The sequence below is a fragment of the Zootoca vivipara genome, chromosome 6 (assembly GCF_965207765.1).
Source record: "Zootoca vivipara chromosome 6, rZooViv2.hap1.1, whole genome shotgun sequence".
Classification (NCBI taxonomy): Eukaryota; Metazoa; Chordata; class Lepidosauria; order Squamata; family Lacertidae; genus Zootoca; species Zootoca vivipara.
In genome coordinates, this window is record NC_142589.1 from 81,448,159 (window position 1) to 81,592,337 (window position 144,179).

Here is a 144,179-nt window from a genome sequence, read left to right on the forward strand (position 1 = left end):
ATGACCTGGAATCCAGCAAAGTTTGTCTTCTTCTCCTTCTTTGGCGATCCCTCGTAGCTAAGTAAGATTGTCTTCCATAAACACAGTTTTAACATTGAGTCCGCAAGTGACTGTGGAGGCCAATTCTGGATCCACACGTCCTTCCACAGTGGGGACATTGGTTTCCAGGCGGGAGTTGATCACAGTGAGGATTTGCCAAGGGTGCCTTCCTCTTAGCACGTTCCTCCCTTGTGATCCTGAGTTCGAGTGTCTTCAAAGCCCATGACATCTTTGGTAAAGGCTGTTCTCCTGTTGGGAGCCGCCCAGAGCAGCTGGGGAAACCCAGACCGATGGGCGGGGTATTAATAATAATCCCACTCTATTCTGCCTTGGCCAGAGCACACCTGGAATCCTGTGTCCAGTTCTGGGCGCCACCGTTTGCAAAGGATGTTGACAATCTAGAACATGTGCAGAGCCCCTGTGACTCTGGATTAGTGGCTGGAACCAAGGCCGGCACAGAGTGCCTTGGGAGTGAGGCATGCTGCTGGAATGACCCCTGCCCACTGGTCAGCTGGCTTTGAGGGACGCATTCATTGAGCCTCGCAGGGCATTGTGAGGTGTTGTGTTCTTCTCAGCCCCCCTCCGACCAGAGAGTGCCTGGGCCGATGGCTGCCCCAGCCCCCTGACGCTATGCCTGTGCTCCAGACCGGGGCACCCCTGTCTCCCCCAGGGACTGGTACTGTCAGGACCTGCTGCTGCCTCCTGCCTGCTCTCTGGGATTAATTTCATATCCCACTTTTCTCCAAGGAGTTAAAGTCCATGGCAGGGGCGTACCCAGGATCAAAACTAGGGGGGGGGCAAGAGAGGGGAAGAGAGAGGGAAGGAAGGAAGGAGGGAGGGAGGGAAGAGAGAAGGGAGGGAGGGAGGGAGGGAGGGAGGAAGGAAGGAAGGAAGGAAGGGGTGAGGGAGAGAGAAGGGAGGGAGGGAGAGGGGGGAAGGAAGAAAGAAAGAAAGAGGGGGAAAGGAAGGATGGAAGGAAGGATGGAGCTCCCGTCTGCCCCACCCCCAGCTCAGGCTGCTCCTCCCCCCCCCATTCCTGTCGCTGGCTGCAGCCACGGAGGGGGCGGAAACAGCCCGATTTCCATAACCCGCAGCGACTTTCCCCCTTCAGTTTTCGGAGGGGAAAAGTGTGGGTTATGGTCCGTAAAATACGGTAATTTTTTTTTGCTTCAGGGAGGGGGGCAGCTGCCCCCTGCCCCTCACTGGGTACGCCCATGATCCATGGTTTTTCTCTCCCTCATCGTATCCCAACCAACAACCCTGCAAGGTAAGCAAGGCTGAGAGGCAATGGCCGGCTCAAGGTCGCTCAGTGAATTTCGTGGCCGAGTGGCGATCCAGACCCTGATTTCTCAGGTCCTAGTCTTCATTCAAAACTGACCACAACCTGGTGAGGGAGGTTCAGCTCCTTGCGAGGTACAATATGTGATCCTGAGTGGCAGTGACTGGCCCAAGGTCATACCCAGTGAGTTTTGCGGCCAAGAGGGGATTCAAAACCTGGTCTCTCCCAAGCCCTAGTCCTGCGCTCTCACCACTATGCCATACCGCCTCTCTGTGGAGTGCGTGTTATGGCCGTAAATGAGGAGTCTTAGACCTCCCCCAGCTGCACGAGATCCCTTTCAGGCAGCATTGCCCAAAGCCTCTGTATTCCAAGCATGTCTTTCCCGCCACTGAGCTATGGCTTCTAATTCTCCAGGAAAAGGATCAGCGGCGATAAGGTGAAATTTGCAAATGGCATGTCATTATCCGACCCGGCAAAACCCAAAACAGGACTGATGTATGCGTGTGAGTGTTGGCTGAGCATGCGTGCGTGCAAGCCTCGTGCGGAACCAAGCGACAGGAGACTCGGATGACAGGTGACAGCGGCAAAAAAATGTTTGGCGGCACCAAGGGTGGGGAGGGCAGACCTGGGAGGAGGAGAAAAAAAAATATTAACCCTGTTTTTGTCATGCCCGAGATTGGTTTCTGAGCCAGGTGGTGAGGCTCGGGCAGGCGAGAGCTCAGCACGGTGGTCCGGAGGTCGGCTCAGATGCGGCGAGGGTCAGAGTGGGCCAAGAGAGAGCAGGGAGCAATTATGAAGGGGATTGAAAACAATAATACCATTTGACAGTTTCGCCGCCAGAGCCTTGGCTCCGTGGCCTTTTGAAGCAGGGAGGGGAGATTTCAAGGCCGCTTCAGATGGGCCTCGTAGGGCTACTTCCTTCTGTGACAAAGGCTGCAGACTCGCTGTGCATTTAAAAAAAGGGGCATTTCACAGACTTGTAGGGTTCAAAGGGCCACCCCAAAGGTAATCTAATCCAGCCCCCAGGAATCACAGGTGAAGAGTCCCTCACAGGTGGCCAACAGGCCTCCGTTGATGGTGGAGAGTCCAAGGTCATTCGTCTCACTGCTGAACAGCTCTTACCATCATAAAGCCCTTTCTTTTCCCCAGAATCTCCTTTTCTGTTTCTGGAATCCCATTGGTTTCAAGTATTGCCCTCAGGGGCAGCAGAAAACAAGCTCGCTCCTTCTTCCTCTTGACAGTCCATTAGATGTTCGAAGATGGCTATCAGATTGCCTCTCAGTCTCCTCTTCTCCGGGTTACGCATTTAAAATGCACGGCTTCTCCCAAAGAATCCTGGGAACTGTAGTTTGTTAAGGGTGCCCGGAATTGTAGTGCTGGAAGGGCAAAGGACGGCTCCAAGGCTCCTTTGCGGGATGCCATGTGCTTTGCATGCATGGTGTGTAATTAAATTAGTTTTAAATGGCATTTATTTCCCTCTTCTTACCCTTAGCCAACACTTCCCCCCTGTCCCAGTGCCTCTGACACCCCTCCCTCCCTTCCCTCCCAACATTTATATTCCACCTTTTCCTGGTGTGCGGCACATGATCTTTCCCCCCCATTTCATCCTCACGACAGCCCTGAGAGAGGCACCCAAGCGAGCTTCATGGCTGAGCAGGGATTCGAACCCCAGTCACCCAGATCTTAGCCTGACACTCTGAACCCAGGGGTCAGCAAACTTTTTCAGCAGGGGGCCAGTCCACTGTCCCTCAGACCTTGTGGGGGACCGGACTATATTTTGAAAATAAAATAAAATAATGAATGAATTCCTATGCCCCACAAATAACCCAGAGATGCATTTTAAATCAAAGGGCACATTCTACTCGTGTAAAAACATGCTGATTCCTGGACTGTCCACGGGCCAGATTGAGAAGGCGATTGGGCCGGATCCAGCCCCCGGGCCTTAGTTTGCCTACCCATGCTCTGAACCACTACACCCCACAGATTTTAAGAACCCCATAGCCAATCCATTTCCAAGTCATTTCATTGCTTCCAGTACACCGATTCCTGCATTGCAGAGGGTTGGACTAGATGACCGCTGGGGTCCCTTCCAACTCTCCAATTCTATGATTCTATAAGTGTGTGGAGCCTGTGACCCTCTGGATGTTGCTGAACTACAGCTGCCGTCATATGCACATCTTCCAGCGTTGCCCATTAACCCAGATTTTCTGGACTACAACCTGTAATTTTATCAATTAAATGACAGGGATACTCATGACCACAGAGCCCCCTGATACTATTATTAAGCTATTTGAAAAATAATAATACAGTATTGGAGGTGGATCGTGTGTTAAATTCGCTATCTGCGGCAAAAAAGTAGTGAGGGTTGCTAAAGCTTGGAAGTAAAGTACAACTTGTAAATTCAATTTGTAAATTCATTTTTTAATGAGGGCTGAAACGGACATCTTATGGCAGGGGTCAGCAAACGTTTTCAGCAGGGGGCCGGTCCACTATCTCTCAGATCTTGTGGGGGGGGTGGACTATATTTTGGGGGGAAATGAACAAATTCCTATGCCCCACAAATAACCCAGAGATGCATTTTAAATAAAAGCACACATTCTACTCATGTAAAAACACACTGATTTCCGGCCCGTCCACGGGCCGGATTGAGAAGGCGATTGGGCCGGATCCAGCCCCCGGGCCTTAGTTTGCCTACCCATGTCTTATGGACTTGTTACAGAAGTGCGCTGTAAACTGTGGCTTGCTGTAATGGACACTGTTACAGGTGCTGCATAATTCCTGCTTTGTACAAAACTGCTTGTTTAGTTTGGCTGCATCTGCACTGTGGAACTCCCTGCTCATTGACATCGGGCAGATGCCTTCACTATATTCTTTTCGGCGCTGGCTAAAAACATTTTTGTTTAGACGAGCGTACAAAGGCAATGCATGATGTCGATGTGTGTTGTAATCTGGTTTCCGGTTTCTTGCCGATTTTATTTCATAGAATCATAGAATCATAGACCACTAGGGCCATCCAGTCCAACCCCCTGCCAAGCAGGAAACACCATCAAAGCATTCTTGACATATGCCTGTCAAGCCTCTGCTTAAAGACCTCCAAAGAAGGAGACTCCACCACACTCCTTGGCAGCAAATTACACTGCCGAACAGCTCTTACTGTCAGGAAGTTCTTCCTAATGTTTAGGTGGAATCTTCTTTCTTGTAGTTTGAATCCATTGCTCTGTGTCCGCTTCTCTGGAGCAGCAGAAAACAACCTTTCTCCCTCCTCTATATGACATCCTTTCATATATTTGAACATGGCTATCATATCACCCCTTAACCTTCTCTTCTCCAGGCTAAACATACCCAGCTCCCTAAGCCGTTCCTCATAAGGCATCGTTTCCAGGCCTTTGACCATTTTGGTTGCCCTATTCTGGACACGTTCCAGCTTGTCAGTATCCTTCTTGAACTGTGGTGCCCAGAACTGGACACAGTACTCCAGGTGAGGTCTGACCAGAGCAGAATACAGTGGTACTAGTACTTCCCTTGATCTAGATGCTATACTCCTATTGATGCAGCCCAGAATTGCATTGGCTTTTTTAGCTGCTGCATCACACTGCTGACTCATGTCAAGTTTGTGGTCTACCAAAACTCCTAGATCCTTTTCACATGTACTGCTCTCAAGCCAGGTGTCACCCGTCCTGTATTTGTGCCTTTCATTTTTTTTGCCCAAGTGTAGTACCTTACATTTCTCCTTGTTAAAATTCATCTTGTTTGCTTTGGCCCAGTTGTCTAATCTGTTAAAGTCATTTTGAAGTGTGATCCTGTCCTCTGGGGTATTAGCCACCCCTCCCAATTTGGTGTCATCTGCAAACTTGCTCAGGATGCCCTCAAGCCCATCATCCAAGTCATTGATAAAGATGTTGAATAAGACTGGGCCCAAGACAGAACCCTGTGGCACCCCACTAGTCACTACTCTGCAGGATGAGAAGGAGCCATTGATGAGCACCCTTTGGGTTCGGTCAGTAAGCCAGTTACAAATCCACTGAATGGTAGCATTGTTTAGCCTGCATTTTACCAGCTTCTTTACAAGAATATCATGGGGCACCTTGTCAAAGGCCTTGCTGAAATCAAGATAGGCTACATCCATAGCGTTCCCTTCATCTACCAGGCTTGTAATTCTGTCAAAAAATGAGATCAGATTAGTCTGACATGACTTATTTTTCAGTAACCCATGCTGATTTTTAGTGATCACAGAGTTTCTTTCTAGGTGCTCACAGACTGTTTGCTTAATGATCTGCTCTAGAATCTTTCCTGGTATTGATGTCAGGCTGACTGGGCGGTAATTGTTTGGGTCCTCTCTTTTCCCCTTTTTGAAAATAGGGACATTTCTCAAATGTTTCAAAGGGTTGCTTTTGCTGATAATTTCACTGTTGCCTTCTGTTTGTAAACTGCTTTGAGGTGTTTTAATAATAATAATAATAATACTAATAATAATAATAATAATAATAATCAAGTGGGGCATAGGTTTTAGGAAATGAGTAGGTAAATAAACAAACAAACCCCTGCAAACAAATTGAGACCCCGCAAGAGATACTGTTGTGTTGCTGTGTTTGTGCAGCTGTCCTAAGCCAGCAGAAAGTTCGGCGCCCGAGAGATGCAGGAGAGACTTGGGTTGAGTGGCAACCCCCTGTATGCACATCTGCACAACGGTGTTGCACACACACAGGCGCACACAGCCTTTGATTTTATGCCTGAAACGCGCAGCAGGAGCTGAGCTTGGCGGCATCTGTTGATGGTTTCAGCAGGCAACACAGTTTGGCTCCTCTCTCTCTCCGCCACGACTTGGGTTTCCAGCTGTTGGCCCTGCCTGAGGCTGCAAATACACCATGCATTTAAAGCACACTGAAAGCGCATCTCCTCCCTGCAGGGGACCCGGGAACCGTAGTTTACCCCTTGCGGATAATGGGCTTTAAATGTATGTTGTGGATGCAGCCCAGGACTTTTTGCAATGGGAGCAAAAGGATTGCAAGGTTGCACAAACACCGTTCGTTTAATGCCCGTTGAAAGCCCATTGCAATGACAGTTTCCAGGATTCGTGTGTGTGTGTGTGTGTGTGTGTGTGTGTGTGTGTGGTGTTTTATATGCACCGTGTACAACACAGCCCAGGCTGTAATGGAAGGTCAAGGACTCTCATTTCTTTCTTTCTTTGATAGACTCCTTAGCACGGTGGATCAGGGGAATGTGGGCGCAATGCACCGTATTTTTCGCTCCATAGGGCGCACCTGACCATAGGACGCACCTAGTTTTTCGAGGTGGAAAACAAGAAAAAAATATTTTGCTCTCTTGAATTGTCCTAGGCATAGCAGCCAACTCCAAGAGCCCTAGGTGCCTTTGCCCCCCCCCCCCAATTTAAATATTTGAGGAAGCTTATTTTGCAAAGGGGGAAAGCTCCATTTTTTTTAGGATCAGCTCAAAGTTGTGCAGCTTTTTTTGCAAATGGGAAAAGGCCCGTTTTGGGGGGTTGGGGTCAGCTCAGAGTTGTGCATCTTTTTTGCAAAGGGGGAAAGCTCAATTTTTTAAGGATCAGCTCAAAGTTGCTGAGTTTCCTTGCAAAGGGGAAAAATCCTGTTTTTATGGGGTTCAACTCACAGTTCTGCAGCTTCTCTAAGAAAGGGACCCATTTCTACAGTTTCCAGACAGATAATCTAATCAGCCAGTCACATGTCTCCCTCTGCAGACAACAACTGAGGCCTAGGCAAGGTGCCGGAGGGGCCGGGAGCTACCTTTCTTATCTCCCTCCCCGATCTCTTGCAATCAGCTGCTGAGCGGGTTCCTTTCTCTTTCCTTCTTGTTAGCTTTTAGCTCTTTCTTTCTTTTTAAAAAAAGCACGATCTGCTTTCAGCCTCTGGGCAAGTCGGCTCCAGGGGCCACAGATTCACTCCATAAAACTCACAGACATTTCCTCTTACTTTTTAGGAGGAGAAAGGTGCGTCTTATGAAAGGAAAAGTACAGTATCTTGATTTCAGTAAGGCTTTTGACAAAGTTAGAACTGTTAGAAAGAGTGTTTCTGGGCATGTGCAGAGAGGCTCAGCTACACATATATACAGACTGAGCTTAGTTTCCCCTCGGTTTTCTTCTCCAACACTTAATCTCAAATATCCTCTGAATGCTCCTACTCCCAGTACTTGATATCTAGCTTTGACCTTGGTTGCTTGATTTCTGCATTTGATATCCAGAATGTGATAAGTAACGTTCAGAGGTATCTCATCTTTGGCAGCCGGTAGCTTAGGAGATTTTTATTCCTGATGCTCAACAGAAGCAATCAGGAGATAGCAAGTAAGATTAAAAGTACAATTCCAGGTTAAAAAGCACGCACACACGTGGATTTGAAGTTCAAACCCGACACTGTGCATTTGAAATTGGAACGGAGAAGTAAATATTTCGGAATATAAGATAAGAACATAAGAATATTCTGCTGGATCAGGCCAGGAGTGCAGCTAGTCCAGCATTTAGGGTTGCCATATTTGAAAAAGTACCCCCAAAGTTGTTGAGCTTTTTTTTTTTTTTTTACAAAGTCACCCCCGAAACACAATGACTTGGCTTGCCTAAGATCCACCTTTCAGAAATTCCTCCAATTCCACCTTGGAAATCCCATGAATATCTGGGAAAATGTAGGGCAGCCTAAGCACCCTCTTCTCTCAGTGGCCAACCAGATGTCCATTATGGGAAACATGCAAGCAGGATTCGAACACAAGAGCCCTCTCCCCTCCTGCATTTCCAGCAGCTCGTATTCAGAAGCATTTCTGCCTCGAGCTGTGGAGGGCAGATCATAGCCATCCTGGCTAGTAGCCATCAATAGCCCTCTCCTCCTCTATGAATTTGTCTAATCCTCTTGTAAAGTCTTCCAGGTTGGTGGTCCTCACTGTTTCCTGTGGGAGGGAGTTCCATAGTTTAACTCGGTGCTGACTTTCTTCTAACATTCACCTTCACCGGGTGTCCACTGGTTCTAGTGCTCCTATGGCAACCACAAGAGGGGGCAAATGCTCTTAGGTTTGAACCCTGCTTGCGGGCTTCCCTTTGGGGCCACTGTGAGAACAGCATGCTGGGCTAGATAGGCAAATGGCTTGTCCAGCAGACTTTTCTTACGTTCAAATCCAGCATTTTGCATTTGAAATTTGGAGAATTTGAGTGCGTATGAATATTTTGGGCTATTTATCTCAGTCTTCACATGCGCGTGTTCCAGATGCAAAACATGACATGCCTAATTGGCTGTTGTTGTTTAGTCATGTCCGACTCTTCGTGACCCCATGGACCAGAGCACGCCAGGCACTCCTGTCTTCCACTGCCTCCCGCAGTTTGGTCAAACTCATGTTGGTAGCTTCGAGAACACTGTCCAACCATCTCGTCCTCTGTCGTCATCTTCTCCTTGTGCCCTCCATCTTTCCCAACATCAGGGTCTTTTCCAGGGAGTCTTCTCTTCTCATGAGGTGGCCAAAGTCTTGGAGCCTCAGCTTCAGGATCTGTCCTTCCAGTGAGCACTCAGGGCTGATTTCCTTCAGAATGGGTAGGTTTGATCTTCTTGCAGTCCATGGGACTCTCAAGAGTCTCCTCCAGCACCATAATTCAAAAGCATCCATTCTTCGGCAATCAGCCTTCTTTATGGTCCAGCTCTCATTTCCATACATCACTACTGGGAAAATCATAGCTTTAACTATATGGACCTTTGTAGGCAAGGTGATGTCTCTGCTTTTTAAGATGCTGTCTAAGTTTGTCATTGCTTTTCTCCCAAGAAGCAGGCGTCTTTTAATTTTGTGACTGCTGTCACCATCTGCAGTGATCAAGGAGCCTAAGAAAGTAAAATCTCTCACTGGCTCCATTTCTTCCCCTTCTATTTGCCAGGAGGTGATGGGACCAGTGGCCATGATCTTAGTTTTTTTTGATGTTGAGCTTCAGACCACTCCCTATTCATTCATTCATTCATTCATTCATTCATTCATTCATTCATTCATTCATCTCTCTCTCTCTCTCTCTCTCTCTCTCTCTCTCTCTCTCTCTCTCTCTCTCTCTCACACACACACACACACACACACACACTGCTGAAACTGCACACTGCCAACCCTTAGCCCAGTGTTTCTCAACCTTTTTTGGGCCACGGCACACTTGTTCCGTGAAAAAAATCACGAGGCACACCATTTAAAAAGTTAAAAAATTTAACTCTGTGCCGCCCTATATTATAATTATGACTGTAAGAAACACTTGCCAAATATTGATTTCCGGCGGGTCAGTGTTGTGCATTGGCGGCCGCCAGGCTCGTTTGCATTGAGCTTTGGGAAAGAGGAGGAGAAATATTGATTTCCGGCGGGTCAGTGTTGTGTATTGGTGGCCGCCAGGCTCGTTTGCACTGAGCTTTAGGAAAGAGGAGGAGAAATATTGCTTTCCGGCGGGTTAGCGTTGAATATTGGCGGCCGCCAGGCACATGACAACGCAAATCGCCCTTCTCGTCGCTGCACGTCGTGGCACACCAGCCAGCGTCTCGCGGCACACCCTTAGCCAATATTGCTCATTCCAAAGCTTGAGATTGCTATTCTCTCTCTCTCTCTCTCTCTCTCTCTCTCTCTCTCTCTCTCTCTCTCTCTCTCTCTCTCTCTCTCTCTCTCTCTCTCCCTCCCTCCCTCCCTCCCTCCCTCCCTCCCTCCTTCCATCCTTCCCTCTACATATCTATTGCATGCACAGTCCGTTCCATTGCAGGCACTGTTTGGAATTTCACACGGTCCTCTCAAGCCCAGACCCCCTTTTGCAAACAGATCCTGAGGCTGCCTTTCCATCTGTTTCTGCCCAGCCTGTGCGAGACCCTCTGACCCCTTCCTTAATGACGGAGTTTTTATTCTGCTCATGGAATATCCACCTGCCGGCCTTTGGTCCGCTCTTTTTTCTTTGTCTGCTGTTGAGACCATGGTGTCAGAACAGCTGGCTTGAACTGCGGAGCTTCCCCAGAGCACACTCAGAGTGCCTTTCACTTTCTGCTGAGTAATGTTAGTCCCCTCCCTAGATCTAGCACTGTTGGGCACTCAAAGGTCAATCTGTCGCGGGTGTCAGGGTGACCTGCCCCATTCCTGGTAAGCAGCAGTGGTGGTGGTTGGTGCCCGCTGAGAATGGTAGGGCAGAATGCGAGGAGCCCACACAGGTGTTGCCAGAGCCAATGACAGGCAGAGCCAGCTCCTTCTCGCTCCGTCCCCATCCTTTTGAACACTAAGGGGTGGGGAGCTGATGGCCAGATCCACCCCCTGGACCAGGTGAAAGGAGGCAGTGGGGTGAGCTTGGAGGAATCGAGGTTGCTGGAGAGCGTCCCCATTTGCCCTAATGGACCGACCTCAAACAATACTGGAAGCCTCTATGGCGTTGTCTCCCATTAACCCATATATCTTGATACACCTCGGACATCACTTTCCACCTTCGTCTCTCCAGCTCCACCAATGGTCACCTGCACTCTCAAATGACTTTGTCCTTTTTTCTCCTCTTGCCTGGAACGGCCTCCCAGAACGCCTCCCAGAAAATCTTCACGATCCCCTTGCTCTGAATGGGCTGAATGGTTTCCAAAGATCTTCTCCTTGCCCTTGCTCTGAATGGGCTGAAAAGTTTCCAAAGATCTTCTTGGTGCCCTTCCTCTGAACGGGCTGGATGGTTTCCAAAGATCTTCTCGGTGCCCTTGCTCCGAATGGGCTGAAGTTTCCAAAGATCTTCTTGGTGCCCTTCCTCTGAACGGGCTGGATGGTTTCCAAAGATCTTCTTGGTGCCCTTCCTCTGAACGGGCTGAATGGTTTCCAAAGATCTTCTCCTTGCCCTTGCTCCGAATGGGCTGAAGTTTCCAAAGATCTTCTCGGTGCCCTTCCTCTGAACGGGCTGGATGGTTTCCAAAGATCTTCTCGGTGCCCTTCCTCCGAATGGGCTGAACAGTTTCCAAAGATCTCGGTGCCCTTGCTCTGAATGGGCTGAATGGTTTCCAAAGGTCGTCTCCTTGCCCTTGCTCTGAATGGGCTTACAGAGTGCTGCCACCTCTCCTCCTTCCTTCGGATCCCTCTTCAAAACCTACTCCTTCAATGATGCCTTTGGATCACTGCAGCTGGCTCAAATACATGCAACAGAAATGATGGTGGATTTTATTCTCCCCCCCCCCGACCCAAGCCCCGTCTTCATCTCCCTCTCCTGCCTCCTGCACCTCAGGCAGACCATGTCTGTGATATTGAGTTGCAAAATTTCTCACTGTCCAGCACGCAAAGGCACAAGAGGAAATGCCTTTGGGCATCTCACCATCTGCGACTGATGCAGCAAAGACGGTCTGGCGACCAGTTCAAGGCTGTTTCTTCCCTTAACCCGGGAGGGAAAAAAATGAATCCCTGAAACAGAAAACAAAACAAAGAACAACCCACTTCTCTTCCCACTTGGCTGCTTGCTCTTGTTCATCAGCTCCAAAGCAAGCAGGCAGCCATCCTCATTTCCAAGAATGGATGAGCTCTGCAGGGCTATCGCACCTGGTCCCTCTGATAATGGAAAAGCATATTTGGATGAAGCTGCAGAGGTCAACACATGGAAATGGCATTTGCAAGCAAGTAATTAGCAGCTAACAGCTACATGCCAGCAATGCAGAGAGACCAGAAGCTATTGGGTGGGAGGGAAGGGGACTCCCGGCTACTCACTAACTCTGAAGAAAAGGTTTCTTGAATCAGTCTATATTCAGGGGAAGTGGGGAATCCAGCCACCTTGGGAGAGGTGCCTTCAATTCATCGTGCTGGGTTTTTAAAGAACTTTACAGGTCTTGCCCTTGTTGGCTCCCATGATCCCTTATATCCTGATAGATCAGCCATCACTTTCCACCTTCATCCATCCAGCTCCACCATTGGCCGCCTGAAGCTCTCCTGCACTCTCAAGAACACCTCCCAGAAGATCTTCATGTTGCCCTTGCTCTGAATGGGCTTAATGGGCCTCAAAGCACTTCCAGGGTCTTCTCGTTGCGCTTGCTCAGAATGGGCCTGGGGGCGGGGCCCACACTCACCCTGAACAGCTAAAAGAGGCTCCTGGGAGGCCGGAGGGACATTGCTGCTGCCATGAGTGCTGGAAGGAAGACTGCTCTGCTCCCTGCTGCATTTCTACCTGGCATAGGGGGCGGAGCCTAGACTTACCTTAAAGAGACTCCTGGGAGGCCACTGGGAGACTGCTGGAACAACTCTTGGGTTGGGGCAACTGGCTAAAATGTTTTACAATGTTTTAAACAGTTCTAATTTTGGTTCCTCTGTTTTGTTTTGTTTTGTTTTGATTGGTGTTGGTTAAATGTTTAGTTGGGGTTGGCAGTTATTTTAATTTGGGTATAACTGTAAACTGTTGTTGTTGTTGTGGTCATATTATTATTATTATTATTATTATCATCATCATCATCATTATTATTGGTTTCTATGGATTTACTGGTTTGTTGCTTGTGCATGCACACTTCTTCAGATACACTATTTTTTACACTATATTCTGTTTTTTTAATAGGTATGAGCTTTCATGTGCATGCACACTTCTTCAGATACACTGTTATTTAATGTTTGGTGTTTTGGTGTGTTTTTATATAAGTTACAGGCGCTTCAGGTTACAGACTCCGCTAACCTGGAAGTAGAACCTCGGGTTAAGAACTTTGCTTTAGGATGAGAACAGAAGTTGTGCGGCGGCGGCAGCACGGCGGCAGCAGGAGGCCCCATTAGCTAAAGTGGTACCTCAGTTAAGAACAATTTCAGGTTAAGAACGGACCTCCGGAACGAATTAAGTTCTTAACCAGAGGTACCACTGTACTGTATGCGGCTGGGGGAGGGGAACGCAGCCAGATGGGTGGGATATAAATTAAAATGTTGTTGTTGTTGTTGTTAGCTGGACTTCCACTCGATTCCCAGAAGTGGCTTTTACATCTTGCGAAAGCACAAACAGAATACAGTACGGAAATTAAGAGATAGGGAGATGTCAGGGTAAACGGAATAAACTGCTGAATGAATGCTGCCGAAGGTCACGATTGCACCCTGCTTTGAGACCTCTTTAAGCAGTCGTGGCTTCCCCCAAAGAATCCTGGGAGCTGTAGTTCGTGAAGGGTACTGAGAGTTGTTAGAAGACCCCTATTCCCTTCCCGGAGGTATTTATTCCCAGAGCGGTTTAACAATCAACCTTGTAGCAGTCTAGGAGGAGAATAGGGGATCTCCTAGCAACTCCCAGCACCCTCAAAAACTACAGCTCCCAGGAATCTCTGGGGGAAGCCAAAACTGTTCTCATACCGCTGTCAATGCTTGGTGTGAATGTGACCTAATGGTGTTCCCTTTGTGTTGAACCCAGCAGGATGGAGGATGGAGACGAGAATCAGTTGGCTCTTCCTTTCATGGCCTCTGTCTCCCCCTACTGTTAGGCTCCCAGCCTTCTGCCCTACCGGTCACAACAGCAGCTGCTGCTGACCTGAATGGGGCAGAATGGCGGTGAGATGGGGCCGTGGGGGTTACACTGACTCAAGTTTCGAATTGGCAGCTGGGTGCCCACCAGAGCTATCGTCTAACTGGGTACACATCAGCGACGCTGGCATTGGGAGAGCAGCCTGGTGGCTTTGCCCCACAACTGCACACAGGGGGCGCTACTGCATTCTGCACAGCCCTAACTGTAAGCTACTTTGGGGCAGGGACCCTATGACTTCTCCATTCCTAAAAGGTTCAGAGAAGGGCCACCAAAATGACTCAGGGGGTGGAGCGACTCCCCAGTAAAGAAAGGTTGCGGCGTTTGGGACTTTTTAGTTTAGAGAAAAGGCAAGTCAGAGGCAACGGGATAGAAACATAGAAAATTACACCTGGCACTGAGAAAGCGGATAGAGAAAAATGATTCTCCTGCTCTCAAAACACTTGAACTCAAGGGCATTCAATGAAGAGTCAGGACAGATAAAAGAGTCGGGACAGATAAAAGAAAGTCCTTCATGCAGCACTTGGTTAACCTGTGGAACTCCCTTCCACAGGAGGCAGTGAAGGCCACCAATCTGAATGGTTTAAAAAGACGATTAGACAAAGTCATGGAGGAGAGGGCTATCGATGGCTAGTATGAATGGCTCAGTTCTGCCTCTACGGTTGGAGCCAGCCATGCTTCTGAATACCAGTTGCTGGAAACCGCAGGAGGGGAGGAGGCTCTTGTGTTCGAATCCTGCTTGCAGGTTTCCCATTGGGGCATCTGGTTGGACATTGTGAGAGCAGGGTGTTGGCCTAGGTGGGCCTTGGCTCCTTATCCAGCAGGCTCTTTCTATGTACTGTGTACAGCAGCTTTCTCCAACCTCCAGATATTTTGTACTAAAACGCCTATCAGCCCCGCAGCTATGTCACGGCAAAAATGCCACGCAACTGATTATGACTTTTTGCAAACGATTCACAAGCAGAGCTTGCGGCCTCCTTTTTGCAATGAGTTCAAATACCGGTTTGCTTTAATAATGGGTTAGGCTTCGATTTTCATTAGCCGGGCTGCAACTTGAAAGGGATCTTTGGCTCTGGTGTGCTATTCCTAAGAGGGAATGAAATAAATATATATCCCTGGTTGGCCCAAGAATGATGGGAGCTTCTTTCAGACAAAATTACGTGTAGCATCCCCTAGAAAGCCTGCTCTATTGAGGCCTGGCAAAGTGCAGATTGATTTCAGTCGACAAATCAGTTAAAAGGCAGGTGATTAATCATCTGGCATCGCATAAGACTGCATTTGCCAATAATAGGCAAATTTGTGGCATTTAAATTTCTGCGGGGGTGGTGGTGGTGGTGGTAGGTTTCCTCTGCACACCTAACAGTACATTGCATGCCACTCTAAAAGCCCAGAAAATGTACACTGTGAACTGGGCACATCATCTGGGCACCGCAGTTAAAGAAGGATATTGCCAAGCTGGAAGGTGTGTAGAGGAGTTGGGAAGCCAAGCCTTGTGAGGAACGGTTGAGGGAGCTGGGTCTGTTTAGCCTGGAGAAGAGGAGACCGAGAGGAGATAGGATAGCCATCTTTAAATGGCTCTGGAGGAGAGGACCTGAACCAGTGGATTCGATCTGCAAGAAAGGAAATGACAACTAATATAGTTGTACCTTGGTTGTCAAACGGCTTGGCTCCCGAACAATTCGGCTCCCGAACACCGCAAACCTGGAAGTAAGTGTTCCAGTTTGCGAATGTTTTTTTGGAAGCTGAATGTCCAACGCAGCTTCCGATTGAGTTCAGGAAGCTCCTGCAGCCAATCGGAAGCCGCGCCTTGGTTCTCGAATGGTTCCAGGAGTCGAACGGACTCTTGGAATGGATTAAGTTCAGGGAAGTTTTTAATGTGTGACATTTTAATGTATTTTAAATCTTTGTTGGAAGCCGCCCAAAGTGGCTGGGGAAACCCAGCCAGATGGGAGGGGCACAAATAATAAATCATCATCATCATTATAACGAAGGTACCACTGTATCACGAAAAAGTTTCCAACAATGAGAGCTATTTGACAGTGGAACAGAAGACCTGGGGAGGTGGCGGACTTTCCCTCGCTGGAGACTTTGAAACAAGAGATTGGGTGACCTCCTGCCTGGGATTCTTCGGCTGAGATTCCTGCACTGCAGGGGGTTGGACTAGATGACACCCCGGGGTCTCATTCATCTCTATGGTTCTACGGTTCTGGCAAATGCATTAGATTGAAATCAAATGCAGCACTTACTTGGGTATCCTTGGACCTGTTTGCCACCACATCCAACCCCACCGCCAGAGTCCATATCCCGCCCCCTACCCCAGGAATAACATAAACCAGACTGGGCTGCAGTTCACACACAAAAGATTTAATCACCTCCGAAAAAGCAGCCACACCCTGTGATGGAGGAAGAGGAACTGGATGGCACTGGGAGAACTGGGAGGGCGGGGAATGGATGATGGCAGGACGGGGTGGGGTGGGGACAAAGAGGTCGGGGTGATGACCGGGTGTGGCAGGCACAGGTTTTTAATGTAAAAACTTGTGTTCATCAACACTCAAACGTTTTTTTTGGGGGGGGGGTTTGACCTTGAAAAGAAATAAGAGTCATGGTTTGGGTAGAAGTTGGAAGAGGGCACAGAAGGGGGGCATTTTGGAGGGGGAAGTTGCAGGGGAGGAGGAAGGGAGGAAGGGAGGGAAGGGTCCTGCATGACTTTAAATGGGGGTGGGAACAGGGTCAATTTCAAAGTGTTTAAGGAAAAGGGAAAAGGGGCCTGGATGTCATCAATGTTGGAAATGGGGCAGCTGAGATGGAGGACCATAGATTTTGGGTGAGTGGGGAGGGAGGCGTGGCTGGCAGAAATGTGGGCGAAGGCAGAGAAATCGGGGTGGAGTTCAAATGACTTTTCCGATGAATGAACACACCAAACACAGAATTTCTTTTTATCTAGACCAGCCAGATACAATAAATATAGTAACCGAATATTGTCTCTGTGGGTCCTGTGGGGTGGGGGGTGGGGTGCAGCAAGTCGGAAGGGGGACCCCCACCCCTCTCTTCCCTTAAGTCGGACCACCACCCCAGTAGTCGTTTTCCTGTGGTCTTATGCTCAGTTCTCTCCTGAAATAATCCCCCCCACTTCTCTCCTTTTTTTTTATTTATTGGAACAGTTATTAATGCATAAAGAGGAGGAAAGAAAAAGAAAGAAAGAAAAGGATCTTTGTTTAGTTTAGTTTAGTTTTTCGTGTCATCTGTGCATATGTGTCTTTCCTTGGCCTCCCGCCACCCCCAACCCCCCCTCCCCCTTTCCCAGCACTCTTGAGCACTGGCCCCCCCCTAAAACCATCCACAGCCCCCCCATCTCTCTCTCTCTCTACCAACACCCTCTTTCCGAGCTTTCTCCCCCTTTCAGCGGGAAAAAAATGGTTCAGTTCCCCTTCTCAATCTCTCTCTCTCTCTTTGTGGCTCGGTTAAGGCACCGCTGCAGAAGATTCTGGAAACAAGCGGTCAATTGCGGAACAGGTGAGGGGGCAAGGGGGACGGGCCGGATCCGCCCCCGGCCCCCCGTGAATATTTAGGCCTGCTTCCTCCTCTCCCCCCCCCCGGTCACCTTCCCTGCCTCCCTTCCTTGGTTGCTCTGCCCCCAATGGGTTGTGCGTCCGGCAAGTCCGCCCGTCCGTCCCCGGTCCCCGCTGCCCTCCCGCCACTTCTCAGACTGTGCTTTCGAGCATCCATTCTGTGCTGCTAAAGGTGACCCTCCTGTGGCTCAGGGGGTCCTCCTCTGAGTTCAACTGGGAGGTGGACATGTGCCGCTTTGTCCGTGCCCGCCGAGGGTAGCTGTGGCTCTGGAACAGCGAGTAGTCCCCGTCGAAGGAGTGGCGGTGATGGTGAGTCCTGGACAACTCGCGCGGGGGGAACCCCCCCAAACCGCTGCCCGTCTTGGCCCGCAACGGCGGCCCCGACCCGGCGTCCTTGACCAGGCACAAGGAAACCGTCGAGCCCCTCAGGGTGCCCTCCGCCTCGTCAGAAGACAAGATGGCCACCGTCTGGAGGCTTGTGGCCATCTTGGAGCCACCTCGGCTGTCCAGCTCAGTCAAGGCCACATCCTGGCGGCTGCTGGGGGCATCTCCTGAAGCAGAGTCCCCCCTCGGAGGAGGCTCCTTGGAGGCCACTTCTTGGAGAGTCTCGTATTTGTCCTTGGAGGCCGAGCGGGGAAGGGCGGGGGCATGGGCGTGGGGCTGGCTCCCGTTGGTCTGCGAGTAGACGTTGCTGACTTTGGCTTTCTTGTGCTCCTCCTGCCCGCTGTAGACTTTGTACCGGATCATGAGGATGATGATGAAGACCAGGACGGAGGCCACGATGATGCCCCCGATGATGATGATCATGGTGCCCCCCAGGAACTGGGTGTGCAGCGAGTGGCACTGGGGGGCATCCTGAGGGGTGCTGAATTGCACGCAGCCCACCACCCGAGTGGCCGTCAGGGACGTCACCCCGTCGTCGTAGACGGCCAGGACGCACAGGTCGTAGTCCCGGCCGGCCGCCAAGTCGTTCACCAGGAAGGTCTTGCTGGACGAGGGGATCATCCTGCGGGGGGCGGGGCGGGGAGAGGAGGAGACATTAGGATCAAACAAATCGATGGTTGCAAACAGCACCCAGCCACCCCTTCCTGTCTCACGGGCCTCATTCCCATATGTAACTCTCACAGAACCACAGAATTGTAGAGCTGGAAGGGACCCCCGAGGGTCATCTAGTCCAACCCCCCTGCAATGCAGGAATCTCAACTCAACCATCCATGGCAGATGGCCATCCAAGCTCTGCTTAAAAATCTGCAAGGAAGGAGAGTCCACCACATCCCAAGGGAGGCCGTTCCACTGTCGAACAGCACTTACTGTCAGAAAGTTTTTTCCGAATGTTTAGTCGGACTCTCCTTTCTTGTAACTTGATGCCATGGGTTCGAGTCCTACCCTCCAGAGGAGGAGAAAACAAGCTTGTTCCATCTATCATGTGACAGCCCTTTTTATACTGGAAGATGGCAGAGGTGGGCAACCAAGATGATCAAGGGTCTGGAAACCAAGCCTTATGAGGAATGGTTGAGGGCATTGGGCATGTTTAGCTTGGAAAAGAGGAGACTGAAAGGAGATAGGATTGTTGTTGTTGAGTCGTTTAGTCGTGTCCGACTCTTCGTGACCCCATGGACCAGAGCACGCCAGGCACTCCTGTCTTCCACTGCCTCCCACATCCGCAAATATTAGCCATCCTCTAATATTTGAAGGGCTGTCACATGGAACTGGTTTGTTTTCTGCTTCCCTGAATAATAATAATAATAATAATAATAATAATAATAATAATAATAATAATAATAATTTTCTTTGGCGATCACTCATATCAGAGTAAGATTGCCTTCCATGAACAAGGTCTTAACAGTGAGTCCATAAGTGGCTGTGGAGGCCAATTCTGGATCCACACGTCCTTCCACAGTGGGGACATTGGTTTCCGAGCGGGAGTTGATCACAGTGAGGGTTTGCCAAGCGTGCCTTCCTCTTAGCACGTTTCTCCCTTGCGTCCTAAGTTCGAGTGTCTTCAAAGCCCATGACACCTTTGGTCAAGGCAGTTCTCCAACTGGAGCGCTCGCAGGCAAGTGTTTCCTAGTTGTCTGTGTTTATATTACATTTTTAAAGATTTGGGTTGTTTTTTTTTTGTTTTGGGTTGTTGGTTTTGTTTTGATTTCATGTATTTGATATTTCATGTGAACCGCCCTGAGACCTTCGGGTATAGAAATTAAATGGATGGTGATGATGTTGTTGTATGTTGGATATGTGATTGTAAAGCTGTAATTTGAAGAAGGAAAAGACACCAAATAAATAAATTAAAAATAAAGTAAAACAAAACAGAGGTGGGGCAGGAGAAAACGGATGCTCAGCAACTTCTTGTTCCCTGGCAGGCGAGGGATGCAGAAGCGGGGTGGGGGGGCTTGCAAAGTGGTCCACGGACTGCTGAAGTGCCTCACTTCTGCAGAGCACTCGATTAGTTCCCATTTATTAGCAGGAGCGGGTGATGGAGAGGGCTGAGGAGCAGCAGGCAATTAGCCAAGAATTATAGAACCGTGTTGCCAACAGCTGCAATTTTCTGGGGGTGGGAAAGGCAGGAGGGGGGGGCAGAGGATATGGTGGGGGGGGGACGACACACACAGATCCCACGTGGCCCAAGCGACCTGGTGGGAAGATGGATTGATCTGGCCGGGGAGGGGAGAGAGCAAGATCCATCACCCTGCCAGCGGAAAGGATTAGCCAGCGTCAGCCTTCAAAGAAACAAGGTATCTGGGCCTCCGCACCAGGTCTCGCCAGGTCTCCACATCTGTCTCCCACTGCCGGAACATGGAGCCTCTGGAATGGGTGAATTAATCATCGGGAGAAAATGGGCAAGCTTCTCTCCAGGTCCTTGGGAAACTGCCTCCGAGAGGACTGGACAAATTCTGGGAGGAGAAGGCTATCTGTAACTTCTCTCGGTGGTGCAGGTCAGTTCTGTGTCCAGGGCAGCTGTCTACCAGCTGCATCTGGTATGCAGGCTGAGACCCTACGTGCCAGAGTGGTGCATGCTCTGGTTATCTCCTGCTTGGACTACTGCAATGCGCTCCACATGGGGCTACCTTTGAAGGTGACCCGGAAACCACAACTAATCCAGAATGTGGCAGCTAGACTGGTGACCGGGAGCGGCTGCCGAGACCATATAACACCGGTCCTGAAAGACCTACATTGGCTCCCAGTATGTTTCCGAGCACAATTCAAAGGGTTGGTGCTGACTTTTAAAGCCCTAAACGGCCGCGGCCCAGTATGCCTGAAGGAGCATCTCTACCCCCATCGCTCAGCCCCAGCTCTGAGGGCCTTCTGGCGGTTCCCTCACTGCGAGAAGTGAGGTTACAGGGAACCAGGCAGAGGGCCTTCTCGGTAGTGGCGCCCTCCCTTCAGATGTCAAGGAAATCAACAACTATCTGACTTTTAGAAGAAATCTGAAGGCCTGTTTAGGGAAACTTTTAATGTGTGATTTTTATTCTGTTTTTAATCCATTGGCTCCCGCCCAGAGTGGCTGGGGAAACCCAGCCGAATGGGCGGGGCATAGATAGATAGATAGATAGATAGATAGATAGATAGATAGATGATAGATTATTATGATTATTACCAGGATGGCTATGCTCTGCCTCCACTGTCAGGTTTTGGAATACTCGATGCTGGAAATTGCTTGAGGGGAGAGTAAGTGTGCTTGGTTCCTGCTTCTCAGAAGAGGCATCTATTTGGCCACTGTGAGAAAAGGACATTGGACTAGATGGGCCATTGGCCTGATCCAGCATCTAGGCCTTTCTTGGGTTCTTATGGAGCCCCCAGCTCCAGAGGCAGTCTATCTAGATTCCTAGGTTCTTAGGGGTATTTGGCCACTGTGAGAACAGGCTGCTGGAATAACGAGTCTTTGGCCTGATCCAGCAGGCACTTTTAATGTTTTCATATCCACGTGCATTGGATCAGGGCCCTTCCAAGCCAGAATGTGTGATTTCCCAAGCCTGCTCGACCCAGGCTCTCCTTACGAACTCTTCCTTCAGGAACAATGGCAGCATTCTGAGATTACAATAAGGTGTGGCCTATTATGGTGGGAATGAGGAAGAATTGGGAAACTTGTGGCTTCCGGTACGAGCTAATTGCAGTTTAGCGTTCCTGTGGTTGTTCGAAAAAAGGCCAGCTTTGTAAACCGTGGTTTGAAGCTGGCTCGTTTCAAGCAAACCACCATTTTCTAGGTGCAGGGGACAAGCCACGTTTGGGTGAACCAAAAAGGGGAAACTTCTGAAACCCTCCTGGCAGCTGTCCTAGAGGAGGAGGAGGTGAGCTGCCGAGGATTGAACCTGGGACTTTGGATGAGCAAGGCAGGGGCTGTAACCACTGAGCCGCAGTCCTCCCCTGGTTCTAGACAACTGGATAGCTCAGTTGGCTAGAGCGCGGTGCTAGATCATGCCAAGGTTGCAGGTTCGATCCCCCAAAATCCAACTCAATGGTGTAACATTGGAAAATGTCGATCACTTCTCCTACCTGGGCAGTTATCTTTCCACAAGGGTCGACATTGATGCTGAAATCCAGCATCGCCTGAGCTCTGCGATTGAAGTGCAGAGTGTTTGAGGACCGAGACATTTGCAGGGAAACCAAAATGCTTGTTTACAAAGCTATTGTACTACCAACCTTACTGTATGCTTGTGAAATGTGGACCACTTATAAACGCCATATCCAACTTCTTGAAAGATTCCATCAATGGTGTCTCAGGAAAATTTTACACATCACTTGGGAAGGCAGGCCAACTAATACCAGTGTACTGGAAGAAGCAAAGATCACCAGTGTTGAAGCAATGATTCTTCTACATCGACTTCGTTGGACTGGTCATGTTGTGCGGATGCCTGATGATTGTCTTCCAAAGCAACTACTCTATTACCTCCTTAAAAATGGTGGTCAACAAATCTTTGGTCAAGGCAAATCTTTAAAAATGTTGTATGAACACCGACAACTGGGAAACACTGGCCTGGGGGTGCTCCAGTTGGAGAACAGCCTTTACCAAAGGTGTCATGGGCTTTGAAGACACTCAAACTGAGGACGCAAGGGAGAAACGTGCTAAGAGGAAGGCACCCTTGGCAAATCCACACCATGATCAGCTCCCACCTGGAAACCAATGTCCCCACTGTGGAAGGACGTGTGGATCCAGAATTGGCCTCCACAGTCACTTACGGACTCAATGTTAAAACCGTGTTTATGGAAGACAATCTTACTCGGCTACAGGGATTGCCAAAGAAGAAGAAGAAGAAGAAGAAGAATCTAAAGGTTACGGGTTCACTCCCTGCATTGGGCGAAAGATTCCTGCATTGCAGGGGGGTGGACTAGATGATCCTCAGTTCTCTGATTCTAATGCTGCCATGCTGAACAAAGAAGGAGGAAGCCTTTGAAGCTCCTTTCATGGCCGCTTCCCTGCCTCTGCACCTGAACTCCGCTTTAATCTTATTGCTGGCTTTGTGACAATTCCTGGCAGGGAATCCCAGTATGAGCAGCTGTTCCACCTCTCCTGCTCTCCCCTTCCCGAGAGATGGCTGCAAGGTGGCAGGAGTGGAGGAGATAAGCTGTGCGGGATCGTCCGGGCTGGCTGGCGGATCTCTGGAAGGGGAGGGTGTCAAAGTGGGGAATCTCCTTGGGGAGGCAAATGGAGGGGAACATGCTGGTGGGTCAGTGGTGGAGCACCTGCTCTGCATGCAAAATCATAGAATCACAGAGCTGTAGAGCTGGAAGGGAACCCAAGGGTCATCTAGCCCAACCCCGGCCAATGCAGGAATGTGCATGTGTCTTTGAATGAACAGAAGAGATGAGATTAAGATTGTGAGTCAAAGGAGTGGGGAGGGCATGAATCCAACGCTGCTTAGCTTATTTTTGGGTTGCTATTTCGTTAGTTAATATTGTTTTATAATTTATGAATATTGTTGTACTCTGCGAATCCTACAACAGGACTTTTGTTGTTCTTGGGCTGTTTGCCTTATCTTTTTAGTTGTTTGGTTCATTGTAGTTCATAGATCCTGATTGTTTCACTGGTGATTTGTAATTGCTTTACGGATGATTTCTTAACGATTCTGTATGATTTTACGCGATTTATGTTGCATTTGTGATGTTCTGTTCTGTTGCTGTTATTTATTGTTTGTAAGCTGTTTTTCAATTTAATGAAATAATAAATCCAAAGAAAAGAAAAAAAGGAATATACAGCTGTCCCTTACAGGGATCGAACCTGCAACCTTGGCGTTGCCAGCACCACACTCTCAGCAACCTCACTCTCTATGGCAGGCATCCCCAACCTGTGGCGCTCCAGATGTTTTGGCCTACAATTCCCATGATCCCTGGCTAACAGGACCAGTGGTCAGGGATGATGGAAATTGTAGTCCAAAACATCTGGAGGGCCTAAGGTTGGGGATGCCTGCTCTATGCCCTCTCCTCTCTGCTCACCCAGCTCCTACAAACACCTTCCCACTTTCGAATCATTTCCCCAGCAAAAACATTTCCTGAGATTCCTCCCCTGCCCTATTTATTCATTTATATTAATCTTTTTCTATGCCTCCCTCCTTTTGTTGCCGGCACTGAAGGCAGCCCATTACGAAAACAATGATAACTATTAAAAAACACCCACCAAAAATTAGCATCCCACATAACGATAATTAAGTCAAATTACTCGTAAGATTGTAAATACATGTGATTATCCCTAATGCCATAATACGGCGAGAAATTTAACAATAGCTGTGCGCCGATCAAAACCTGCATGGATTTGGGCTGCGAGCCTGCAGCATGCTTACTTGGGAGTAAGCCCAATGGGACTCTGTTGGACTTACTTTGGAGTAGAAGTGCACAAGGAGGGGCTGTACTGGCAGGCTGCAGGACCAGCTACAAAGTCTGTCCCACTCAAGTCGGTGGGGTTTACTTCTGAGTAAAAGCTCAGAAAACTGTATGGAATAATGGGAAACTATAGCTCAGGCATTCAGAAGAACAAAAAAATAATTAAATGGCAGGGCTGATCTCACACTGGTGGACTTCTTTGGAGACTTGGGTGGGAGGTGGCTCCGTCCCTACGTTCAGTGGCTTCTCTCTCAGAAGACTAAGAGATGCTTAAGAGGTTAAGGGGTGATATGATAGCCATGTTCAAATATATAAAAGGATGTCATATAGAGGAGGGAGAAAGGTTGTTTTCTGCTGCTCCAGAGAAGCGGACACGGAGCAATGGATTCAAACTACAAGAAAGAAGATTCCACCTAAACATTAGAAAGAACTTCCTGACAGTAAGAGCTGTTCGGCAGTGGAATTTGCTACCAAGGAGTGTGGTGGAGTCTCCTTCTTTGGAGGTCTTTAAGCAGAGGCTTGACAGGCATATGTCAAGAATGCTTTGATGGTGTTTCCTGCTCGGCAGGGGGTTGGACTGGATGGCCCTTGTGGTCTCTTCCAACTCTATGATTCTATGATTCTATGCTGTGATAGATGACTTCAAATACCTGAAGGGACTGTCCTTGGGAGATGGAGCAAGTTTGTTTTCTGCTGCTCTGGAGGAAATGACCTGAACCAACAGATTCCAATGGCAAGAAAGGAGACCCCAGCTCAAGGTGAGGAAGAACTTCCTGGTGGAACGGACTCCCTCGGGAGGTGGTGGACTCTCCTTCCTTGGAGGTTTATAAGCAGAAGTTGGATGGCCATCTGCCAGGGATTATTTCGCTGTGATACCTGCGTGGCAGGGGGTTGGGCTGGATGGCCCTTGGGGGTCCCTTCCAACTTCGCAACAGTATGATTCCAAACTTCAGAAGAGGCAGAGCAATTTCAAAAACTCAATACATTTCAACTCCCTAGTGAGCCCTCCTGCTAGAAACTCACATGATCGAACACTGCAGCTTCTGCATCTCCATAACTCTGTTCCTATACAAAGATACATTCTAGTGGCACATTGTTTTTTTTCTCTCTCTCTCTCTGGTGACTGGGAGCGGCCGCCAAGACCATATAACACCGGTCCTGAAAGACCTACATTGGCTCCCAGTACGTTTCTGAGCACAATTCAAAGGGTTGGTGCTGACCTTGAAAGCCCTCAATGGCCTCAAGTATCCCTGAAGGAGCGTCTCCACCCCCATCGCTCAGCCCAGACCCTGAGGTCCAGCGCCAAAAGCCTTATGGCGGTTCCTTCCCTGCGAGAAGTGAGGTAACAGGGAACCAGGCAGAGGGCTTTCTCGGTAGTGGCGCCTGCCCTGTGGAATGCTCTCCCATCAGATGTCAAGGAAATAAAGAACTATTTGAAGAGTTTGGATTTGGATTTGATATCCCGCTTTATCACTACCCGAAGGAGTCTCAAAGCGGCTAACATTCTCCTTTCCCTTCCTCCTCCACAACAGACACCCTGTGAGGTGGGTGGGGCTGAGAGACTTCAGAGAAGTGTGACTAGCCCAAGGTCACCCAGCAGCTGCATTTGGAGGAGCGGAGACGCGAACCCAGTTCCCCAGATTACGAGTCTACCGCTCTTAACCACTACACCACACTGGCTCTCCAGACATCTGAAGGCAGCCCTGTTTAAGAAAGTTTTTAATGTTTGATGTTTTATTGTGTCTTTAATATTCTGTTGGGAGCCACCCAGAGTGGCTGGGGAAAGCCAGACAGATGGGTGGGGTATAAATAATAAATTATTATTATTATCATCTCCCTCTTACCCACACATACACCCATCAATGCCCCATGTCAATACAGGCCCCTGCCCCCAAGTCCATCCACATGGCAGCCATGGACACTGCCCCAACCACGGCGCAGCGACCCGAACGGTGCAACGGCCCCCGACCCACGTCACTCGCCTGTAAACCAGAGAGTCATCCAGGGAGCTGTTGTACTGGATCTGGTACATACGGATTCCAGGGATGTGCCGCTCAGACGGCCAATGGATGACCACCGAGGTGGATGTCAGGTCAGCCGCCACGATCCTCTTGTCCAGGTGGTTCTTGGTGTCGTTGGCGCCCGATTTGGCAGAGGTGGTGATGTCCGATGAGCCGGGGTCGGGCTCCTTCATGTGGCCTGTGTTGTTGACCAGCAAGGGGAGTGGGACAATGCAGATCTCGACGGGAGCTGTGGCCTCGCCGGCAGCGTTGGAGGCGATGCAGGTGAAGACCCCGTTGTCCTTCAAGGTGGTGATGAGAACTTCCAGGGTCCCGTTCTCGAAGACCGTCATGCGGGTGGTGTTGTGGATCAGCTTGCCGTCGGGGGCAATCCAGTGAATGGAGGGCTCAGGGTCGCCCACCGCCTTGCACTTGAGGCTGACGCCTTGCCCTTCCATGATGAACGCCTTGGAGGAGTATTGGCGGGTGATGAGCGGGGGCTCGCAGATGAACTCCTCCTCGGGGATGGACCAGAAATACTTGTCCATCAAGTGTTCCGGCGAAGCACACGTCTCCAGGTCGTCCTCTCGGGTCAGCCTACGGAGCCAGAGGAGCTCGCAGTTGCAATGCAGAGGGTTGCCTCCAAAGCTGATGGTCAAGGTGGACGGGTGAGTCCCACGCACGTTGGACAACACTTGGGCTCTCAAGAAGAGGTTGTCCGGGGGCAGCTTCTGCAGCCGGTTGGAGGTCATGTCCAATCGGACCAGCTTCTGCAGCTGGGAGAAGGTTCCCTCGGCGATGTGCTCGATGAGGTTGTGGTCCAACGTCAAGGTGTTGAGGGTCACCATCTGCCCAATGGCCTCCCAGGGCAGCGTCTCCAGGTTGTTGTAGGAGAGGTCCAGGTCCTCCACGGTGGAGAGGAACTCGTCAAAGGCAGAAGGCTCAATGTGGCTGATCTGGTTGTTGCCCAGGATGAGGTGGCGCAGGTTGCCCAGCCCGCGGAAGTGCTCGTTCTTCAGGGCGGCCAGGCGGTTGCTGTTCATGTGCAAGGCCCTTAAGGCACGCAGGTCGGAGAAGGCGTAGGGCAGGATCTGGCTGATGGTGTTGCGCGAGAGAGTGAGGTGCACCAGGCTGGTCATGTTGGAGAAGTCCTTGCGGCGGATGACGGTGATGAAGTTGTCCGTCAGGCGCAGCTCCACCGTCCGCCGGTCGATGGTGGGCGGGACAAAGAGGAGGCCCGTCTTGGCACACAGCATGGTCAGCGTCGGGGAGATGTTCTGGCAGATGCATCGGCCGGGGCAGTGCTGAGCTTTCGCCATGGTGCCAAGCATCAGAAGAGGCAGGAAAAACTTTTCCATCGTACCGGCACACGCCGTACCTGCGGAGGGAAGGGAGAGAGGCGTCAGTCGGTGACAGAAGCATGTCCACAATGAATCACACAGAAGAAGTGATGTTAACTCTTTATCAGAACAAACAAGGTCTGCTCAGGAGTGCCAGGCCTCATGAACGTAGCAACTCTTCTCGGTGGGTCTTGCTCCTGTGAGGGTTGCCGTGTGTCCACTTTTCCCCGGACACGTCCTCTTTTTCAGGATTAAAATTTCTGTCCGGGCAGATTTTTAAAAATTTGCAAAATGTCCAGGTTTTTCTTTGTTTGTAAACTTTTTTGGGTTTACAGTAACCCAATAATTTTGTTCTAGTGCATTAGACTCAGATCTGAGGCAACCAGCTAAGCTGGTCTGCAGCCGAGAATCACAACAGAGTAGCATCTTAAACTAGCTATATACAGTATAAATCCCTTCTCTTGTGGCTGAACTAAAATGACACTGATTCAGCTACACGATCTTGGACTCTGGGGGGGGCAAGAGTTAACATCCCCCTGCCCTTAAGGAGAGTTCATATGTACATGTTAAACCAGGGGTCAGCAACCTTTTTCAGCAGGGGGGGGCGATCCAACATCCCTCAGACCATGTGGGAGGCCCAGACTTTATTTTTTTGGGGAAAATGAATGCCCCACAAATAACCCAGAGATGCATTTTAAATAAAAGCACACATTATACTCATGTAAAAACACCAGGCAAGCCCCACAAATAACCCACAGGTGCTTTTTTTTTTTAAAAAAGGGGGCACATTCTACTCATGTAAAAACACGCTGATTCCTGGACCGTCCACAGGCTGGATTGAGAATGTGATTGGGCCGCATCTGGCCCACAGGCCTTAGGTTGCCTACCCCTGTGTTAAACAGTTCAATGAATTGTTCTGGGCACACTGATGTTCACAAAAATTTGAACACGAGCCCACATATTCTTGTGTGGCAAGTGAGGGAGCAATAAGTATTATTATTATTTTGTTGCTGAAAGTTCAGAACAGGCACCCCCAAACTCGGCCCTCCAGATGTTTTGGGACTACAATTCCCATCATCCCTGACCACTGGTCCTGTTAGCTAGGGATGACGGGAGTTGTAGTCCCAAAACATCTGGAGGGCAAGTTTGGGGGGGGTGCCTGGTTAAGAACATTGCTACTTCCATTCCAGAAGTCTGTTCCAAAACCAAAGCATTCAAAAACCAAGGCAAGCTCTCCCATAGAAAGTAATGCAAAACGAATTAATCCGTTCCAGACTTTTAAAAACAACCTCTAAAATGGCAATTTAACATGAATTTTACTATCTAACAAGACTATTGATCCATAAAATGAAAGCAATAAACAAGGTACTGCAGTCACACAATCAATCAATCAATTAGTTGCTCAACTGGGTTCCACTTATTCACAAAAACAAAAGAGCTGCAAAAGCAAAAAAGCAAAATAAATAGCAAAACCAGACAGACTTCAGTGTAACACTCAAATTGGAAGTGTGGCACTCAAAATGGAGCACGTCCGGCTTCTGAAAGAAGTTCGCAAACCAGAACACTTACTTCCGGGTTTGCAGTGTTTGGGTTCCAAGTTGTTTGAGTACCAAGGCATTTGAGAACAATGGGACCACAGTTTATAAAAATCAAGAAAGCAAATTTATTGAGAGGTGGGCTTTGCTTTTACATTGTGGAATGAGAATGCAAAGCACAATATTTAATCTATTCACTTTTCTTTAAAGGTCTCCCCCCCCCTTTGCTGTTTGATGTACACACGGCTCCTACTACTACTTCTTATTTTCGGAGAAACCGGGTATGCAAACACTTGTATGAACGTTCATTTATCTGAGCACAAAGAATTAGTACCCAAACCTCGCTATACATACAGCAGAATCGGATATCCAAACATCTGGACTTGCATCATACTGTAAACAGATAATCAGCCTCAGTAATTTTTCTAAAATAATAATGATGATGATGATGGTGTTTAGGGGTACTCTCATTTTCCTACTCATATTGAAATACTGCCCCTCAATGAGGCCAAACTTAGATTCACAAAATGGCGAGGGGTATGCGTACCCCCAGAAATAAAGCACTGATCAGCCTTAAACAAACCTCACTTTTTTGTGGTTTTTTTGGCCCACGGAAGCTGTTTCGATGGAAACCATGGTAGGATCAGAAAAATAAGGGAGTATTTGCCCCTTCCTCGTTTGAAACTTGTACAGTTTCAGATGGTTTCCCTTTTCTCATTTTGGGGTCAACATTCCTGGTTGGGAACACATTAGAAATTCCTGCACAGGAATCAATTGGAATCGCTGACTTGTTATGCGAACGCTCGCCTAACGAACCATTTCCTGCAAACACATGGCGTTTGCATAGCGGGACTTGCATGTATCCCGGTCTTGGCTAGAAAGTACAATAATATACGGTAGTAATAATAAAATAATTTTTAAAGGGGAAAAAAGAATGGTGTGTGCGTTGAACATGAAATACAGCTGCAATCGAAATTATTCACGCCCCCCCATTGGAAATCAGGCTCATTATCAAAATGTACAGACTTTCAGCTGTTTGCAATGAGCAAAGCAAACAAAAGCAATTGAAATGGCTCAACTCAACGGAGGCTTCGCGTGGTTTCCCCCAAATTCAGCTGAAAATGCAACTCACTATTTGCTCATTGCAAACAGCTGAAAGTCTGTACACTTTGATAATGAATAATTTCGATTGCAACTGTCAGAATTATGTCCTGATCATATGTGCTGGCCTCCCCACCAGCACGTCCTCGTCGGCCTCCTTCTCGGCTCTCAGGAGTCACGACACAAGCCCATCTTGAACGTTTCTCTCTGCGCCTGGGCAGACGGTCCGTTGTGTCTGCCCGCTTCTCGAGACGACGACGTGGTGAAGGGGCAGCGGCATTGTGCTGGAAGAGGCGTCGGAGGACCCAGATGAGGAAGAGGAACCTCTTTTCCTCCCCAGACGGCGGCTATTAATACGGCTCCTATTATGCTGCCGGGTGTCTGAAACCCTTCTCGGAGCCGAGGGACACAGAATGCGGCGCGTCTCCGAACAAAGGCTGCCCGCTTTGCGCTGCTTTCAAGAGCCCTTCACCCACCAGCGATTACCTTGGGAAACGAGGCTCCGCTGGAGGAGAGGAGAGGCAGGAGGGAGGATCGCGATCGGGGAAGCGGGTGGGGGGGGGGAGCCGGGCATGTTATAGATGCTGGCAAATTCAGGGAGGCGGAGAGGGTTATTGGAAGCTACGAGCCACAATGGCTCTGCTCTGCCTGAGGCAGACTGCCTCCATGGTCGGAGGGAGCAATCATTCTGAACGCCACTTGCTGGAAGCCACGGGAAGGGAGAGTACTTAGAACAGGGGCCAGCAAACTTTTTTAGCAGGAGGGGGCCGGGCCACTGTCTCAGACCTTGTGAGGGGCCGGACTATATTTTGGAAAAAAAAAACAATAAAATGAACGAATTCCTATGCCCCACAAATAACCCAGTGGTGCATTTTAAATAAAAGGACACATTCTACTCATGTAAAAACACGCTGATTCCTGGACCGCCCGCGGACCGGATTGAGAAGGCAATTTGTCCGGATCCGGCTTCCGGGCCTTAGTTGGCCTACTCATGCACTAAGAGCACTATGATTCCAGTTTACAACAGTCATAACTCTGGGAGATGCAAAATTCTGGGAAATGCAGTTTGCTGGGTGTGCCAAGAGTTCTTAAGAGACCCTCCTATTCCCCTTCCCAGAGCTACAATTCCCAGAGCTCCTTGGGAGGAGGGATTGATTCAGCGATCAGCTGAACGCCACCCCAAGCTCCCTCTCCCAGCCTTTCCCAGTTAAAACCCGAGACCTGTTGCCATCCCTCCTCTTCTTTACAAACAAATCATTGCCCAAGGCTTCCCCACATACCTCCTAATTATTTACTTATCACAGAGGTCTCTAGCCTGTGGGCGTGGGCTGCATTCGTTTCTACAGCAGAATAGCCTTTCCGCCACTGTGAAAGCTCATCACAACAGAGGTTTCTAAAATAGAGATTAATCGTTCAATAGCCCCACAGTTCAAAATATCACTGTGATGTGTGAAATGTGTGGGTGCTTCAGAGCTCATGTTCAGGCCCTCAGATCCATGCTGGGTGCCAGAGGTGGACAGTGAAGGGTGACCAGGAGGACGGCAGGTCTGGAAACCAAGCCTTGTGAGGGAGTTGGGCATATTTAGCCTGGAGAAGAGGAGACTGAGAAGAAGAAGAAGAGTTTGGATTTGATATCCCGCTTTATCACTACCCGAAGGAGTCTCAAAGCGGCTAACAATCTCCTTTCCCTTCCTCCCCCACAACAAACACTCTGTGAGGTGAGTGGGGCTGAGAGACTTCAAAGAAGTGACTTCTTTGTGGAGGAGCGGAGACGTGAACCCAGTTCCCCAGATTACGAGTCTACCGCTCTTAACCACTACACCACACCGGCTCTACACCGCACTGAGAGGAGATATGAGAGGCATCTTCAAAATACCTGAAGAGCTGTCGCCTGGAAGATGCTAAGGAGGATAAGACTCAAACCAATGGATTCAAGGTATAAGAAAGGAGATTCTGACTAAACCTTCAAAAGAACTTTCTGACGGCAAGAGCTGTTTCCTAGTGGAACAGTCTCCCTCGGAAAGTGGTGAAGTCTCCTTCCTCTGAGGTTTCTAAGCAGAGGTTCATTGGCCATCTATGATGGATGCTTTAGTTGAGATTCTGGCATTGCAGGGGGTTGAACTCGATGACCTTTGCGGTTTATTTCAAGTCTACAATTCTATGATTGTATGTGCAGGAAATAAAAAACACACACATGTGTATAGGTTGGGGGGGGTGTTGCCCCTCCAGCAGATATTATGCACATGCAGCCCACTACCAAAACCAGCACAACCACTTTTGTGATTTTTGTGATTTGTCCCCACAAAACACTTCATTCCAGTTTCTTCCTATCTATTCAAAGGGCCTCTGCTGCACAATGCCAAATGTAACAATTCACTGGTAAAGGTATCTACGTACTGGCTCACTGGGGAAACTTCAGAAATTCATATAGACAGCCCCTCTGCCTGAGTGATAATCCCTGGCATCCTGATACCTGAGTGCCAGACAGGTAGGCATTCCAGAAATAACAATAACAATAACAATAATAATTTATTATTTATACCTCGCCCATCCGGCTGGGTTTCCCCAGCCACTCTGGACCGCTTCCAACAGAAATATTAAAATACACTAATTTCTTAAAGATTAAAAGCTTCCCTAAACAGGGCTGCCTTCAGATGAAGGCAAACCCAGATGAAGACAAAAGGGTGTGATTAACTTGGCTGGGAAACTGGGAAATGTAAATTTCTCTTTTGTTACACTTGATGGATGTTTGGTGGAGGGCAAGGGGAGGCATGGGGCAGGGTCCAGGATGCTCAGATTACTGCCACCAGACCTCCCCTTTCATGATGTAACCATGATGTATTAGTGCTGTAGTTTTGGGTGGTGTAACATGGGGATTAGGTAAAGGTAAAGGGGCCCCTGACCATCAGGTCCAGTCGTGTCCGACTCTGGGGTTGCGGTGCTCATCTCGCTCTATAGGCCGAGGGAGCCAGTGTTTGTCTGCAGACAGCTTCCGGGTCATGTGGCCAGCATGACAAAGCTGCTTCTGGCGAATCAGAGCAGCGCACGGAAACGCCGTTTACCTTCCCGCCAGAGCGGTACCTATTTATCTACTTGCACTTTGATGTGCTTTTGAACTGCTAGGTGGGCAGGAGCTGGGACCGAGCAACGGGAGCTCACCCCGTTGCAGGGATTCGAACCGCCGACCTTCTGATCAGCAAGCCCTAGACTCTGTGGTTTAAACCACAGCGCCACCTGGGTCCCTCCAACATGGGGATTAACAGCTAATAAAAGTTTGGGTTCTCTTTTGGACGGGGCTTCCATCTTGTTTCACCGGGTGGCAGGAGGGAGTCCTGTCGCGAAAGTCTTCAATAAAGACCAAGTTCTTTTGCTCTGGTATTCCTGGCTTGGTTTTTGTCCAAGGGAGCCCTCAGATTTCTCCGTTAATCACACACAAACACAGAGAGTTAAGACTGCAGAGCAGTGGGCTGGGCAGAATGAGCTGCAGGGATTTCTGCATCAGCTTTGCTTCTCCATTCTCAAGCTTTTGGCCATGTCCTCCAGCATCCATTTCTCTCGGTGGCAAATGGGTGCTGGGGTCCCCTCCCTCAACAGACAAAGCCAAAATTCAGAGTTGAAAGTTGGCTTTGATGTGGGCCAGATGTTAAGCAGCCAGCTGAGAAAAGATTGAAGGGAGCAACAATAGCAGTGTTTGATATCTGTTTGAATCCAAGTTTGTGGCTATGGGAGAAACAAGACCCTTTTGGAGTATTAAATGCTGCAAAGCCCCCCCCCCCCCCATCTTAGGTTCAGGTTGTACTGTATTGGCCCAAATATAAGCTGCACCCGAATATAAGCCGCTCCATTCCTCGCTGCTCCAGGGTGCATACTGGGGGTGGGGGGGAGCCACGCTGTGTTGACAGCAGCCTTTCCCCTTCCTCGCTCTCTCCCCTCCCAGCCTTGGCGGAGAGGACAGGGGACTACCCGCCACTTTGCCACGCTCCTGGCACTGTTTGCCCTGTGCTCCTGGTTGCATACCGTCGGAATTTGGGGGAAAAGCGAGGCTTATATTCAGGCCAATGCGGTATACAGTGGAGCCTCGGTTTATGAACACCTTGGTTTACGAATTTTCGGTTTACGAACGCCGCGGACCCATCTGGAACGGATTAATTCACTTTCCATTACAGTATATGGGTAAAAAAGGGTAGGTAAAAAGGTAAAGGACCCCTGGACGGTTAAGTCAAGTCAAAGGCGACTATGGGGTTGCGGTGCTAATCTCGCTTTCAGGCCGAAGGAGCCGCCATTTGTCCGCAGACAGCTTTCCAGGTCATGTGGCCAGCAGGACTAAACCGCTTCTGGCATAACAGGACACCGTGACGGAAACCAGAGCGCATGGAAACGTCATTTACCTTCCCACCACAGCAGTACCTATTTATCTATTTGCCCTGGCGTGCTTTTGAACGGCTAGGTTGGGAGGAGCTGGGACAGAGCAGGGGGAGCTCATCAGCATTGCATGGATTCGAACCGCCAACCTTCCGATCGGCAAGCCCAAGAGGCTCAGTGTTTTAGACCAGGTAATGCTGTGGCGGGAAGGTAAACGGCATTTCCATGCATGCTGGTTTCCGTCATGGTGTCCTGTTGCGCCAGAAGCGGTTTAGTCCTGCTGGCCACGTGACCCGGAAAGCTGTCTGTGGACAAATTCCGGCTCCCTCGGGCTGAAAGTGAGATGAGCACCACAACCCCATAGTTGTCTTTGACTGGACTTAACCGTCCAGGGGTCCTTTACCTTTTACCTTTACCTTATGTGTAAATAAACCATATATTAAGACACGACAGTCTCCGCTGTGCTTCATTCCCAAAGGTAATACAAACCCCAAGTAAGCATTTGGAACCCTTGGAAGTTTGCTCTCCTTGGAGACTGGGGTGGCATGCAATACTATAAACACTTTTGAATTCAAAAGGAAGGAATCCCTGGCCACTCACCAATGGCTGGGGGCTTTGTTTCTGAATTTCATACCTGCCAAGTCTCCCGCTGAAAAATGCAGGATCAGCAGCGGCGCGGCACCGGAAGTTGCGTAGAAGCAACTTCCGGGGCCGCTCTCCCCATGTGTGGGCACTGAAAATCGTGCAGAGCTTCCAACACACATTAAAATACATTAAAATATCACAGATAGGTTCAGAAATTCATAAAAATGATTTTAAAAACCTGTTTTTATATGTGATCACTGCAGCAAGAATATTATTAGCCCAAAGATGGAAGCAAGAAGAAATGACAACAACAGAAGAGCGGCAAATAAAATTGATGGACTGCGTTGAGCTGCCAAGACTTACAGGAAAAATTCGAAACCAAGCGGGACCAGACTTTCCTAAAGGACTGGAAGAAATTTATGTTGTATTTGAAAGTCAACTGTAACTACTTAACATCGCTTGTAGGATTGCAAGAAGTCTTGTAAGGAGGACTATTCAAATTATTGTGAGAAGTATTAAGATTAGTTGAAGTAAGATTGAATTTAAAATAAGCATAGTAATAAAATGCACAATTAGAAAGGAATTCAGAAAACCATCAAAAGGGGTTGACGGAAGTCTTAAGCTATGATAGCTAAGGATTTGTTATGTAGTGCCGGAGACGTTGTGTTGAAAAATTGTGTGAAAGTTAATAAAAATTATACAGTCATACCTCTGGATACGAATGCTGCAGGTTGCGTACAACATGGGTTACAAATGCATCGAACCCGGAAGTAACGGAATGGGTTTGGCGGTTCGTGCATGCACAGTAGCGTTGAATGACGTCATGCGCGTGCGCAGAAGCGCTGAATTGCGACCCGCGCATGCGCAGAAGCGCTGGCTCCGTACTGCTCATGTTGCGAACGGGGCTCTGGAACGGATCCCGTTCGCTACCAGAGGTACCACTGTATTATTATTTAAAAAAGAGTCCCCCAAAAAATAAATGGCGCGCATGGGCTGCGTCGTATGATTGATTATGCTGGGTGAGGCTTACCCGCCCCAAATATTTTATTCAAGTTGGCACCCCTGGCACCAGCTGCCACCTGCCACTCAACGCAGGCTTGTTTACACAGGGATTGATTGACAGCGCCTCACTCCCCCTCCCCCTCCCTGACTCAGAGCTGGTTCCTGTTTTTCCAGCCGCCGCTGGCGCACAACCGCCTTCGCTCACCTGCCCTTTGCCAGGATGTGTGGAATTAGCCCTCAGCCACCCTCCTGCCACGCAAACCTTTGCATTTCCAACCCCTCCGACCTGCGCTGGCCTGTCCCTCAAACCGCAGCCGCTGTGCTCAACTGCTCCAGCCACCGTGCCCTTGGCGAGGTCTGGCGACTCTGCCCGGCTCTTATTTTTAATTTTTTAAATTTGATTTTATGTGCTGACAGACAGACATAACACAGAGACATATATTATATGACAAATAAAAAGAAGAAAAGAAAAGAAAAGAAAAAGGAATAGCAATATTAACAAAAAGAACCATAGCAAAAAATAAAAACATGCCTCAAAAATACTCTAATGGGCAATATATTTTAACCAAATTTCAAATCCATTTTCTTTGTTGACTTCCCTCATCCTCTATGCGAGTGTAATATCAAGCATAGTAATCTGCTTCCTTTAATCTTCTTTTAAACTCTCTTTATATTTCTTTTTGGTTATTTTGTTCTAACCATAAATCAATTTGCAACAGTTAATTAAAACAATCCAAGTAGTAATATGCGGGCGTTGCTTTTTCTGGTAATCACTATATTTCTTCCAATCTTTTTGAAACTTTTATCTGCTGTGACCTCTGATGGCATCTGTCAATCTTGCCAATTCAACATAACTAAATAATTTATCTTGCCGTTCTTGTTTGGTTGGAATTATGTCTTTTTTCCATTTTTTTTTGCGATCAGATCAGGGTTCTAGCTGCTGCCACAGCATACAAGAATAATTTCTGATCTTCTCTGGCTATATCCGTATCAATTATTCCCAACAAAAAGGCTTCTGCTCCCCCCCATTATATTTAAAGATTTTTTTCATCTCTTCTAAAACCAAATCCCAGAAGCCCTTAATTTTTTCACATTGCCACCACATGTGTAGAAGTGTACCCTCCAAACGATTGCAGAACAAGTAAGGTCCCTGCAGACTGGAGGTAGGCAAATGTTGTCCCCATCTTCAAAAAGGAGGAAAAAGAAGACCCAGGTAACTACCGACCGGTGAGCTTGACATCAATACCAGGAAAGGTATTAACGGTGAAAATGTATATTTGAAGGTGAATGGGTTTTTGGAAACAGTAATAATGAAAATTATATTTTTTTTAAAAAAAAATACAGATAAATATAAGAACAGTTTAAAAACATAAAGGGCAGACCTAGCCTCCAACATTCCTCAGATGAAAATGTCCCTATTGTCATTCGAGGAATGTTGGAGAGTATGTAATTGTCATGCCCTGGTACTGACATTTTCTCTAAAGAGCCCCAAATGCTACCATCTTTCCTCATAGGGGCGTCATTCCACCCCCTTGATAATTTTGGTTGCCCTTTCCTGAACCGTTTCCAACTCTATGATATCCTTTTCAAGATGAGGTTACCAGAACCGTTGACGGTATTCCAAATGCAGTCGCACCACAGATTTGCAGAATGGTGGTATGATTAGGGCTGGGGGATATATCAATATATCGTCCAAAACCGGTTTGAAATCCATATTGTGATATCGGTTTCATAATTTTTGACCTGGCAATATATCGCGAATCATGATGTGTGCGTGTGCTATGCAAAATCACTATGTGGGGAAAAGCGTGAAGCCAGCCCATGCGTATACAAAGCTCCCGCCTTATTTTTTTACATTGTGTTATATTGGTACAGTACAGTGGTTCTCAAAACTTAATCCGTTCCAGAAGTCCGTTCCAAAACCAAAGCGTTCCAAAACCAAGGCACGCTTTCCCATAGAAAGTGATGCAAAATGGATTAATCCGTTCCAGACTTTTAGAAACAACCCCTAAAACAGCAACTGAACATGAATTTTACTATCTAATGAGACCATTGATCCATAAAATGGAAGCAATAAATAATGTACTGCAGTCACACAATCAATCAATCAATCAGTAGTTGAACTGGGTTCCACACAGTCACAAAAACAAAAACAAAAAAAGAGCCGCAAAAACAAAAACGCAAAATAAATAGCAAAAACAGACAGACCTCAGTGTAACACTCAAAACGGAAGTGAGGCACTCAAATCGGAAGCGTCCCACTCAAAATGGAGCACGTTCAACTTCTGGAAAAAGTTCACAAAACGGAACACTTACTTCCGGGTTTGCAGTGTTTGGGTTCCAAGCTGTTTGAGTACCAAGGTACCACTGTATATCGCGATGTTTAGTTGGCGATATATCACGATGTTGAAAACCAGATATTGCCCAGCTTTAATTATGATACTGGCAGTTTTGTTTTCAATATTTTTCCAAATTATCCCTAGCATGGAGCTTGCCTTTATCACAGACAATGCACACTGGGTCGACATTCTCATTCAGCTCATTCCTGTGTAGTCACTGCCAGTTCAGTCCCTACTCGCGAAATGTGAAATTATGGGGTGGGTGTGTTTTGCCTCGATAAGCATCCCTTGTGGGAAGGTTACTGGAGTGCTTTTGTGGCTAGACACAGCCTGTGGACTACCCACTCTCCAAGTCAGAGGGAATGCACATTATTTATTCACTACAAACCGGAAACCAAAGCTTGGCTGGTTAATACAAATCAATAGGTAGATTTCAGCATCCTCACCGCCTGGCTCCTTGGCCCATGGGGCTTCAAACCTCTTTTCCCTGCCCACTGTCTTCCTGTCAACATCACTGTCTATTGAGAGGCAGTGTGGTGTAGTGGTTAGAGTGTTGAGCTGGGACCTGGGAGACCAAGGTTTGAATCACCACGTAGCGGGGAAGCTCACTGGGTGACCTTGGCCCAGTCGCAAGTGCTCAGCCAGAGTGGTTTAGCAATTAATCCCCAAGAAACTCTGGGAATTATAGAGGGGAGTAGGGGTGCCTCCTAACAGCTCAGCTCTTTTAACAAACTACAGCTCCCAGAATTCTTTGGGGGGGGGAGCCATGACTGCTGAAAGTGGTTTCATAGTGCTTTGAATGTATGAGATTGGGAACCTTGGGAGAAAGCTATCATGTTCTCCTGGGCAGGGCCAGTGCTAGGGTTTTTTGCGCCCTAGGCGAGATCACCTTCTGGCGCCCCCCCCCCCCAGCCAATCATATTTCAAACATGAGTATATATGAGTAGGCATATATAGGATTGCACTGTAAGCCGGCCCTTCTCTCACTTTCCTGAGAGTAAGTCCCATTGGACTCAGTGAGACTTACTTCTGAGTAGAAATACTTGAACACGCGTTTGCTTTTTTTAAAAAATTGTGGGTCTGACTTTTGAGTAGACATGCAGGAGATTGCGTCCGCGTCAGCAACCCGATAGCAAACACCTACGTGCGGCATCTCTCCGTCCTACGCCAGCTAATTTTTGGGGAAGCCCCCCCCCTGATTTCCACGGGCCGCCTCTCCCACCGGCCCTTTCTGCCTGATGCTGCGCTGAGCCGGCCCCACACACGAGGTGGCACTTCGAGGCGCCGTCTGGCATCCGTCAGGGGCTGGAAGGCAACGGAGCCGAAACGCCGAGCTTGTGCTCAGGAGCAGCAGCGGCGTGGGCGGAGAGGCGGCTTCAGAGGCTAAAGGTCCTTAGAGCGAGCAGCAGCGCCCGCGGGAGCCTTCGCTTTGTCACCAAGATGCCAGCTGTGTCAAAGGGGGACGGGATGTGCGGGCTGGCTGTCTTCATCTCCGACATCAGGAATTGTAAGCGCGGCAGCCCCGGATGAGGCTGGCCAGCGCCCTCTCCATTTTGGCACCCTAGGCAACTGCCTAGTTTGCCTTAATGGACGCACCGGCCCTGCTCCTGGGTTTCAAAGGTGAGGACTGGAGAAATATCTAAAAGGAGAAATATTGAAGGCCCAAATGCAGACAATTCCAACAAGAAGGGAAAGAAGGGAAAGTGGGAGGCGGCTAAGGAAACCAGTTTGGCTTCAAAAGGAGCTTGCAGATGAGCTGAGATTTAAGAAGGGCATGTATAAGAAATGAAAGAAAGGGGAAATCACAAAAGGAGGAGTATACATGAGTAGCAACAATTGCAGGGAGAAGGTCAGGCTGGTTAAAGTTCAGAATGAGCTCAAGCTTGCAAAGGAGGTTAAATAAAAGGTTTCTTTGGCTATGTTCGAAGCAAGAGGAAGAACAAGCAAGTGGTAGGTCCTCTGCGTGGGGAAGATGGAAAAATGCTCTTGGGTGACAGAAAAAAGGCGGAACTGCTCAACACCTACTTTTCCTCTGTCTTCACCCAAAAGGAAAGCGATGCCCAGCCTGGTGATAACAGAATAAACGATGTAAGGAGGGAGCTGCAGCCCAAGATAAGAAAAGAGGCAGTAAGGGAACACCTAGCTACTTTAAATTAATTCAGATCTCCAGGGCCTGATGAGCTGCACCTAAGGGTACTAAAGGAGCTTGCGGATGTAATTTCAGAGCCTCTGTCTATAAACGTGGAGAATTGTTGGAGAACAAGTAAGGTCCCTGCAGACTGGAGGTAGGCAAATGTTGTCCCCATCTTCAAAAAGGAGGAAAAAGAAGACCCAGGTAACTACCGACCGGTGAGCTTGACATCAATACCAGGAAAAGTCCTAGAAAAAGATAATTAAATGGTCGGTTTGTAAGCACTCTACAAACACACAATTGTTGCCTTCACACTTGCCCTATAGACATACATGTAAGGACATCCAGCACGAAGAACGGGCATGGTTCCTTTTAACCTTTTTTTTTGTTGCACTAGGGCAGGCATGTCCAACAGGTGGATCGTGATCTACCAGTAGATCATTGGATGTCTGCGGTAGATCACTGGTAGATCATTGGCTCCCCCCAAATAAGCTGAACAACTGTGGCTCCCCTTAAAAAGCTCAACATTTTACCTCCTCCCTGAAAAAACTCAACAACTTTGACCTGAAACCCCACCCCCAAAAGGGGTAGATCACTGACAGTTTTTAACTCTGTAAGTAGATTGCAGTCTCTTGGGAGTTGGCCACCTCTGCACTAGGGCATGGGTAGCCAAATTAAGGCCCAGGGGCCAGATCCGGTCCAATCGCCTTCTAAATCCAGCCTGCGGACGGTCCGGGAATGAGTGTGTTTTTACATGAGTAGAATGTGTCCTTTTATTTAAAATGCATCTCTGGGTTATTTGAGGGGCATAGGATTTTGTTCAATTCCCCCCCCCCAAAAAAATAGTCCGGCCCCCCACAAGGTCTGAGGGACAGTGGAATGGCCCCCTGCTGAAAAAGTTTGCTGACCCTGCACTGGGTTCTGTACCCCTGCCCTCTCTGCTCATGAGCCCCCCCATATTAACCCCTTAAAGCATCCCCTCCCCACTTCATGCAACTACTAAGCTCACTTTTCACCTTTCCAATGCCATTCCTTCGTGCAAAACCAGGATCGTGATGCAGCACTAGGAATCCTCCACTAGGGGCTGCATGACGACAGCCTTACATTTTTATGGCTATAGGAAGAAAGAGCACTCAGCTTTACTGTTGTGGCATCAGACCAGACATGGACCCTGTATGACCATTGGCCATGTTTGTCGCTGAGTCTGATAGGAGCTGGAATTCAACAATGTCTTGGAAGGAGACCGAGTCCCCCACCCCACTTCTGCAAGAGACCTCCTGTCTATTCTGTCGTACAATTCCCCTGCAATGTGGTGTGTGTGATTTTTAAAGACATTCTGGCTCATTTATTAAGAAGCATATTTCATGTCTGGTTTTAAATGTCAGCCAAGTTGCGGACCTGAAGTTCAAATAGTGGGTGATAGATACACACACTCTACATGGAGCTTCCTTTCACTTAATCTTGAAGCTGCAGTCAGTGCAGAATGCTGCAGCACGATTGCTGACAGGAGGAAAGCCGCATCGGCATATGACTGCTGGGCTAAGAGATCTAAGGTTGTTGCCCATTTGCTCTTGGGTCAAGGTGTTGCTATTGATCTATAAAGCCCTTAACTATCTGGTACCACTTTACCTGCAAGATCGCCTTACCCCATAAACACCTAGTCAACCAATATTGGTGTGTATGCAGTGCTTCCCCCCCTAAAAGTTTACTCTCATTTTCCTACACATATTGAAATACTGCCCCTCAATGAGGCCAAACTTAGATTTACAAAATGTTTAGGGGTATGCATACCCCTGCGCCCCCCCCCCCCGAAAAAAAGCACTGGGTGTATGTTTTACTCTGCTTTTAGTTTATTGCTGCATTTATTCTACTTTTTCAACGTGGCAAATAGTTGCTTTCACTGATAATTTTAGGTTTATTCTCTTTGTAAACTGCTTTTTAGAATAACCAAGCGGTGTATACATTTTATGAAAATGAATAGATTAATAATCGATAGAGATCTGTATCGTGAAGCCACTTCCAAAAGCAGGTAGAACAGACAATATCAAGCAGATCCTGCAATATAATCTATATCACCGAGTGCAAAAAACCAGAGGGCTGTACCCAGCACGCAGGTAAAACTGCAACCGACCTGCACACGCGTTTCTGAAACCACAAATCGGCCATTTTGACCAGAGTAATCATTTCATTCCTGAGAAGCGCAGCCAGCCAGACTTATCAATAATTGCTACAGAGATGCTGAGAGCCAGCAACGTTAGCAAAGGCTGGACACATGAATGCTGTATGGCCTGAGCCTGGAGAAAAGTACAGCATCGCTGAGCTTCAGCAAATTAAACCACTCTGAGCATCCCACACTCAAAGCTCCTATCATTTTTTTTCCAGAGCAGATGATGGAGGCGGGTGTCACTTAAACTCTGTTTCGATTCTCATCTGTCTCTCTGTCTTCCTACCTACCTACCTACCTAGATATCTGCCAACATGACATGAAGGCTGGCAACATCAACCCTGCCGTGTGGGAATCCCTTGCAGACGACCACTGTGCCTGGAGACAGACAGTCAGGTTGTGCATCCAACAGCAGTGACCAGAGGAGGAATGACCGCTGGGAGGAGGGCAGAGAGAAGAAACGCTGTGGTGCATCTGCAGCGGCACAACCAGACGCCTTCATCTGCCCCAGCTGCAACAAAACATGTCTCTCTCCCATATCGGTCTCTACAGCCACAGCAGGCGCTGTGATTCTCCAACAGTTTGCCCTCCCTCCCAAAAGTGCATTCTTCCATTGCCTCCTGAGACAGGATTGAAGCTGGGGTTTTTTTTTGAGGGGGGGGCATCAAAACTAGGAGCTGTTTGGCAGAGGAATCGGTTTCCCTCGGGAGGCTGTGGACTCTCCTTCCTTGGAGGCTTTCAAGCACAGGTTGGGTGGCCATCTTTTCAGGGATGCTTGAGTTGAGATTCCTGCATTGCTGGGGGTTGGACTGGATGACCCCAGGGGTCCCTTCCAACTCTACAGTTCTACGAAAACATGCTATTTCGTAAGACGCGACAGGATCAATTCGGATGGTGGTGATGGATGGGTATGGAATAAACTGGAGTGGGTGCACACCCCCGGTCTGCCAGCTCCCCCCGGCCCCCTCCTCCTCCCTTCTTCCACGATGGCGGAGGCAACAATTCACCCTTGCGCATAAGGAGGCTGCCTTTGAAGCTCTCTGGGTTGCTTTTGTGCGCCTCTCAAGGTCTCCTTTGCAAAACACAAAGGTGCACGATTCTCAAGGTGCGCCAAGGTTAAGTGGGGAGGCACAATGGGGAAGCTGGAACCAGAAGGGGCGAAGGGATCCAGGGTCAGTGGCAGCAGGGGGGGGGGGAGAATGGGGAGTACCCCAGAATCCCTTGCAACTGCAGAGCATGCTGGGATGCTGCTCTCAGCCCCAGGGCTGTGCCAGAGAATCCTCTGCTTTCCTAAGCCAAGGAAGAAAAGGGGGTCCTCTCCCCACCTGACATTCATAGCCAGCCTTTGCTCAGCAATGAAGTTGCCTTATACCAAGTCAACCCAATGGGCCACCGAGCTCGGTACTGTCTACATGGACTGGCAGCAGTGGCTGCCAAGGGTTTCAGGCACGAGGCATTTCCAGACTCACCTGGACATCCTACTGGGGATTGGACCTGGAGACCTTCGGCATGCAAAGCAAGCTCTCTACCCCTGAGCTGCAGCCCTTTCCTTAAGAACCAACCAAGATTCTAGTCCTCAGGGTGCTGGGTAAAGGGATGAATTAACAGGAACAGCGCCTCTCCAAGCCACGGTGGCTGTGCTCTGTCTCTACAGCTGGAGGCAGTAAATGCTGGCAACCACGGGAGGAGAGAAGGGGCTCTGGGGCTCAGATCCTGCTTACACTTTGAACTGGGCCCGGAAACTAATTGGCAGCCAGCGCAGTCGGGTCACGATCGGTGCAATATGCTCAGACCATCTTGCAGCAGCGAGCAACCTGGCTGCTGAATTCTGCACAAGCTGGAGTTTCCGAACTGTCTGCAGGGGCAGCCCCACATATAATGCTTTGCAGTAATCTAACATTGAGTTTACCAGAGCACAGGCAACAGAAGTTAGGCTGCCCTTGTCCAGATTAGGGCGCAGCTGGGCACCAGCCCAAGCTGATGGAGGGCACTCTGTGCCATGGAGGCCATCTGAGTCTCAAAAGACTCAGAAGGACCCCCAAGCCTGCTGCTTCAGGGGGAGTGTAACCCCACCAAGAGAAGGCAGGCAACCTCCCATACATTGGTTTTATCTGGACTGAGCTTCACTTTGTTAGCTCTCATCCGGTCCACTACTGATCCAGCAGCCAAGCTTTTCCGATGTTCTTATGGAACCTCCAGCTCCAGGAGCAGTCTATCTCAATCCCTAGCTCTTGTGGGGCATTGGGCCACTGCAAGAACAGGGTGATGGACCAGATGGGTTGTTGGCCTGATCCAGCAAGCCCTTCTTAGCGCTGGCGGCAGATCCAGCCCCTTCCTGGTAAGCGGTGAAAGAAGCTCCAGCCCTTCTACTCCTTTGTCTGCTAGTGGGAAGTCCTTTATGAGAAAAGGAACGTGCTATGTTCCACGGCAGAAACATGATCTGGCGAGGGAGGGGTGGGGTGGGGGAGCACCGATTTTTTTGCCGACGGCAGCAGAACAACCCGAGCCAGCTAGCAGCCGGATCGTCCCATGGGAGCCGTGTACTGAGAGTGCAGCGCTAATCAATTTGCTCGGAAGTTGCAAGCAAATGGCGCGCGCCTTTACTCGGAAGCAAGTCCCGCTCTGCTCAGCGGGGCTTAGACCACAGAAGCGTGCCCAGGAGAAGGAGCCCTTAAGGCAAAGCAGACATAAGAACCTGAGAATAGGAATATAGGAATCTGCCTGAAAGTGGGCCAGCCCCTTGCTGTTGCTCCATCTAGCTCAGTGCTGTCTGCACGGGCTGGCAGGATTTCAGGAAGGAGCGTCTCCCAAACTGTTACCGAGCTGTCAAGCGAGGCCAGGTCATCCACAGGGCAGGGACAGAATGCAATAAGCTTTATATTAATAGAAAATAACACAGCAGAGCCCCCCGGTTCGTCTTAATCCAGCGGATTAAGTTGCTGAAAGTGACAGCTACTTCCTTCCTTCCTTCCCCCTCTAGCCTCTCACTCAGGATCCCACCCCCCAGCAGACGAGGGGCTGAGCTCCTCCTCTAGGCCTGTCTGGTCTGGCCCATTGCTCAGCAAGGTGCAGGACTCGAACGGGATGCCAGAGGGGGAGGAGAGCCGGCAGACCAAGGACTGCCCTGCTGCTGTGTAGCAGGGCCGACTCCTCTCTGTCTGAGTCTGCGCTCCCAACTCTCAGCCTCCAACCCTGTCCTGGAAGACCCACCTTCTCCTGACCCTCCTTGATCACTCTCTCTCACACCCCTGCTTCTAGCGCTTCCCAGCTCATCCCTTCCCCAGACTGCTCCCCAGTGTCCCACCATCAGGATCCAGGATCAAAGTCCTCATCTTCTGTGTCCTCCCTGGGGGGCTCCTACCCCTCATCCTCATCCAGCCCTACCTGGTGATGCCATCAGGAATCGAACCAGGACCTTCTGCTTGCAAGGCGGATGCTCAACTCAGTTAGCTATGGCCCTTCCCCAATCTCCGGCTGGATCATGGCCCATCCAGTCCAGCATCGTGTTCTCACAGTGGCCGACCAGATGCCCATCATGGGAAACCAGAAAGCAGGATCTGAGCACAAGAGTCCTCTCTGTGGCTTCCAGAGCACAGCCATCCTGGCTAGTAGCCATCCCTAGCCCTCTCCTCCTCCATGAATTTGCCCAATTCTCTTTTAAAGCCGTCCACAACGGTGGCCATCCTTGCCTCCTGTGGCAGGGAGTTCCACAGTTCAACTCTGTAACATGTGAAGAAGGACTTCCTTTCATCCGTCTTGAATCTATTCCAAGAGAAGCCAGACTAGCCAGGGCCGTCTTTAACCAGGGGTGCAAGGGGTGCGGGGCACCCTGGTGCCAAATTCTGGGGGACACCCAATGTATTCTGGAGGGCACCAAATGTATACCTACTGTCCCTCTCGATCCGTGGCAGTGAAAAGCAATGGAGCGAAAGTCCCCCCCCCATTGCTCTGGTACTCTGTAGCGTCAATTATTCCCAACAGAAGCAGTTATTTCCTCTGTGTCATTGTTACAGGTGAGCGATTCCCCCCCCCAAAATAAACAACTTTGGCTTCCCCCTCCCAAAAAAAGCTCAACAACTCTTTGCACCCTTGTGGCACATATACAGTATAGGGTGAGTCTTTTAAAAGAGGCTCCGTGGAACATGTGTACTCTGTATCCACAGGGCCTCTTTTAAAGGACTCACCCTGCACTGAAGAAGGTCCTGAGAATAGCTCCCTCCTTCAGCATGTGAAGACAGATTTATTCTGACCAGCTTTGGGAGACTGATTTTTGTGTGTGGAGGAAATGGCTTTAAAACGTTGCTGTATGTCAATAAATTTGTGGTTGGGTTTGGCGTTTTTTTAAACAATGCCTTGATTCTAGAAGAGTGCATTTACTTCTTAATGATGGTCTTTCATATGATTTTAGCTATGTGTGTTTTATCTGTATCCATTCTAATTTCCGGGAAACAGATGGCATATAGTTGAAAAATAATGATGATGGGTAAGAGCTAGGGGCTTCTACCTTTGGATCAGGTCCTCCCTTCCAGAGCAGGAGAAAACAAGCTTGCTCAGTCTTTCATGACAGCCTTTCAGATATTAGAGGATGGCTTTCATGTCACCTCTCAGCCTCCTCCAGGCTAAACATACCCAGCTCCTTCAACCATTCCTCATAAGGCTTGGTTTCTGGACCCTTGATCCTCTGTTCGTCAGCCTTGCTGATTGTAATGACAGAATGAGGAATTAACAGGAGACGCAGTAGCTCTCAGGGGCAACGAGGCACAATGGCTATATTCTACCTCCATTGTCTAAAGCAGTGTACCTTTGGAGACCAGTGACTGGGAATTGCTGAGAAGACTGTTTCACCCTGCTTGTGGGCTTCACAATGGGGCATCCGGTTGGCCAACATGAGAGCAGGATGATGGACCCAAAGGCTCCTTTCTGATGTTCAGAGAATCAGACTCTGCCAGCCATTCATCCCTATGTTTGCTCGCCAATTTCCCAGAAGCCTGTGCTCAGAGCGGCTCCCAGCATATCAAACGATTGTCGCTACATATCCCAGTTCCAAGGCGTCCTTTGAATAATTACAATTGCAAATAACCATCGTGTCTAAAAGTAAACATGAGTTAAGAATATCCGTCTGCGCAACTTTGAACAAGGCGAGACAATTGAATTTACTTGAGCCAACAGCTTAAAGTGATGCAGGAGAGAGAATAAGGCCTAATTCAGAAAGTGCATTCTTCTGCTGGGTCTTAAGGACTAGATAAATGGCCTGATCCATCTGTCTCTTCGGATGTTCTTATGCTTATTGAGCATTCACCCTGACTTTCTTGCACAAACTTTAGATTAAACTGCAATTAATCCAGAATGCAGCAGCTAGACTGGGGACTGGGAGCAGCTGCCGAGACCATATAACACCGGTCCTGAAAGACCTACATTGGCTCCCAGTACATTTCCAAGTTGGAAAGATGGAGGGCACAAGGAGAAGGGGACAACAGAGAACGAGATGGTTGGACAGTGTTCTCGAAGCCACCAACATGAGTCTGACCAAACTGTGGGAGGCAGTGGAAGACAGGAATGCCTGACGTGCTCTGGTCCATGGGGTCACGAAGAGTCGGAAACGACTAAACAACAACAACAACATTTCCAAGCACAATTCAAAGTGTTGCTGCTGACCTTTAAAGCCCTAAACGGCCTCAGCCCAGTACACCTGAAGGAGCATCTCCAGCCCCATCGTTCTGGCCGGACACTGAGGTCCACCTCCGAGGGCCTTCTGGCTGTTCCGTCACTGCGTGAAGCCAAGTTAGAGGAAACCAGGAAGAGGGCCTTCTCGGTAGTGGCGCCTGCCCTGTGGAACGCCCTCCCATCAGATATTAAGGAAATAAACAACTATCTGACTTCTAGAAGACATCTGAAGGCATCCCTGTTTAGGGAAGTTTTTTATGTTTGATGTTTTATCACATTATTGATGATGAATATGATGATGATGATGATGATGGGAGCCAACCAGAGTAATAATAATTTATTTATTATTGTTATTGTTATTATTACCTCCCTGGGAAGAGCATCTCACAGACAGGGAGCCACTGCAGAAAAGGCCCAGTCTCACATTGCCATCCTCTGGACCACTTGTGGCGGAGGCACATGAAGCAGAAGGGCCTCAGAGAATGATCTCAGGCTCTGGGTAGGTTTATATGAAGAGCCTCCATATTGTGGAACCTCCAGGCCCAGAAGCAGTCTATCTTGGTGCCTAGGATATTTGGCCACTATGGGAAAAGGATGCTGGACTAGATGGACCCTTGGCCCAGGTTCTTTTTATGTTGTTAAGGAACCTCCAGGTTCAGAGGCAGTCTATCTAGATTCCTAGGTTCTTTGGGGTGTTCTTTGGCCACTGCGAGGAGAGGATGCTGGACCGGAGGGGCCACTGGCCTGATCCAGCATGCCATTTGCTCCAGTTCCCAGATGGAAGGCCAGGTACACAAAGCCTCACTCTTGACACACAGGCGCCTAGCTCCAGCAGGGCTGTGGGGAGGAAAAGGCTGCCTTTTGCCACATCTACACCAGCCTCCCCGGAGGCCTGCGTCAGCACTCTGTGGTCTGTCTCCTCCGATCTCCATCTGGAGGGAGAGATTCGAGGCATCTTCCTGAAGGTCATGGCAGAGTCGGGGAGCCATAAGGATGGGCTCTCCATCCCCCTCTCCATCCCTGAAAGCTCGTGGAAGGGTGGAAATGGTCCCTTGTCTTGCCAAGAGAGTGCAACAGATCATTCCAGACCCTCCCAGTGTCCCTGTTTTCCGGGGCGTCCCTAATTTAGAAAAGCCGTCCCGGTTTCCGATTTGATCCCAGAATGTCCTGCTTACCCTTAAAAAGGTAAAGGGACCCCTGACCATTAGGTACAGTCATGACCGACTCTGGGGTTGCAGCGCTCATCTTGCATTATTGGCCGAGGGAGCCGGCGTACAGCTTCCAGGTCATGTGGCCAGCATGACAAAGCTGCTTCTGGTGAACCAGAGCAGCACATGGAAATGCCGTTTACCTTCCTGCTTGGAGTGGTACCTATTTATCTACTTGCACTTTGATGTGCTTTCAAACTGCTAGGTTGGCAGGAGCTGGGACCGAGCAACGGGAGCTCACCCCGTAGCAGGGATTCGAACCGCCGACCTTCTGATCGGCAAGCCCTAGGCTCTGTGGTTTAAACCACAGCACCACCTGGGTCCCTTCTGCTTATTTTCATTGGAGAGTATGCTGTTATCTGAGCCGTTTGAAGGCAATCTTGTATGGGGAGGTGTTTGTTTGTTTGTTTGTTTTATTATGTTTTTATATACTGTATGTTGGAAGCTGCCCAGAGTGGCTGTGGCAACCGAGTAAGATGTGCGGGGTTAAAAAAGTAAAAATATCATTATGGAATGGGACGCCCCTATTTTCATCAGAGAAATGTTGGAGGGGATGTCATTCACATGGCATTAATGGGGGTTATGACACTTTCGCTCTGTCACAGTGGAAACAGCTTAAAGGCGACCGTGTCAATCATGGCAGGCGATTTCGTGATCCGCTTCATCAGATGCATGTATCCCAAGTAAACTTGGGGTTGTTGTTGTTGTTGTTTCCTACTATTCCCCTTTGTTGTTGTTGTTTAGTCATTTAGTCGTGTCCGACTCTTCGTGACCCCATGGACCATAGCATGCCAGGCACTACTGTCTTGCACTGCCTCCCACAGTTTGGTCAAACTCATGTTCGTAACTTCGAGAACACTGTCCAACCATCTTGTCCTCTGTCGTCCCCTTCTCCTAGTGCCCTCCATCTTTCCCAACATCAGGGTCTTTTCCAGGGAGTCTTCTCTTCTCATGAGGTGGCCAAAGTACTGGAGCCTCAGCTTCAGGATCTGTCCTTCCAGTGAGCACTCAGGGCTGATTTCCTTCAGAATGGATAGGTTTGATCTTCTTGCAGTCCATGGGACTCTCAAGAGTCTCCTCCAGCACCAGAATTCAAAAGCATCGATTCTGTGACATAACCATGATGTATTTGTGATGTATGCATGATGCTTCAGCAAAGGTGTTTATGGGTACAGGGGAAAACTTCTAAAAGTGGGAGCCATCCTTTGTTTGGGGCTTTTTCCTGCTTCTTCCATGGGGTGGGGGAAAGTCCTGTTGCAACCATCTTTTGAAGAAAGATCAGGCCTACTGGCTGCTGTTTTGCTCCTCTATTCCTGGCTGGTGTCTTTCTTTGACAATCCAAGTGAGCCCAAGGATTTTCCTATATCACAGCAACCCTGATCCAGACAGACCAAAGGCCTGCCTCTGTATAACGCAGCTTCTTCCTAGGCTAGCATTGCCAACTCTGACTGGAAGCGGCTCTCTTGGATTTCGGACAGGAGCCTCTCCCACCTGATGCCGGGAGGTGCTGGGGTTTGAACCCGGGATCTCCTGCATGGGTGATGGACCCTCGAGCACTGCGATTCCTGCATTGCAGTGGGTTGGACTAGATGACCTCTGGGGTACCTTCCAACTAAATGATTCTCTGAGGCAGCCTTAAAGGCCTGGAGCCCCGATCACCTTGCCTCGCCTGGCACAGCTACAGGGCAGGAACATCACCAGTCTCCACAAGATCCAAGCAGGAGAAAAGAAAATCATGGCACCTTCTCCTTGCCCCTATGAGCACCAGTTCCCAGATGGGCCCAGTTGTTGCGTAAGCATCAGTGGTGTGAGAAGTGCAGAGCGGGTGCCAGACAAGAGCAGGAACTGAGCCTGAAAACTAATAATAATTAGCATCCCCAACTTTATTTATAGATAGTGCTCAATATGGTTCACAGGCTTTGGCTGAGTCATCCTTACAACAGCCTTGTGAGGTAATCCTCCATCATCACCATCGTCATCATCATCATCTTGTTGGAGAATTAAGGCTCGAGGCCGAAAGGGAACTGCAACCCGGGTCACATGCATAAGAAGAGCCCTGCAGGCTCAGCGCAATGGCCTCTCTTGCCCCAGTGTCCTGTTCCTGACAGGGGACAGCTATAGGCCTTTGGGGAACGGTCGCAGCATTCAGGACTTTTTAGTTTGGAGAAAAGTCGAGGAAGACACTGCAGGAGAGGACTGTATAAAATGATACACATTAAGGAGTGAGTGGGTAGGGAACAGTTTTTCTGCCTAGCAATGCTAGAACTCAGGAGAGAGACTGGGGACTCAGCTATACATCTAAAATACTACGTTTCAAGAGCATTATACTAATGTGACACTAGGTTCTGTCCTCTCCCCCATGCTTTTTAACATCTATATGCAGCCGCTGGGAGAGATCATCAGGGGGTTTGGGCTGGGTGTCCATCAGTATGCTGATGATACCCAGCTCTACCTCTCTTTTAAATCAGAACCAGTGAAGGCGGTGAAGGTCCTGTGTGAGTGCTTGGAGGCGGTTGGAGGATGGATGGCGGCTAACAGATTGAGATTGAATCCTGACAAGACAGAAGTACTGTTTGTGGGGGACAGGAGGCGGGCGGGTGTGGAGGACTCCCTGGTCCTGAATGGGGTAACTGTGCCCCTGAAAGACCAGGTGCGCAGCCTGGGAGTCATCTTAGACTCACAGCTGTCCATGGAGGCACAGGTCAACTCTGTGTCCAAGACAGCTGTTTATCAGCTCCATCTGGTACGCAGGCTGAGTCCCTACCTGCCCACTGACTGTCTCTCCAGAGTGGTGCATGCTCTAGTTATCTCTCGCTTGGACTACTGCAATGCGCTCTACGTGGGGCTACCTTTGAAGGTGACCCGGAAACTACAACTAATCCAGAATGCGGCCGCTAGACTGGTGACTGGGAGCGGCCGCCGAGACCACATAACACCGGTCCTGAAAGACCTACATTGGCTCCCAGTACGTTTCCGAGCGCAATTCAAAGTGTTGGTGTTGACCTTTAAAGCCCTAAATGGCCTCGGTCCGGTATACCTGAAGGAGCGTCTCCACCCCCATCGTTCTGCCCGGACACTGAGGTCCAGCTCCGAGGGCCTTCTGGCGGTTCCCTCACTACGAGAAGCCAAGTTACAGGGAACCAGGCAGAGGGCCTTCTCGGTAGTGGCACCCACCCTGTGGAATGCCCTCCCACTAGAGGTCAAAGAGAACAACAATTACCAGACCTTTAGAAGGCATCTCAAGGCAGCCCTGTTTAGGGAAGCTTTTAATGTTTGATGGATTTCTGTATTTTAATGTTTGATGGATTTCTGTATTTTAGAATTTCTGTTTTGTTGGAAGCCACCCAGAGTGGCTGGGGGAACCCGGCCAGATGGGCGGGGTATAAATAATAAATTATTATTATTATTATTAGATGGCACTGGCAGGGTAATAGCAAATTCAATATATATTTTAAAAACTTTTTTAAAAAAGCATTTTCACAGTGGTTTTTTAAAACATGTTTGTTTGTCCTCACCCTCTCAGTAGCTTTTGATACTGGCATGGTAGCCATTGCCACAGAAGACATACCGTAATCTGGATTCAAGATGACCTTTGCAGATTGGAGAGCAGGGCTCAAATTAACAAAATTAATTCCAGGAAGAACCAGATGCACAAAAATAAGATGCGGATCACCTGGCTTACTAGCAATACATGTGACAAGAAAGAAGATTCCACCTAAACATTAGAAAGAACTTCCTGACAGTAAGAGCTGTTCGGCAGTGGAATTTGCTACCAAGGAGTGTGTGGTGGAGTCTCCTTCTTTGGAGGTCTTTAAGCAGAGGCTTGACAGGCATATGTCAAGAATGCTTTGATGGTGTTTCCTGCTCAGCAGGGGGTTGGACTGGATGGCCCTTGGGGTCTCTTCCAACTCTACGATTCTATGATTCTATGAAAAGGATATTGGGGTCTGAGTAGACCACAAACTGAACGTGAGTCAACAGGGTGAGGCAGCAGCAAAAAAAAAAAAAAAAAAAAGCGAATGCTATTCTAGGCTGCATCCACAGAAATATAGTGTCCAGATCAAGGGAAATAAGAGTCCCACTCTATTCTGTCTTGGCCTCCAGACCACACCTGGGATACCATGTCCAGTTCTGGGCAGCACAATTTAAGATGGAGACTGACAAGTTGGAAAATGTGCAGAGGATTGCGACCAAGATGATCAAGGGTCTGGAAACGGTTGAAGAATTTGGGTATGTTTACCTTAGGAAAAAAGAGACTGAGAGGAGATACAATAGTTATACATATTCTAATATATCAAGGGCTGTCACATGGAAGAAGGAACAAGCATGTTTCCTCCTGCTCTGGAAGGTAGGACCCAAACCAATCGATTCATGTTACAAGAACAGGAGATTCCGACGAAACATCAGGAAGAACCCTTGGGAGGCCGTGGATACTTCTTCCCTGGAGGTTTTAAAGCAGAGGCTGGATGGCCATCTGTCACGGATGCTTTAGTTGAGATTCTTGCATTGTCGGGGGTTGGACTAGATGGCCCTCAGGTGTCCCTTCCAGCTCTACAATCCTATGATTCTATTATCTTTCTCCTGGAATGGTTGGTAAAGGTCTCTCCCTGATGCCTTTGAGAGCAGTTGCCAGCCAGAGCCATCAGCACTGAGCTAAGTGGGCCAGTGTTCTGACTCCAACTAAAACAGCAGCTTGTGTTCTTAATAAATCTGCATGGGGCTCCCCCCCCCGGACTCTAAATAGTATTTCTTTTTTAAGGGAAAAAAGTGAGAGTGTGTATGTGTGTTTCAAAAAGGAGTGAAATGTGTGGTTCTCCTCTTCCCTGTCCCCCCCCTTTTGGGGGGGGGCGACCTATCAAAAAGAGCTGTTAAAAACATCTATATATAACTCTTCCCCTCGGAAACTTGCAAGATGGGAATGTTGCCATTTGGATATCTTGGAAGAGGAACTTAGCAGCAAATCGGAATAAACCTTCCACATGGATGTATGGGAGCAGAGAAGGAAGATGGGGGTGGAATAAATGAAAGGGGAGGGACTGCCAGGATATTGAGGGGGGTGGGAATGAAGAAGTGCTGGGAAAGAAGGGGCTTGCCTTTGAGCTGTCATAGAATTGTGGAGTCAGAAGGGGACCCCAAAGGTCATCAGGGCCGTCTTAAGCGTATCTGGCACCCTGGTGCGAAGATCCCGCCCCGTTTCGCAGTGCGGCTGTCTGGCGGGCACAGTGCGTCGCGCGGCGCCTCCCTGGCTGCCCGGCACCCTGGCGCATTGCACCACCCAGCCTTGCCTTAGAGCCGGCCCTGAAGGTCATGCAGCCCAACCCCCTGCAATGCAGGAAACAGCGAAAGAATCCCTCCAGTTCCCTTCCAACTCCCCAATTCTATGATTCTATATGAATTCCAGAGAGATGGCCATTGCAAGCTCTGTCAAAAAAAAAACCCTCCAAGGAAGGAGAGTCTGATCCGCGCTTGCAAAAAGCTTCCCTCAAACCCCCACAGGCTTTCGCGAGTCTTCCCACTTCTTGACAGAGTCAAAGACTGATGGATCCTGGCTTAACATTTCAATATGTGCCACTTCATTAAAGGAACGGAGTGCCTGGGGAGACTTCGCTCCAAGGGGCTGCCCCTCTAATCTGCCCGACAAAAGCCAGAGTTATTAAACTATTAGAAGCTATACGTTTAATAATTCTTCCACTGACTTCAGGGCTTTGCATTTGTGTGTGTGTGTTTTAATTGCAATTATTCATGGCGAGGTCTACAAAAGTCAAAAATCTCAAGGGGGTTGGTGAGCTACCTTCAGACGTGATTCCTGGAGCCCCATCCCAGCCCCAACATCCCTGCTAGTTGCACCTTGACCTTCTGGACGGGGGTTTGAAGACCTTGTCACAGTATAGCCATCCTGGCTAGCACCCATCCATAGCCCTCTCCTCTTCCATGAATTTGCCCAACCCTCTTTTAAAGCTATCCAAGTTGGTGGCTGTCCCTGTGGGAGGGAGTTCCACAGTTTAACTCTGCGCTGCTTGAAAGAGGACTTCCTTTTATCAGTCCCGAATCTTCCAACATTCAGCTTCATTGAACACCCACGAGTTCTAGTGTTAGGTGCCTCTTTCTCCATGCCATGTGGTGCATGCTTGCCAGAGTGATGCATGCTCTAGTTATCTCTCGCTTGGACTACTGCAATGTGCTCTACGTGGGGCTCCCTTTGAAGGTGACCCGGAAACTACAACTAATCCAGAATGTGGCAGCTAGACTGATGACTGGGAGCGGCCGCCGAGACCACATAACACTGGTCTTGAAAGACCTACACCGGCTCCCAGTACGTTTCTGAGCACAATTCAAAGTGTTGGTGCTAACCTTTAAAGCCCTAAATGGCCTTGGTCCAGTATACCTGTAGGAGTGCCTTCACCCCCATCGCTCTGCCCAGACTCTGAAGTCCAGCTCCGAGGGCCTTCTGGCGGTTCCCTCACTGCGAGATGTGAGGTTGCAGGGAACCAGGCAGAGGGCCTTCTCAGTGGTGGCACCCTCCCTTCAGATGTCAAGGAAATCAACAACTATCTGACTTTTAGAAGAAATCTGAAGGCGTGTTTAGGGAAACTTTTAATGTGTGATTTTTATTCTGTTTTTAATCCATTGGCTCCCGCCCAGAGTGGCTGGGGAAACCCAGCCGAATGGGCAGGGCATAGATAGATAGATAGATAGATAGATAGATAGATAGATAGATAGATAGATAGATTATTATGATTATTACCAGGAAGGCTATGCTCTGCCTCCACTGAAGAGGGTGCACATAAGAGGGTGCACATAACCTCAGCCAAGGTGAGCAAGGGGTTGGGTTTTTTGTGTTTTATACTAGATGCAGGGAGACACAGGTTCAAATCTCCCTTCAGATGTCAAGGAAATAAACAACTAACAGACTTTTAGAAGACATCTAAAAGCAGCCCTGTTTAGGGAAGTTTTAAATGTTTGATCTTTTATCGTGTTTTTAATATTCTGTTGGGAGCTGCCCAGAGTGGCTGGGGAAACCCAGCCAGATGGGCGGGGTATAAATAATAAATTATTATTATTATTACTCTGGGAGAGCCAAGCAAGTTTGGGCAACTATGGTGTATTTGCAGCACCTCAAAGGAGAGGATGAGGGTGACCTGAGGAGACCCATCCAGGCTGCTTAACTTTTGGTTGAGCAACTGTGGCACAGAGGAGGAAATTTCTCTCCCCCCTCGACCAAGTGTGTTCTGGCTGTGTTTTGTGTGTGTGTGTGTGTGTGTGTGTGTGTGAGAGAGAGAGAGAGAGAGAGAGAGAGAGAGATAAACTCATCCAGACACTAAGTAACGCGGAAACCCTTTTCTCCCTGGAACCAGACAAATTGTGTCGTGCCAAGACTCCGATGCGTTTTTAATAATATAATGTTGTTGGCTTTTATTTCTGACGAGCGAAATGCCCACCAGATGGTGGGCATGGAGCTATAGGCATGCAGCAGCAATGATGAACTGGAGGCATGCCAGCCCCATCTTCCCTTCCCAGCTGATTTCTCCTCGCCCTCCTGTCTCCTGGCCCGCTGCCTCTCTATCCCTCTGCCGGGGACTTCGCCTCTGGGCTGCAGCTGCAGCTGTTCCTTCCAGTTATAGTAAGTTCAGCAGTCTTTGCTTCTTCATTTGCGTGGTCTGTTGGTTGTTGGAATGTGGAAAAATGCAAATAGGATTGAGAGGAGACTGGGGATTGGTGCTGTGGCTGGCCAAGTCACAAAACAGGGGGAAGGCAGTGCTATTTCCATATACAATTTCTAGGGGGGCTTTGTTTTGGTGTTTTGAATGTGGGTCTCTAGCTCAAGTGAAAAGTTTCACGTACCCCAAACACAGCCCATTCACCGGCTTTCCCAATAAAAGGAGGCTCTTATTAGTAAGATCCAGCATGGGTTTCTCAAAGAGAAGTCTTGTCAAATGAATCTCATTTCTTTCTTTTTTTGATAGAGTTACAAGGTTTGTGGATCAGCGGAAAGCTGCGGACATAGTGCATCTTGATTTCAGTAAGGCTTTTGACAAAGTCCCCCTGGATAGTCTTATGAGGAAACTGGTAAAATGTGGGTTGAACAAGGTAACTGATATGTGAATTTGTAGCTGGTTGACTGATGAAACCCAAAGAATACTCATTAACGGTTCCTTGTTTTCCTGGAAAAAGGGACAAGTGGGGTGCCGCAGGGTTCTGTCCTGGGCCCATTGTTGTTCAACAATGACTTGGATGAAGGAATCAAGGGGACACTCATCAAATTTGCAGGTGACACCAGACCGGGAGGGGTGGCAAATGCCGCAGAAGACAGAATCAGAATTCAAAATGACCGTAACAGATTGCAGAAAGATAAAAAAAATCCTTCCATTAGCACCTTAGAGACCAACTAAGTTTGTCATAGGTATGAGCTTTCGTGCGCGTGTGCATGCACATGAAAGCTCATACCTATGACAAACTTACCGTAGTTAGTCTCTAAGGTGCTACTGGAAGGATTTTTTTTTACTGCGTCAGACCAACACGGCTACCTACCTGTAACTAGATTGCAGAAAGGTAAGGTCCAGTCGTGACCGACTCTGAGGTTGCGGCGCTCAGCTCACGTTATTGGCCAAGGGAGCCGGTGTACAGCTTCCAGGTCATGTGGCCAGCATGAAAAAGCCGCTCCTGGCGAACCAGAGCAGCACACGGAAATGCCGTTTACCTATTTATCTACTTGCACTTTGATGTACTTTTGAACTGCTAGGTTGGCAGGAGCTGGGACCGAGCAACGGGAGCTCACCCCGTAGCAGGGATTTGAACCGCCGACCTTCTGATCGGCAAGCCCTAGGCTTTGCAGAACTGGGCCCAAAATAACAAACTGAATTTAAAGAGGGACAAATATCAGGTTCTGCCACTTAGGCAGGAAGAACCAGATGCACAAATATAAGATGAGGGACACCTGGCTTGCCAGTAGTACATGTGAAAAGGATCTTAGGGGGTCTTGGTGGACCACAAGCTGAACATGAGTCACAGTGTGATGCAGGAGCAAAAACAGCAAATTCTATTCAGGGCTACATCAACAGAAGTCTAGTGTCCAGGTCAAGGGAAGCCATATTCCCGCTCTATTCCGCCTTGGCCAGACCACACCTGGAATAGTGTGTTCAGTTCTGGGTGCCACAATTTCAGGAGGATATCGACAAGCTGGACGGTGGGCAGAGAGGATGGTGACCAAGATGGTCAAGGGTCTGGAAACCAAGTCTTATGGGTTTCTTAAAAATAAGTAAATAAATAACTGAATTAATTAATTTATTTATTTCATAAAATCTGTACTCCGCTTGATTGTGAAACACCTCAATTCAGTCTACAAAAAGGACAAAACATCAAGCAAAATGGACATGCATACAAATGTTAAAATACCTAAAGCGGATTAAGGTCACTTCTGCTTGCAGGTGAACCGGTCCCAATTTGGATCCTTTAGCTACTTATTTATTTTTATGGCTGCATCCCCTATCCTGCACCCCCTGTTTCCTCCAAGGAGCTCAAGGTAAGGAGCACGCAGTTCTCTTGCCATCGCAAGGTTCCTCGTCCCCAACTCGATTTCTGCCTCTCGTCTTCCTTGCCGTCTCCAGGGATTCTCCAAACCTAGCAGTGTGCCACCTCCCTCGGATTCCAGATTTTGGGAGTGCAAAGCCCTCCTCGCTGGTTTTAAAATACCTGCCACCCTCTCCGCTCTGCCGGGTTCCTGTTCCCCTGCCCCCTTTAAAACCCAGCGGGTATTTTTAGCTCTCTGGCTGGCTGGCTCTTCCTCGCTGGTTCCCTCTGGTTTCTTTCGCACCTCCAGAGGGAGCCAAGGGAGAGGCTCCATGGAGATGGATTTCACAGCTGTGCCATGCAGCGGGGCTCTGCGCCGGAAGAGGAGGCCCGTTGGCAAACGGAGCGCTCTCGCCATTCGTTCCAGCCGTCTCCCCAGCTTTAAATCCAGCCCCTCCACATTTCCATATTAGTTGGCATGTGTTTTTTCTCATAAAAAGGAGGAGGGGAAAAATGATCAGCGCTGAAGAGATAGCTCAATCGGTACAGCGTGGGACTCTTAACCCCAGGGGCGTGGATCGGAGCCCCACATTGGGCAAAAGATTCCAGCGTTAGAATCATAGTTGGAAGGGACCCCAAGGGTCATCCAGCCCAACCCCAAGGAAGGAGAGTCCACCATTGCCCCAGGGAGTTGAACAGCTCTTACTGTCAGAAAGTTCTTCCTGATCTTGAGTTGGAATGTTCTTTCTCGTAACTTGAAGCCATCGGTGCGAGTCCTACCTTCCAGAGCAAGGGGTTCGACCTCAGGCTCCCTTCCAACTTTACTGTTTTATGAAATTTCAGGGCAAATTTCCCCTAACATGCATGCTTTTCATAAGCACACTTTTAACATTTATCTTTTGGCAAAGCGATTTCCCCCAATACCAGGCATTTTGGTCTGTTGTTATTTGGAATAGATAAACATAGTAGGGGTCAGACCTGGAGTCCCGTGTTTCAGTTCTGGGCACCCTGCATAAAGAAGGGTATTTCAACAAGCTGGAAGGTGTGCAGAGAATATTAAAACAGAATAAAACATCAAACTTTAGAAACTTCCCAAAACAGGGCTGCTTTCAGATGACTTCTAAAAGTCAGATAGTTTGTTTCCTTGACATCTGATGGGAGGGCATTCCACAGGGCGGGTGCCACCACCGAGAAGGCCCTCTGACTGGTTCCCTGCAACCTCACTTCTCGCAGTGAGGGAACCGCCAGAAGACCCTCGGATCTGGACCTCAGTGTCCGGGCAGAACGATGGGGGTGGAGACGCTCCTTCAGGTCTACCGGGCCGAGGCCGTTTAGGGCTTTGGAGGTCAGCACCAACACTTTGAATTTTGCTTGGAAACGTCCTGGGAGTCAATGTAGGTTTTTCAGGACAAGTGTTATGTGGTCTTGGCGGCCACTCCCAGTCACCCATCTAGCTGCCGCGTTCTGGATTAGTTGCAATTTCTGGGTCACCTTCAAAGGTAGCCCCACGTAGAGCGCATTGCAGTAGTCCAAGCGGGAGATAACCAGAGCATGCACTACTCTGGTGAGACAGTCTGTGGGCAGGGAGGGTCTCAGCCTGCGTACCAGATGGAGCTGGTAGACAGCTGCCCTGGACACAGAATTGACCAAAATGACTGGGAGTCCAAAATGACTCCCAGGCTGCGCACCTGGTCCTTCAGGGGCACAGTTACCCCATTCAGGACCAGGGAGACTTAGACAAGAGGAGCCTGACAGGGCATATCCTCAAATATCTGAAGGGTTGCCACATGGAAGATGGAGCACGCTTTGGGTTCTTCTTGGAGGCGACAGGAGAGAAATTTATAAAACTATGCCTGGCCTGGAAAAAACGGACTGAGAAAAGTTTTCCTTCCTCTCTCATAACACTAGAACTCATGGATGTTCAATGAAGCTGAATGTCAGAAGGTTCAGGACAGAGAAAAGAAAGTCCTTTATGCTGCATGTGCAGTTGGACTCTGGAACTCCCTCCCACTGGAGGCAGAGATGGTCACCCACTTGGATGGTTTTAAGGTTTTAAAAGGGGATGAGACAAATTCATGGAGGAGAGGGTTCTCGGTGGCTACTAGCCAGGATGGGTTGTGCTCCTCCGGGATTTGGAGGAGAGCTGTCAGGGATGCTTCAGCTGCGATTCATGAATTGCAGGGGGTTGGACTAGATGACCCTTGGGGTCCCTTCCAACTCTACAGTTCCAGGATTCTATAAAAGGAAGGTTGGGGGGGGAAGGGGCATTGTGTTTCGGTGCATGTATTCATGCAAAGACCAAAAGAGAAGAGATGGGCTTCAGCGACAACGGGATGGGGGAGAACCCCCTTGGTTTTTATTCCCCGAACTTCACATTTTCATGAGCCATCTCAGACCATATTTTTTGGGGGGGGGGGCGTCTTTTGGCGGTCAGATTGACACACTCAATTGGCAGGTGGATGGCTTCTACCAATTTGACAGAGCACTTTGGGAAAGAGGAGAGATGGCTTTTCTCCTTCTTCCGCGAAGAGAGAGACAGAGAGAATGAAAGCAACTGAATGGCTGATCCCGGCGGTAACTCTCATTACTCTGTCAATTCGAGCTGAATTTTCAGCTCCCCCCCCCCACTCGCCGAAAAGGAGAACGGAGAAAGGCTATTTTGGATTCAAAGCATTGTGAGCGGAGAAAAGTGCCGGAATTCAAGATCTGCCTCTCTTGCACACCAAGCAGATGAAAAACCAGCAAGACTCTCCCCACCCCACAAGGCTCACCTAGAGATCTCTATCCTCTTGGCTTCCTCTACTTCCTCCCCCCTCCCCCCCTGCCTCATAATAATGGATCTGAACAGGGATGGGGCAAGGCGGGGCACGTGGTTTTGCAAATCCTCGTTTAAACCCCACAACAACCCTACGAGGTAGGTTAGGCTGAGAGCCGGTGACTGGCCCCAAGGTCAAACACCCAGAGAGGAGATCCATAGCCCCATTTTTGGGATGCTCCCCTTCTGGCGGAGTCCCGTATAAACATCGGCGCACATCCACTAAGATATGTGCACGCAGAATCAGCAGAGATCAGCCGAAGCAGAGTTGTGCTGGAATTGTAGCGTCAAGCGTTTTTCTTCACAGCAAAGAAATAAAAGCAACTGTTGTGTGAGCAGCTTTCTCACACATCCTCTCTGTCGGACAGAAAGAACAAAGAGTGGAAGTTCATCCGCCTGACTTCCGTTTACACAGACATTCATAGCAAATGGAATCATCTGGTCATGTGACCTCTGCGATAGTAGCGGTGAACATACTGACACTCATGGGGATTCGAACCCAGATCTCAATCAGGTCTTAGTCCAACCAACACCCTAACCTCCACACTGGTTCTTTCAGGTGATGTGGCCCATAAATATGCACGGATATATTTTTCAGCCATGTGGACTAGAAACTATCCCCCCCCCAATTATTTCAAAATAATTATTCATGAAAACCCTCCCTGCCCCTATTCCCACCTCCCTTTCAAGAGAGAACCCAGGAGTCCTGACTCTAGTGCGGCCCTTGGGAACCTGTGGCCTTCCAGAGGTTGCTAGACTACAACTCCCATCATTTCCTGCTGTGACCACTGATCCTGCTGGCTGCTTGGGGCTGCTGGGAGCTGGAGCCCAGCACCGTTTAGAGGGCCACCCGTCTGCCCAGTTCCTGGGAGCTCTCCATTGTTAAGTAACGTAAGAAAACCTTTACGGCTCTCTTCCCCTAGTTGCTGGGCAGATTTGGGAGGAATTTAGCATCTACCGTATTTCTGCAGTTTTCCGCCTCCCTCTCTCTCTTTCTCCCTCCAAGAAGATACAATCATCATTGCTCTCAAGCAAGGATGGATTGGGGCGGGGAGGAAGGAAGGAAGGAAGGAAGGAAGGAAGGAAGGAAGGAAGGAAGGAAGGAAGGAAGGAAGGAAGGAAGGAAGGAAGGAAGGAAGGAAGGGATGTAGCTAGAACCTGCAGTTCAAAACCTTTTCCAATAAACCTTTTATTTCCTAGGTGTCATACTCTTATTAGAACGGGGGGTTTTTCCCACAACACTTTTTAAAAACTCACTTTGCTTTTCTGCACATGGCTCTGATCTTTTATAATGTGAGCAGTTTAAAATCATTTAAAATAAAAGTCTTCTATGGGGAAAAAAATATTCCCCCAACTTTTTAGATATTTTCCAGGCAGCTTTGCTTCTGGGTTCTCAATTTGGGGCTGGTTTTTTTGTGGGGTGGGGGAGTGCAGGGCTGAAAGTTTTAAAAAAAAAAACCACCTGAGGGCCACATTCAACCTTCTGGGGGCCGCATGCCTTGGTGGATGTGGTGGTCCCTCCACACTCTGACATTTGTCAAAGTCTCCACTGATCCATGCAGATCAGCTGTAGAGGAGGAGGAGCTGGGACCCCCCCCCCAACTTCCATATCCAATGTGGAGGGGGTTGCTTTTCACCCCTGTGAGAGTGCTGGGATAGGGAGAGAGCTGGAAACCCACCTGCCCAACCAAAGACTGTGTCTACCTTAATTTGTTCCTACTTTTTCTTGCCATTGCCAACCCAAATCTGTGGGATCCTAAAGAAGGGACAGGAAAATTTCCTGGACACAGAGGACTGCATCAGACTCCGGGAAGCAGCCCTGCCATCACTTTCTTTAAAAAATAAGGTTGATTTCATGGCATCATGGAGTTGGAAGGGACCCCTAAGGGACATCTAGTCCAACCCCCTGAAATGCGGGGAATCTCATCTGAAGTTTCTATGACAGGTGGCCCTCCAACCATCGTAAAATGAAAAACATGCAGACAGTACACAGCGAGTGTGTGTGGTGTCGTGGTTAGACTTGAAAGATTCCATTAGCGGTGTCGCCAAAAAAAATTACACATCCCTTGGGAAGACAGGTGAAAAAATGGCAGTGTACTGGAAGAAGCAAAGGTCACCAGAGTTGAAGCAATGATTCTTCAACATCAACTTCGTTGGACTGGTCATGTTGTGCAGATGCCTGATTCTCGTCTTCCAAAGCAACTACTCTATTCCCAACTTAAAAGGGGAAAGTGCAATGCTGGTGGTCAACAAAAGAGGCTTAAAGGCAAATCTAAAAAAATGTAGTATAAACACCGACAACTGGGAATCACTGGCCCGTGAGCACTCGAACTGGAGAACAGCCTTTACCAAAGGTGTCATGGGATTTGAAGACACTCGAACTCAGGACGCAAGGGAGAAACGTGCTAAGAGGAAGGCATGTTTGCAAACCCTCACTGTGATCAACTCCTGCCCAGAAACCAATGTCCCCACTGTGGAAGGACGTGTGGATCCAGAATTGGCCTCCACAGTCACTTACAGACTCATTGTTAAAACCGTGTTTATGGAACACAATCTTAGTCGGCTACGAGACAGAAGAAGAAGAAGAAGAAGAAGAAGAAGAAGAAGAAGAAGAAGAAGAAGAAGAAGAAGAAGAAGAAGAGTGTCGGACTAGGACCTGGGAGATATCAGCGTTCAAATCCCAACTCAACCACAAAGTTCACTAGGTGGGACCTAACCTACCTCACAGGGTCGTTGTGGGGGATTAGATAAGTAGTTGTGTGGGTGTTTATATGATGCTATCTTGGTGTTTATATGATGCTGTACAGTGTCCACATTACTTTCTATGAATTCTCTCCATCTTCTGGCTCCCGACTTCCAGGGTCATTGGCCAAAAAGCTCCAGGTTTTCAGGAGCACTTCAGTGCCTTTTTTTTTTAAAAGTGCTATTAGAACGGAAGTTTTATTTCATTAAAATTATCCAGTATGTTAAAGGTATGCATGCAACCCTCTTAGATTATTCATTCTGGGGGTTTTGCTGTTTGCGTCTGCTGCTGGATTTAGTGGGAGCAGGATAGCAATTAATCCCTTGACCACAAAATGTCCCATTACCTTCCAATTGACCGAGAGCAACGTCAGAAATCGGGATGTCGATTCTTACAAATGCACATGCTTTCTGGCATTTGCATCGCAATGCAGTCAGAAGGGGATAAGGAGAGCCTGCTGGATCAGGACCCATTCAGCCCAGCATCCTGTTCTCACAGTAGCCAAACAAATGCCTATTTGGGAAACCTGCAAATAGGATTCAAGTGCAAGAGCAACACTCTCCCCTCCTGCAGTTCCCAGCCACTGCTATTCAGAAGCATTGCGGCCCCCATCTGTGGAGGCAAAGCCGAGCCATCACAGCTAGTAATAATCGATATAACCCTCTTTTAAAGCCACCTAGGCTGGTGGCCATCACTGCCTCCTGTGGCAAGGAGTTCCACAGTTCAACTCTGTGCTGCATGAAGAGGTCCTTTCTTTCCTCTGTCCCAAATCTTCAAAAGAACACCCCGAAGTCCACAAGGCAAGGCTGCAGAAGCCATGCTGATCCTTCCTCTGCCAAGGCTTGTTCTTCTACAAGTTCCATGCTTCCAGCATTAAACCACACTCTCCGAGTATTTCACTGGAGGCAGAAATTACCCTCCTGGCCCTATCATTTCCAGGGCTTCCCTGGGATCCCTTTTCTTTCTTTCTTTTTTTAAAAAAAATCAGCTGTCACTTTGGCGGTCTTCCAATTTTCGGGCAAGCTGGCTGATTTTAGTAACAAGTTGCATTCTTGTTGGGTAAGGAGATCAACAATTGTGGGCCTGCTGATGTGTTAATTTTTCAATTTTCAGTTTGCCCTAGAATAATCCTTTTTCGGACGCCCCCTCAAAAACCTTGGTTCAGGCATGGATTATCTGCCCAAATCTTACGCAGTTAGCACCATGACACAAAGCATTCATTCAGCTTCTCTGCAGTATCCGCATCTTCACACCTCTACCGTCTACCACGTCCAGCCACCCTCCCTCCCATCCGATTTCCGGCTTCTAGTATATTTAAAGAAGGCTGTTATTGTTTCGGCGTTTTTAGCAATATGCTTCCTCATATTGCCTTATTGTCAACCAACTTCTTGCAAAAGAAATTATTTTTAATTTCATACGTTTAGCCTATTTATAGTGTGCAACGAACAGACCAGAGTGTTAGAAGCTCTGCTAGAAGGTTTTCTGCAAATCGTTGTTTCAGAACTTAGGACGCGGCTATACAGATGCAAATAAAACATTTTAAATGCGTTGTAAAGTGCAGACTACAAATGTGACACTAGATCGCGACAGTGAGCTATGCCAAATTCAGTGCCTTTTTCAAAACCTTTTTAAAAACAGCATTTTCACAGTGTTTTTTTAAAAAATATGTGTGTAGATTCCACCTTAGTGTATTTTGTCTGAAATTCCTGACAGCCTCTGCCAGTCAGTGCAGACTGCACTGAGCTAGGGCAGACCTGTATGTCTGGCTCAGAGTAAGGCAGTCCCTTGGGCTCCAAAGGCTTCAAAGTTATCCAAAAAGCCCTGGCAGAAATCGAAGATCAGGTGTCTTCAGATCACCAAGGCCCAAAATATCCCACTGACAGTTGTAAAACCATCAGAGGAAGAACATAAAGACCAGAGGCAAAGTTATTATCGGATGCTATCAAAGGTGAATGAATTGATGTCCGATATCATCGGGTTTTTGCAGGTGTTCAGCATCCACCATCTGCAAAGCGCAACCCTGTAACTGGTCGGAGGACAGAGGAAAGCAGGGCTGTTTCAGGAGACTCAAAGAATCATAGATTTGTAGAGTTGGAAGATACCCTGTGGGTCATCTAGTCCAACCCCCTGCAATTCAGGAATCCCTGACATATGGCTATCTAACCCCGGGCCAGATTTAGGTTTGATGAGACCCTAAGCTACTGAAGGTAATGGGGCCCTTTATATGTCCAGCTGTCCTTTGTCAACAACAAATGGTCACTGTTTTTTGCGTTGAATATATGCTATGGTAATTGATGGACCTAATAGGTATCTAAAGCCATTTGCACATGTTTCCATGCAACCAGGCCATGCAGAATCTAGGCACCCTATATATAGAAAGGAGCAAAGCAGTGATATTTTAGGGAACAGGCTAGCAGGCGGGGCCCATGACTTACATCAGTGTTTCTCAACCTTTTTTGGGCCAAGGCACACTTGTTCCATGAAAAAAATCACGAGGCACACCACCATTAAAAAATTTAAAACATTTAACTCTGTGCCGCCCTATATTGACTATATAATTATGACTGTAAGAAACACTTGCCAATTGCTGTGTTGGTTGCAATCTCCTGTAATAAGGCTTCACAAGCCGCTGATTTCTCTGCCAGCACAATCCTTTGCTCAGCAAGTTTCAGGTTGAGCTCATCCAGCCAGCTTCTTTAAGTTTGTCTAAAACCACCCTCCCGTGGTGGTGGCTGTTGAGAGCTGCGCTCGCCCCGCGTTGTGACCCGGCCGGCTTCCTTTCTGGCGGGTCAGTGATGATTATTGGCGGCCGCCAGGCACGTGACAATGCAAATCGCCCTTCTCGTCGCCGCACGTCGCGGCACACCAGCCAGCGTCTCGCGGCACACTGGTGGAGCCTACACAACACAAAACATGGTTGCTATATGTAGGGGTTTTTTATTTGTTTTTATCTTCTATTTTGGAAATGTACATCCAGGTTTTTTCCCCTTTAATCCCCCCCCCCCAAGAGAGTGGGGCCCTAAGCTATAGCTTGTTTAGCTTATATGTAAATCTGGCACTGCTCCAACCTCTGTTTAAAAATGACAAATGAAGGAGAGTCACCACCTTCCAAGGGAGCCTGTTCCGCTGTTGAACAGCTCTTAACATCAGAAAGCTCTCCCTAATGTTTAGCCGGAGTCTTCTTTTTTGCAATCTGAATCCATTGATTCGGGTCTTACTCTCCAGAGCAGGTGGAAACAAGCTTGTTCCCTTTTCCAAGTGAGATATTTGAAGATGGCTGTCCTATCTCCTCTCAGTCTCCTCTTCTCCTGGGCCAAACATACCCAGCTCCTCACGAGTCTTGCGTTCGAGACCCTCAATCATCTCGGCCGCCCTCCTCTGCGCATGTTCCAGCCCGTCAACATCCTTCTTAAATTGTGGTGCCCGGAATTGCACACTGTATTCCAGGTGGGGTCTGTCCAAGGTGGAATAGAGCAGTACTTTGACTTCCTTTGATCTCGACACTGGACTTCTGTTGATACAGCCTGGAATTGCATTGGCCGTTTTTGCTGCTTCACCATGCCTTCCTGGGTGGTTTCTACCAGAATCTTCTACGGATACTCTTCCCATGTGGGATTTCTGCTATCCCTGAAGAGTCTGATCTTTGGCCCTCTGTGCTGCTCAGAAGCCAGAGAAGATCTGCATTGTAGCTGCCTGGGCTCCCCTTATCTTGCTCCCCTTTGGCTTCAATTGACACTCTGCTTGCTGCTCCGACACCTCCTTCCTCTCCACTACACCTTGAGTCATAGCTATCTCTCTGCTGGCAGAAACAGCCCGCTGTGCATTCCTGGCTGAGGACGGCCACTTGATAGGGGACCTGTCACTCCCTGCTTTGCTTATCGGCAGAGCTCAGGGCCCGCTGCGCTGTGGCACTTGGGAGGGGAGATTTATAGGCCGCATCTCTTTGCAAAAAGACAAAGAGGGCATTTGGTAACAGAGGACAGGACAAAAGACCAACCCTCAATTTCCCCTGATCCTGTGTTGTAAGAAAAAACTGCTCCTTTATCCCTTATGGGGTATCCAAGAGCTCGTATAGAGTCCTTATGTAGGTTTTCTACTGGTAGGGGGAAATAATAGAGGCCAACCAGAGAATATGGAGAAGCAAAGCAGCTAGTAAGCCTGCCCTTTATTAAACTGTTGCAACAGGGTGCTCACATCCCCACACACAGGAGGGAGGAGGAACCCAGAACAAAGGTGTGCAAGCCCTTTTATAGACTTTTGAAATTGCCACCCTGTAGCTCAAGGCTCTCGAAGCTACGAACATGAATTTGACCAAACTGCGGGAGGCAGTGGAAGACAGGAGTGCCTGGCGTGCTCTGGTCCATGGGGTCACGAAGAGTCGGACACGACTAAACGACTAAACAACAACAACAAGCTCAAGGCCAAACCCCAATGCATCATACATACTGTACATCACAGAAGGAGGCTGTCTACAGCAGAAATCCTATCTGTCAGGATACCTGACAATGGTCACTGATTGCATTACCTGGGCAGCCTGGCCATTCTTTTGTGAGGGTAAATACGGTACTTAATTCCTGAGTCCAGGTCACAGGCTCACCCTATTCATACCCAAATGTGTCTTTCAGGCAGGATTTGTGAGCACAGAGACAATGGGGAGGCGTTTCCCATTTCCATTCAAACTGCAGAGGAATATTTGAGGTCACTGAAAGAGTCAAAATGGCTTTAGGACTTTTTTCCTGTACTGTTTCATATATATATATATATATATATATATATATATATATATATATATATGTGTGTGTGTGTGTGTGTGTGTGTGTGTGTGTGTGTGTGTGTGTGTGTGTGTTGCCTGGTACATTTATGAACAATTATTTTATATCATTGTTGTTGTTTAGTCGTTTAGTCGTGTCCGACTCTTCGTGACCCCATGGACCATAGCACGCCAGGCACTCCTGTCTTGCACTGCCTCCCGCAGTTTGGTCAAACTCATGTTCGTAGCTTCGAGAACACTGTCCAACCATCTTGTCCTCTGACATCCCCTTCTCCTAGTGCCCTCAATCTTTCCCAACATCAGGGTCTTTTCCAAGGATTCTTTTCTTCTCATGAGGTGGCCAAAGTATTGGAGCCTCAGCTTCATGATCTGTCCTTCCAGGGAGCACTCAGGGCTGATTTCCTTAAGAATGGATAGGTTTGATCTTCTTGCAGTCCATGGGACTCTCAAGAGTCTCCTCCAGCACCACAATTCAAAAGCATCAATTCTTCGGCGATCAGCCTTCTTTATGGTCCAGCTCTCACTTCCATACATCACTACTGGGAAAACCATAGCTTTAACTATACGGACCTTTGTCGGCAAGGTGATGTCTCTGCTATGATTTTATATCATAGACCTTATAATTCTCATAACACCTGCTTGCAAGCTGGAAAGTGGGCATCCATCCCCCATGGACGCTGTGTTGCTCCTCTTAGGGGGGGGGCACTGTATGAGCCTGCCTGGACCCTGAAAACCACTACCCGAGAGAGGCAGTGGTGGTACAGTGGTTAGAGCGTCAGACTAGGGCTGAGAAGACTGGGGTTCACTCCGTCATGAAACTCACTAGGTGGGAGCTTGGGCCAGTCACCACATCGCTCAACCCAACCTACCTCGCAGGGCTGTTGTGAGGATAAACTGGGAAAGGGGGAGAATCACGTGCCCTACCTTTAGCTTCCTGGAGAAAAAAAGACCAGATGCACATGGAATCAAATAAATAAAATAATGAAATGAAACCCCAGCAGCACAAGGCGGGGTTTCAAAAAGTTGGTCTGTGATGGTGGTCGCTGCTTCACTGCCCTGAACACCTACCTACCTATTTGCTGCATTTCTATCCCACTCTTTTCCTCCAAGGAGTTCAAGGCACCTGCGATCTCATTTAATCCTCACAACGACCCTGCGAGGTGGGTTAGGCAGAGAGAGACAGAGACTGAGATCAAGGTCACTCAGTGAGCTTCATAGCCAAGTGGGGATTTGAACCCGATCGTCCCCTAGACCAAGTCAGACACTCTTAACCGCTACACAACACTGCCTCCTTTCCCTTGAATAGCAGGAAAACCAGGCACTATATACATGACAGTTAAGCCCAGTTGCGAACGACTCTGGGGTTGCAGCACTCATCTTGCTCTATAGGCTGAGGGAGCCGGCATTTGTCCGCAGACAGTTTTTCTGGGTCATGTGACCAGCATGACTAAACCGCTTCTGGTGAACCAGATCAGTGCACGGAAACGCTGTTTACCTTCCTGCCAGAGTGGTACCTATTTACAGTATCTACTTGCACTTTAACGGGCTTTCGAACTGCTAGGTTGGCAGGAGCTGGGACCGAGCAACAGGAGCTCATTCCGTCGCAGGGATTCGAACTGCCGACCTTCCGATCGGCAAGCCCAAGAGGCTCAGTGGTTTACACCACAGCGCCACCCACGTCCCAAGCTATATACATAGATATGCGCAGATATACATAAATATGGTCTCGTATGTGTTGCTTTCCAACAGGTCACAGACTCCCAGCTTTGGCCAGGGTGGAATTTGCACAGCGGGATTTTAATGTCATGCTGGCGAGAGCCCAAAGATCTCTTTCCTTCCAGCCTCCTTTTCCAATGAGAGGCTCCTCTACAATTGATGCTTCTCCCTCACCTCCTCCTTCCAGACATGCTCAAATCATTATTTCCACTGTCTCCCTCTTGGGCTCTCCTCTCCTCTTTTCCCTTGCCTCTTTTCCATTCCGCAGCACCCACAGCTGTGAAGCTGCATGGAGCGACACCCTCCCTCCTCTCCGCATCCTCCCAGATGTTCCCAAATCCTGCTTTCAAATACGCTGCTGCAATTTTTGGTCTCCTCCTCTCCCTCCCTGCCCCCGTCTGCACCCAGAGGCACTTTCGTTTTGGGGCAGGAGGAGCACCAGCCGCAAATTGCTCTCTTGCTTGGGGAATGGGCCTCTTAGCTCTCCATTTAATTCAGGTTCCAGTTTCGTACCAACTTAGAATTGCAGAGTCGGAAAAGACCCCCAAGGGTGCAATGCAGGAATCGCAGAATCCTCAAAAGATGGGCACCTTGTAGGAAGGGTTTAAATGAGTAGGAGAGGATGTCTTAATTGCAATTCATCCCTCTAGGTGCCCACATGTGTGGGTTGAACAGAGTTTCAAAATCCCATGCTTGGCCGCAAAATTTAAAGTATAGGAATTAGGCTTGTTTCAAGCAAGTCCAGGTATGAAATAAGATGGCTTCAACCTTCTTACCCGGCTTAAGACAGAATCAGGAAACAACAAGTAAGTAAGTTTAAAAATAAGATTTACTTGCTGTATAATCAAGCACTGGTTTACAGCAAAGGCAGCAGTAAAAACTGTGCAGGCAAAATACTTATATAAATGCTTATATTTACTGTAAAACCAGCTTCAGGTATGTGCTGCTCAAATGAAGACAGAGAGGAACAGGAAGTTCTTTCCTCTCCAGGAGAGGAGGGGAAATGACATCACACAGAGCCCTCTCTACCAATTGTATTTCTATGGTCTGAGTATCTGCCTATCAGCAAAACAGCTCTGTTCTGTTAGTCCCTTTTTATGCTAACTAGCAAGAACCTGCATTTGTTAGGTTGGGCTGCTAATCTCTCCCACAAAACCACCAAGGAAGAAGACAGGACTGGATTAACCATCAAGCAAAATAAGCACGTGCTTGGGGCATCAAGGGAAGGGGTCACCACAGAAATTTTCCATTGCCGGATTTTTAACATTTAAAAATGTCAGGAAATTGCTCAGCTGAAGTCTATTCAAAATCCCAACAGAACAACAAGGCAAGCTGGACGCAGAAGTGCAGAAGCAGATGTGTTACGTAAGATTAGTTTTAAGGATCTGATCAAAGACTTTGCAATTAGAAAAAGGGGGGGGGGTATTCAGATGCAGATAAAGTGGAAGGATGCAAAAATCAACATTATTTTTCCATCTTGCTGTAGGTTTCGTTTCATTCCAAAAAACAAAATTTGCAGTTTATTATTGTTTATTATTATTGTTGTTGGACTGCAAGAAGATCAAACCTATCCATTCTGAAGGAAATCAGCCCTGAGTGCTCACTGGAAGGACAGATCCTGAAGCTGAGGCTCCAATACTTTGGCCACCTCATGAGAGGAGAAGACTCCCTGGAAAAGACCCTGATGTTGGGAAAGATGGAGGGCACTAGGAGAAGGGGACGACAGAGGACGAGATGGTTGGACAGTGTTCTCAAAGCTACAAACATGAGTTTGACCAAACTGCAGGAGGCAGTGGAAGACAGGAGTGCCTGGCATGCTATGGTCCATGCGGTCACGAAGAGTCGGACACGACTAAACGACTAAACAACAACAACAACAATTGTTTACATTTTAAATTAGGTATACAGGGGGGCACCAAAATCTTTGGTGGACTCTAAAGGTCTTGATCCAGCCCTGCAAGGAGAACCCAACACCCTCCAAGGAAGTCCTTTCTGCTCTACAGCGCCTCTAGTGGAACAACGAGAATGTGCAAGATTCAACCGGGAACTTTAACTGGGTTGTGAAAATGGCTCCGGAAAAGGGCGAAAGAAACTCCCCTGCCTGCCTGCCTCCTTTCTCCTTCCTGCCAGCCTCGATTAGTGCTCTTTCAGTTGCCTGCCCTTTGCATGCCCCCTCTCTTTCTCACATCCTTTTCCCGTCGTATTGGCCTGTCATTGCGCCCCCCAAACACCCCTCCCCCAAACACACGCAACATTGGCCTGGCCTTGTCCGTCTCCATTAGACCCAAGCGACAGGCTTTTAAAAGGGAGTCTGGGGCAGAGCTGATGAAGTTTGATTTCAGGGCCAGATGGATGGCATCGGGAGGACTTTCGCGCCCAACCACCACGAGACGTCAAGGAGAGAACCTTAGTCAGCTGGCCAGGTGGTCATAGATGCCCCCTCTGGACCTAAAACAACAACAAAACAGCCCAACATGGGGAAGAGCAGCGGGCAGGAGCAGAGGCATAGCTGCTTGCCCCCTCCAACCTTCATTTTACTTTTAAGTTTATTTTCACATTGATATTCCAAGGAATTTGAGGTGGCTTGCATGGTCAGTAGGGCGATGACTTTTTTTCATTTTTCCCCCTCAAAAATTATTTCCTTTAGCACAAATGGATGAACATTTGCCTATTAATGACTAAAATGAGGTACATTCCATTGAAATATTTAAAAAGGTTACGCACAAACCATTTTTTTTTGTATGCTGTTTTACCATTTCATAAAATTGTATTACAATTCTATATATATTTCGTATCAAATTTGGACACAACACCACATTCCACAATGGGGAGTGTTCTTAGCAACATAGGGTATACAAATGTCACACCTGCGCAAGGTAAAAGCCCCTTTTTGGGACCTCAAAACTCAGCCAGCAGACCCTGCCGGACATGCTGGGAAAAGAACCTACAGGAGAGGTAGCAAAACATCGTCCTCTAGCGGCGTCTATACTGTTACTGCAGCTAAAAAAAGCTTCCTTGTGTGTTTGATGACCCTATATAATGTTGTATATATGTGACTCTAAAGCTTGGGTACAATTTTATGTCTGCTTACAGTGACTTCAAAAATGGTCAAAAAACTGATAAATAAAATTTTTTAAATCATTTTGTGCGTGAGGTTTTTTTTTAAATCAAATCTCTTTGAATGTAAGATTTTATCTAATCTTTAATGAAAGCTCATCAAATTATGATACAGGGAAATGAGGTTGTAAAAAAGTCATCAACCCTAATGGTCACCCTCTTCACCGTTTGACCCTCACAACAACCCTGCGAGGTCGTCTTCTTTCTTCTTTGGCGATCACTCATAGCTGAGTACGATTGTCTTCCATAAACACGGTCTTAACAGTGAGTCCGTAAGTGACCGTGGAGGCCAATTCTGGATCCACACGTCTTTCCACAGTGGGGACATTGGTTTCTGGACACCTTTTCTAGCCCCTCCCTGTTTTTCGGGTGAGCAGAGTGGATCCTAAATAGGGCTGCTCAGTCGTGGATACAGCTGCCGAGCTACTCAACTGCCTCGTTCTTTGAGTTAGAACGACTGAATCTGTATCCACCGCCCAGGTGCCGGTTCATGACTAGGGGCTTCTAGACTTCACAGTCCTGCCCCTGTTACCATTTGCGTAGATCATTTCACGCTGACCAACGCACAATCTTCGCAGCAAGGCTCTATTCCGACGGCATGAGTAGCATGACGACCGATAGATTCCTATGTGCTGCAGCCTTCATCCACCTTCACAGCCGTTGTAACATACCGCTTGTTATCACCCGCCTGTTCTGCCATTGAGGCCTTTTTGGATTATTCTTTGTCTAGCTCCTCCCCTTTGACCTTACCGCCTTGGGTGACCCTGCTGGGAGTACGAGATTCCCAAGGCTTCGCTCACAAGGGTGGTAGGAACATGCAAGCCCACTCACCACGAGAAGGTGATGATCCAGCGAGTGAGACCCTGTGAGGTGGGCAGTGGCTGGCCCATAAGGTCACCCAGGGAGCTTCATGGCCGAGAGGAGATTTGAACTCTGGACATAGAAGCATTGTTGTTGTTTTTAGTCGTTTAGTCGTGTCCGACTCTTCGTGACCCCATGGACCAGAGCACCGCCTCCCACAGTTTGGTCAAACTCATGTTAGTAGCTTCGAGAACACTGTCCAACCATCTTGTCCTCTGTCGTCCCCTTCTCCTAGTGCCCTCAATCTTTCCCAACATCAGGGTCTTTTCCAGGGAGTCTTCTCTTCTCCTGAGGTGGCCAAAGTCCTGGAGCCTCAGCTTCAGGATCTGTCCTTCCAGTGAGCACTCAGGGCTGATTTCCTTCAGAATGGATAGGTTTGATCTTCTTGCAGTCCATGGAACTCTCAAGAGTCTCCTTCAGTACAGTAATTCAGTACCAGCATCCATTCTTCGGCGATCAGTCTTCTTTATGGTCCAGCTCTCACTTCCATACATCACTACTGGGAAAACCATAGCTTTAACTATATGGACCTTTGTCAGCAAGGTGATGTCTCTGCTTTTTAAGATGCTGTCTAGGTTTGTCATTGCTTTTCTCCCAAGAAGCTTGGAATTGTAGAGTTGTAAGGGTCCCAAGGGTCATCTAGTCCAACCCCCCACAATGCAGGAATCTGTGACAGGTGAGCATCCAACCTCTGCTTAAAGGAGCTAAAGGAAGTCTGGATGAAGCCTAAGAGGCAACGTGATAGCAGCTTTCAAAACTATAGCAGCTTAAAAAACCCATCTCTCACCGCGCTAGAACTCATGAAGCTGAATGTTGGAAGATTCAGGACAGAGAAAAGAAAGGGGTTCTTCACACAGCATGAAGTTGGACTACGGAACTTCCTGCCACAGGAGGCCGTGACGGGCACCAACTTGGATGGCTTCAAAAGAGGATGGGACAGACTCATGGAGGAGAGGTTTATCAATGGCCACTAGCCAGGGTGGCCCTGCTCTGCCTCCTCAAAGGCAGCAATGCTTCTGAATCCCAGTTGCTGGAAACCAAAGGAGGGGAGAGTGTTGCTCTTGTGCTCAAATGGTGGGTTTCCCATTGGGGCATCTGGCTGGCTGCTTTGAGTACAGGATGCTGGACTAGATGGGCCGTTGGCAGGTTAGGCTGAAAGTCAGTGACTGACCCAAGATCACTAATTCTTTCTTTATTATAGACTTCTTCTTTTTTGCAAAGCCATTTCGCCAAACATGATACATTCTCCTAGGTCATCTTAACTAATATAATGCATTCTTCTATGAATTATTTGGCCAGAGAACAGCACTGCAAAATTAGTTAAGAGGTGCAAATTTTCAAGGGATGGCTCTGTTTCAGAAAGTGCAGATTATGTAGGTTTGGCTTTGGGGGGCAACCGAATCAAATTTCTGCCCTACCCTGAACCTCCAGCCTGGGAACCTGATGCCCAGGCCAGACCTGAGTCCCCAAACTCTTCACCCTGGTTGGTGGAAGAATAAGGAGCCTGCTCACGTTGTGTTGCCAAGCCTCTTTGCCCTTTCCCCTGGCAGGGGTCCTGGCCTCACTCAGCACCCAGCCAGCACTTCCAAGGGGAAGAGGTGAGATTAGCACCACGGGGTGCTCTGTGGGAGAAGGAACTACAAAGACTCCCTCCCATGATCTCATTAGGGGTGTTAGGGAGATTAGAAAGGATTAGAAGCCATCAAAGGGGGGTGAGGGGAGAGGGAGAGGCTGGAAGGGAAAGGCTGGCGGTTAAGGGGTGGGAGAGAGGAGATAAAACAGAGGCACGGAGCCGGATTGTACCTAGAGGTCATCCAGCCCAACCCGCTACTGAAAGGCTCCCTCGCCATCCCTTGCCATCAACCCATGTGGTCTAGGCCAGCCTCTGCTACTTTATTTTATTTTTAAAATATATTTTCATTGAGTTTTACATGACAAATTTAAATTCAAACATTAAACATCAGCATCATCATTTAGGATTCCCTGAACCCTTCGACTGCCCTCCGCCCTTCCATTATCAATTTCCCCTCCCCATCTGCTTCCCTTATTTTCTCCATTTTTTAAAATAATAATCCATTTTTACCACAGTTTTTCTTACATTACAAGCATTACTCAAATCCCGCCAAAGTTTTTAGTTGTTCACAGTGTTCTCTTAGAATACAATGTATTTCCCCACCATTTCTTCTTAAAGTTCTTCTCTTCCTGGTTTCTGATTTTCCCAGTCAATTTCACCATTTCTGCGTAGTCCATCATCTTCATCAGCCATTCGTCTCCGGTCGCTTTCCATTTCTGGGCCAGTATTATCCACGCTGCTGTCATCACGTACATAAATAGTCGTTTCTGCTCCTTCGCCTCTGCTACTTTAGTGCCCTCCAGATGCAGCTCCCGTCAGCCCCAGGCAGATGCTGTAGTCCAAAACATCTGGTGGGCACCAGGTTGGCAATGAGTGGTGCAGGCTGTATCCCAGAAGAGGTAGGAGGGTCACCAGGCAGTGATGCCAGCTGGAAGGTGGTAGACTCTCCTTCCTATGAGGTTTTGAAGCAGAAGTTGGATGGCCATCGGTCAGGGATGCTTCGGTTGAGATTCCTGGTATAATAATCTCAGCTGTAGACAGTTCAGCTGCCCCTTCTCAATCTGGTCCCCCTCCCTGCTAACTGATGTCCGGCACGTCACTGCAAAAGTAGCTACGTACTCAAAGGAACAGAGTAGATGCCAGTTCTATATTGCAGGTGAGCTCTGGCAAAGCTTGCCTTGCTCACCCGAGTCTCCCTGACTGCCCTGCCCTGGCATATACAGTACAATTATTTAGTGATACTGCTCTATTTCTTCCCAGCCTTTACTGACCCTGCTTCCCACCACCGCAAATTCCAGATTTGGGGATCTGGCTGGGTTTCCCCAGCCACTCTGGGCGGCTTCCAACAAAATATTAAAATACAATGGTCTGTTACGCATTAAAAGCTTCCCCAAACATCCCTAAACATCAAAGCATTTCCTATCACAGTCACCAAACTCTTCTGCTCTGTGTTCAACTCCCCCATCTTTAACTAACCTGCAGATGACCTCTGGCAAAGCTTATCCTGCTTATTACTTTCTCGTACATTTTCAGGTGAGGCTTGCCCTTTTGCCTTCCTCGGGGGTAACAAGATTGGGTGTCCTCTTTGCTGTAGGGGGGGTCCTGCCTTGATCTCTAGATCCTGCACCCTCCCCACCCCCTGGAGCTTAAAAAGAGACTCTGGGAGCCTGTAATAACTGGGGGCAAAGCCCAGGAGAGGGCAGCCCTTGCCTAGGGACAGAACAGAGCCATGCTGAGCACTCTCGCCTTGCCTTTGGAGAAATGCTCCCCCCTCCCTTTGCCCTGCTTCTGAGTGCCTTTGAAGATTCCCCCCCCCCCATGGAGGATAAGGCTTGCCTTTCTCTGCAGGCTGCTGGTTGCTGCACACATGCCTGCTCCTCCGACTACGTCTCGGGCAGAATCAGGGCCCCAGGCCCTCAAATCATAAACATACATACATACCAAAAACAAAACACAACCCACTCTTCTTTTCAGGTGCAAAAGCTGTCAGGAGAACAAACAGCCGTGCAGAGAATCCCCAGGAGGGATGACCTTGGCAGAGCCAGCAAAATGCAATGTTATTTCTGCACCGGCAAAAGGCTCACAGAGCACCACATCTACTGTTGGGAGCCGCTGGCGGTGCAGCAGTTAGATTGTCAGACCTGGGAGACCAGGGTTCGAATCCCCAATAAGCTCCTTGGGTGACCTTGGGGCAAGTCCCCATCTCCGAAGCCTGCACCTACCTCACAGGGTTGTTGTACGGATGGCCCAGGGAGGAGGAGAACTCTGTACCCTGTTTCTCATATTTTAAGACATACCCATAAAATAAGCCATAGCAGGATTTTTAAGCATTCAAGGAATATAAGCCATACCCCGAAAATAAGACATAGTGATAGGCGCAGCAGCAATGCCGGCCGCAGCAGCAGGAGGAGGAAAAAAATAAGACATCCCTTGAAAATAAGCCATAGTGTGGGTAGGCCACACTGGCCCTTGTGCCCCGCCTTGTTCTCCAAGGAGCTCAAAGTGGTGCAGATGCGTGTTTTTTCCCTTCCACATTTAATTTCCACAACAACCCTGTGAGGTAGGCAAATTGCTATAGCACACAAGCCATGAGTTCCAGCGCTCACACAGGGAAGGGACTCACCTACCTCACAGGGTTGTTGTGATGATTAAATGAGGAGGGCAAGAACTGTGCATGCTACCATTAGCTCTTTGGAGAATTATTATTATTATTAATTATTATTATTATTATTATTATTATTATTATTATTATTATATCATTTGAACCCCACCCACCTGACTAGGTTGCCCCAGCCTATCTGGGAGATTGTGGGATATTAATCCCATTGAGTTCACAGTGTGATGCAGCAGCAAAAATGGCTAATGCTATTCTAGGCTGCATCAACTGAAGTCTAGTGCCCAGATCAAGGGAAGTAATAGCCCCACTCTATTGTCAGAGCATGCATGCCTGGAATACTGTGTTCAATTCTGGGCACCACAATTTAAGAAGGGTGTTGACAAGCTGGAAGGTGTGCAGAGGAGGGCAACCGAGATAGTCAAGGGAACCAAGCCTTATGAGGAGTGGTTGAAGGAGCTGGGTATGATTAGCCTGGAGACTGGGAGGAGATAGGATAGCCATCTTCAAATATCTCAAGGGCTGTCATATGGAAGAGGGAACAAGCTTGTTTTCTCCTGCTCTGGCAGGTAGGACGCATACCCATGGCTTCTAGGTCCAGGAATGGAGATTTTGACTCAACACCAGGAAGAACTTCCTGATGGTGAGATCCGTTCAACAGTGAGGAATGGTCTCTCTCGGGAGGTGGTCGACTCTCCTTCCATGGAGGTTTAAAAGCAGAGGTTGGATGGCCACCTGTCATGGATGCTTTAGCTGAGATTGCTGCATTGCAGGGGGTTGGGCTAGGTGACCCTTGGGTTCTCTTCCAACTCTACGATTCGATGAAATGCAATCAGTCGATACAAATAAATAAATAAGAGCAGGGTCCTACACAATACTGACCAGGGCAAAAGCTGAACCAGGCTTGCTTTTGTATCCCCAAATGGAAGGCCATTGTGCCAAAACTCGGCAGGCAACTCTTTTGAGAAGAACCATTGACTCCTAAAGTCTGCCGCTGTTGAAAGACAAATGTGCACCCCCCCAAAAAAAAATAGTTGGCAACCTCATCGTTGGATGTGGAGGGTTCTTTTACCTGTTATCACTCTTCCAGGTAAGAAAAAGTGCCTGTATCTCTGGGCCTCTGAGCTTAGCATCTCCAACCGTGGGGGAACAGGGTTCAAGTTACCATTTGCGGCTTTGTGGTCATGTCAGGCTTCAGGTGAACAAATGCATTTCCCTTGCCTTTGGAAAGAGAGCCGCCTTGCCGTCAAAGGCCGAAAAAAAGAAAAAGAAAAAGGAGAGAGTTGACCTCCAGCATTGCTGGAGGTTGGACTAGATGACCAGTTAGGTCCCTTCCAATCCTACAATTCTTTGATTCTATTACCATGCTCCAGAAAGAGGACGGCAGGCTTGTGGGGGCATCTCCATGTTGCTGTTTCTTCCCCTGGGTATATTCTGGAACGTGTCATTGATGCAAAGACCACGTGCTCATTGTGGATATATCTTCTTTCTTCAACATCAACTTGGTTGGACTGGTCATGTTGTGCGGATGCCTGATGATCGTCTTCCAAAGTAACTACTCTATTCCAAACTTAAAAATGGAAAGTATAATGCTGGTGGTCAACAAAAGAGGTTTAAAGAATCTCTCAAGGCAAACCTTAAAAAATGTAGTACTGTATAAACACTAACAACTGGGAAACACTGGCCTGCGAGTGCTCCAGTTGGAGAACAGCCTTTACCAAAGGTGTCTTGGGCTTTGAAGGCACTCGAACTCAGGACGAAAGGGAGAAACGTGCTAAGAGGAAGGCACACTTGGCAAACTCTCACTGTGATCAACTCCTGCCCAGAAACCCATGTCCCCACTGTGGAAGGACATGTGGATCGAGAATTGGCCTCCACAGTCACTTACGGAGTCAATGTTAAAACTGTGTTTATGGAAGACAATCTTACTTGGCTACAAGTAATCGCCAAAGAAGAAGAAAGCAACGTGTCATCGATGCAAGAATCGCGTGTTTGTTGCGACATTCTGAGCTGTTCTGCGATGCTTCCTTATTGCCATAGAAGAAGGTAAACTCTGACCCTCAACCACCACTACCTTGCAGGACATCTTTGAGAAAAGAATAGGCTCAGGAGTGAACCCTACACGAATCCAGAGTGGAGTCCCTAAGACAGTTGGATAGTGCCTTGTACGCCTCCTTCCGGGAACTCCTGCAGCCAAGCTGGTGCCAAACGTCTTGCTCTGCTTTCCTTTGGATGGCATCATCTGGACAGCCCAGGACCTCTAGACCAGGCATCCCCCAAACTGCGGCCCTCCAGATGTTCTGGCCTACAACTCCCATGATCCCTAGCTAACAGGACCAGTGGTCGGGGAAGGTGGGAATTGTAGTCCAAAACATCTGGAGGGCTAAAGTTTGGGAATGCCTGCTCTAGACACACTGCCCTGGCTTGCACCCCAGGGAGGTCACTTGCTAACACAGCCTTTTGACTTCAGCCTCGGAGGCATACTCCAATGTCTCTTGGACGCCAAGAGACGGATGCCAACACACATTGCCACCTGTAGGGGCACATTCACAACATAGCCTTAATGCACCGCGACTCCACTTTTAGCTGCCATGGCTTCCCCCAACGAAGCAGAGTTAAACTGCGGAACTCCCTGCCACAGGAAGCAGCCATGGTCACTAACCTGGATGGCATTAGAAGAGGATTGGACAAAATCACAGAGGGCTATCAGTGGCTACTAACTGCAATGGCTATTCAGGCAGAATACTGAATAGGCAGAAACACTTCTGAATACCAGTTGCTGGGAAACAGAGATGGGGAGAATGGCTCTTATGTCCTGGTCCTGCTTGCAGGTTTCCCATTAGGGCATCTGGTTGACCACTGTGAGAACAGGATTCTGGACTAAATGGGCCATTGGCCTGATCCAACAGGCTCTTCTTTTCTTCTTAACTGGAAGCAGGTAAAATGCAGAGTCTGTGCTCAGTCTTCAGGACCTCGGAGAGCTCCCAGGGTGAGAGGTGCTACTGGCTACAACAGAAAGCTGGAGATGAACTGAGCCTATTAGTACTGAGCCTATAAGTACCAACAAGCATGGACAACCTGTGGCCCTCTGGATGTGACTGGACTACAACTCCCAGGATCCCTGGCAATGCTGGCTGCAGGGGCTGATGGGAGTCCCGCAACACACTTGCCTTAAAGAGACGACACTCCCAAAGAGAGAGGTGTCCACAGGGGTGGGCAAGCTCTGATGGACAAGCTCGGTAGCCTAATCTCATGCGGACACCACCGGGGAAAACTCTGCACATGCTCAGAGGCTCACTGTTGTCATCGCTTTCACGCCATATGGTCCCAAGCCGATTCTCCGCATTCAGAACAGAAAAAACCCCAGAAACCCAGCACCCATAGCAGGGCAAAGCTCAGCAGGCCTGTGATCCGCAGAGTGGCAAGAGCCATTATCTGCCTTCGGAAAGGAAGGCAGTTTTAATAGGCTTAATCCTCCTTTGCATCTTGACTCTCGCAGGCCCCTGGCAATCTCCAAAACCTCTGCGTAATGTACCTTTTATTCCATTTCAGGGATAAAGCTGCGAAGCTGGTGGTTTGGCGGGAGGTGGAGGGCGGGGGAGAGAGAGAACGAAACACTAAAAGCATCTCTCCTCCTCTGCAACCTGCTTTCCTCTTTCCTTTCCCTCCTCCTCTGGATTTAGAGTCTCCTTATCGCAAATCATCAGTTGCCAAAGCTCCTTAGAGCTAGGCTGGCAGAAGACTGGCAGGTCGGGTCTTCAAGGCACATATCTCTGGGTCGGAGAGCAGGGAGGGGGGGGCGTGAGAGCTGGTCACAGGCTGGATTCATATGAATTGTACAGTTCGAAGGGGACCCAAGGGTCATCTAGCCCAACCCACTGCAGTGCAGGGATCGTAGCTAAGGACAGCAACACCGCTATGAGTTGTAACTTCTCAAATCAAGACCCAAATCCCCCAATTTTGCAGCTCGGAACAGGACTCCATTTGTCTCCCCCTCCACCCAAAGGGTTGCAACGGCTGTGGATAGCTCTGAGCACTTTGCACGTACTCAGGAGCCCTCTCGCTTTATAGTTTCCCATAGATCCAGTGCGAGAAGGGAGTGCATCCCTTAGCTGCTAGCCAGGATGGCTGTGCTCTGCCTCCACAGTCAGGGGCAATGTGTCCCCGAATACCAGTTTGCTAGGAATCACAGGCGGGGAGAGCGATATTCGCACTCAAGTCCTGCTTGTGGGTTTCCTCTCACAAAGGCAACAAGGCTTTGGGTCTGATCCAGCTGCAGGTCTCTGTTGTAGTAGCACATGACAGACCTCTCCCTCCTCCGTGAATTTGTCTAATCCCCTTTAAAAATAAAACTGCAAGCTGATGTAGAATTTTATTTCTTCATTGCTTATTTCATTAATGTCTAAATGGGAATATTAATGCACCGTGAGAATAGGGTGCAGGACTAGATGGGCCAGTGGCCTGATCCTGCCAGCCTTTCATATATAATCCTAGAATTGTAGAGCTGGAAGGGACCCCATGGGTCATCTAGTCCAACCCCCTGCAAATATCCAGAAGCTCCCCCGCTCCCTTTCCAACTCTGATGTGTTTGTGCATTTCATAGGGAAAGCCCTTGGCACATGCTCAGCGGCCCCCAGGCCGAGCAAACAGGGTCAGAGCTGATTGTGGAACAGAAGCCACAGGGGTCCTGTGGACCCCCCCCCCTGCGAATACCCATTTGAGTCTTAGCCCCCAAGGTCTCCCTACTTCTCCCCCATCTCCGTACCAGCCACATGCCCCCCAGCCCCAGCTCCTGCACCCTTGTGGGCTTAGTTGTGATGGTCTGGGATCGGCACAGCGGGTCCTCCGCTGGGGCTGACATGCTTTGACTCGAAACCAGCGCCTGATAAAAGCGAGATGGGTTGTCGACAAACAGAGCTGCCAGAGAAATCCGTGGAGTTTGTGAGCTGCCTGCTAATTCCTCCTCCATAGACACAGCAACCAGCCGCCCAGGTGGCCCAGCCAAGGGAGGGAGGAGCTGGCTCAGAACCTGTTTGCTGCAGAAGGGATGGGTTTTGAATCATAGAGTTGGAAGGAGTCAGCAGGGGTCAGCAAACTTTTTCAGCAGGGGGCCAGTCCACTGTCCCTCAGACCTTGTGGGGGACAGGACTATATTTTTTTTGGGGGGGGGGAAATGAACGAATTCCTATGCCCCCTCCCCAAATAACCCAGAGGTGCATTTTAAATAGAAGCACACATTCTACTCATGTAAAAACACTAGGCAGGCCCTACAAATCACCCAGAGATGCATTTTAAATAAAAGGACACATTCTACTCATGTAAAAACATGCTGATTCCCGGACCATCCGCGGGCCGGATTGAAAAGGCGATGGGTGAAAAAGTTTGCTGGCCCCTGTGATGGAGTAGGCCGAAATGGCGAAGATGACCATGTGGATCAGGCACCGAGATGACAAGAAATTCAGCCAAGTGTGGGAAAAGTTTGTAGAATATCTTCAGGACCACTTAGCAGGATTGTTGTAACACTTATAATGTAATATGGCTTAAGGTTAAAATGCAAAAGGGGGGGTTGGAAACCAGGGGTGGGACGTCTGAGGGATTTAAGTAATCCCAGAAGTGTAGAAATCGAAAATGATGTGAATGTATAAGAATATTGTTTAAAAAAATGAAAATAATATATATACCAGGGGTTCCCAAACTACGGCCCCCGGGCCGGATGCGGCCCAATCGGCCTCCCAATCCGGCCCGCGACAACCCCCGCCGCCCGCTGCCGCCACCCGCTCTTACGGCGCGCGGCGCGGCGATGATCTTAAAAATCGGCAAAAAATCGCCGAAAATCCTTTGTGCGCATGCGTATGGGCCTCTCCCGACCCAGAAGAGGTCATTTCCGATGCACTTCCGGGTCGGGGGAGGCCCATACGCATGCGCACAAGCGATTTTTGGCGATTTTTTCCCGCCCGTGTGCGTGTGCGCATGCGCACGGGCGCGCACTCCCCCGCCCTCCGGCCCGCTGCGCGCGCACTCCCCTGCCCTCCGGCCCACCGCGCAGTCGGCGCGGCGGGCACCGGCCCGCTGCGGGGTAAGTCTGGGGACCCCTGATATATACGGTATATTTTTAAAAAAGAGAGGGACATTCTGGGATTAAATCAGAAGCTGGGGGCGGCTTCTGTAAATCCAGAACTGTCCCTGGAAAATATGGACACTGGGGAGAGTCTACAATCCTTGTCTCTCTCAGGCTACCCTCCCTCGCACAGCTGTGGGGAGGAAACACAGTGGGGCAGGGGGGGAGAACCACATTGAAAGGAACATAAAATAAAATAATCTAGCAGCACAGGCTGGGCCCTGGATTTCATTCTCTCTCTCTCACACACACACACACACACAACACCATCCTGCCCAACACATCTATCTCCGATGGAAAACAGGGAGAGAAAAATTATTTATACACATGACAAAGAAATCAATGAGGGAAAATGAAGGGGGCCCAGAAATCTATTTGCTGCAGAGTCCTGAGTGACAGGCAGAGGTTGTCAATGGTGGGGGGACGGGACTTTGGCTCTCTGGGGGGGGAAGAAAAAGCCTTCATTTTGATCACTGCCGCTTAGCCTTTCCGCAGAACCGAGAGGCATTCGAGAGCCCAGGCGCACTCCTGCCCTTGCGCCGCGATGGTGACTGATCCGTTCTGGCAACCTCCGCTTACAATCGGCAGAGGGCTGATATTAGCTGCCATACCCATTATTTTCCTCTTAGATGTAATTATAGGAGCGCCTTCCCACTGAACCGGGCTGATCCCCTCCCCTCCAGAGCTCTCCCCGAGAAGTTTCCGTCTGATTAACAATGCGCGCTGGGAATGCGGGGAAAGGAGAGGGCTGGGAATCTATCTCCGGAGGTGCCTCAGATCTGTGCTGAATAATCTTCTGGGACTCAGTGGAATATCGGAGTCACAAGGCTTGGCATTTATAGGTGTGTCCCTCACCAACCCATTTCAGACCGAAAAGATCACCACATCCCTCATGTATTCGAAACAACAGAAGAACAGGAGAAGAGCCTGCTGGATCAGGCCAGTGGCCCATCTAGTCCAGCATCCTGTCTTCACAGTGGCCAACCAGTGGCCCATTATGGGAACCCGACAAGCAGGATTCGAACACAAGAGCCGTCCTCCCTCCTGTGGTTTCTCGCAAGCAGTATTCAGAAGCATTGCTGAATCTGACGATTGAGACAGACATCAATAGCTCTCTCCTCCACAAATTTGCCCACTCCTCTTATAAAGTGATCTAGGTTGCCGGCCATTGCTGTATCTTATGGGAGCGAGTTCCATAGTTTAACTATGTCCTGAATGAATAATGACTTTATCTCTCCCGAACCTCCTAATTACTACTTATTATTACTTATTTCTTATACCCCACCTATCTGGCTGGGTTTCCCCAGTCACTCTGGGCAGCTCAGAACATAATATTAAAAACACGATAAAACATCAAACATTAAAAACTTTCCTAAAGAGGGCTGCCTTCAGATGTCTTCTAAAAGTCCGTTAGTTGTTTATTTCCTTGACAGCTGAAGGGTGGGTACCACTACCGAGAAGGCCCTCTGTCTGGTTCCATGCAATCTCACTTCTCGCAGTGAGGGAACCGCCAGAACGCCCTCAGCACTGGACTTCAGTGTCTGGGCTGAACGATGGGAGTGGAGACGCTCCTTCAGGTATACAGGGCCGAGGCTGTTTAGGGTTTTAAAGGCCAGCACCAACACCTTGAATTGTGCTCAGAAACGTCCTGGGAGCCAGTGTAGATCTTTCAAGACCGGTGTTATGTGGTCTCGGCGGCTGCTCCCAATCACCAGTCTAGCTGCCACATTCTGGATTAGTTGTAGTTTCTGGGTCACCTTCAAAGGTAGCCCCATGTAGAGCACGTTGCAGTAGTCCAAGTGGGAGATAACCAGAGCATGCACCACTCTGGCGAGACAGTCCGTGGGCACGTAGGGTCTCAGCCTGCATACCAGATGGAGCTGGTAGACAGCTGCCCTGGACATAGAACTGACCTATGCCTCCATGGATGGCTGTGAGTCCAAAATGACTCTCAGGCTGCGCACCTGGTCCTTCAGGGGCACAGTTGCCCCATTCAGGACCAGGGAGTCCTCCACACCAGCCCGCCCTCTGTCCCTCAAGAACAGTCCTTCTGTCTTGACAGGATTCAACCTCAATCCCGTCAGCTGCCATTCATCCTCCAACCGCTTCCAGGCACCCACACAGGACCTTCACTGCCTTCACTGGTTCTGATTTCACTGGTTCTCCTTCTTTGGAGGTCTTTAAGCAGAGGCTTGACAGCCATATGTCAAGAATGCTTTGATGGTGTTTCCTGCTTGGCAGGGGGTTGGACTGGATGGCCCTTGTGGTCTCTTCCAACTCTATGATTCTATGATTTGAAAGAGACGTAGAGCTGGATATCATCTACATACTGATGAACACCCAGCCCAAACCCCCTGATAATCAGCTTCGTTGGATGTACACTAATTCTAGTATCGCAAGGGAGATTGTTTCCCCTTTCCAGCCTCTTTCCCCGTCCATTGAATAATTTTATAAGCTTCTCTTGTGTCGCCTCTGACTCGCCTTTACCTTAAACCAAAAAGTCCTGAACGCCGCAACCATTCTTCATCGGGGACTCGTTCCCTTCTCAATTTGGTTGATTTTTCCTGAACCTTTTCCAACTCTGCGATATCCTTTTTGAGGTGAGGCGACCAGAACTCTACGCAGTATTCCAAATGAGGATGCACCCTAGATTTGTATAATGGCATTATGATACCAGCAGCTTTATTTTCAGTTCCTTTCCCAATGATCCCTCGCATAGAATTTGCCTTTTTTTTACGGCTGCCGCACACTGGCTCAGCCTCTTCATCAAGCTGTCTGCAATGACCCGGGGCTCGTTCCTGGTGCGTCACCTCCAGTTCAGACCCAATGAGTGCATATTAGAAAGCAAGAGTTTTCTGCCCCAAAATGCCTCACTTTGCATTTGTTTACACTGAATTGCCTTTGACATTTTACCGCCCATTCACTCAGTTTGGAGAGGTCCTTTCGGATCTCTCTGCAATCTCTTTTTGCTCCAGCAACCCTGAACAACTGATCACAATGCATTGCAAGAGAAAGAAATCTGCAGCTACTAATCCTAGCAAAGGAAATGTTCCAAAGTCAGAACAGAGATGAACCTTTGGAACTCCTTGCAGTTACATATCAAGCAGGAACCATCTCTGTTGCTTCTTTTAGCACTTTCCCTCCTTAAGGCTTCATACACTTCTTCTCCTTTTTTGGCAATCTCTCGTAGCCGAGTAAGATTGTCTTCCATAAACATGGTTTTAACAATGAGTCTGTAAGTGACATCGAGGCCCATTCTGGACCCACACGTCCTTCCACAGTGGGGACATTGGTTTCCAGGTGGGAATTGATCACGGTGTGGATTTGCCAAGCGTGCCTTCCTCTTAGCACGTTTCTCCCTTGCGTCCTGAGTTCGAGTGTCTTCAAAGTCCATGACACCTTTGATAAAGGCTGTCTCCAACTGGAGCGCTCACAGGCCAGTGTTTCCCAGTTGTCAGTGTTTATACAACATTTTTTAAAGATTTGCCTTGAGAAGGTTGTTAAACCTTTTTTGTTGACCACTAGCATTACGCTTTCCATTTTTAAGTTTGGAATAGAGTAGTTGCTTTGGAAGACGATCATCAGGCATCCGCACAACATGACCAGTCCAACAAAGTTGATGTTGAAGAATCATTGCTTCAACACTGGTGATCTTTGCTTCATCCAGTACACTGATATTAGTCCACCTGTCTTCCCAAGTGATGTGTAAGATTTTTCGGAGACACCATTGATAGAATCTTTCAAGAAGTTGGAGATGGCATTAATAAGTGGTTCATGTTTCACAAGCATGCAGTAAGGTTGGTAGCACAATAGCTTTGTAAAGAAGCATTTTTGTTTCCCTGCGAATGTCCCAGTCCTCAAACACACTGCACTTCAATCGGGAGAAAGTCAAACTCGCAGAGCTCAGGCGATGCTGGATTTTGGCATCAATGTTGATTCTTGTGGAAAGAAAACTGCCTAGGTAGGAGAAGTGATCGACATTTTCCAATGTTACACCATTGAGTTGGATTTGAGGCGCTGCAGAGGGGTTATTTTGTACTTGTTGGTGCAGCACTTTGGTTTTTTGGATGTTGAGTGACAGGCCAAGCTTTTCGTAAGCTTCTGCGAAGCTTCACACACACACACACACACACACACACACACACACACACACACTGATATGAAGCAAGAAATTATGAGTTCCTCTTTCAACAAGGCTTCTGAGTGTCGAATGATTTCACCCCAATCGATAAATGGCTTGGATTTGAAATGGCTTTTTATCTATGTGACTGTTTTTAACTGTCTTTTTATATGTGCAATGGTCTTTAATCGCTTCTACATCTGCAATTGATTTAACTGGCTTTATATATGGTTTTATTGTACAGTATTGCAAAATCGCTTTGAGAGGCTTCGTAGAAAGCTATTCTTAAGTGAAATCAAGAACCCACAGAAAAGCAACAAGCTGAATCAACAGAAATCTCAGGTTCTTAAAAGCTTAACTTTGGAATGACGACGCAAGGGGGGAAAGGGGTTGAGAAAGTTCTTCCTGGTGTTTAGTCAGAATCTCTTGTCATTTGTATCCACTGGAGATGCAGAAAACAAGTGTGCTCTTCCATGTGACAGCCATTCACACTGCTGTCATGTCACCTCTCAGTCTTCTCTTCTCTAGGCTAAACAGACATAACTCCTTCAACCATTTCTTGCAAGGCTTGGTTTCCCAAACCCTTGATTATCTTGGCCACCCTCCTCTGCCCACATTCTCCCTTGTCAACATCCTTCTTAAACTGTGGAGCCCAGAACTGGACACAGTATTCCAGGTGTGGCCTGATCAAGGCAGAATAGAGTGGAACTATGACTTCCCTTGATCGGGACACTAGACTTCTGTTGATGCAGCCTAGAATAGCATTAGCTTTTTTTTTTTGCTGCTGCATCACACAGTGGACTCATGTTAAGCTTGGGGGCTACTAAGACCCTTAGATCAGCCATAGGCAAACTTAGCCCTCCAGATGTTTTGGGATTACAACTCCCATCATCCCTAGCTAACAGGACCAGTAGTCAGGGATGATGGGAACTGTAGTCCCAAAACACCTGGAGGGCCGAGTTTGCCTATGCCTGCCCTAGATCCTTATCCCATGGGCTGCTGCCAAGCCACGTGTCCCCCATCCTATATTTGTGCACCTGATTATTATATGTAGAAACTTACATTTGCCCCCATTGAAATTTATTTTGTTAGTTTGGGTCCAGTTCTCCATCTTGAATTCTGATTCTACCTTCGGGGTGTTACCGATAGTTACCCCTCTCAGTTTGGTGCCATCTGCACCAAACTTGATGTGCATCCCTTTATTCCTTCATTCAAGTTGTTTATAAAAACATTGAACAACAATGGGCCCAGGACAAAACCCTGTGGCACCCCACTTGTCACTTTCCCCCAAGATGATGAGAAACCATTAGTGAGCTTGGTCAGTCAACCAGCTACAAATCCATCAGACAGTTAAGATCATCTAGCCAACATCTGACCACCTTGTCTGCAAGAACATCAATGCAGACTTGGTTGAAAGCCTTCCTGAAATCAAGTTATGCTACACCCACAGCGTTCCTCTGATCTACCAAGCTTGTAACTCTATCAAAAATAGAAAAGAGATTAGCCTGACTTGACTTGTTCTTTAGAAACCCAGGCTTTATCCAAGCCATTTATAAAGTCATTTTCAGGGGATAGTATTTGGGTTCCTCAGCAAAGACATTTGGGGGTGCAAGAAAGACAACCTCCAAAAGGCTGTCAAACAGATTTAATATTCCTAATGAATGCAGATCATTCATTTCATACTAGGGCAGTCCCCTTTCATGATATCGAAACAAATGCTAATTGCTGGCAGCCACCCATTTTGCAACACGCTCCCAGACTCAGGGCTTGAAAATCCTCATTTTCAAATCCACATCTTTAATCTGCAATTAATGAATTAATTGATTGAGCAGCTGATTAATCCCATTAACGCTCCCGAGCTTTGATTCCAGGCATCGTCGCTCGGTGCAAAAGGAAACGCTTGCCCAGCTTGGATAAAACTTCATGTCCCAAGAGTGGGGTCTCCTTCCTCCTCCTCCTCCCCCCCCAATAATGCTCATCCATCCTTGGGGGGCCCAGAGAACAAAAAGAAGGAAATGGTGCAATATTGAATTACCCACCCAAATGGAAGTGTTTCCTTGGGGCTTGACTTAATTAGTCCATATGCCACTTCCCTCCAGTGGCTTCCAATTAAGGAAGATCTTTTGCAGGAGGATATTGTAAGAAGTCAACCCAGTCTCCGAGCGGCAGGGGAATCTAAGGGTTCCAGGCACTTACCCTGGGTTTGGTTTCCTTGGACCCAAGGTCAGCACAGACTGTGGTGTCTTTAGGATATAAAGGTAAAGGACCCCTGGAGGGTTAAGTCCAGTCAAAGGTGACTATGGGGTTGCGGTGCTCATCTTGCTTTCAGGCTGAGGGAGCTGGCGTTTGTCCACAGACAGCTTTCCGGGTCATGTGGCCAGCAGGACTAAACCACTTCTGGTGCAATGTAACACCATGATGGAAACCAGAGCGCACGGAAATGCCGTTTACCTTCCCGCCACAGCGGTACCTATTTATCTACTTGCACTGGTGTGCTTTTGAACTGCTAGGTTGGCAGGAGCTGGGACAGAGCAACAGGAGCTCACTCCATTGCAGGGATTCGAACTGCCAACCTTCTGATCGGCAAGCCCAAGAGGCTCAGTGGTTTAGACCACAGCACCACCCGCATACACCTCAAGCGCCAACAGCTAGGGTGAAGGGATGCATCTCCAGATGGGCACCAGACACACCTCTGTGGGAAGGGAGTTACAGCATGCAGCTAAGGAACCAGCACAGCAAAGATCTTTTCCCAGGCTCTCAGAGCAGAGGAATTGCCATGAGGGCTGATCTCAACACCTGAGAATGTCTGTAAGGAAGGATGTGGTCTTTCAGGTATTTGGGCCCTGGGTCCATAAGGGCTTTAAACGTGAGCACCTTGAATGAGGCCTGGAAACAGACTGGCAACCAGTGTGACTGTTTCAACAACAGGGGTTATATCAGATCTAAATCTCTTATCTCCCTTCACGGCGTGCGTGCCTAGTGTATGCATTTTAATTTACTTCTGCTTCCCCCTATCTAGGCAGATCTGCAATGGAGATTCTCTGGTACTAATCATGCCCGTAGGGAGCGACCGCCCAGTTGACACTGAGTACATTTCCCCTCCTGAGGGATGAGGGAGAAGCATTCATTAAGTTCACAGCTCCAAATCTCTCTTGCCTCTTTGCAAGACAAGGAACCTGCATTGGTCGGCGCTGAGAACACTCTAACCATGATGCCACACCGGCTCTCAATTCCTGGAAGCTCCAAGTTGAGGGAAAGGTCCCGGCAGCTGTGCCTCCTTCCTTGCCTCTCCATGCCAAAAGGTGACTAGAATCACCATCCTTTCCTCTCCTGCAGCTGCCACTCAGCCAGAGTTTTCCTTGGCCTCGCTGTGCCTCCTGGCACTTGCCACTGCTGGCTAATTAGGAGCAGCCGGGGCAAATCAAACCAGCCAGGCTTTTCCAATAAAGCACACACAGCACAGTAAGAAGCATCAAGCCAACCAAGAGACAGAGCGGTGCCATCCCCAAGGTAGGTGGGAAAGACCCAACCGGGCCGCCGCACAAAACTACCAACTTTTCCAGCACTGAGTAGGAAGGTCCCTTATGGAAAAGCTGGTCCCCTTTCTTGCTGTGACCACTGTGAGAACAGGATGCTGGACTAGATTGGCCATTGGCTTGATCCAGCAGGGCTCCGATACAACTGAGCACACCAAAAGGTGTCTTCTTCAGGAGCTCTCCAAGGTCCTGACGTCTCACATCGACAGCTGGACTTCTATAGGAGCTCTCCAAGGTGCTGCAATCCCCCTTATACAACTGAACACACCTAATGGTGTCTTCTTGGGGAGTTTTCCAAGGTCCTGAATCCATTATATCACACACACACACACACACACACACACACACACACACACACACACACATAGATGTAGAGATAGAGATAGAGAGTTTACAGCAATAAAACAACACTATACAGTAAAAGGTTAAAAAGAAACATCAATCAACTATTGTGGAAGGATGTATTCTTAATTGCCTATACAAGCCTAGTGGAATAGAAAAGTTTTCAGCAGGCATTCAAAAGTTGGCACAGAAGGCACCCATTGAATCTCTACTGGCAGAGTATTACACAGGACAGGGCCGAACACACAAAAGGCTCGGTTTCTTGTTGCTGTCAAGCAAGCCTCACCAACTCTGGGAATGACCAATGACCGCCCTGCAAATTATCTCAGTGACTGAGCTGGGATGTAAGGGTCTTGTAACCTGGACCTAAGTTATTCAGGGCTTTGTAAACTGGTACAAGAATCTTGAATCTGCCTCAGGATACAATTGAACACACCCACACTTGTCTTCTTCGTGAGCTCTCCAAGGTCCTGAAGTCCTCCTTACACAACCGCACACACTAATAGGTGTCTTCTCATGGAGCTCTCCAAGGTCCCAAAAGTCATTGATTGACTGGAACTAAGTTACTTACTACAGCGGCAGTGGCTGCATGACCCCAACAATACTTTGAACCAAAGCCACATTTCTTTGGTTCCTCCACATTTTACAGCCACCCAAGACACAGAAATGTGTCCTGACCAGCTTTTCCTAAATGGGAGGCAAAGTGATTGGGGGAGTTCCACCTGGGTAAATTTCTGAATGTCAGGCTGCCACTACAGAATGCAGGAGAGGAGCCAGGGGGGAAACTGCCAAGCCAATAAGCAAAAGCGTAATGATTCCCAGTGGCTTCGCATTTTGAACACTCACCAATATCAGCATGTCATCTCTTCTTCTTCTTCCCAGTGGTCCATTGGGGCTACATGCCTTGGGAGCCATGGCACGGGTACAAGGCAATAGTTCAAGGGGCATGGGCGCCTGGTCTGGAGCATGGCCACTTAAGAAGAGCCTGCAGGATCAAACCAACGGCCCATCTAGCCAAGCACAGTGGACAACCAGATGCTTCAATGGGAATCCTGCAAGCAGGACATGAGGATGCCAGGACCTTGGAGAGCTCTCCCAAGAAGACACTTTGTGGTATATATGCAGCTGTAGGAGAATGGAAGAGCCCTGGAGCCAAAATTTCATCTAGTTCAGCATCCTGTTCTCAGATGCCCATGGGAAACCAGCAAGCAGGATCTGAGCACAAGAGCAACTCTCCCCTCCTGAGGTTTCCAGCAACTGGTATTCAGAAGCATGGCTGCCTCTGACTATGGAGGGAATTGCATGGCCATCCTAGCTAGTAGTCACTGGTAGGTCGTCTTCCCCTCCATGAATTTATCTAACCCACATTCGAAGACATCCAGGCTGGTAGCCATCACTATATCTTGTGGGGGGGTGTGCATGCCATAGCTCTGCCCTGCACACGAGATCCAGCCTAAAAACATAACATTTGACATCCATTTGAGAGCCAGGGATGCCTAGAGGCAGAGAGAAAAGGCTCATCTCCAAGATGGAGCTGAGAGCCAAGGAAACCTAATCAAGTCGCTTAAAAACCCCTATTAGGAGCATCAGGTCTCTATTAAGGCTCTGCAATTGCATTCCTGTTCATAACAAGCAAGAGGCAGGAAGCAGAGCAAGGAGAAGCAGAGCAATCTGGGTCTGCCCTTTCCTCATAAATCTGTTAGTTAATGCAGCTTTTCTTTCTTTTTTGAAGGTCAGAATCAGGCAGAAACCCAATTAAAACAATAAAGATTAAAAATAGCCATAGAGCAAAAGAGGTGAATTTTAATGAGCTGTTATTTATAAGTAGAGCGGTCCAATGTGGGAGCAGAGGAAACAAAACATTCAGCAGGAGACAAATGGCTTTTGCTTTCTTAGTGCTGGGAACATTTCTTCGCCATGTGCACAACAACCTGGCAAGGAAGGCTGGTATCATCCTCCATGATGTGAGTGGAGGGCTGGGAATGAGAATGAGAGATAAAGAGGAACCTGTCTAAAGAGAGGCAGTGTGGCATAGTGGTTAGACTGTCGGTCTAGGACAGGGGTCGGCAAGGCTTACCGGGCATGGGCTGGATCACTCCCGTGGAAATCCTCTGTGGGCTGGGCTGGCGCAGCGCGACACCGGAAATCGTGTCTGCGCATGTCCGCCACGCTGGAAATCACTTCTGTGTATGCCCAGATGCCCAAAATCTTGCCTGCACAGAAGCAATTTCTGGTACCGCGGACATGCGCAGAAGTGATTTTCGGAGCCGCGGAAGAGAGCCCCCATGCTGCACTGCACCAGTTTAGCGCAGCGCGCGGGCAGCTCACTTCAGGGGCAGCTCGTGGGCCAGTTAAATGACCTCCATGGGCAGCTTCCAGCCCATGGGCCCAGGTTAGGGACCCCTGGTCTAGAACAGGGGTCCACAGACTACGGCCCCCGGGCCGGATGCGGCCCAATTGGCCTCCCAATCCGGCCCGCGACAACCCCCGCCGCCCGCTGCCGCCGCCTGCTCTTACAGCGCGCGACGCGGCGGCAATCTTCAAAATCGCCAAAAAATCGCCGAAAATCCTTTGTGCACATGCGTATGGGCCTCTCCCGACCCAGAAGAGGTCATTTCCGATGCACTTCCGGGTCGGGGGAGGCCCATACGCATGCGCACAAGCGATTTTCGGCGATTTTTTCCTGACCGTGTGCGCATGCGCACGGGCACACACTCCCCCGCCCTCCGGCCCGCTGCGCGCGCACTCCCCTACCCTCCAGCCCGCCGCGCAGTCGGCGCGGCGGGCACCGGCCCGAAGCCAGGTAAGTCTGGGGACCCCTGGTCTAGAACATGGGAAAGCAGGGTTCAAATCCCCTGAAGCTCTAGCCAGTCACTTGCTCTCAACCTAACCTACGTCACAGGGTTGTTGTGAGAATAAAATAGGGAGGAGGAGAGCTACATAGGCCATCTTGAGTACTTTGGGGGGGGGGAGTGGGATACATATGTAAATTAGTGATAAAAATAAAGCCGCAAGAACCTTGTCATACCCACACCATAATCCCAGGAACTGTGGGTTTTTTTTAAAGGGTGCTGGGAATTGTAGTTCTGCGAGGAGGGGATATATAGTTCCCAGGATTCTTGGGGGAGGGGAGCTATGTGCTCTAAAATGCATCCTGTGGATGTGACCTCTGTCTTGTTTTTATTGATTTGCACCCAAAATCTACCAGCTGCTTAGTGTAGAAATACTTCCTGTTCAGCCTTTGTCAACCTGGTGTCCTCTGGGTGTTTTGGACTAAAGTTTCCATCAGCTCCAGCAAGCATGGCCGTATGGTGTCCCCGGTGCTGATGGGAATCATAGTCCGGTTGCAGAAGTCCTGTGATTAGCACAGCTAGGATTTTATATTTCGGAGGTTAGCAAATACACCTGGCATTTATGAAAGGTGGAATAAATGAATACGCAATTATTGCCAAATTAAGACATTATATACAGAATCATAGAGTTGGAAGAGACCACAAGGGCCATCCAGTCCAACCCCCTGCCAAGCAGGAAACACCATCAAAGCATTCCTGACAGATGGCTGTCAAGCCTCCGCTTAAAGACCTCCAAAGAAGGAGACTCCGCCACACTTCTTGGCAGCAAATTCCACTGTCAAACAGCTCTTACTGTCAGGAAGTTCTTCCTAATGTTTAGGTGGAATCTTCTTTCTTGTAGCTTGAATCCATTGCTCCGTGTCCGCTTCTCTGGAGCAGCAGAAAACAACCTTTCACCCTTCCTTTCAGAAGGAAGGAAGGCAAGGGTGCAATAATTTCCTAAATATCTTCATAGAATCATAGAGTTGGAAGAGACCACAAGGGCCATCCAGTCCAGCCCCCTGCCAAGCAGGAAACACCATCAAAGCATTCTTGGCATATGCCTGTCAAGCCTCCGCTTAAAGACCTCCAAAGAAGGAGACTCCGCCACACTTCTTGGCAGCAAATTCCACTGTCGAACAGCTCTTACTGTCAGGAAGTTCTTCCTAATGTTTAGGTGGAATCTTCTTTCTTTTAGTTTGAATCCATTGCTCCGTGTCCGCTTCTCTGCAGCAGCAGAAACAACCTTTCTCCCTCCTCTATATGACATCCTTTTATATATTTGAATATGGCTATCATATCACCCCTTAACCTTCTCTTCTCCAGGCTAAACATACCCAGCTCCCTAAGCCATTCCTCATAAGGCATTGTTTCCAGGCCTTTGACCATTTTGGAACCTTTGGAACCATCTTGCAACCTTTTATTGCATTTTTGATGTTTTTTTTTTATAAAAAAAACAAATCCATTTATAAACAACAACCAAAAGACTGACTGACTTGGATGTTTCCAATCCAGCTTCTGTGCATTTTATGCAATTTTTTTTTTAAAAAAAAACGAAACTATTGAAGTTGCTTGACACCCCCAAATATCCATTCATAAATTTCTTGAATTATTTTCACGTCGCTTTTTATGCTCGCATAAAAGCACTTAAGATACAATAAAAGTGAGAAATGGAGCTGAAAGCAGGGCAGTCGGCAAGTTGCGCCGCTACGCCGGCGGAGAGACAGGGGTGCCATGGTGCCGCCTACGAGCACCAGGTTGGCATAGCTCTCGACTGCGGCTGAGCCCGAAAGAAGCAGCGGGCAGAGGGCATGATGCAAAGGTGGCAGCAGGAACCACCCAGGAATATAGAGCACCAGAAGGAGACAGGTGTCGCTGGTCGACAATTGGGATGTGTATGTGTGTGAGCAAGGGAGTTCTGGGGGCAGAAAGACAGCTGAGGCCTTCTCTGTTCATGCAATAAATAAATAAATGCGTGCACCTGTTTCCCTTCAGAAGTGCGTTGTTGGCACCATTTCCTCAAAGCAGCACTACAGCTGAGGGTCTGTTGTGCAGTTTCTCTCTTTTTTTGCAGCTGGGAAAATGCAGCACCTTTTCTTTCTTTCTTTCTTTCTTTCTTTCTTTCTTTCTCTCTTTCTCTCTTTCTTTCTTTCTTTTTTGAAATATATTTATTAAGGATTTTCTCAAACAACAAAACATACAAAAATACACACCCACCAAAAACAGTAAAAAACAAAATACAAAAAAATAGCACAATACAAAAAAATACAAAAAGAAAGCAAAAATTCTAACTTATCACACTTACTTCCAATCTAATGACTTCCTCATTCCCTCCCCTTCTGCGATTCTTTACATCACATCTGTAGTAAAGTCTAAATCTTATATAAATTCTACCTATTACTTGAATGTTCCCTTATTTTCTATCTTTTACATCTTATCCTTTTATATTCTATCTAAATCTTACTTCTTAATAAAATTATCCTAATTTCTAACTGTACTTATCTCTTACCATTATATTCCCTACAACCTCTAATTTATCTCCCTCACTTCCCTTATTCCTAATCTACTATACGCTTATTCTTTAAATAAATTTTGAATTTCTTCCAATCTTCTTCCGCTGCTTGTTCACTCCGATCCCGGAGTCTTCCGGTCAACTCAGACAGTTCCATATATTCTATCAGCTTCTTCTGCCAATCAGAAAATGCAGCACCTTTTCTCTGAGAGCACCCTGAGGGCTGTTTCGACTCCCGGGCGCAATGGTCAGAGGCACCTACTGGCCGCTGTCAGGGCCGGAGGAATGCTTTGATGAATTCCGCGAGGATGCGGAAAAGCAGAGGTTGTAGCAGCAATGAGTAATAAGAATAAGAAGAATAATTTATTATTTATACCCCGCCCATCTGGCTGGGTTCCCCCAGCCACTCTGGGCAGCTTCCAACAAAATATTAAAATACAGAAATCCATCAAACATTAAAAGCTTTCCTAAACAGGGCTGCCTTGAGATGCCTTCTAAAGGTCTGGTAATTGTTGTTCTCTTTGACCTCTAGTGGGAGGGCATTCCACAGGGTGGGTGCCACTACCGAGAAGGCCCTCTGCCTGGTTCCCTGTAACTTGAGCAAACCTTCTAGCTGCAGAGGTCTGAATGATGGTGGGGAGGCAGTTGCTGCCAAATTCTAGGAGCCAGAAGGGCGGTGGAATAAGAATTGAAGAAGAGCCTGGCTCCTACATAAGGCCAGTGGACCACCTACTCCAGCATCCTGTTCTCACCGTGGCCAAATAGCCCTAAGGACCTAGGAATCCAGGTAGACTGCTCCTGAACCTGGAGGTGCCATAAGAACAGAGGGGGGAAAAACCTGGCTGCTAGATCATGCCAAGGGCCTAGCATTCCAGCATTCCGTTCTCACATTGAGCAAATACCCATAAGGACAAAGGAATCTATGCAGACTGCGTCTGGACCTGGAGGTTCCACAAAAGCCTGGTTGCTGGATTAGGCCAAAGGAGGCCCACTGAGTCCAGCACCCTCAGAGTGGCCCACCAGGTGCCCCAATGGGACGCTCCACAAACAGGATCCGAGCGCAACATTTCTCCCCCCCCCTTCAGTTCCTCAAAACGGGAAAGCAGAGGTAAGCTGCTTCTGATGTAGAACACATAAGGTTTCTTATGCTTGAGTTTTAGCCTTGTTTAAAATGCGCTGGTTGGAGAGAAGATAAAGTCCCCATCAGAGAAGAATGGCAAACCAGGACTATGCTGAGATGGCAAAGCTGACTGGAAAACCCAGAAATCAAGAGGATAAAAACTTTATGAAAGAGTGGGGGAAATGTATAGGTTACCTAGGAGACCACTGTAAGCAGGTGGAAACAAGAGCAGGATTTTGACTCACTGGTAGTGTAAAAAATACTATGGACAATATGGTCTGATATAAAAATTGCAGTACGTGTGACTATGCAGTAGCAGATTCTAAAAACGAGACCCCGTGGAGGGAAGGGGGGAAAGTCTCGAGATTTGGAGAATCTCTTTATACAGGTACCATATGTTTTCCACTAATTTGTGTTTACTTGGACTTTGTATTTGTAAAACCAAAAAAAATTATTTCAAAAATAAAATAAAATACGCTGGTTGTTTTGTGTTTTCAATTATCGGTATTGTCTACACTGACTGGCAGCAGCAGTCCTCCAGGCAGGGGGTCTCTCCCAGCCCTACCTGAAAATGCTGTCAGCGGGGACTGAACCGGGGACCTTGCCAGGCAGATGCTGTTCTGCTTAGCTATGTCCAACGCACTGCTGTCTTCATTAAAAACAATATTATTCACACTACAAATTGGCATCTGTTTGGTGCCCATTGCACCATCGCGGCTTGCCCCTAAGAATCCTGGGAACTGTGGTTTGATAAAGGGGTTGAGACAGCTTTATTAGGGAGCCCCGCCCCCTAAGATCAAAATGAGGGGAGAAAAGCAAATTTGCTCCCTTTGCAAAATGGGACACATAGCACACACCTATTGCCGGTGAAGTACTAAGCGGCAAGCAAGATTATATTCCCATCTCCTCATCCATCCCCAACATGTCCAACTTTGCTTCTGTTTGAACATATTGTTGCTCCAGCTTCAGGGAGGCTATATATTTCAGGTTGTTCTCTCGCTCCGCGCACATGTCTGGCCAGAAATCTTTCGTTCAGCACAGGAACATGAAGCAAGCAAACCCCCTCGCGGCGGTACAATCCTGCAGTGGTTTTTCCTATATACGCTGCTCCTCAAAGGCTATATGCCACAGGTTTTTACACAGGGGTCTGGCATTCTTAACCAGGTTCAGTGTATTTAAGGGAAATGAACCACCCACAGAACGGCCATGGAGCCTCACCCCAAAACAGACCACTTCTTCCTTAAGGCGTTCTCCTGAGACCCAACTTCAAGCGCCTTCCTTAATGGAAGTGTGTTATGTAAGCACAGTGGGGAGCCCTTAATGTCTTCCCTAAAGAGGAAGAGGGATTGGAAGAGGGCCCTTCCAATTTTGCAATGGAAAGGCAGAGCCAGATTTAGGCCCTAAGCTACTGAAGGCAATGGGGCCCTTTATATGTCCAGCTGTCCTTTGTCAACAACAAATCACCGCTGTTTTCTGTGTTGAATATATACTATATGGTCATTTAGGGGCTTCATAGGTATCTCAAGCCATTTGCTCATGTTGCCGTGCAACCAGTCCATGCAGAATGTAGGCACCCTATATATAGAAAGGAGCAAACAAGGGATATTTGAGGGAGCAGGCTAGCAGGCGGGGCCCATGACTTACATCATAGGAGCCTGCACAACACAAAACACTGTTGCTGTATGTAGGTTTTATTTCATTTGTTTCTTATCTTATATTTTGGAAATGTACATCCAGGTTTTTTCCTTTAATTTTTTTTGGGGCCCCCAAGAGAGTGGGGCCCTAAGCTGGAGCTTGTGTAGCTTATATGTAAATCTGGCATTGTTGAAAGGGAACCCAGGGGTCATAGAGAAATCCCAGCTCAAGAATCCCTGAGAGATGGCTGTCCAAGCTCTGCTGAAAAACCTCCAAGGAAGGAAAGTCTGCCATCTTCCCAGGGAGTCCTTTCCACTATCGAACAGCTCTTGCAGTCAGAAAGTTCTTCCTGATGTTGAGTTGGAATCTCCTTTTTTGGAACTCGAAGCCATGGGTTCGTGTCCTACCCTCCCTTTCCCATGTGAAAAGCACTTCAGATATTTGAAGATGGCTCTCGTATCTCCTCTGAGTCTCCTCTTCTCCAGGCTAAGCATACCCAACTCCTTCAACCGTTCCTCACAAGGCTAGGTTTTCAAACCCTCGATCCCCTTGGTCGGCTTCCTCTGCACACGTGGTCAACATCCTTCTTGAATTGTTGCACCCGTCTGATCAAGGCAGAATAGAGCAGTACTATCGCTTCCCCATACTTCTGTGAACACAGCCTAGAATAGCATTAGATTTTTGAATATATTTTTTCCTGCTGCATCACACTGGCACCAGGTTAAGTCATTTTTACTTAGCCAGGAATTTTTATTTACATTATCTCTTTGTTTGCTTTATTGCCCCGCCCTTTTAAAAACGCCATATTTTATTATGGTTGTTTATGTCTGCGTTTTATTAGACCTTGCATTAGCTATTAATCATGCTTGTTATCAATATATTAAACTGCCCTAAGTTCTGATTTGAGAAAGGCATGTATAGCAATGTGTTAAATCAGGGGTAGGGGGACCTGTGGGGTCCCCCACCCCATAGGTTGTGGGACTGCAATTCCCATCTCCCCCTAACCATTGGTCCTGCTGACTGGGGTGCTTGGGAGTTCAACTGGCGTGCCCACACACCAATCTTAAATAAATAGTTACTCGTGCAATACTATACATACCCACGCGGAAGGAAGAGCCACTGACTTCAGTGGGACTTACTCCAAGGTAAATGGGTGTAGGATTGCAGTCTGCTCATCTTTCACTGGGTGCAGCGGGCAGAAATTCCACTGGCGGAGTTTTGATCTCCACCTCCTAATGAGGGAACTCTGCACCGGCTGGTTTCTGCCTGCGGTGCAGCTCTTAAAAGGCAAAGAGACCCACTTCCCCATGAAAGAAAATAGCGATTTCGTTCTTCTACCCTCCTCCCTTCCACACCACCAGCTTCAAAATTACCTATCATTATCACCGTCTCCTTTTGCTGACAACGTTAGCTTTTTGCTCAGGTGCCCTTTCTGATTTCCTGCAGGTCAGAACTTGCCAAGAATATTGTCGACTTGGGAAAGGCGAGGGGAGAGGGCGACCGGAATGAGCAAGGGCTCGGAGCAGCCCCACAGACGGGGAAAGGTTGCTTTTTTTTTCTTTAGAGAAAAGGCAGAGAAAGGATGACATGAAAGAGATGTATAAAACTATAGACTGTTCTCACAGTGGCCGACCAGATACCTGTGAGAAGCCCACATGTGGGATTTGACCACAAGAGCTCTCTCTCCTCCTGCGGTTTCCGGCAACTAGTATCCAGAGGAATAATGCCTCTGGCATTGAAGAACATAACCATCATGGCTAGGAGCCACAGAGAGCCTTGTCCTCCATGGGTTTGTCCCTGCAAGTAGAAAATTAGCATCTCAGGGAGAAAGGCTCTAGGCCAGGCCTGATGTACTGTACTGCTTATTTACTTCCAGGGATTTTTTAAAAAAATAAATTCAGTTGAGTGTTCTAAAATGCCATTCCCACATTTGAAATCTAGAGTGCTGTGGCCGATGGCTTCTTCCCCATCTCACGTCTTTAAAGCCCTAAACAGCCTGTATACCTGAAGGAACGTCCCCACCCCCACCGTTCAGCCCGGACACCGAGGGCCTTCTGGCAGTTCCCTCCCTGCGGGAAGTGAGGTTACAGGGAACCAGGCACAGGGCCTTCTCGGCGGTGGCGCCCTCCCTGTGGAACACCCTCCTGTCAGATGTCAAAGAGATAAACAACTATACGACTTTCAGAAGACACCTGAAAGCCGTCCTACACAGGGAAGTTTTTACTGTGTGATGCATAGTTGTAATTTTTTATTAGGTTGCCTGGGGCAGGGTACAAATAATAAATGGTTATTATGAGATTTGCTGGTTTGGCTTGGTAGTGGGTTCCATATACTTCCTCCAGGCCAATGGCAGGGCCTTTACGCAGCATTGCCCACCCCGTCTGGCCAGCGTCCATCCAGCCTGCCTGGCCAAAACTACTGTTACAAGGAGCTCAGAGGAGAGCCAGGAGCAGATCTAAATCTTTGCAATGGGTTTGTCTCAAGGCTTGATTTACGCCTCCCTGCCTGGACTCTGATGGCGGTTCCATTGAATGCTCCTGCGCTATCGATCCCAGAGCCTCGTGTTGTTTTTGGAAGCCTCGCCGGCTGCTGAATTCAGGACGTGACATTTCAAACGGCCAGGCGGGGATGGAGATTTAGGGAGGAGGAGGAGAGCGGGGCCGGCGGGGGAGAGAAAACCGAGGCTCGCTGTCATCTCCATGCTTTGGAGCTGCCAGCCTTTTGGTGCAGAGTGAGGCAAGATGGGCTCCTAAAAGCTTTTGTGGGCTCGTCTTAAAATCATTAGCACTCCACACAAGGCACTAGTCCCTATGGCCTCATCTCCAGCCCCCCCCCACCTCCATGCCTCCTGACCTCAGTGCCCGGAGAAGCCCTACTCTCTTTCTCTGCTTCCCAAGCCGCACTCCTCTCAAGAACACAAGAAGAGCCTGCTGGATCAGGCCAATGGCCAACCTAGTCCAGAATCCCATTCTCCCAAGCAGGTGTCCCAAAGGAAAATCCACAAGGAGGATCAGAGGACAAGAGCTGTGCTATACCATGGGTTGCCAGTGCCCAGGGCTGCTTGGAAGGGTGGGAGGGAGAGAAGGAAGCAGAGGGAGTATGCATGCGTACCAGGAGATGAAATATACAAAAAGAAGAGTCCTTCCGTTGTCTGGAGAGGCCACTTCCCGGTTCACATGGAGAAGGAGTTTTCAAAGGCGCTCAGCAGCAGAAGCATGCAGCTGTATTAAGGCAGCACTGGGTGTTGATATGTCGAGTCCCTAACAATTTTGCACCTGGGGCAACCGTCCCTAGGGCCCACCCAACGCTATATCACTGCACAAGAGCCCTCTCCCCTCCTGTGGTTTCCACTGACCTCCAGCTCCGAGGGCCTTCTGGCGGTTCCCTCCCTGCGAGAAGTGAGGTTGCAGGGAACCAGGCAGAGGGCCTTCTCGGTGGTGGCGTCCGATGGGCAGGGTATAAATAATAAAGTAGTAGTAGTAGTAACTGGGATTCAGAAGCATTTCTACCTACACAATACATGATCTGTCCCTCCAATTTCCCTCCCCCCCCCGAGTCTAGTAGTTCCCCCCCCCCCCCGAGGACTAGTAGTAGCCATTGATAGCCCTCTCCTCCTCCATGAATCTGTCCAACCGTCTTTTACAGCCATCCAGGCTGGTGGCCCTCACTGCCTCCTTGATTCTGAGCTGCGTGAAGAAGGACCTTTTATCTGTCTTGAATCTCCCAACGTTCATCTTCATTGGCTGTCCAAGAGTTCCAGTGTTAGAAGAGAGGGAGAAATCCTTTCCTCTCTACTCTCTTTCTCCATCACTTCCTCTATTGCTTTCATCATGTGATAATTTTCCAGCGTGCCGCCTCTTCCTCGCCTTTTCCCTAAACCAAGAAAGTCCCAACTGCTGCAACCTTTCCCCTTGGGGAGTTACTCCGTCCCCTTGATAATTTTGGCAGCCCTTTTCTGAACCTTTTCCCAGCTCTACAATATCCTTTTTTGAGACAAGGTGACCAGAACTGAGCACAGTACTCCAAACATGGTCACACCAGGGATTTGTGTAATGGCATTATGATATTGGTGGTTTAATTGTCCATTCCTTCCCTAATGATCCCTAGCATGGATTTGCCTTTTGCATGGCTGGCGAACACTACGTCAATATCCTCCTTGAGATATGTAATCAGAAAGTCACATATATAAGCTAGGTGCCAAATGGTTCCAAGGACTGCAACCAAGGTTACAGTCACCAAAAACGGAATGTCTAGTTGCCATCTGGGGGCGAGACGGCTCTAAAGTCTTATTTTTCAAATGATACTCACTGTGGTTGATTCTTAGTTAAACATCTGGCTAGTTCAGATGACAACTTTGAACCTTGAGAACTTAAAGAAGAAAAGTCTCTTGATCCAAGTAAAGTATAGATGATAGATAGATGGATAGATAGATAGATAGATAGATAGATAGATAGATAGATAGATAGGCCTATTCCAACCTGTTTTTCTAAACGGTGACACAAACTGTACATAACGTAAGAATATTCTTCACCACCGTGGGGGGGGTGTAAGGTAAAGGTAAAGGGACCCCTGACCATTAGGTCCAGTCGTGACCGACTCTGGGGTTGCGGCGCTCATCTCGCATTATTGGCCGAGGGAGCCGGCGTACAGCTTCCAGGTCATGTGGCCAGCATGACAAAGCCGCTTCTGGCAAACCAGAGCAGCACACAGAAACGCCGTTTACCTTCCTGCTGTAGCGGTTCCTATTTATCTACTTGCATTTTGACGTACTTTCGAACTGCTAGGTTGGCAGGAGCTGGGACTGAGCAATGGGAGCTCACCCCGTCACGGGGATTCGAACCGCCAACCTTCCGATCAGCACGCCCTAGGCTCTGTGGTTTAACCCACAGCACCACCTGCGCTGGGGGGGGGGGGGAAGCGAAGGCAATTAACTATAAAATTGTTCACTGCTCAGGCTGCACGGAAAAAGCATTTTGGTTCCTGAAATTCCTTTCGATTGTGCAGATAAAATATAACCAATAGAATTCTACAAGATGGGGTGTTAGTGTTCGAAAACAGTCTGCATCCAGTGATCCCCAGATGATGTCAGGCACCATTCCGACACCCAGGCATCTTCACTTGGCCGAAAGTGGTTAAAAGTCAAGGCAAATACCTGGCTAGTTTTGAACACTTTCTTATGTACTATGACCCCAAGATCTCACTCCTCGTCCTTCAAACCCAGTGAGCACATATGTGAAATTAATATTTGCTCGCCTTGTTTGTTTGCCTTGTTTTGCATCCCCTGAATTGCTTTCCGCAGCAATTTGGGGTGTAGGTTGAACTGAGGATTTCTGGGCGCACAGGCTCAGAGCACTTTAAGAGCAATTGCTTTGACGCATCCCACGACCAACCTCCCATTGGGGCTGCGGGAGTAAATGGGAGGCTGGTGGCAGCAACTAGCAGAGAGTAAGACCCAGAGGCAGCACTGCAGGGTTGTCGTGCTGCAGTTGGGCAACGAAGGCCCCAGCCCCACGCTACATCACAGGCCCCCCTGCAGACCCTCCCTATTTTCCAGGGACAGTCCTGGATTTACAGGAGCCATCCTGGTTTCTGATTTGATCCCTGAATGCCCCGCTTTTCCTTAGGACGCCCCTGACCTTTAAAGCCCTAAACGGCCCCGGTCCAGTATACCTGAAGGAGCGTCTCCACCCCCATCGTTCTGCCCGGACACCGAGGTACAGCACAAAAGGCCTTCTGGCGGCTCCCTCACTGCAAGAAGCCAAGTTACAGGGAACCAGGCAGAGGGCCTTCTCGGTAGTGGCACCCACCCTGTGGAACACCCTCTCACCGGATGTCAAAGGGGGGAAACTACCAGATTTTTAGAAGACATCTGAAGGCAGCCCTGTTTAGGGAAGCTTTTAATGTTTAATAGATTATTGTATTTTAATATTCTATTGGAAGCTGCCCAGAGTGGCTAGGGATATAGGGCGGGTTATAAATAATAAATTATTATTATTATTATTATTATCATCATCATCGGAGAAATGTTGGAGGGTGTGCTCTTGCTGCAGATTAGCCTGCAGCTTAACTCCGGGAGCGACTGGAACCAGAGAAAGGGGCAGGAGGGGGTCGGGTTAAGAAAGCGGAAGATCTTTGCCTCCGCATTACAGCTTGCTTGAAACAAGGAACATCAAGCAGGAAATAATGACTGCAGAGTGGAGAGCCCTCATGCAAGGTAAATGCTCTGCTCAAGTAGCTTTCACGCACTCTCACACTGGCTTGTTTTAATATTTATTGGCGACGTCTCGACAAGGGCTTCAGGACGGGAGAGGCTCCCCCCCCCCACTCCACCGCACAAACCCATCACCTAAGAACCACTGTATTTCATTCCGGCGATTCAGGGACGTGCCTTGACTGTTTGCCAGCGACAAGATAAGAAGGTGTTTTGCTTTGTTTTGAGAAAATACATCCTTCTGGCTTATTAGTTGTTCTGCAAAGCCTTCCCAGGACCAAGCCAACAGATCTGCGGCAGGTGGGGAGGAGAGAGCTTAAAGCCAGCTTTGACAGCAGGTAACGTGTTCCCATCCTGACATGCTAGAGTTGCCTTATCCGGAGGGCTGTTTGATTTGCAAAAAAAAAAGGAAAACACCCACCAACCTCAGTGCTAGAAAGTGTACAGGCCTGGCTTTCATTTGTGCAAAGGCCTCTCTCTCTCTCTCTGTCTCGCACCTGGTATCTGAAGGACCCAGGGATGATATCAGAGGAGGAAGTAAATTCAGGGAGGAGAAGGCTTCCAAGGGTTTCTAGCCACAATGGTTATGCTCTACCTCCTCTCTCTGTTTATTTACCACATTTATATCCTGCTTTTTCTCCAAGGAGCTAAAGGGAGTGTACGTGGTTCTCCCTGCTCCTCATTTCATAGATTTCATAGAATCATAGAGTCGGAAGGGACCCCCAAGGGTCATCTAGTCCAACCCCCTGCAATGCAGGAATCTCAGCTAAACAACCCTGTGAGGTTGATTAGGATGAGTGCCAACGACAGGCCAGAGGCCAATCAATCAATCAATTCCTATGCCGCCTTTCGAAAATTAAAACCATGCTCGAGGCGGCTTGCAACGCACAAAAACTCCATAGCAAAAGGAGTCATGAACAAAACATTAGAAAGTGCACAAATTGAGCAATCTCCACTTAAATCAAAAAGATACAAAATAAAGATACAAAAAATAAACAGTAACAACACCGCGCCTCAAAAAAAAAAAAAACCAAAACAATACTCCACTGCAGTGAGCTTCATGGCCAAGTGGTGATTTCATAGAATCATAGAGTCGGAAGGGACCCCCAAGGATCATCTAGTCCAACCCCCCGCAATGCAGAAATCTCAGCTAAAGCATCCATGCTAGGGGCCATCCAGCCTCCTGAGGGAGACCGTTCCACTGTTGAACAGCCCTTAAAAGCCCTTTCCAAAAAAACCCACAAAACCAAAAACCCCAGTCCGTTCCCAAAGGCCTGTTGAAAGGCCCGGCAATGGAAGGACAACAAAGAAGGAGCCAGTCTGGATGCTCTAGGGCCGGGTGTCCCAAACTTTGGTCCCCAGCTGCTTTTGGACTACAACTCCCATCATCCCTAGCTAGCAGGGCCACTGGTCAGGGATGAGGGGAACTGTAGTCCAAAAAACAGCTGGAGACTAAAGTTTGGGGAAGCCTGCCTGTGAGGATGGCGGACTGAGAAAAGGATCTTCCCCGAAGATCTCAGAGCCCAGGGAAGGTCTGTATGAGGGAATAGGGCCTTTCGGCTAGCCTGGCCCTATAGAGACAGCCTTCTATGTTCCTGTGTTCAAAGGAGGATGCTGGCTCAAGGCAAGGAAGGCCGGTCCTCTCCTCTCCTCTTCACAACAACACCCACCCACCCCGACAGAGCTTTGTAGCCACCATCCCTTCTGCACCTGTGTTTGCAAGTCAGAAAAACACATCTCAGCATCGGGTGGCGGCAGGGAAATCGGCCAACGCTACAACTGCTCTCAGCTCTCGATCCCCCCTCCCCGCCAACGCCCTACAAGCCTCCTTCCTCCTGACCTCGCACCTGCTCCCCCCAACTTGCGCCCGCCGTTCGCATCCCTGCATCTTTGCCCTCTTCCCCCTCCAACCCAACGCAATTGGCAGAGGAGACGGACCCCTGCCGAACAGACCAACTGTCCGTTTTGCCTGCGCAGGATGCCGAACGCTTGCTGCACACAACCAAGGCGGGCTGAAGGTATTCACCGGGATGGCGAATCTGGTTGGGAAGATCCAGGACGGGCAGAAGAGAGCCCTTCTTCACGCAGGGGAATGTTAAACCGTGGAACTCGCTGCCGCAGGAGGCAGCGACAGCAGCCAACTTGGATGGTTTTAAAAGAGGACTGGAGAGATTCGTGGAGGAGGAGAGGGGTATGGATGGCTACTAGCCAGGATGGCTGGGCTCTGCCTCCACAGTCGAAGGCAGCAATGCTTCTGAATTACTAGTTGCTGGGCAAAAGACAGGAAGGGGGGGGTCTCTTGTGCTTGGATCCTCCTTGCGGGCTCCCAACAGGCATCTGGCTGGCCATTGGCAGATCAGAATGCTGACCCAGATGAGCTTTGGACTGATCCAGCAGCTTCTTCTTAAGCAGCAGCTACAACTTATTCTATGCCCACCTCCCAGATTTTCACCAATACTGGTTATTACCGAGATAGCCCCATATTGCTTAGGTCCAAGCTTTCTGCAAGACCCTAATCCCTCATACAAACCTCCCCCAGGCTCTGAGATCTTCGAGGGAGGCCTTCTCTTAGTCCCTCAATTATCACACATGCGCTTGGTAGGGATGCAGGAGAGGGCCTTCTCAGTGGTGGCTCCCAAACAACTTTGGAACTCCCTAAAGCAGCATTTCCCAAACTTGGGTCTCCAGCTGGTTTTGGACTGCAATGCCCACCATCCTTGACCTGCTAGCTAGGGATGGTGGGAGTTGTAGTCCAAAAGCAGCTGGGGACCCAAGTTTGGGTCATCCTGCCCTAGAGCACAGAGATTGGTTCCTTCCTTGCTGTACAACCATTCCTGGTCACAGGCCAGAAAGCCATCAAATCCAAGCCTTTCAAGTGTGGGGTGCAAGCTTGTGAAGGGCTGGTATTTTCCTAGAGATTTTATTAGTGGTTCCTAGAAACACATGAATTGTGGAGGGTTTTTCAATCGGAACTCAGTTCCGGCACCTCTTGGGTGGGCACCATTACCCTTCTAAGAGAACGAGGCAGGCATTCATGGTGAGTTCTGGCACCTCTTTTCTAGAAAAATAGCAACTGCAAATCCTGAATCAAGCTGTTGGTCCATCTCAGGGGTCAGCAAACCTGGAGACCTTTGGCATGCAAAGCAAGCTCTCTACCCCTGAGCTGCAGCCCTTTCCTTGAGAACCAACCAAGATTCTAGTCCTCAGGGTGCTGGGTAAAGGGATGAATTAACAGGAATGTGGGAGGCAGCCTTGGTCCACATACCCTGACTGGCAGCGCCTCTCCAAGCCACAGTGGCTGGAAGCAGTAAATCAGGGTTCAGCAACTTTTTTCAGCAGGGGGCCGGTCCACTGTCCCTCAGACCTTGTGGTGGGTGGAACTATATTATGGGGGGGGGGGGGGAATTCCTATGCCCTACAAATAACCCCGAGATGCATTTTAAATAAAAGCACACATTCTACTCATGTAAAAACACCAGGCAGGCCCCACAAATAATCCAGAGGTGCATTTTAAATTAAAGGACACATTCTACTCATGTAAAAACACCAGGCAGGCCCCACAAATAACCCAGAGGTGCATTTAAATAAAAGGACACATTCTACTCATGTAAAAACACCAGGCAGGCCCTACAAATAACCCAGAGATGCATTTTAAATAAAAGCACACATTCTACTCATGTAAAAACACCAGGCAGGCCCCACAAATAACCCGGAAATGCAGTTTAAATAAAAGCACACATTCTACTCATGTAAAAACATGCTGATTCCCGGACCGTCCGCGGGCCGGATTTAGAAGGCGATTGGGCCGGATCCATAGTTTGACTACCCATGCTCCATCTGATCCACTGCTCTGACTGGCAGTGGGTTTGAAAAATCTCGGACAGAGAAAGTCTTCTCCTGCTCCTCGATTTTTTTTAACTGGAAGCTGAATCTGGATGCAAACCGGGCACCCTTGTGACCATGAGCTATTGCCCCTTCCCTTAATGACAAGATGAACGAGCCTCTCAGAATGACGCTTCGAGTAGCACTATCAATTTCTCCATGTCACGTTTAGGATGAGCTCTCGAGCATGCTTTCAGCTCATGAGAATGGCCTGGCCAGTGTTTTGCGCAAATGACACATGGGTCTCAGAAATGTGACCCCCTGAGACCTGTGCCCCACATCGTGGGGGGGGGGACGGGCAGACGGGGGACCCATGGCAGATGTGCAAAGTTACTTGGCAGTTGTGTGACTGTGGAAAGTATTTCCTGAAGGTGGGAAGGTAGGAAGCCACATTGCTGCACCAAGACACCTTCCCGGATGCAACCACCCCCAGAGTTGGCTGCACCAACCACCGTGAATGTGCAACGCCTATAAGGGTGAGACAAACCATGTTCCCATCTCACCCCAGTGACCCCGCTATGACTTCTATGTTGCTCTCAAGGGCTTCAGGCAGGACTCACCACCCACACCTCCCGCTGGACAGAGCTCAGAGGTAGAGGATCTGCCTTGCAAGCAGAAGGTAGGTCTTATGTTCAATCCCCAAAGGCAGCTCCAGTTGAGACTCCCAACCTGAAATCCTAGAGAGCAGCTGCCTGTCAGTGTAGACAATACTGGGGAAGATGGACCAATGGTCTCACTTGGTCTAACACAGCTTCTGATTATTATTATTATTATTATTATTATTATTACCCTGCTCATCTGACTGCCTTGTCCCAGTTACTTTGTAGTTTCCAAGTCACCTAAACAGGGCTGCCTTCAGATGTCTTCTAAAAGTCAGATACAGTAGTTATTTCCTTGACCTCTGGTGGGAGGGCATTCCTCAGGGCGGGTGCCACTACCGAGAAGGCCCTCTGCCTGGTTCCCTGTAACCTCACTTCTCACAGTGAGGGAACCACCAGAAAGCCCTCGGAGCTGGATCTCAGTGTCCGGGCAGAACGATGGGGATGGAGACGCTCCCTCAGGTATACTGGGCCTTTGAGGGCTTTCAAGGTCAGCACCAACACTTTGAATTGTGCTCGGAAATGGACTGGGAGCCAATGAAGGTATTTCAAGATCAGTGTTATATATGGTCTCGGCGGCCACTCCCAGTCACCAGTCTAGCTGCCTCATTCTGGATTAGTTGTAGTTTCCGGGTCACCTTCAAAAGTAGCCCCACGTAGAATGCATTGCAGTAGTCCAAGCAGGAGATAACCAGAGCATGTACCACTCTGGTGAGACATCTGCAGGCAGGGAGGGTCTCATCCTGCATACCAGATGAGCTGGTAGACAGCTGCCCTGGACACAGAATGGACCTCTACCTCCATGGACAGCTGGGAGTCCAAAATGACTCCCGGGCTCCGCACCTGGTCTTTCAGGGGCACAGTTGCCCCATTCAGCACCAGGGTCCCCCACACCTGCCCACACCCTGCCTGCCCGCCCCCTTGAAACAATACTTCTATCTTGTTGGAATTCAACTTCAATCCGTTAGCCGCCATCCGTCCTCCAACCGCTTCCAGACACAGGACATTTGCCGCCTTCACTGGCTCTGATTTAAATTAGTTTAAATGTTCCTATGGAGAAAGAGATGCACTTGGTAACGCACTGGGGACCTTCTACATGCCAAGCAGGTGTTATGCCATTTGGCTACCTCTCCATGAATCGTAGAGCAGTTACCAAAAAATTTCCCCAGCAAAAGAGCCAAGGCATGCCCAAAGGAATGATGCACTCCTCTAAATCTTTCCCTCCAGGATAGTAGCCAGCCAGTCTGAACTTGGCCACAGGGAGGCAGGGTGGTGTAGTGGTTAGAGCGTCAGACCACAACCTGGGAGAGCAGGGTTCCAATCCCCCCTCCCACTCAGCCATGAAACTCACTGGAGGTGAGTCACTGCTTCTCAGCCTGACCTACCCTCGCAGGGTTGTTGAGAAGGTAAAATGGAGAGGGGGAGAAGTGTGTTCCTTGGACACCAGGTGGGTTATAAATCTAACAATAAGTCGACAGACAAGCACCTTAGCAGCACAGCGGCATTCAAAGCCTGACATCTAGGTATTTTAGGCCATTCCGATAAAATTATTTACTTGTTTAACAGGATTTCGATGCAGCTTAATTGTCACAGAACCTGGGTGGGTTTGCCTAAGCGCAAAAAAAGGATGTTGGCAGGCATCAAAAGAAACACAGCATATGTGTCTGCTCAACGTCAATGGGCAGGGAGTTCCAAAGTGTAGATGAAATATGGAGTCCCTGCAAGCATGGCACGAATATTATGGGGCATGTCAAGCCAACTGCAGTTCATCAGCCACATGCTGGGCAACCTGCCTCACGATTCCTTTCAGCAACAAAGGGGGATTTTATTGAAATTCTGGGGTGGGTCACAGGCCGGGTTGGTTCATGCGAAGCCAGGCCAAACGAGCGGACATGGAGCTGTGAGAATTCGGAGCCACTGCTCTCCTCCCCTGGCCCTGCTGCTGCTGCTGCTGCTCCTCTGCCAGGGCGAAGATATGGCTTGGCGCAACATCCCCTCCGAACCTCCTGGGCTCATGGCTTGTCTCCCAGTGTGACATGAGAGCTACCTTCAAATATCTGAAGGGTTGCCACATGGAAGATGGAGCAAGCTTGTTTTCTGCTGCTCCAGAAGGTGGGACTCGAACCAACGGATTCGAAGGACAAGAAAGGAGATTCTGACTAAACATCAGGGAGAACTTTCTGACAGTAAGAACTGTTCAGCAGTGGAATGGATGATGGCAGAAGGAAGTGAACTCTCATTCACTGTAAGCTTTCTAAACAGGGTTTGGGGGCCAGATGTCAATGATTCTTTGCCCGGGATTCCTGCATTGCAGGGGGTTAGACTAGATGACTCTTGGGGGTCCCCCTTCCAATTCTACAGTTCTATGGTATTATGAAGCACGAGAAACAGTGAGCCCAGATTCAGACGTAATCCTCCAAGAGGGTGCTGGAAAAGACGTGATTGTGGCCAGCAAGGCGGTTCTATGGTTTTCTGTGATTAGACAGAGCTGCTCAGTGGAGCTTCCACATTCAGAGGCAGTCTACCAGCTCCGGAGACCAGGGATGCACACGATCGGCTGCTGAATGCCTGAACCTGCCTCCAACCAGCTAGAACATCTGCTGTGTTTGGCAGCACCTCAACCAGGCACCCTCCAGATATTTTGGACTACAGCTCCCACTAGGGACTGATGGGAACTGTAGTCTGAAACTTCTGCAGGACGCCAGGATGCTCCAAGGACTCCACCCCATCACTTTGCTGCTACCTGATACCTTTTTAAACAGGAGATGCCAGGATTTAAACCTGGGAACTTCCGCAGGAACAGTGAGTGCCTGACCACTGAGCAATGCTGCCTCCCTCCCTCCCTCCTTCCCTCCCTCCCAGCTTCCCATTGGAGCCTTTTGAAAACAGGGTACCTGGACGGACTTTGCAGCGCTGTTTGCATAAGAGAAGCAGCTGTTTGCAAGGCGCCAATGGATCGTTTTTGTGTTTTGTTTTTTTCCAACGGCCCAAATCTAGGTGGAGAATCTAGGCTACAGCACATGGCAGCCTTCTCAGGAGGAAAAGAAAGGACATATGTCCTGAACAGGCAGACGAGTCCCGGCAGCACCATCTGCGGCCGCCTGCCTTCTCCTCGCCCTGCGGTTAGGCTGGGGGAGCAGAACAAACGCCGCAGGCCAGGAGGCCAGGGTGAGGCCTCTCCTGCAGCACACAAGTCCCCAAGTCCCAATTCTGACACCTGCAAGCCTCCGTCACTGCTCTGAATCTCTTCTTTCTAACCCACATTGGAAAGAGCGAGGCAAGAGAGAGGCGGTGCAGTGTAGAATCATAGAATTGTAGAGTTGGAAGGGGTCCCAAGGGTCATCTAGTCCAACCCCCTGCAAGTAGATTGTTGGAGCAGGGTTCAAATCCCTTACCTGGCCATGAAGTCCACTGGGCCAGTTCCCTGCCTCTCAGCCCCACCTACCTCACAGGGTTGTTGTGGGCATAAAACAGGGAGGGAGGGAGCCGTGTATGCAAAGAATAAATACGTATGGCACAAGTTTTTGAAGACCTGGCTGCCTTCCCCCCCACACACTTCTTTTTCTGCCCCTCTCCCTCCTTGTAGTGGGTTTTCTTGCTTGCTCGCCAAACGGATAACACAAACGGAATATGACATTTCACACCTGGGGATCAAACACACACTCGCGCGCACAAGCCTGGCGGCCGCACAGTAACTGTCATGCGGTCTTCTAAAGAAGACGCAGCCATGCACAGCGAAGCTCCCACTGGCTTCCGTGAGAGCATAAGGAAAGCCTGTTGGATCAGGCCCTGGCCCATGAAAGCCAGTATGCCTACGCGAAACAGGGCAAGCAGGATCCAGCCACAAGAGCAGCACTCTCCCCTCCTGTGGTTTCCAGGAACTGGCATTCGGAGGCAGAGCAGAGCCATTGTGGCTATTAGCCCTTGATAGCCTTCATAGAATCATAAGACTGTAGAGTTGGGAAGGACCACAAGGGTCATCTAGTCCAACCCCCTGAAATGTGGGAATCCTTTTGCCCAGCGTGGGGCTCGAACCCACCACCCTGAGATTAAGAGTCACATGCTCTACCGACTGACCTATTAATAATAATTATCCTCATCTAAAGCCATCCAAGTTGGTGACCATCACCAGCTCCTGTGGCCATGAGTTCCACAGTTTAACTATGTGCTATCCATGTGTGTATCCTCTATGACTCTGGCCAGTCTCTAGAGGGGAATCTAGCCCAACGCAATGGGGATCTAACTTTCGTAAGGACATAAGAGACGCTTGCTGAATCAGACCAGTGGCCCGTCTAGTCTAGCATCCTGTTCTCACAGTGGCCAACCAGGTGCCCCAATGGCAAACCTTCAAGCAGGAAGTGAGAGCCCTCTCTTCATTCAGAAGCATCACTGTCTAGTATCCAACAGCAGCCTCTCCTCCATGAATTGGTCTTTTAAAGCCATCCAGGTTGGTGGCCATCACTGCTCCCCATGGGACCGAGTTCCATAGTTTATCGATGGCTGTTAAAAACCCTCCAGGGAAGGAGAGTCTACCCTCCTTCTGAGGTTGCCCTTTCCATCATCGAATGGCTCATCCCGCCAGAAAGTTCTTCCTAATGTTGAGTCGGAATCTCCTTTCCCGTTGCTTGAATCCGTCGGTTCGGGTCTTCCGCTCCGGGAACAGGAGAATACAAGCTTGCTCCATCCTCCATGGGACAGCCCTTCAGATATCTGGAGAAGGCTCTCATGTCACCCCTCTTCTCCAGGCTAAACAGACGGTGGCATGGAGCAGGACTAAGCTCGAGAAGCCCTACCTGCGTGCAGTCATTGAGTTCGCCTGTGCCCAGAGATGTCAGCCAACAAGTGTGGGAGTGACAGGCGACAGGCAACCAGGTGCACAAAAATCCCTGCATATATTTGTTGCCAAGGATCATGCCTGGAAGTGTCACTCGGCGTCAAGTGTGCTTCCTTCCAGCTCATCGCTTGCAGGAGTGCAGACCTGTCTGAGCGTCCACTAGCGCCGACAGGGACACTTCTGAGTACGCATCAAGGAGATTAGCCAGATATCATTTATGCAGCCCCAACTCTCTCCATCCTCCCTCTCTGTGAAAATGCACAATAAGAACGCAAGAAAGGCCTTCTGCTCCAGGCAGCATCCTGCTCTTACAGGGGCCAAATGCCCCAAAGAACCTAGGAATCCGGATAGACTGCCTCTGGACCTGGAGGTTCCACAAGAACATAACAAGACCCCAGGTGCCGGATCGAGCCAATGGCCCACCTAGTCCAGCCCCCTGCTCTCACAGGAGCCAACCAGATGCCCCAATGGGAAACCCAGAAGCTGGACCCGACCACAAGAGCCCTCTGCCCTCCTGTAGTTGCCAGCAACTGGTACTCAGAAGCATTGCTACCTGCAGAGCATAGCCATCATGACTAATAGCCACCAAAGTTTCTTTCTGAGGTTATAAGAAACAAAAACCATTATGCCCTAAGTAAAACAAAATAATTGCCTTGGCTTCTTCCATCTGTCTGCCTGGTCGTTTCAACTGTATCTTGTTTTGAAATCGTTTTGTGGTCTTTGGACTGCAATAAAGTATTGAAAATAGCCACCAATAGCCCTCTATCATATTGTAAGCTCTTTGGGACAGAGACCTGTTTGGGGAGGGTTGTTTATTGCTTCTGTAGGGGTGGGGACTCCAGCTCCTATCAGCCCCAGTCAGGAGGGCTTATTGTCATGGGCGATTGGTATTGTAGTCTGACGGCATCCAAGGGGGTGGGCACAGGTTTCCATTCCCTGCTGCGAGAGGACCTTGCTGCTGATGTACATAAATAATGGCACTCCCCAGGCCTCTCTGCCATACTTGCTCCCAGGCCCCTCTCTAAATGCACGCGGGTGTGTCATAAAGCGTGCATATTTAATATGTGTGTACTTAAGTGTGCAGGGCTGTTCTTGGCCGGGCGTCAAGTATCTGGAGGTGTCTGTTCCCCCCCCTCAGCAGGGCGTGGGAGAGGGGGGGTTGTGGCTGCTTCCTTCTGCAACTCGGCGCGTGCATTGTGTATGTGCATATGTGTGCATTTGGCAGTGTGAATGACAGCGGGCGAATGAGCATTCCGTATGTCCAGGAGCTTTACAGAGGAGCGATGAGGCGGTCAGGCGTTCGAGGCAAACGAGCGAAGCTCCATTTGATGCGCGCTCAAAGCCCAGCATCCATCCTTCATCCCCGTTTGCAAAAAGAGAGAGAAAAGCATCATTCATCAACCTGGAGGGCAGGAGACAGACCAACTTGTGGAGAGGGAGAGGGAGAGGGAGGGAGGGAGCCGGGAGGGGGGGGGAACCCTGGAAAATAATACTGCCTGCAGTCCAGTTGTGAAAGGTCCCTGGGGACACCCGGATCCCAAATTGGGGCAAGAGTGGGGTGAGTTGTGCATCTCCGAGGGAGTGTAAAACCACGTAATAGAGACCCACCATTAATCTAATAATTCACCCTCAGGTGAGCACAATTAACCATCAAAACCTGGCTGCACAGAGGCTGGGAATTCTTTGGCAGATGTTCCCACAGATAAGGTCCAGAAAAGAAAAAGCGGGGAGGGGAATGAAGAAGAGTGGGTCTGTTTCCCCTTCCTGGCATTGCTCAGCTCCATCAAGAGGGTCTTTCCTCAGTGAGTGAGATGCTTTCCAGTTCAGGTGTGTGTGTGTGTGTGTGTCCCATCAGGATGCAGCAGAGGGTGGCTTTGAAATTCAACACCTTGGACAGAAGCAGGGGGTGCCAGCTGCCCCCGCTGGCAGGTGCCAAGGGAAAAGAATAGTCCCTCTGTTGCCTGGCAGAGCTTCCCCACTTCCCAACCAGCTGCCACCCCCAGAGTCTGGCGGCAGAAGCAGTGGCACAGCTCTCCGAGACAGAATCGGTTTTGCCAGCCCCAAGTGGCGGCGGGTTGGGCTGGGGGTGGAGGATGACTGAATCGCGCCAAAGAGACTGAACCGAGCCAAAGAGACAACTTGGGCATCTCAGCGCCCCCTAGATCCACCAATGTGGCCCCCTCTAAAAAAAGCCACACACACACAGAGAGAGAGAAATCTCCGATCTTTGGCACAAGGGCAAACAACCCAGGTTGCCTGCTCCAGATCCAAGCACTCTGGTGCTAAGGGGAGAGAGGACACCGGTTTGGTGCCCACCAGAGTGCCAGGGTCCCTGCCTGGCACCGCAGGGTTCAAAAGCAGAGCGGCAGCGACACTTCAGAGGCTGGCTCCCGCTTGAGCCCAACGCCCCCATCTGTTCTCCCCCAAAACCTCGCCAGGACTAACAGCCCCCTCCCCAAACTGCAAAAAACACCTCCCCATCCCCAATCATTTGCAGCAGAGGAGAGGGAAATAAAACCCCGTCTAGCCCCTCTTCCGATGTCACGAAGCAAGCCCCTTCACCCACTAACCCGGTGGCCCCCCGCCCCCAATTTTCTGGCAAAGCTGCCACCCCACCCAGCCCCTCCCCCAACAAGCATAACCTCTGGCACCAGGCGACCGAAGAGACATTATCATTCCACCCATCTCAAGGAATACCAGCCCCAGATATAACAACCCCCCCCCCACCTCCCCAGCATTTTTGGCAAAGCCTCCCGTTGCCAACCTGGGCTTCATCACATCAACCCTCACCCAGCCCCTCCCCTTCTCCAGCCTCCATCCATCCTTCCATCCATCTATCCACCATGCGCAAATGTCGCCCCGGCGGCCTTCGTCTTCCTCCCTCCCTCCCCGCTCCCCCTTCTCCTTGGAGGAAAAGACAGGAGGGGGTTCCCTTACCTTTGGGGGTGCAGCGGGGTGTCACCCGACGGGAGGTGGGCTCATCCTTTCGGCTGGGCAGCGCGGCCGCGTCCAGAGGGGCTGCGCCGCCGCCCGCCCTGCGCCAAAGGGACTCCGCCTTGGGGGCGCCTTGGAGGGGGAGCCCTAGGGGGCCCCTCCGGGCCGACTCCTCGCAGGCTCCATCGGCGGAATCCACAAACAAAGGCGCGTCTGGCGGCGAGATCCGCAAAGGGAGGGTGGGGTGGTGGGGGACGGAGCGCCGTGGCCCCCGAAGGGCGTCTTAGCTGGGCTCCGCCATGGCTGCGGAGCGGGGCGCAGAGGGGTGCGCGGGGCCCGGTGGCTTCTCCGGGCGACCCAGAGCCACAGAAGGGGCCGAGCCTCCCTCCTTCCTCGGCTCTTTCCAGCCCCGCAGAACCGGGGTTGGGCTGGGGAGGGAGGGGGAGAAGAGGAGGGGGGAGGAGGAGAGGGAGGAGCGCGTGGTGGAAACGCCTCCCCGGAGCCGGGCAGGAAAGGCCGGGGCGCAGCGCGGGAGCGGTGCCTTGGAGGGGAGGTGGGGGGGCTTTCCCCCCCCAGCACTTGAACGGAGAGGGAAGGAGAGGCGGGGGGCAGCCGGGGATCAGGGCCGCGAGGGTCGGGCTGGGTGTTGGCATGAGGAGGAGGAAGAGGAGGAGGAAGAGTGAGGGGGAGGCTGGAGAAAGCGCCGGCCCCCTTTCTGCAGAGGGAGAGGGAGGGGAGAGGGAGGCGGGGACAAGGAGGGTCTTGCATTGAAAATCTATAGCGTTGCAGCTGCTGCACCGAATGGGGGGGGAGGGGGGGGAGAGGCAGGTGAAGGAGGGAGGAGGGGGCGCAGAAGGAAGGACCCATACCCAAAAGAGCGAGGGGGGCAATGTCAGGAGGTGCCATTAGAGAGAAAACTGGGGTGGGGTAGAAACATCTTTAGGAGGGTGGGCACTGGGGGGGATCTGGGAGGGCACAGAAGGGGCAAAGTATTGTTTGGGGGAGCGGTGTGTCGTCGTCGTCCCGTCCCGTCCCCCCCACATACATGTGAATATCTCTGGGAGGAAAATAACAGCGGCTGTTAGTGACAAGTGTGGCTGGGCGATCTGCCTGTTTGCGGGGGGGGGGCACTTGCGACCCTGTGGTGCCGCCCATCTCGGGGCATCAGAGAAAGGAGAAATCGCACAGCCGGCTTCTCTCTCCCCGAAGGGGCAGCACACGAGTGGTTGCCAACTGATGAGGCGCAGGGGGCGCTTTGGAGGTGTTTGTGGCAGTCCGGCCTCGATTTTCCGGTACTGTACTCGTTTTCAAAGAAGGGGGAATCTGCCTTCTCAGACAAGCTGCTGGTCTTTCCCCGGCTGCAAAATAAAATAAAGCACAGGCGCAATGGCAGGTCGCAAAGTTGGCCACTGTCAGCAGAAAGTGGGTTCTGAGTTCTGTGGCCCCCACTGCTTCCCCCCATGGGGGTGGGGGGTTTCCCCATGACACTGCAAGCCAGTGCCCTGCTGTGACTGGTCTTTGAGAAAGGGGTTTGGGGGGGGGCTCTCCAGGGTTCCCTGAATGGGAAATCAACTTTGCTTCTGATCCAAGAAGCCAGCTGGTTTCTGGTTAAAAACTACACGGTTGTTGGTTTGATGGGCTGTCATGTAAATAACTGGTGGCTCATAGAATCATAGAATTGTGGACTTGGAAGGGCACCCAGAGGGACATCTAGACCAACCCCCTGCAACACAGGAGTCACAATGCAGGTTGGCGCAACAGTAAGAAGGGAAGCCCGTGGTGGATGGTGCTGCGAGGGAAGTGGGTACAGTGGTTAGATCAAGAAGGCTAGGAAGCTACCCTATGCTGAATCATAGGTCCGCAGACTGGCAGCGGCAGGGTTTCAGAAGAGGAGTCTTTCCCAGATCTACCTGGATATGCTATCAGGGTTTGAACCTGGGTCCTTCTGCATGCTAAGCATGTGCTCTGCCCTTCCCCACTGTTGGTCTACCAACATCTGGAGCCAAGATTGAAGAACACAAGGCCAGGTTGGCCCAGATCAGGCTTCCTCTGACTTGGGGCTTCCCATTGGACATGCCTGGCTGGCAGCTGTAGTCCAAAACATATGGGGATGGGCACACCAGGACAGGAAAGACTGATCTTGATGGAGCAAAGTTCTGGCTCTTGGACGGTAGCTTCATAGAATCATGGAATTGTAGAGTTAGAAGAGTTGACCCCCAAGAGTCATCTAGTCCAACTGCCTGCAATGCAGGAAACCCAGCTAAAGAACCCCCAACAGATGGCCACCCAACCTCTGGTTAGGAACTTTCAGCGAAGGAGAGTCTGCCACCTTCCAAGGGACTCCATCCTATTGTAGAACAGCTCTTACCATCAGATAGTTCTTCCTAGTGTTCAGATGGAGTTGTCTTCCTTGCGATTTGAATCCACTTGCTCCGTCAGATGAAGGGTGATGCAGGTGGGCCCCAATTTGGTGAGCTGTGGGGTCACCAAATTGAGAAGATCCAGAATTGGGAAGATCCACTTGGGGCTGGCAAGTTTTGGCCTCACTCAGGACGCCATGCTACCAAAGATGACCAAAGTCTGCCCCGGCTCCATCCTCCATATGATAGCTCTTCAGATATTTGAATCAGAGAATCGTAGAATCGTAGACTTGGGAGGGACTCTGAGGATGCAGGAATATGCAGCTATCGAACCCATGACATTGGTGTTATCGGCACCATGCTCTAATCAACTGAGCTATCCAGACGGCTATCATATCACTTCTCAGTCTTCTCTTCACCAAGTTGAACATTCCCAACTTCCTCAACCGTTCCTTGTGCCTACAAGTCCCATCGCCCCTGCCCATTGGGCTAAGCTGGCTGAAGATGGTGGGTTTTGAAGTCTAGCAACATCTGGGGCCCCAAGGCTGGACTGTCTGTGTCTTTTCAGAGCCCCAAGCAGAGTCCAAGGCCTTGCCCAGACCTGCTTCTGGGGTTCAGTTTCAGAGTGGAAGGTGGAGGGCCCCCTGGAGCAGAAATGGGAAGCTTCAGCCTTGGGGGGGGGGGCGGTTCTGGGAAGAGTTGTCTCCAGACAGCAGGCCCTCCATGTGGCTCGTACCCCATAGTTTCACAGAGACAACTATAGAGCTCTAAAATCCACCATCAGCCAGGCGGTAGCTAATAAAAGCAGCAGTTTCCAAGCTGTTTTCTGGGGACCCCTGGGGTTCATTGGAACCTTCTCAGGGGCTCCTCAATGAGAAGATCAACAACGGCAGGGATGCTTTGCTCGGAAACATTTCCTGTGGCTGCTGATCTTCCCTATGAAAATACAACAACACCCCACAGCCATGGGGGAGTGCTTGAGGGGTGGGGGAGTGGCCACTCTGAGGGTCTCTCCTGGTTCGAACAGTGCCAGCAACGAGAGTTTCACACTCCTAGCTACCTAGTGTCTCCCCAGAAGCCCTTGCCATTCGCAGGGGTTCCTTGGCAGATGAGTCAACCTGGAGACGATTCCCTGAAAATTTGGAAATTGCAGCAATAAAGCAATCAAAGGCGCCGTCAAACAATGGAACTCGAAGGTTGCAGAGGGAAGATGAAGCATATATTTAGGATCGAAGCAGACAGCTCAGACAGAGGCCTTGCAGAACAGACAGAGCTCGGCTCGGCTCCCAAATGGTCCTCAAAGGCCTTTGTCTTTTGGCATTCTTGGGAGGGAGACCCACAAGGAGGAAGCCACCACCAGAAAAGGCCCTGGTCCTCATAGCTGCTAGGTCAGAGGTGACCCCAATGTAGTGGTTAGAGTGTCAGACTAGGACCTGAGAGAGACGAGAGTTCAAATACTCCCACTCAGCCACAAAGCTTACTGGGTGTGACCTGGGCGCCAGTCGCTGCCTCTCAGCCAAACCTACGCCGCAGAGTTGTGGGAATTAAATGGGAAGGGAGACAACTGTCTATGCCATCATGAGCTCCCTAGAGAAAAAGGTGGGGTAGAAATGCATGATGTTGTTGATGATGATGATAAAACCAAGCCTGATGAGGAACGGTTGAAGGAGTGTTTAGCCTGGAAAAGAGGAGACTGAGAGAAGATAGGAGATCTACTTTCAAATATCTGAAGGGCTGTCACATGGAAGATGGAGCAAGCTTGTTTTCTGCTGCTCCAGGGGGTGGGACTCAAACCAATGGATTCAAGTTACAAGAAAGGAGATTCCGACTAAACATCAGGAAGAACTTTATGACAGTAAGAGCTATTCAACAGCGGAATGGACTCCCTCGGGAGGTGGTGGACTCTCCTTCCTTGCAGGTTCTTAAGCAGAGGTTGGATGGCCATCTGTCATGGATGCTTCAGCTGAGATTCCTGCATTGCGTGGGGTTTGGCTAGATGACCCCTGGGTCTCCTTCCAACGCTACAATTCTATGATTTGATGCTTCCATGATGGGAGGACATAGGAGGAGGTGTGTGCAAAATTATGGTGGGGAGACGGGGTAGAGATGGTTGGTGTTTTTCTCCTTCGGTCGTGCAGGAATTCTGGGTCACCCAATAAAATTGGATTGGCAACATTCACTGGATTCCCTGTCAACGTGTTGGGGTCACCAGCTTCGACAGTTTTCTGAAGAGATTGGACAAGTGCAGGATGAAGGATGAGAGACCCACCAGTGGTGACAACTGTCTGGAACCTCCAGATTCTCCCTCTTTTAGCAAACTCAGCTGGTGGGCACTGCGACTGCCAGGAATGAAATGGAAGAAAAACAAGAGGGAGGGGGCAGCATGCTCAGGAAAATCTCAAGGTTTGCAGAACTATCAAACATCTGGGGGGGGGAGGACACCCGGCAGGTGTAACCCCCTCCAAAACAACCAATGAGGACTGAGCATGCTGGCCATGGAATGGAATGGAAAAGAGGGTTGGCAATGGAATGGAATGGAATGGAGTTCTAGTAGAGGGTCCAGCTAGCTGGCTGGCTCAACAGGAGCACTGCACATTGTGTCATTTTCTTGCCTCTGTACCTCTGAATAGCAGCTATTAAGGAAATTGCAGAGGGGGTGGGCCAGATGAGCCTTGGGGGCCCCTTCCCACTCTGTGACTATGGAACAGATATGGGGAAGAGCCGATGCGCTCAGGCCATTTCTGAGGGCTTCCCAGAAGTGAGTGGCTGGCTACCTTAGGAAAATAATAATAATAATAATAATAATAATAATAATAATAATAATAATAATAATATTTAAACACCGCCCATCTGGCTGAGTTTCCCCAGCCACTCTGGGCGGCTCTCAACAAAATATTAAAACAGGATAAAACATCAGTCATTAAAAACTTCCCTAAACAGGGCTGCCTTCAGATGTCTTCTAAACGTCAGGTAGTTGTTTATCTCTTTGACATCTGATTGGAGGGTGTTCCACAGGGCAGGAGCCACTATGGAGAAGGCCCTCTGCCTGGTTCCCTGTACTTTGCTTCTCGCAGTGAGGGAACTGCCAGAAGGCCCTCGGAGCTGGACCTCAGTGTCCGGGCAGAACGATGGGGGTGGAGACGTTCCTTCGGGTATACTGGGCCTTTGAGGCTGTTTAGGGCTTTCAAGGTCAGCACCAACACTTTGGATTGTGCTGGGAAATGTCCTGGGAGCCAATGTAGGTCTTTCAGGACCAGTGTTATGTGGTCTCGGCGGCCACTGCCAGTCACCAGTCTGGCTGTCGCATTCTGGATTAATTGTAGTTTCCAGGTCACTTTCAAAGGAAGACCTACGTAGAGCGCATTGCAGTAGTCCAAGCGGGAGATAACTAGCATGGCCTGGAGATAACTCTTCAGTTCTTCGATCTCAAGAAGCTGCAGCCCAGTGGCTGAGAGGAGCAAGGCCTTGCCAGCATCTCACACCTGTGCTCAGAGATTGTGCTGGCTGCCCATTTGCTACCTGGCCAGGTTGAAGGTGTTCCTGCTAGTATATAAAACCCTTATCAATTTAGGGCTATGTTTACTTACGAGATTGCCTTCTACCATATACACCCCCATGACAGCTTCGATCAAGGTATCGGGCATTGTTACAGGGAACACATAATACCAGTGGGGGATTTGTAAGAAATCAACATTTTAGTGTGGCAGAACTTTGGAACTCCCAGCCTCTTGAAGGTGCCTTCACTGTTCTCTTTTCGCCCCCTGCTAAAACCATTTTTGTCTGGACAAGCGTACCTATATATCTTTAGGAACTTTAAGAGTTTCAGTCTGTTTTTAGTCTATATTTACTTTAACCTTTTGAATGCCTTAAATCATTGTTGTTGAATTTCCTTATTGTTTTATTTATTTATTTATTTATTTATTTATTTTGTACACCCATTTTTGCAGCTGAGAAACTGTATACAGTAAATGTTATGCAATCACACACAGCCAACAAGATAATGACAAAAATTTACCGCCAGCATACAAATCAGTATGGCTAACTTGACCCCAAAATACCCACCCACTCCACTCACACATGAAAACAAAGACCATCATAGCCAATCACAAATGAACAACCACACCCTTGGCCAACCCCAATCTCTCTCACCATCAAAAGAACACAAGCGAATAAAGAAGTACCAACACAAACAAAGCTGACATCAAGCCCTACATATATTAAGCAAAACAGAAACATCATCACCCACTCTTACCCCCATCCACCCTCCCACCCCCTATCTACCTCGTTTTCCCTCTTTCTTCATAGTGTCTTAACAAATGAAACTGATTTGCAAAAATGATACATGTTAAAATATGAGAGACACTGCACACACCTTTGTAATTCAAGAAATCTTTAATAAAAATATTTTCTTTTAAAAAATGTTATGCAATGAATAATGAATAAGGAGCAGGTTTGGGGTGCCGTGAAAAAGGCTTATCAATTCCTCTGGGGGGGTTTCTGCCCCCATTGAAATTCACGCCCATGAGCAACATTGCTTCATACCAGCAAGAAGGATAACTTCCCTTTGAGACTGTGCTCCCCGGGGAGAAGTCACCAACTGAATTTTCTGCTTCAGACACTAACCTATTTGGGACCATCCTTTCTGACATATGAAACCTCACCCTCTGCGGTGAGAAGGGAGCTAAACCAGGTCAGGTGTTGCTTGGGTACAGGGGCAAGCTGTCGGGTGGCACAGAGTTCTTCCGGGGGGGGGAGGGGACACCCACCCACTGCATGAAGCATTCTGTGTGGATTCCAGAGCTCTCTTAATGGCTACAATTTTCCTAAAGGAATAACCCCCCCCCCGGCGCCCCTTTGTTGGCGTGTTTTCTCTCTGCGGAACAATCCTGTGTGACTCAGAAGCTGGCTGCCTTTTCCGCACAGGTTTCCCCGCTGGAAACGAGGTACGGCACCGTGCGCGTGACTCTCCACCGGAAGGAGCGCAAAGCCCATCATTGGCATGCCGTCCTACCCTCCACGCCTTGGGGAGAGGCGCCGCTCTCCGCAATTCATAAAACCACTAAAATAGAAGAATTGTAATCAAGCAAATGAATAATTGGGATTAATAATGCAATGGGATAATAAAGCTCTTGCGAGGGAATTAGGCAGCCGTGCTTCCGTCAGCACAGATGTCTGCTCAGGTTTTGCTTTCTGTGGTGCGTGTCCCTCGGGCGCAGGCAGCAAAGGAAAGGAGGGGCCGAGGGGGATCCCCTCTTTAGAGTTGGGGGGGGGCTTCCAGTCCCCTGCAGCATCGGTGATAAGCTGCAGTGTCTTTCTGTGGGTGGCAGGAAAGAATTATTGAAATACACACAAACATACATACACAGGGTGTACTGGGTGTTAGGGGAGGGGCGGGGGGGCATGTCGTGCTCCTTCTGGGCTAGTTTGCCCACCTTTGGTCCCCCACCCAGAACTCAGCTCTCACCTGTGGTTCCTGGAAGCTGTCAGCAGGCAACTGGGGCCACAATCCCAGGAAACGGCTTGGACTGGCCGGCTAACCACGTGAGGGGAGCTGATGGGGCTCAAATGCTTAGGGTTCAACCAGGGCCGTCTTAAGCCTATCCAGTGCTGTGGTTCAAAGATCCCTCCGGCGCCCTGCCCCCCCCCCCAGTTTCCCAGAGTTGCTGACCTTTTTACAGTGCTGCCGGCAGCTTTGCAGGGCTAGAGGAGGCGGGCAGCGGCTGAAGGGCTGCTGCTCTGGCGGGGAAGAGGCGGAGGCTCCGGGCGTGGCGCTGCTTCGGCGCGGGGGACAAGGGCAGTGAGCTGATGCCGGGAGGCGCTGCGTCCAGCCTCCGCCTCTTCCCAGGCGCCCTCCAGAACTCCGTGCGAACTTGGCGCCCTGGTACCCCGCGCCACTTGCCTCTATGGGCAAGATGCCCCTGGGTCCAACAGTCAAGGAGGCAATTTCTGAACCTGGGAAGGGAGCCCATCTAGGAGAAGGAAAACACTGACCCTATACCACCTCTGCCTTCTAGAATATCTTTGGCAGAAGAAAAGGCTAAGGAATAAAAGGTAAAGGTAAAGGTACCCCTGACTGCTAGGTCCAGTCGCGGACGACTCTGGGGTTGTGCGCTCATCTCGCTCTATAGGCCGAGGGAGCCGGCGTTTGTCTGCAGACAGCTTCCGGGTCATGTGGCCAGCATGACTAAGCTGCTTCTGGCGAACCAGAGCAGCGCACAGAAATGCCGTTTACCTTCCTGCCGGAGCAGTACCTATTTATCTACGTGCACTTTGATGTGCTTTCAAACTGCTAAGTTGGCAGGAGCTGGGACCGAGCAACAGGAGCGCACCCCGTCGTGGGAATTTGAACTGCTGACCTTCTGATCGGCAAGCCCAAGAGGCTCAGTGGTTTAGACCACAGCACAGGAGTAAACCCTACACAAATCTGGAGTGGAGTCCCTAAGACAGTTGGAGGAGCCTTGTACTCCTCCTTCCAGAAACTCCTGCCGCCAAGTTGGTGCCAAACATCTTGCTCTGCTTTCCTTTGGACCCCATCAGGGAGGCTGAGAGGGGGGGCATAGCTGTCAACCCTCGCATTTTTGGTGGGAAACCCCCAAATTTAAATCCGTTTCCCGCTGCAACCCCGGATTGTAAAATACCCTGTAAATGTCCCGACTCCCGGCTGGCTGCTTGCTCACTTGCCGAGTGCTGCTGGAAATCGCCTCTGCGCATGCGCAGAGCCGATTTCTGGTGCCAGACATGCAGACACGGGCAGCCCAGCACCGGAAGTCGCTTCTGCGCATGTCTGGACATGCGCAGAAGCAACGTCCGGTGCCTCGCCGCTGCTGATCCCTTATTTTCCAATCTGGAAGTTGACAGCTATGAGGGGGGGGGTGTTGTCATCTGGGCAGCCCAAAATCTCCACACACACTGCCCAGGCTTGCTCCCCAGAGAGGTCACTTTATGCTGCTAAAGGAGCAGTTTGACTTCACCCCTGGAGGCGCACTCCATTGTCTCTCAAGGCAGATGGATGCCAACCACACCCACAGCAGCAATGTATTGGGAAAGGGTTGCAGCTCAGTGACAGGACATCTGCTTGGAATGCAGAGGGTGCCAGGTTATGTGTAGGGCTGGGAACATCCTCTGAAAATCTGGTGTAAGTCAGAGTGGATAATACTGAACTCAATGGACTAGTGGTCTGATTAGACAGCTTCCTATGTTCTTATTTAAATCAGCTGTTTGTCGATGAGGACTAGAATCTTGCTCTCTCTTTTTTTAAAGGAAAAACTCACAGCTCTGTGGCAGAGCATTTTCTGACTCGGTGTCCTATGTCCCTATGTTAGCACGGCATACCTTCCACCTCTGAACTCATATTGGAGGAATACTTCATTCCAGCACAGCAGTGTGAGAGTGGGAAAAAGAGTTACCTGCCAAGAGGGGGCGCTGTGCCCCTGCTTGAGCCATTGCTCCAATTGGGGAGGGGGAAAGCAAGCCCAGAGCAGTACCTCACTCAGCGCTGCGACAGGCAGACTCCTTTCCGGATAGCTGCTTTGGGGTTCGGGGCGCTGCCCCTTGGGATGAGTTCAAGGGAGTCCTGCCTTCCTTCCAGAGGGAGATCGCTTGCCTGGCTTTGCCTCGGGACCCCGCTCAGTCTCACCTGAGAACAGCTAATATGTGACAATTTTCATGTCAGTTCGGCTGCCAAGCAAACCCAGGAGGCCAAGTCGGCTTCTAAACAGCCTGTCTGTGGAATGAAGCCGGCATGAAATTGACGCACATTCAGCAAGTGTGCAATGTGATAAAGGCAGACACATAGGCCTGGCCGGGGGGGTGGGGGTGGGAAGCTGAGGTCTCGGGTTCAAGCCCTCCCCCAACACCTGCTGGAAGTTTGGGTGCAACTCGCCACGCTGTTCTGTTGTGCCAGAAGCAATTGAGTCCTGCTGGCCACATGACCCAGAAAGCTGTCTGTGGACAAACACCAGCTCCCTCAGCCTGAAAGCGAGATGAGAGCCGCAACCCCATAGTCGCCTTGGGCTGGACTTAACCATCCAGGGATCCTTTACCCTTTTTCAAAAAAAAAAACCAACAACAACCCTCCAACATTTCTCCAGTGAAAATGGGGACATTCTATGGAAAAGCGGGACATTCTGGGATCAGATCAGAAACCAGGACAGCTTCTGTAAATCTGGGACTGTCCCTGGGAAATAGGGGCACTTGGAGGGTCTGTACACAAGAGTCACAATGACTCTGCACCACTTTCACTGTCTGAGACAGCAAGGCTTCCGAATGCCAGTAGCCGGAAACCGCAGGAGGGGAGACAGAGCTCTCATGCTCAGATCCTGCTGGCTAGTTTCCCCACCGGCAACTATTTGGCCCCTTGAGAACTAGATGCTGGGCTAGATGGGTCCGATCCAGCACGCTCTCCTTATGTTCTTATGCAGGGACCTCCGGATAGAAGACAAAGTAACAGGCTGGAATCAAATGGTTTTGATTGGACTTGGAAGAAGGAGGCTGGGGAGATCACCTGGTCACTCGCTGACCTCCTCCTGCTCACCATCCCCCTGGAGCTGCTCTTATCTTCTCTGCATCCCTCCAGGTGAATGCATAGGCCAAGGTACCGTGCGGAGATAAAGAAGGGCACCATCCAGCCACACGCAATGCCGAGAGGGAGCGGATGGAAGAAGAAATAAGTGAGACCAAACTCCACGCTTAATGCTGGCTTATTGTTAAGTTGCACCGGATTTTTCCTTTTTATGTTTTATTTTCAGGTCGACTCAGGTTTTATAGGCAATTGTGAGCTAGACATTCTCACAAAATAAGTAAGAAGTGCCGCAGCAGCAGGAGACACCAGGATAAATAGAGGCAAGTGGGCAGGCAGACATCAACCCACCTGGATTTCCAGAAATTATTATTATTACCGTATTTACTCGAATGTAATGTGCACCTTTTATGGCCAAATTACGACTTGAAAATTAGGGTGCACATTAGATTCGACGGTGCATTAGATTCGAATAAGTACGGCGTTAATTGCATTTTTATCCCACCTGTTTTCCTCCCCCTTCTCATTTAACCCCCACAATGATCTTGCGAGGTAGGTTAGGCTAAGAGATGCAGTGACCGGCCCAACGTCACCCAGTGAGCTTCATGGCCATGTGGGGATCTTAGAAAATCAAAGCTTTTTCGAAGAGCAAAGAAAGAGGACACTATTCAAGGCAAATAAATGCAATTTGTCTCGATTTTTACCCCTGAAAAAGAGGAAGAAGAGGACACATGGCAATGCTAAGGCTGTTAGCTGTTTGCAGTAATCGCTCAATGAGCCCCGCTTTTCTTTTGCCTGAACAGCAGGGTAAAATTGGTTTCAATCCATTCACTGATGGAGCACCCATTTGCAAAGGTAAAGGTAATGGTAAAGGGACCCCTGACCATTAGGTCCAGTCGTGACCGACTCTGGGGTTGCAGCGCTCATCTTGCGTTATTGGCCAAGGGAGCCGGCGTACAGCTTCCAGGTCATGTGGCCAGCATGACAAAGCTGCTTCTGGCGAACCAGAGCAGCACAGGGAAACGCCATTTACCTTCCCACTGGAGTGGTACCTATTTATCTATTTGCACTTTGATGTGCTTTCGAACTGCTGGGTTGGCAGGAGCTGGGACCGAGCAACAGGCGCTCACCCAGTCGCAGGGATTCGAACCGCCGACCTTCTGATCGGCAAGCCCTAGGCTCTGTGGTTTAACCCACAGTGCTACCTCAAATTCCAGCTGCTAGCTGGGGCCAGCAACGAAGGGGAGGCCATGGCCCTCGAGCCCCCATTCTGAGCTTCTCCCAGAGGCATCTGGCTGGCCTCTGCTGGAAAGAGAAGTCTAGGCTACACGGCCTGGCCTAGCTGGCAGTGGGGAAAGAGAGTAGTCACAAAACGTGTTTGACGGATGGATTAATGGAGCTGTCTCTGCAGGGAGAAGCACCCCCATCATCCTATCATCCGGCCTGGCCTCTTCCTTGCCATCTCTCCCCAACACTAGCTAGCTTCTTCCAGCCCACTATAGAGAGATATCCATTTCCTAGACACCTTGCCTTGAAATCTGGTAATAAGTGCAGTGGTCCGGAATAATGGTCCGCCAGTATTTCATCTGCGTGCTTTTCATTGTCTGAGAGCCTGTGTGCATCCCGGCCCTGACAAGCTATCAGTTCTCCTACCTTCATTTTAACCTCCCGGAGCTCAGAGTTTTCCCCGACTCTAACCTGGGAGCCATCCTCTGATCTGGCGATGGAAGATTGCCACATTTCAAGAAGTAAAAATCCGGACACAAAAGTTGTTGAGCTTCCTTGTTCTGTTGAACACTTTCCTTTTTCCCTTGATGAAAACAATGGGCATTTTGCTGGTTTTTTGGAATTCCCCTGGACGCTAATTTCGCCATTGAAATCCCAGACATATGGCGATCCTAATGGCACACAGACCACCGACAATTTTCTAGGAACCGCAGGTAAATACCATTGGTCCATTGGGCAAGCAAGGGGTTGGGGAATCCAGAAGTGACAGTAAAGAAATGCATATTTTTAAAGGGATTTAGGACTAACTAAAATCCCACCAAGTAATGCGAAAGCTTCTGAGTTTCACAGAGGTGTTCTGCAGGGTAGATGTCACTAACTGGAAGAGGGGAGGGCAGAGAGAGAAAAAAAGATTTCAGGACAGAGTGGAAAACTCAACAGTTTGTAAGATGCAATGCCAGAGGTGTTTTGCAGAGTTATTTTTATCGATTTATTTTCATAGACATTTATACACCACTAGGTTGTTTTTTAAAAGAACCTCAATGCTGTTTAGGAAAAATATCAGTGAGAAAAATGAACAATAATTTAAGACCTTTGTAAAAAGTTAAAAGAACTATAGGCTAGAAGGAAGGGGCACTTGAATCAGCTTTCCAAACATTGGGGTAGGCTTGCAAAACAAAAATGTTTTAGCAGGTGTAGAAAAGAGACGAGAACAGTGAAGGTGCCTGTCTGACATCAAGAGGTGGGGAGTTCCAAAGTGTAGGGGCTTGCACATTTAGAAAAAACGAGTTCTTACTGGTGTGGAAAGGGTATTATGTGGACACCACAACAATGCCAGTTCTTCTGAATGAAGCTGTTGAGTGGGCATATCTGGGGTAAGGCGATCTCATATGGAAGTATTAAAGATCTAATATGGAAGGACAGATCCTGAAGCTAAGGCTCCAATACTTTGGCCACCTCATGAGAAGAGAAGACTCCCTGGAAAGACCCTGATGTTGGGAAAGATGGAGGGCACAAGGAGAAGGAGATGACAAGGACGATAGTTGGACAGTGTTCTCGAAGCCACCAACATGAGTCTGACCAAACTGTGGGAGCGAGTGGAAGACAGGAGTGCCTGGCGTGCTCTGGTCCATGGGGTCACGAAGAGTCGGACACGACTAAACGACTAAACAACAAAGTGTGGGTAGAATGATGCTTTATGGAAACAAGATTCTTGATTGCAAGAACTTGTTGTTTTTGTGTGGCAGCATCTACAACTCCACCTATTTAAAACTCTACCTATTGACATCAGGTAGACACCTTCACTATATTCTCTGTGGTACCAGCTAACAACATTTTTGTTTCGACAAGCCTATCCAGCTGTTTAGAAAGTTGGTGCGAGTTTTAAACCGATTTTTTGATCTACCGTTATTTTAACAGTTTGAAAGTCTTAATTTATTGTTAATTTTTCTTACTGGTAATTATTTTATCTTTTTGAAAGTGGCATTGAGGGTTTTTTTTAAATAATAATAATAAAGCAATGAAATAAAATTAAGAATTTGGAGGTGCCAGAACTCATGATCCTAATCTTGTGCCCCTTTAAGAGTTTTCCCATTTAACCAGTGAGTGGTTAGGACTTGGAAACTTATAGGCTCAGTTCATCTCCAGCTTTCTGCTGTAGTCAGTAGCGCCTCTCACTCTAGGAGCTCTCCAAGGTTCTGAAGACTGAGCACACTCTGCATTTTACCTGCTTCCAGTTAAGAACAAAAGAAGAGCCTGTTGGATCAGGCCAATGGCCCATTTAGTCCAGAATCCTGTTCTCACAGTGGCCAACCAGATGCCCTAATGGGAAACCTGCAAGCAGAACCAGGACACAAGAGCAAATCTCCTCTCTGGAGGTTTCCAGCAACTGGGATTCAGAAGTATTGCTGCCTCTGACTGTGAAGGCCGAGCAGAGCCATCCTGGCCAGTAGATATTGACAGCCTCCTCCTCCTCCTCCTCCTCCTCCTCCTCCTCCTCCTCCTCCTCCTCCTCCATGAATTTGTCCAATCCTATTTTAAAGACATCTAGGTGAGTGGCCATCACTCCTGCGTTAAACATCCTGGGGCACACCCAGTTTTTCTGAAGGTCATATTAAGTCTTCTACTTGGGCATACTAGGGACCCAGGTGGCGCTGTGGTTAAACCACTGAGCCTAGGGCTTGCTTATCAGAAGGTTGGTGGTTCGAATCCCTGTGACGGGGTGAGCTCCCGTTGCTTGGTCCCAGCTCCTGCCAACCTAGCAGTTTGAAAGCACATCAAAATGCAAGTAGATAAATAGGAACCGCTACAGCGGGAAGGTAAATGATGTTTCCATGTGCTGCTCTGGTTCGCCAGAAGCGGCTTTGTCATGCTGGCCACATGACCTGGAAGCTATACGCTGGCTCCCTCGGCCAATAATGCGAGATGAGCGCACAACCCCAGAGTCGGTCACGACTGGACCTAATGGTCAGGGGTCCCTTTACCTTTACCTTTTTACTTGGGCATACTACAAAGCAGCAACTGCCCCATGGATCGATATAAAGCAGGTTTCGATATGCATGGGCAGTAAGAGAGAGCCTATGGTCATTCCGGCGTGGCAGAGCGGAATTCGAATCCAGGTCTCCTGTGTCCCAAGATACGGATGGGGAGCCTGTGGCCCTACAGATGTTTTCAGAGACCCACCCCCATTGGCCCCAGTGAACAAGGGAGAGTGAGAATCGTAACCCAACAATACTGGGAAGCAACCGATTCTCCATTCCCTCTCTCATAAGTTAACCTGCTTCTTGCCCATCTATCATCCAATAATCTTTTAATTTATCTCCTTCCCATGCTCGTTTCTCAGCCGTCCATCCACACACTTATGCATGTTACCTCGTCAGTCCAAATCACTCAGCGTCCCCATGCATCTTCCCCAACTGACATCCGTCTTTCCAATCTCTTCGACATGGTGCCGGAGGAAAGGAGGAGTCGTCATGTTGGTAAGAAGGAGAGATGGTACCACACAGGGGTTAAAAGACAGGAGCTGGTCAAAACTCACCCCAGCCTCTCCACCCGTAATACGAGGACGATAATACTGGCCTACCTTACAGGGATGTTTTACAAGGATTGCATGAGATATCAGTAAGAGCTGTTCGACAGTGGAATTTGCTGCCAAGGAGTGTGGTGGAGTCTCCTTCTTTGGAGGTCTTTAAGCAGAGGCTTGACAGCCATATGTCAAGAATGCTTTGATGGTGTTTCCTGCTTGGCAGGGTGTTGGACTGGATGGCCCTTGTGGTCTCTTCCAACTCTATGATTCTATGATTCTATGATCATGTTGCCCATGAATTCCATATATTGCTGTGACCGGTGCATACCCAGAGCCAGAATCAGAGATGATACCCTCCTCTGAGGGGGACCCTGCCATGTATTGAGATAAAGGGAACTCAATACCATGGCAGACACCCAGGGATTATGCATTGGGGGACCCAGTATCTCCTAACTGGTCTTGGCAGGAATGGTACACATATTTATACTCTGCTCTGTTGTAATAAAAATCCTCAAAGCAGATTCCAAAAAAAGATTTTTAAAACATCAGTAAGAAAACTGAACACCAACAACTTAAAACATTCAAAAAGTTAAAATAGCAATAGACTGAAAGCAGATTAAAACTCGCATCAAATGTTAACTTGGAAACGCAGCTGTTCTTTGGTCTGATAGTGATGAATCTGGGTAGGCTTGTTTAAACAAGAACATTTTTAGCAGGTGCCAAAAAGTGTGCAGTGAATGTGCCTGCCTGATATCAATAGGCAGGGAGTTCCGAAGAGTAGCTGCTGCCACACTGAAAGATTGAGGTCTCTCTCGCAAAATTCCAAGCTCGGGCCTCCGGCTGCCTCATTAATACTGTGGATTTATGAATGATGCAAGCCTCGCGCTGCAGGCGAGGCGAAAGCTCCACCGTCCCTCTCCCCCCTCCCTCTCCCGCAGCCATTAGCGTCTGATTTGTGAGGCCGCGTGGCTGGCGCGTCTGTTTTAAAGGCTGTTCCTCCAGCCCCTCAGGTACCCATGAAAATCAGTTTTACAGCTCAAGAGCAGGAGTTTGGCTTCTTTAAAGGGCAGCAGAGAAGGAGAAATGTGCTGGATAATCAGGCCGGCCTTTGAGGTGGGATTGCAAATGCAGGTGTGTGTGTGTGTGTGTGTGTGTGTGTGTTCCTCCTTGCCTGCCTTCACCCCCAAAAATGAGATGTTTCATTTAAATGTTCTTCCGAAGACCCAACCAAAGTAATGGCATGCTAAGTGTTGTGTTTTTTTAAGCCAATTGGCATCCAAGGGACAGGTGAGCTACACAGCAAGTGCTGCAATTATTTTGACAGCAACTTGGCCCCATTGCAGGCTGGAGAAACCAGCAGCCCTACGGATATGGTTGGACTCCAATTCCCGTCAGCCTCAGAAGCCAGCCTGGTTAATGGAACCTGGTTAATGATGGGAATGGGAGTCCTTCTGGGTTTGGAAGGCCAGAAAGACTCCGACTTCCTTCCTGCCTAGGAGTGCAAGGTAAAGGTAAAGGACCCCTGGATGGTTAAGTCCGGTCAAAGCCGACGATGGGGTTGTGGTGCTCATCTTGCTTCCAGGCTGAGGGAGCCGGCGTTTGTCCACAAGCACCTTTCCAGATCATGTGGCCAGCAGGACGAAACTGCTTCTGGTGCAACAGAACACCGTGACAGAAACCAGAGCACACAGAAACGCCGTTTACCTTCACACCACAGCAGTACCTATTTATCTACTTGCACTGGTGTGCTTTCGAACTGCTACGGTAGGTAGGCAGGAGCTGGGACCGAGCAACAGGAGCTCACCCCGTTGTGGGGATTCGAACTGCCGACCTTCTGATCGGCGAGCCCAAAAGGCTCAGCGGTGTAGGCCACAGCGCCACCCGTGTCCCTGTGTTGCAAGGGCAAGGAGAGTCATTTTGGATCAGGCGAGTGGCCTAGCATGGCAGAGACCTGGGGTCAGTGGCTTCAGGTGCACAATATTGAGGAGGTGCAGACCAGACACCCCCATGCAGGCGCTGGCTTCCGTGGGGATCCCCATCCCCTGCCCAGGCACTTCCTGGTGGGCCCCGTTCCCAGGTCCCTGCCCTTCCCTGCCTGCCGCCAGGGGTCTCTGGTTTCGCCATGTGCCCGGCCTCCTTGCTGAATGGCTACCTGGCGGGCACTCACTCCTATATCGAAAAGCTAGAAGATGCTCAGAGAAGGACAACCAAGATGATGGTGGAAATCAAGCCTTATGAGGAACGACTTAGGGACTTGGAAATGTTAGCCTGGAGAAGAGAAGACCAAGAAGGGGCACAATAGCCATCTTCAGATATCTGCAAGGGCTGTCACATGCAAGACGGAGCCAGCTTGTTTTCTCCTTCTCTGGAGGGTGGGACCCAAATCGAAGGATTCAAATAACAAAGAGATTCTGGCTAAACATTAGGAAGAACTTTATGATGGTAAGAGCCATTTGGAAGTGGAGTCTCCTTCATTTGTGGTTTTTAAACAGAGCTTGGATGGGCATCTCTCAGGGATTCCTGCATTGCAGGGGGTTGGACTAAATGACTCTTGGAGCCCCTTCCATCTCTCCTATGATTCTATGACCCCTCTTGATGGCAAACCCCTTAAAAAAAATTAAAATCTTGCACGTTTTCTGATGTCTCCAGCTAAGTTTCCCTTGCCGCCCCCGCCCCCCAATCATGTGTGCTCACCATGAGTGGAATAGGCAGGCATTGACTCTGCAACCATGTCACTGAGACTGAGCCCCAGTGGACCCCTTGATGCCAAGGGGAGCTTTGCATCCATGTGCTCCAGAGACGATTTGCAAAAAGCAGCAACCCAATCAAAGCTGGCAGCCTGCCATCTCTTGTGCTTGGCGATTCACTGACACCCAGCTGGCCCATTGTGAGGCACTTATCTGCAGCTGGAAGCTGTGCTCCGAGATGAAGCCCAGCGGAGAGGGAAAGCATGGGTGCGGAAAACGGATCTTTAGCAGGGTCAGGATAAAGCAAGCTGGGAAAGGGAGGAAGGGAAGCCTTCATCCGGCCTGGGCTGCCTTCGCTGCCAGCCTCTGAAGCATCGACTGTCGCCTCTCCTCAAAAAAGGATATTGTTGAGTTTGAAAGGTCCAGGAAAGGGAAGCCAAAATGATCAAGGGGACGAAGCAACTCCCCTATGAAGAACGGCTGCAGCGTTGGGACTTTTGAGTTAGGAGAGGTAAGAGGCGACATAATCGAAGCTTATAAAATTCTACATGGGATAGAGAAAGCAGATAGAGAAAAGTTTCCATCCCTGGAACTCGGGGACATCCAATGAAGCTGAATGTTGGAAGATTCAGAACAGACAAAGGAATAATAATAATAATAATAATAATAATTTATTTATTTATTTATACCCCACCCATCTGGCTGGGTTTCCCCAGACACTCTGGGCAGCTGCCAACAGAATATTAAAAACATGATAAAACTTCAAACATTAAAAACAGGGCTGCCTTCAGATGACTTCTAAATGTCAGATAGTTGTTGATTTCCTTGACATCTGATGGGAGGGCGTTCCATAGGGTGGGTGCCACTACCAAGAAGGTCCTCTGCCTGGTTCCCTGTAGCTTCACTTCTTTCAAAGAGGGAACCACCAGAAGGCCCTCAGAGCTGGACCTCAGTGTCAGGGCTGAATGATGGAGGTGGAGACGCTCCTTTGGGTATCCTGGGCCTTTGAGGTCATTTAGGGCTTTAAAGGTCAGCACCAACACTTTGAATTGTGCTCAGAAGTGCAGGTCTTTCATGACTGGTGTTATATGGTCTTGGGGGCCACTCCCAGTCACCAGTCTAGCTGCTGCATAATGGATTAGTTGTAGTTTCAAGGTCACCTTTAAAGGTAGCCCCACGTAGAGCGCATTGCAGTAGTCCAAGCGGGAGATAACCAGAGCATGCACCACTCTGGCAAGACAGTCTGTGGGCAGGGAGGGTCTCAGCCTGCATACCAGATGGAGCTGGTAGACAGCTGCCCTGGACACAGAATTGACCTGTGCCTGCATGGACAGCTGTTAGTCCAAAATGACTCCCAGGCGGCACACCTGGTCCTTCAGAGGCACAATTACCCCATTCAGGACCAGGGCGTCCCCCACACCCGCCTGCCCCCTGTCCCCGCAAAACAGTACTTCTGTCTTGTCAGGATTCAACATCAATCAGTTAGCTGCCATTCATCCTCCAACTTTCTCCAGACACTCACACAGGACCTTCACCGCCTTCACTGGTTCTGATTTAAAAGAGAGGTAGAGCTGGGTATCATCTGCATACTGATGAACACCCAGCCCAAAGGACTTCTTCACACGGCACAGAGTTTACCTGTGAAACGCCTTCCACCAGGAGATAGTGATGGCTGCCAACTTGGATGGTTTTTTGAAAAAAGGATTAGAAACATTCAATTCTCAAAACTTTATTGGCATATCGACAAGATTCCGGGAAGCTTCAGTGCAATAAAATCACTCAGCAAAACCTGCATCTAACAATTTTTCTTTTATTCATCTCTGTCGATCACTTGTAGCTGAGTAAGATTGTCTTGAATGAACACGGTCTTCACAGTGTGTCTGTAGGTGACTATGGAGGCCAGTTCTGGATCCACAAGTCCTTCCACAATGGGGACATATGTTTCTGGGTGGGAATTGATCACGGTGTGGATTTGCCAAGCGTGCCTTCCTCTTAGCACGTTTCTCCCTTGCGTCCTGAGTTCGAGTGTCTTCAAAGCCCATGACACCTTAGGTCAAGGCTGTTCTCCAACTGGAACACTCACAGGCCAGTGATTCTCAATTGTCAGTGTTTATACATTTTTAAAGGCTTGCCTTGAGAGAGTCTTTAAACCTCTTTTGTTGTCCACCGACATTACGCTTTCCATTCTTAAGTTGAAGATAGAGCAGTTGCTTTGGAAGACGATAATCAGGCATCCGATAATGTTGTATAACGTTTGCAAATCCTCATTCTGTGTTGCAGAAGCTTGGCTTAATATTAAGAACAACAACAACAGCAACAACAACAACAACACTGAATTTTTGCTTATGCAGAACAGGTCTTATGTGGCTTGGTTCCAAGTTCCCAGCACATCTGGAGGGCACCAGGTTGGCAAATGGTGCCCTATAATTTGAACTGAGTTATTCACTGGGCTAATGCCCTCCGACTCTGCGATTCACCCTCTGGGATGAGGATGTGATCAGATCCACCCATTCCTTAGTGCTACCACTGCCTCCCGTCCTATCAATCAGTTATTGATCAGGAGAACTACCCTGGATAAGCAGCTGGTTCTGCTGCCACCGCCTGAAGCCTTTTGGATTTATGCGTCATCTCGAGGAAAGGAATCGAGCGACCGGGGCAGTCCTGTTTTATTAAGTAGGCAACCCCTCCCAAAAAAATATCAAGCATTAGCACAGACAATAAACACAATTTCCTGAGGATTTGTAGGCTATGATAGCAGACGCTGCAAATCAAAAACCATGTGGAGTCAGGAGGCAGTATGAGTACTTACACAATCCCAGAAAGGCTAACCAATGAGATATTAAATTATTGTCAGAAAACCCAGGAGCAGATATACAGCAAAAGAAGGAAACAATTCTTTATTCCACGAGTGTCTGAGTAGAATTTTCTAATGAGGAACTATCTTTACAAGCTGAAAAGTGAAACAAGCTAGGGGAAAAATTGGGATCTATTCTGGACTGTACAGAAATGGGTGGTAGCGCCCCCTGGGGGGTTTCTTGATGGGGCACAGGGAGGCGAGAGGGTTTCAATTGGGTGCTGAAGATGTGAATGATTGCCAGTCTTTGAAAAGCTGGTATCTGGCTCAATTTCATCCATTCGGTTGAATTGATGAAGCTAAATAGTTTTGATTGGGTTATTGTTGTTGTTTTTATTTTGATTATGTACTTTGTGGTTTCATATTATGATTTTGTCCTGTGGGCCACCTTGAGTTCCTGGAGGCAGTTGGAGGATGGATGGTGGCTAACCGATTGAGGTTGAATCCTGACAAGACAGAGAAGCACTGCTCTTGGGGGACAGGGGGCAGGCAGGTGTGGAGGACTCCCTGGTCCTGAATGGGGTAACTGTGCCCCTGAAGGACCAGGGGCACAGCCTGGGAGTCATTTTGGACTCACAGCTGTCCATGGAGGCGCAGGTCAATTCTGTGTCCAGGGCAGCTGTCTACCAGCTCCATCTGGTACGCAGGCTGAGACCCTAGGTGCCTGCAGACTGTTTCGCCAGAGTGGTGCATGCTCTGGTTATCTCCCACTTGGACTACTGCAATGCACTCTATGTGGGGCTACCTTTAAAGTGACCTGGAAACTAGAATGTGGCAGCTAGACTGGTGACTGGGAGTGGTTGCCGAGATCCCATTACACCGGTCCTGAAAGAGCTACATTGACTTCCAGTCCGTATCCAGGCACAATTCAAAATGTTGGTGCTGACCTTTAAAGCCCTAAACGGCCTTGGCTCAGGGTACCTGAAGGAGCGTCTCCACCCCCATCATTCAACCTGGACACTGAGCTCCGAGGGTTTTCTGGTGGTTCCCTCCCTGTGAGAAGTGAGGTTACAGGGAACCAGGCAGAGGGCCTTCTTGGTAGTGGCACCCACCCTGTGGAATGCCCTCCATGAGATGTCAAAGAAATAACCAACTATCTGACGTGTAGAAGACATCCGAAGGCAGCCCTGTTTTTAATTACTGATGTTTTATTGTATTTTTTAAATATTTTGTTGGAAGCCGTCCTGAGTGGCTGGGGAAACCCAGCCAGATGGGCGGGGTATAAATAATAAATTGTTGTTGTTGTTGTTGATGATGATGTTGTTAGGTGGTATATATATTCTATATATACATAATCATCATCAATTTGTGGAGCTGAAGGGGGATTGGCCCCCAAAAGTTTGAGAACGCCTGCTATACAGCATACTGTAGGTCTTCAACCAATGGGTTAGGACAAGGTAACTGTTAAGTGGATTTGCAGCTGGTTGGCTGACCGAACCCAAAGAGTGCTCACTAATGGTTCCTTGTCATCCTGGGGGAAAGTGACAAGTGGGGTGCTGCTGCAGGGTTCTGTCCTAGGCCTGTTGTTGTTCAGCATCTTTATAAATGACTTGGATGAAGGAATTGAGGGGATGCTCATCAAATTTGCAGATGACACAAAACGGAGTGGTAGCTAATACAGCAGAAGACAGAATCAGAATTCAAAATGACTTTAACAGATTGGAGAGCTGGGCGCAAGCTAACAAAACGAATTTCCGTAGGGACAAATGTCAGGTTCTGCACTTAGTCAGGAAGAACCAGATGCACAAATATAGGATGGGGGACGCCTGGCATACTAGCAGTACATGTGAAAAGGATCTGGGGTCTTAGCGGACCACAAACTGAACATGAGTGGACAGTGTGATGCAGCAGCAAAAAAAAAACCCCAACAAACCTAACTCACACCGTGCATAGCCTCCACGGAACATGCTCTTTTCTCCCGATTCCTTGCTCAAAAGTGTGCAACCTGCACTCCTCTCCCACTGCCTAATCTCCCAAGACCCACCACATACCACAGAATCATAGGGTCATCTAGTCCAACCCTCTGCAATGCAGGAATCACAGCTGTCCCTTTCCCCCACTGATCAGCCAAGCACTAGGAAGAAAAGGGGGAGGGACCCCCAGATCAAGGTAATCATTTTTTTCTGAAGTACCTGACTTCCCTTCCCCTTAACATATCCAAAGCATTCCTCCCTCTTAAATTTATTTCTTGCTCTGGGCTCGCCTATCATCAAACTGCACTCTGCCAAGGAGCTTCTTCTGCCAGATCTCAGCCTCCTCTCCTTTGATTCAGGCAGGTTGTAGAAAAGCAGCTTGCAAGGCAATCATTCAGGAACCCAGGAATCAAGCGTAGCTTCTGCAGGGGGACTTGAACCCTAGGTCAGGCTGTGGTTCAAAGTTGAGGAAGAATAAAGAGGTCAACTTCATGGGTGTAGCCAGGGGGGTGCAGGGGTGGAGCTACCCCCCCATCAAGTTAATACGTAAATAAAAATATTTAACTAACTGACCAATTGCGTCACAGATAACTCTGTTCTGTCCTCCCGCCAACATAAAGCCTGCACCCCTAAAATAAATCCTGGCTATGCTTATGGTCAACTTCTCACAAGTAGGGGGGTTCCTGTGGGGCTCCAGCCGCCATCACCCCAGACCATTGGCCACGGTAGAGACTGTTGGGCAGCCAGGATCAGAGAGAAGTTTCCTTCCCTCTCTCATAACACTAGAACTCGTGGTCACCCAAGGAAATCCTTCTTCACACAGTGCAGAGTTAAACTGTGGAACTCGCTGCCACAGGAGGCAGACAGAAGCAAGGCTCTTCTTGTGGGACCTCCAGGTCCAGAGGCAGTCTATCTAGATCCGTAGGTTCTTAGGGGAATTGGACCACTGTGAGAAGAAGATGCTGAACTAAGTGAGCCATTGGTGTGATCCAGCATCTGGGCTCTTCTCATGTTCTTAAGGTCCCCAGCCTCAACCTCTGGCAACATTTCCAGGTAGGGCTATGAAAGACTCTTGTTCTGCCTTCAGGTAGGTAGCTGTGTTGGTCTGAGACAGTCGAAATACATTTTAAA

General features: G+C 49.0%; 1 protein-coding gene across 1 annotated transcript; it reads right to left on the reverse strand.

Annotated features, from left to right (window-relative positions):
- Positions 1 to 16,331: 16,331 nt before the first annotated feature.
- On the reverse strand, positions 16,332 to 120,520 carry LOC118087143 (leucine-rich repeat and fibronectin type III domain-containing protein 1). The gene is made up of 3 exons (XM_035119520.3): positions 119,970 to 120,520; positions 26,128 to 27,523; positions 16,332 to 18,335 (listed from the first exon to the last, which is right to left on the reverse strand). The coding sequence occupies exons 2-3, from the start codon at positions 27,501 to 27,503 to the stop codon at positions 17,462 to 17,464; spliced, it is 2,250 nt and encodes a 749-aa protein (XP_034975411.1). The 5' UTR covers positions 27,504 to 27,523; positions 119,970 to 120,520; the 3' UTR covers positions 16,332 to 17,461.
- Between the last annotated feature and the right edge of the window lie 23,659 nt (positions 120,521 to 144,179).

What these genes read in the sequence shown, in the direction of transcription:
- LOC118087143 (XM_035119520.3), bottom strand. Translation starts at nt 27,503, where the DNA reads ATGGAAAAGTTTTTCCTGCCTCTTCTGATGCTTGGCACCATGGCGAAA. An exon ending in GATGACTCTCTGGTTTACAG is followed by an intron (nt 18,336 to 26,127) that starts GCGAGTGACGTG and finishes CGCCCCCCGCAG; the next exon opens with GATGATCCCCTCGTCCAGCA.